General features: G+C 38.7%; 2 protein-coding genes across 6 annotated transcripts; both read right to left on the minus strand.

Annotated features, from left to right (window-relative positions):
• Positions 1-16,628: 16,628 nt before the first annotated feature.
• Positions 16,629-31,940, minus strand: ELAC1 (elaC ribonuclease Z 1). 3 transcript variants are annotated; one of them, XM_081078822.1, is made up of 4 exons: positions 31,849-31,940; positions 26,026-26,190; positions 20,234-20,701; positions 16,629-18,821 (listed from the first exon to the last, which is right to left on the minus strand). In XM_081078822.1, exons 2-4 carry the CDS (start codon positions 26,180-26,182, stop codon positions 18,355-18,357), a joined length of 1,092 nt encoding a protein of 363 aa, XP_080934948.1. In that variant the 5' UTR covers positions 26,183-26,190; positions 31,849-31,940; the 3' UTR covers positions 16,629-18,354. The 3 variants fall into 3 exon arrangements, with proteins under 3 accessions (XP_080934948.1, XP_080934949.1, XP_080934950.1); XM_081078823.1 differs by lacking the exon at positions 31,849-31,940 and adding an exon at positions 31,243-31,673; XM_081078824.1 differs by lacking the exon at positions 31,849-31,940 and adding an exon at positions 29,413-29,558.
• Positions 31,941-36,260: 4,320 nt separating this feature from the next.
• Positions 36,261-95,218, minus strand: ME2 (malic enzyme 2). Of its 3 annotated transcripts, XM_081078207.1 has the most exons (18): positions 94,239-94,269; positions 94,021-94,124; positions 92,154-92,271; positions 81,345-81,462; positions 74,071-74,204; positions 70,077-70,226; positions 67,629-67,704; positions 66,362-66,523; positions 65,863-65,966; positions 63,492-63,601; positions 63,300-63,397; positions 62,888-63,001; positions 60,483-60,597; positions 58,377-58,519; positions 53,656-53,758; positions 45,292-45,362; positions 44,529-44,627; positions 36,261-39,739 (listed from the first exon to the last, which is right to left on the minus strand). In XM_081078207.1, the coding sequence occupies exons 4-18, from the start codon at positions 81,450-81,452 to the stop codon at positions 39,572-39,574; spliced, it is 1,755 nt and encodes a 584-aa protein (XP_080934333.1). In that variant the 5' UTR covers positions 81,453-81,462; positions 92,154-92,271; positions 94,021-94,124; positions 94,239-94,269; the 3' UTR covers positions 36,261-39,571. The 3 variants fall into 3 exon arrangements, with proteins under 3 accessions (XP_080934333.1, XP_080934334.1, XP_080934335.1); XM_081078208.1 differs by lacking the exons at positions 92,154-92,271; positions 94,021-94,124; positions 94,239-94,269 and adding an exon at positions 94,644-95,218; XM_081078209.1 differs by lacking the exons at positions 53,656-53,758; positions 58,377-58,519; positions 92,154-92,271; positions 94,021-94,124; positions 94,239-94,269 and adding an exon at positions 94,644-94,886 and having other exon boundaries at positions 36,527-39,739.
• Positions 95,219-101,165: the final 5,947 nt, after the last annotated feature.

Below are 101,165 nucleotides of genomic sequence, written 5' to 3' on the forward strand. Positions count from 1 at the left end.
ACCTTTGTCTGGCGGCAGTCCTCTATGTATTCACAGAGGCTGGGAGGCAGCTGAAAGTGAGGGGCAGGAGCAGTACAACACCCCATTGCCAGCGCTAACCATTCATGCAATGAACCTTTTACTCAATACGGATAGCCGGTACTAAGGGATTTGGGGCGAAATCTACCCCAGCACATGCCCTTCAGTAGCTGCCAGGCCAGTGGGGAAAGACTGAAGTGTGACTGGAGCACTGTGATCATGTGGTAATGGAGTACTTGGAGAGGAAAGAGAAGGAGCAACCTAATCTTGCCAGAGAGAATTTAGAAGGCTTCACAAGAAAGTAGCAGTTATGCTGGGGGAGGTAAAGGAGGAGTTTGCCAATAGATGAGGACTCAGTGGGGGCCTTTCGAGGCAGAGAAAACAGCCAAGAGAGATGAAAGTGGTTGGTGTATTTGTGGCATGGTAAAAAAAAAAAAAAAAAAAAAAATCAGTATGTAGCTATAGATATACTTGCCATCTACAAAACAAAACATAAACATCATTTGTAAGAGGTTACACATTACAGCATTGTTTACCACCACAGACTGTTGGAAATACATGTTTACCAAAAGGATATTGGATAAGTGAATTATGACACATCCATAAACAGGACAATAGATAACTGTAAAATAGAGTGAAATTTTTCGTTGTACCTACATGGATAAATCTCAAAGGTTACTGCCAAATGACAAAGCAAAGTCCAGAACGTGTCTATTATGACACATTCATAAAGGAGGAAATACGTATTCGTCTTATATTAAAAAGAAGGAAAGATAATACGTATTTTAAACAACTCTTGTTGCATGGGGTAGAGTGGGAACTGGGCAGATGGAGGATGGGTGGGAGGAATTTTTCAGTGTATAATTTTATTTGTGAACCACGTAAATGTATTACCTACTCAAAAAATTAAACTGAAATGACTCAAACTTAAAATTCACAGTGACTGGCATGTGTCTTCTCATTCCTCTCCTTTAAGATTCAGTGACCTTCTAGGATCCCTGATGTTTGTTAGGTGTGGGTGCTTTTCTGCTCTGACTAGGCTGTGAGTTCTCTGAAGACAGATAGTCTTTCCTCACTTTCTCTGAGTGCCTAACGCTGGGTCTACACACAGCAAGTGTCTGAGAATGTTTGTGGAATGAATGCATAGAGGAGAGAAGAGGGAGATGAGACTGGGAAGGTAGATTTGGCGCCCAAGTATGACGATTTGAACTTCATTGGGGGACAGATACGTTTGTTTTTGTTGTAGTTGTTGTTTAGGGTTGTTTTTTAAGTTTTATTGAGGTATAATTTACATTTATAAACTTTTTAAGTAGAGAGTTAGATGAGTTTGGTAAGTATGATGAGTATACATTGTGCAACTAGCACACAATCAAGTTGTAGGACATTTCTGTCACTCCAGAAGGTTCCCTTGTGCACCTTAGTAGTCCGTCCCTACCCCCATACTCCTGGCCCTAGGCAGCCACTGACATACTTCCTGTTACTAAGGTTTTGATTTTTCTAGAGTTTCCTGGAAAACCACAGTGGAATCTTGCAGTGTGCAGTTTTTTTGTATCTGGATTCATTCACTCAGCATGATGTTTTTGAAATCCAAAATGTTATTGTGTGTATCAGTAGTTAGTTCCTTTATATTATTATTCAGTACTATTCCACTGTTTGTATATGAACATCCATAGAAACAGAAAGTAGATTAGTGGTTGTCAGGAGATAGGAGAAAGAGGAATTGGGAGACATGGGGCTTCTTTTGGGGATGATGGAAGTGTTCTGGAACTAGATGATGCTGATGGTTGTACAGCATTGAGAATATACTAAAAGACACTGAACTGTATACTTTAAAATGGTTAAAACTCATAGAAACAAAGTGATGGTTGCCAGGGGCTGGGAGGTGGGATAAATGGGGAGATGTTGGTCAAAGGGTACAAATTTCCAGTTATAAGATGAATGAGTTCTGGGGATCTAATATATAGAATGGTGACTATAATTAACAATGCTGTATCATATATTTGAAAGTTGCTAAGAGAATAGATCTTAAGTGTTCTCACCATAAGAGAAATAGTAATTATGTGAGGTGATATATGTGTTAAGTAACCTTATAATGGTAGTCAGTTTGCATTATACACATACGTCCAATCATCACATTGTACACCTTAAACTTACACAATGTCACATGTCAATCATTTCTCAATAAAGTTGGGGGAAAGAGAAAATGGTTAAAATGGTGAATTTTATGTTATGTAAAATTTATCTTAAAAATTTACATTTTAGGTAAGTATCACTAACATGATTACTAAGAAAATAGTCCTTGGAGGCAGACTGACTTGGTTCAGGTCCCCATTTCACTCCTTAGTGGCTATGGGACCTTGGACAAATTATTCTAAGTATCTGTTTCTTCATCTGAGAAATGGGGGTAAAAACAGCGCCTGTGTCACAGAGCTGTAGGGGGGATTCAATGAAATAATGCATATAAAGCACGTCGCGTGGTACTGACAAGCAGCCAGTCAGTGTGAGCTACTTTTCAGTCCCCCTACACCAGCTATATGTCAAGTTGATTACATGTCTTAATTGATTTGATTCAACATGAAGCAGGAATTAATTCTCAATCTGTAGGTGGTGACACTGAACCATCAAGAGATTAAGAATAACTTGTCCCCATATTGAGGGATTTTCTGTAAAATAACTGGTCTACATTTTTCAAAAATATCAATGTTCTGCAAGACAAAGAAAGACTGAAGAATTGTTCCGTATTGAAAGAAATCCAATAGATATGACAATTAAATGCTATGCATGATCCAGAATTGGGTATGAAAAAGACTTGCTATAAAGGACATTATTGGGACAATCAACAACATTGAAATATGGATAATAGATTAGATAATTGTATTGAATCAATGGTCGATTTCCTGAGTTTGATTAATTGCAAACAATACCTGTATGCAGAGCCAGGACTAGGGTGAGGCAGGCAAGGCTCCCAGGGTGCAAAATTTAAGGAAGCCCTGGGGGCCACTCACTCTCAGGCCGTGCTTGTCCCCCCCCCCCACACACACACACCCATCTGGCCCTGGTGTGGTGATATAAGACAATGTCCTTGTTCTTAGGAAGTACACACTGAAGGGTTACGGGAAAAGTATACCAGTGAATGGAACTGACGCTCCAATAGCTCCAAAATAATAATAACATATAGGTAGAGAGAATGTTAAAGCATGTGTGGCAAAATGTTCATAATTGGTGAATCTTTGTACCATTCTTGCAAGTTTATTGTAAAATGGAGTTTAAAAAAAAAATGTTTTTAAATCACTTGTCAATGTGATGAAGTTCCTTTGGCAGTAGACCCGGAATCTGAACCCTCTGTCACAGCCAACCTGCCACCCAGTGTTTGGTGTGGAGCCGCCCTGCCACCGAAATAGCTATAACGTGAGGCCAGGATCTAGGAGGGACCCTGAACAGGTAGGAGACTCAGGAAGGAAGTGGCCCAGGTGCATTAGAGCGGTGTTTCTCCAACTTTAACAGCACACGGACCACTTGGGGATCTTGTTAAAATGCAGGTTCTGATTCAGGGGATCCATTTCTCACAAGCTCCCAGATGAGGCTGATACTGCTGGTTCCCCGGCAGCAGTTCCAGAGACAAAGCCCTAGACTCTAGGGCCCAGACCTCTAGAGCTTAAACTTCAAAATTTGGGGGGAGGAGAATAATGGAAAGGAACAGTACGTGTTTTAGGAGACAGTCCACAGTTGTGATTCTACATACTTCAAGTGCTTTGCAATGAGATGTTCATCTTTCCTTTTTCAAGCATCCTTTTATTTAATAAACATGCAGTGATCCTACGGCGTGCCATACTTTAGAGGGAGGAATTGAATGGTACTGAACATTAACTGAAACAGTTATCATTTACCCAGTTTTTCCCTTCCTCCAGGAGATTCCAAATCAACCTTAAATCTAGACAGTTTTCAGTCCAACAAGTGAGCTCAGCATCTAACAGTCTCAGTGTCACAGGCAAAAGACAGAACATTGCAGGGAGGGAGTGCTGGAAATGACAATTTCATCCAAAGCAAACAACACAAAACATTTTTAAAATAACAGTTGGCATTAGCGCTGTGACATCATTTTAGTGACAAAGAATCTTGCAATGGATATTGGTGTGAAGGGTTTTTAGCTTTCAACTCTGCAGGGTAGAGGGGGGAATATCTTACCTTAACATCACCAAAATCTTTCCTTATTTTAAAAGTATTTTCTTGGGAGACCTTGAGGAAAATAATTTACTTTACCATGAATAAAACTTTCAGTCTCTAGTTTTTTGAAAAGTTTAGGGATAATCAAGTGCTACCTTTTAGAGGTGGAAATGAGGTATTTGGAGAAGGATGCTGTGAGCATTTGAGCAGCACATACCTCATATTTACTCCTCAGAAACCAGATAAGTGAAGGATAAGGCTGGCTGGTTCCAAGATCCAGCCTTTTCAGCTTCCCTCCTCCAAGGTGGCCTGCAGAGCCCTCACCTCTCTGCGGGTCCCAGAACACTTGCAGTTCTGAGATTTTTCTTTCCCTTTCTCCCAGTGCTGGCTGCTGCCTCTTGGCTTTTGCTTCTTCCCCTTTTCTTTCCCTGGCTTACTTTCACTTCCCTGGCACCTCTGACAAGCTGCACCCAGCTGCTGCCTTTTAACTTTCCCCAAGCTTCCTGCCCTCAGTGCTCCCTCCCGCCTGTGAAGGGGTTTACAGCTTGCAGAGCCTGCCCTACATGGTGACCCACTGACCCTGTGGAGAAGCCCTGCAGGATTTGCTCCTAAAACGCGCGGGGGCCAAGCGAGCCTCCTCCAAAACTTGGATACCTGGGCATCTAAGCACGCACATTTCATCAGCAAGGAAATAAGACCTCAACATCCACAGGGCCACAGGCCCCTGAGGCCAGTGGTGGTAGTAGCTGTTTCCCTCCCTTTTCCATTTTAGGGAGGCTTGTTTTCGGTTCAGCTCCTACCTGTTTTAAAAATAACACTGATCCTCTCTAAGAAAGATGCTGTGACTCAAAAGCCCCTCTCCAGCCTGGACACCTGTCTGCCCTCCCCAGCACACAGAGAACTGGGAGTTCTCCTGAACTTGCCTGAGGCTACCCGGGTTAGCTCCTGACACAGGTCCTAACCACAGTCCACAAAGGCTCCTTGGAAAGCATTCTTTATTGGAGGGTTTGACCCAAAGGCCCAGGAATGTGGGCTTACGCTGTCCTCCCCTATAGCCCCCCCTCCATCATCACTGCTCCCCCAGGAGCAAATTAGAATTTATTCTTCGGCCAAGGAAAAGGCCACTGTAGACAATCAGGCCCAGGCCTGAGGTTTGCCCTCCCCCCCTCCCTCCCATCCCATCCATGAAGCCCAGTGACTCCATCCCAGCGGATCTCATCCTTGACTTCCTGCTGTTCTGTGTGCTTAGACCTACTTCATTAGGATATAGTAGCATTGAGGTGGAGATTGTGATAATCTTGGGCATCAAAGGGACAAGTGTTGAAACCCTGGTGCCACCATGTGTGTTCCTGGACAAGTTACTGAATCTTTCTCAGCTTCAGTTACTTCATCTGGAAAGGTAGGTATCATCACATTTGTTTAAAATTTTTTCCCTGAGGGTTAAATGAAAATTTCATAATCCAACAAAAATTTGTGTACTGTTTGCCAGGCACTGCTCTAGAGGAGGGAATAATGGTGTATGTATCAAATTCCTTATCCACAAAGAGCATACATTCTAGTGGCTGATACAGACAACAAACATGGAGCCAACAGAATAATATAATTAAATAGTAACAACTGCTATTTAAGAAAAGACCATAGAGAGTGATTAGGTTTGGAGAGAGGGATGGAGTACTATTTTAGATAGGGTAAGAAGGACGGCTGTCTGAGGCGGTGACATTTGACCTTTCTTTAAACCTGGGACTGTGGGATTGGGACCACTCTACTTACCAAGATCAAAAAAGTGAATTACTTTTTTTATAAATAAACTTATTTCATATGCATACATTATAATGAGTCAGGAAATGTGCAGGTTCACATATAGAGTAGCATGAAATTTGGAACATCAGTTAGGCTATTACTATACGCAAACAGTCGAAGACTTCAAGTGTGGATGCACATAATGATGTGAATCGATGCTACAAATTTCTGCAAAACAGACCTAAACGTGGTCTTCAGCACATGCTTCTAAACTCTCTCTGGAGTGCAGCTTTCGAACAAAACAAAAACCCAATGAATTTGGACCAGAAATCTTTCAAACCTACTCCACCCCCACAGCTGTCTTTATTTAGTACTAAATTTAGAGCAGATGGAGGAACCAGCAAGCAAGACAATGCCTGCATCTGCTAATAAATTAATACTGCTGAGCCAAGCAAGTAGAAAAATCTAGAGTGGTCTCTACATGAGAGCTACGTGAGAGCTAAGCTACAAAAAAGGCAAGGCCTCCTGCTTTTGAAGAGTTTATAATCTATATAATTTAGACGTAATATTGCTTGCTAACGTGTATTGAGGACGCACTATGTGCTATGCTAAGTGTTTTACTCGTATCAACTCATTGAATCTTCCCAACAACCCTGTGAAATAAATACTGTCACATTATCCAGTTTACAGAGGACACTGGATCTCACAGAGATTAAGTGACTTTGCCCAAGGTCACATGGGAGTGACAAAGCAGGGGTTCCAACGCCCACGCTCTCAGCCAGCATGTTCTTCTAGAAAGACAGAGATAGGACTAGATTGTCCCTATGACTTCATTTTATATTTACCGTGTATTCTTTGTTATTTTTTAGAAGTACACCTACCCCTCTTAGAATGTTCTGTAGGTCTGTATCGCAGCAGGTATGCTGAGCCACGTACATAGAAGGTGCACAGTTGGTATTTATTGATCTGATCATGGGCAATATTATTTTTGATACTTAGGTTGCTTTGAACAGAAAATCGTCATAAGAATTAAAGAAGTTGACCAATGCCATGAGAGATTGTGTCAGAGCTTTGATTCTGCCGAGTCCCACGCCTATTAGGCATTTTCGTACTGCAAATCAGTTTTCCTCCCGGTCTCTCCGTCGGCTGTAAGTTCCTTGAGGTCAAGGATACAATCCACGTCATCAGTGCATCCTCACTGACCCACCCAGCGCCTGTGAAGAGGTTTAAACTTGAGTGACAGGAGCCCAGCTGGCCGCTGTTAAAACAGAAATAAATGTGTTGGAAGGATGCTGGGAGAGCTCCTGGGCTGAAGAAAGAGGAAGAGCAAAAGCTGGAGGAAGCAAAGGAACTCCAGAGACTGGACCCAGGGCTCCACGCCCTTGGGGTGCCTTTCTTTCACTCCATTCCTGCCTCTGCCCAGGAAAAACACATCCCGCAAAGCCCGTAATGCACCAACTGCCAGCTGAACAATGCGACACAGCAGTCAGGGGCTTCTTTCTCTGCCCCATCTCCAGTGAGAATGAGCTTGAGAAGAACTCCACTTGGCCAAGTGTAGGCCGTGATCTCATCTCTGACCAGTCACTCAGGAGCACTCCTGTTACCCAAGCCTGCAATGCACCCTTCTTATCCCTGGGGGCCAGGAAATGGGCTACCAAGCAAAAGCCCAGAGTGGGACTGAGGAGAAGACGATGTGGAGACATGCCAGGCAGTCAAAACAATGGCTACCACACACGTCCTAGTAGGTGTGCGGAATGAGGAATGAGGAGAGGGGCTGAGTGTGTGGAGTGGTTATTTCCTTAAAGAATCAATTCCATGTTAAAAAATGGTAGGGCTTCCCTGTCATTCAGTTTGTATTCATTCATTCAACACTTTTTTCAGTGTCTATCAAGGGCCAGGCACTGTTCTAGGTACTGGGTGTATGTGTCAGACACAAAACAACGTCCCTGTCCTCCTGAATTTTCCATTCTAAAGAAGGGAGACAGGTAATGAACAAATGAACATGCATACGCATACTATGTCAGCTGGTGGTAAGGGTCGTGGAGACGATTAAAGCAGGGTAACGAGAATGGAAAGTGTGGGAGAAGGTCTGGGGGTTTATAGGATAGTCAGGCTGCTCTGATGAAATGACATTTGAGCAGAGACCTAAAGGAAATGAGAGGGCGGGCTGTGTGACTAGCTAAGGATGGAATGCTTCAAGCTCACAAAACACTAAGTGGAAAAGCCCTATGGTGGGTGCAGACTTGGTGTGGGGAACAGCAAGGAGGTGAAAAGAGTGGGAAGGTGATAGGCGGTGAGGTCAGGGCAGAGGGGGATTTACTGTGAAGCCAATGACACTCGCCTGGACTGCTGCTCTTAAGGAGAATTTTGGGAGTTGCGGAGAGTTCCAGGTGGGGTGGCAGAGCCAGGCTGCAATCTGGAATCGTTTCCATACAAACATGTCTGGTAAATTGCCTAAAGAGGTATCAGAAGGAAGGGACCTGAATTATATTGTTGTGATTTATTTTCCTGTTCTAAATTAACTTTCAATTCTATTACCTAATTTTCTATTTGTGACTTGAATTATTTTCCTTAGCAAAGACCCCTTAGCATGGTCCTCTTCCTCTTCCCTTTTGCTCATGACTTAAGCTTCAGGTTCGGCAAACTCTCGATCTCACCCTAGACCAGAGAGATTGGGGGTGGTAGTGGGTAGGGCTAATCACATAGGACCTTGTAGACCGTGGTCAGAATATTGACTTTTACTCTTGAGTGAGATGTGGTACCATGTTTCCCCGAACATAAGACCTAGCCGGACTCTCAGCTCTAATGTGTCTTTTGGAGCAAAAATTAATATAAGACCAGGTATTATATAAGACCCGATATTATATGTTATGTATGTTATGTTGTGATGTGATGTGATACCTGGTCTTATATTGTATTAAAATAAGACTGGGTCTTATATTAATTTTTGCTCCAAAAGACGCATTAGAGCTGATGGTCCAGCTAGGTCTTATTTTCAGGGAAACAGGGTATTATTGGAGAGTTTTGAGCAGAGTAGAAACATGACCTAAATTATATTTTTAAAGGATCATCTGACTGCTGACATTGAGACAGACTGTCTAAAGCAGCACTGTTCAATTGAAATATAATGTAAGCCGCAAATGTAATTTTAAATTGTCTAGTAGCCACATTAAATATAGTAAAAAGAGACAGGTGAAATTAATATTGATAATACATTTTATTTAACCTAATACGTCCAAAATATCACATCGACATATAATCAATGTAAAAAAAAATGATTGAAATGTTTTAGATTCTTCATTTCATACTGTCTGAAATCTAGTGAGTATTTTCCACTTGCAGCATATCTTGGTTTGGACTAGCGGCATTTCAAGTGCTCAGTAGCACATGTGGCTTGTGGCTTTTACACTGATGGAAAGCTATGTACCCTGGCCCTACCCACCCAAGCTGGGGGGTTACAGGCACTCCCTACCCCCTCTCTGAGCTGGTGGAACACTCTGAGGGCATTCCCAAACTCCGTGGGAGTGGAAGTACATCTAAATGATGAGTGAACAACCTAGGCTCCAATTTGAGGTTTAATAATGATCATGTCTAATTTGTATAGCGCACTTACAGTTCTAAATGTTTATCTATATTAAGTTATTAATCTTCATAACAATGTATTCATAACAATACTATTACTATTCCAGATTTACAGATGAGGAAACTGAGGTATAGAAGAGATGAAATTTTATTCAAGATCACATTCAGTCTTATTTCAGAGTCTGTGCTCTCATCTACTGTACCAGTGGTCCTCCTGATGAAAATTTTCACCATTCCTTTTTTTTCCTTGTGCTTGTTTTCCATTGGACTTCCTTTTATTAATATTAGAGTAGTCCCCCCTTATCCATGGGTGATACATTCCAAGACCCCCATGGATGCCTGAAATCATGAATAGTACTGAACCCTATATATACTATGTTTTTGTTGACACATACATACCTGTGATAGTTAAATTTATAAATAAGGCACAATAAAAGATGAACAGTAACTAATAATAAAATAGAACAACTATAACAATATACTATAGTAAAAGTTATGTGAATGGCTTTGGGCCTTATTAAGTAAAAGAAGGGTCAGTTGAACTAAAGCACGGTGATACCATGACAGTCGATCTGATAATGGAGGGGACTACTCGGTGACCGATGGCCAGGGAGCATCTAATCCTAACAGGTTATCTGCTTATTCTTTTGGATTTCCTATGTACATAATCATATCACCTGCTAACAATGATAGTTTTATTTCTTCCTTTCCAATCTTTATACCTTTTATTCATTTTTCTTGCCTTATTACACTGGCTAAGACCTTCAAAGCAATGTTGGGTCTGAGTAGAAGTGGTATTCAGTGGGCATCCTTGTCTGCTTCTCATCCCAAGGGGGAAAGATTTCAATATTTTATTACTAAATATATGTAATATTTACAGTATTTGTTTGCAGATAATATTTATCAGATTAAGAACATTACCTCCTTTTCTTCATATGCAAGAATTCTTAGTATAACTGAGTAATAAATTTTGTCAAAAAATGTACCTATTGAGATCATTTTACTACTTTTTTTCCCATTAATTTTGTTAATGTGCCAAATAATATTGATTTTCAAATGTTAAACAAACCTTCCATTCCTGAAATAAACTCCTTTTGCCAGGATGTCTTATTCTTTGCATATTACAGGATTCAATTAGCTGATTATTTTCTTTAGAGTTTGTATTAGAGAAATTAGTCTGTAATTTATTTTTCTTTTAACATCCTTAAATTTTGGCATCAAGGTTATGCTGACCTCATAAAATGAGTTGGGAAGTGTTCCTTTTTATTTTCTGGAAGTGTTTGTGGAAGAAAGGTATATTTCTTCCTTAATTGTTTAGAATGAGTCACTAGCAAAACTAGCTGGGCCTGGAAGTGGTTTTTGTTTTTGTCTAGTTTTAGAAGGGTTTTAATCACAAATTCAGAAAATCTGAATAGTCCTAAATTTTTTTCTTGTGTCAGTTCTGGCACATTTTGGTTAAGGATGTTGTTTTAGTAATTTTATCTAAAATTAAAGTAACTTAGTATAAAATAGTATCCTCTTTTAACTTATTAATATTTGTAAGCTCTGTAGCAATCTTTTTTCATTCCTAATATAAGTATATTGTAAATAATCTATCATTGGATCAAATGATGAATGGATACATAAAATGAGGAACATCCATACAACAGAATATTATTTGGCTATAAAAAGAAATGGAATATTGACATAAGCTACAACTTAGACACATCTTGAAAACATTATGCTAAGTGAAAGAAGCCAGGTACAAAGGACCACATATTATATGATTCAATTTATATAAATACACAGAATAGGCAAATCTATAGAGACAGAAGGTAAATCAGTGGTTGGGAAGTAGATTAGTGGTACAAAATAGCTTAGGGCTAAGAAGTTTGGGAGGAAAGTGGGGGTGATATGAGATTTCTTGGGGGATAATGAAAATATTCTAAAATATAGTAAAATATAGAAGTAATGATTGCACAACTCTGTGAAAATATGAAAACCCATGGAGTTGTATGGTATGTGAATTATCTCTCAATAAAATTGTTTTAAAACTCTGTCATTGGACAGATGAAATATTCCTTGATCTGGATTTGATTAGATCCTCCTTCAATCTTGTCCAAAGCAGCAAATTGGAAACTACCCAACTTGCAAAAAAATTTCTTACCTAATCATTCATGTATAAACCCCAATACAATATTTCAATTATCTCTTTCTTTGGTATCCCAGATGTTTGACATCCTGGAGCATTATGCAATGAAACCAGCAAGACTCTCTATGCTAGTTCTCAGAAAGACTGATTTCAGGAAGTATTTCATATGAAAGCATGCCTGTGTATCCTTAGAAAAGTCTTTGCATATCCTCAGGGGTACAAATACCCTGATTTGAAGACCACTGCTGTAGTAGATTATACTGCCTCTCAGTACAGGCACGTGGGAGATAGAGTTCAGTATCCACTAGCTGTATGAAGAAGTTTCGTGGTAAGGCCCTCTGTAAGCCAGTTGGGATCAGTATTTGGTTGCTTACCCAGACATGGGTAATTTCTACAAGGTCATCTCCAGTCCAGAAGATGGTCTCATTTGGACAAGCCTATGACCTCTGGAAGTCACAACAATGTAGAGAACCACTTAGACAAGATAATCTTGGTTTCATTTTGGTGACACTGAACTAAATGTTGCTTAGCTCTACCTGAGGCCGCTTGAACAGTTTCTGGCAGTTAGTTTGTGGGATTTATATAGCTGGGAAACTTGATCCCTTGCCTTTCCCCTTTTACTTTTTTTGTGGGCAAATTTAATCTTTGTACCTGCCAAGTCTGCTGGCTATATAATTAGCATGGTGACATCTGAGCAATAGTGTTTCTCTGCTAGCTTTATTTAGGAGTGGAAATATTTTTTTTTTTTTTTACTTTGGATGAACTTAAGCACCCTCCTCAATTTCCTTGTTATCCTAGATATGACAGCTTTTTAATCCTTACAATATGTCTGTCAAGGACACAGAAATATCTGTATCCACATGTCAGCTGGCGTTACTCTGTCCTTTAAGATATATATGAAATTGGCTCAACGCCTTTCCTGCCTCCCCATTTTATGGGTTATGTTTCTGAAAATTCTTGGGAGACTTAGGTTCTCGCGGTCATCTCCGACTCCAGCTCCTGTGAACTGCCTCGGTTTTGGATGGCGTCTCTCACTCCTGCTGTCCCTTTTCTACCCAGGTCAACCCAGTCATGGAATTCAGAACTTGTTCTTGTTTGGTGGTGTGCAGGGCTGGAGAGGGGTCCTCAAATGCTATGAATCTAGCTGCCTTCAAAGAAAGTTTGGGGGAATTAGAGGGATTTACTTCCAAACAATGCAGTCACCATAAAGTTAACATCAGATTCTCCCAGCACGTCCATACCCTGGTAGGGCTCCAGACTCCTGCGTGGCATTTGGCCTTCTCCCCTCATTCTTTATTACCTTTGTTCTGACTTTCCTATGCATAGCAAAAGCCAACACTCCAAATTTCTTAGGCAGAGAAACTTCTCTTCTAGCCCTTTCCCTAGTTAACTCTAGGGAACTATCTGCACATCTTAGGACACCAAGCTAAAGCTTTAGAATTAATATTAATATTTATAAGGATTTGCCTCATTAAGGTCACAAGTAACCGATGTCTTCCTCCCAGTTTTAGTTCAGAGATTAAAGGTGGGGATTTTTGTTTGTTGCTTGTTTTTATTAATCAGGAAACATCCCTAGGAGAACGAGGTATTGCATCTTAATAGAATAACAGGATGTCAAGGAAAACTGAGCCAGTCACCATTTATTGAGTGCCTCATATGTTCCAGGCGCTGAGCTAAGAGCTAGGGCACACAGGGAAACAAAATCAGACAGTTCTGCTCTTGTGAAGCTCACAGTTCTAGTGAGAAAGAGAAACATCAAATACTCACACAAGCAACATGAAAATATAAAGGGACAAGCACCAGGAAAGTGGGTTGCACGTGCTGTGAGAACACGCTACCAAGAGGTGACGTCCAGGACTTCCAAAAGGATGTGACGGCAGTGATCATGAGGCCCAGTAAGGGTTAACGTGGGGAGAGGAGAAAGAACATTCCAGGTCCAGGGAGCAGAAGAGCCGCCTGTGCCAAGGCTGTGCAAGAACAGAAACCTCCCACAAAGGACTAAGAGAAGGTTGGGGCTGCAAAAGTGAAAAAGGTTGGACAGGGTGGGTAAGGCAAGGCCATTAAGAAGTTTCAGGTAGGGGATGGGGGTGGTTCTAGGCTCAGATTTACATTTTGAAAAAAGTTGGAGACCAGCAATTGATACAATTATTCAGAGCAGTATCTTATCCATGTGTATGTGTTTTAATGTAATTTTTAAGCTAAATGAATACAAACACGCATAAATAGTTCAAAATATCAAACAGCACTAGTTCTTTTAGGCTTATGAAAAACAGTAGTCCTCTGACTGCCCCTCACAGACTCCTTGCACCTTCCACTAATGACCCCTTCCTCCACTCTTAACTCCTCATTTGGTATTTACTACCCTCCCGTTTTTTAAAAAACATAATATGCTTAAAGTGCTATTTATTTTTCAGTTTTAAATATTGTTTAGTTCCTACTATGGAAGAAAATATCTTTCTTGATCTTGCCCCATGCCCTGCCACACTCCTTTATTCTTATCCTGCCGAGAGCAAACATTCAAAGCATTACTAGCGTTTCCTTTTTATTCTGTTCGTATAAAAAAACAAAAATACTGACTCATTCATTACTTGAAAAATCCATCCATCAATAAGGACAGAATTAGTACATTTCATTATAAATTTATACCTTTGTGAAGACAAAAGTACCTTCACTGTACATCTGTCATGAACATATTTGTAGCAGTAAGGATTTTTATATCCCTTTAAGTAAAAACAACCAAATTTTTAAGTTGGCTTAAGAATATTATTATTTAAAAAATCACAGTTGAATTACATGCGCTAATTGAAAGACATAATAGTTATTTGTACTAGGAGGCAAAAATAATTTTTTAAGACAAATGTCTTGAAAGAGACGTGATCTAAAGGTCATTAATTGATGATACTCCATTATCATCTATGATGGAACAATGAAATGGGCCTCCGTCAGGCTGCGGCAGAGTGTGGGCTAGAAAACAAGTGGGAGATTCCTATCCAGAGTCTAAAAATGTAAGTCAGATGTTTTGATCTTCAGAGAAGGCAATCCTCAAGAAATACTCAGAGATACAAAGATTTACGCCCGAGAATATTCATATTATTATTCAAATAGTATATTATTTACACATAACGGAAAACAATCTCAATGCCCCCAAAGTAGGAAAATGGTTAAATTATGTTACAACTATAGACTGGAATAATATAAAATCATTAAATTCATGCTTTCAAAGAACAGTTAATGCTATGGGAAAATGCTCATAATGTTAAATGAGAAAAACAGTTGAGGTCAACGTACACATAAAAATATGTACGTGTATAATATACACACATGTAAATATGTTATATGTTTATATATATATATATATAAAGTATCTATACACATTCCAATTTTTTTAGTGCACAGAAAAAAGACAGTTTTTTCTCTCATTGTGATCTGCCACCCATATACTTCAGAATAATGGGCGAGGATGGGCTTATTTATACATGCAGATTCTTGGGTCCCACCCCAGAACTACTGAATTTGTCTTTGTAATCAGAGCCCAACGATCTCTGTCTCCTTACACCCTTGCCTACCTCCGTACGACCTTGAGGAACACTGACTCGCACCTCAGCTGCAGGACCACTGGGCTACAAGTGGTAGTTCTCTGCTGGGTGGAATTCAGGGTCATCATCTTCTTTTCTTGAATCTTTTTAAAAAAAATTCTCTACTGAGCATATGCTGCTTATATGATTAAAAGTTCATTGAAAGTATATTAATGAGGCATGAGTATTAGAAAACAGCTGATTTGGGGTCTACTTGGGCAAGTCAAAAACCTTTTGAGAACTGGAAAGTGCATATTTTTTATCTAAAACAAGCAGTTACTTGTGGATTCCTGCCAACTGAGTGTAGATATAAAATTCATTACCTCAATCAATGGTGCAGGTAAAAACTAGAAATATAATAATTTTGGGAAGTATTAAGGAACAACAGCATTTCTCAAGATTCCAAGATGTTCTTTGCCAATAGAGGACGCAGTGATTGAATACGTTCAGGCACAATACATATTCTAATCCCTTCTTAGAGTCCTACAATCACAAGCAGAATACAGCATCTGGGAAGTCCAATATACGTTTCATTCTTAACCCTAGCGCCACAAATTCTTAGAGTGTGTCCTACCATTAAGAACAAATTCTAAGCCAAAAGAGTCCAAGAAAGAATTCTCACTGTGGACTGATACATTACACTTGATCCAACGTATCAATTCATTCCCACATTCCTTTGGTCTCTGTGGGCTTAGCCCACATGTATTAATAGAGCCTGATTCTAAGGGCACAGCTCAGGTCAGCTACCAAATAATGCTCAGGAACAGCAAACTGAGTGCCAGGCTACAGGATTAGAGCTGCATGTCTACTTTTGTTTACTTATCTGTCTCGACCACTTAGACAGTGAGCCTGGGATTTTGTCTTATGTTCCTTTACATACTCCCAACACAGTAAAGCCTGGCACTTGGTTGGTACTCAGTGAATGGGGCACCACCAACTGGGTAAAATTTTCTGGACAAATACAGTAATGAAATGGGCTAGGCAAAGGTCCTGAACTTTAGGTCCTAAAGTTCACACGCTCACAATATCAAGGCCTCATTTCATTTGGTTAACGTTTCTGAATGCTTACTTATGGGTGGGTATTTCTAAGAATATAGAGGTGACTAAGATACACAGTCTTCACCCTCAAAGGCTCCACGCAGTAGAGGTACTAGTACTAGCCATTCCGTCTTATGCAGGTTTGGGCACACACTAAGTGTCTAATAAATGCTTGTTTGGATTGAGTTCAGAAACCAAGTTTAAGGCTGGTCAAAATCTGGTGCTTGGGTGGGCCGAGAGCCTAGAGCCAGAATCCGACCCTTCTGGAGGCTGCTTCAGAATGATTGAGGTCTTGAGGAATTAGACCCATCTTGATTATTGCTACTTTAGGGACTCCAGAACTATCCAGGAGTCTTTTTTTTTTTTTTTTTTTTTTTTTTACTAAAGAAACCCCAGAACCCAAAGAAACTTAACAGTGTACACATGACAATACTTCCAAATACGTGTACTATAAAATTCTAGGTTCTTGAGATGATAATAAAGATATCATGGAGAAGAATAAAGGTATATGGTAAAATAGGACTAAAAGTGGGGTTCAGTAGAGCTGAGAGGCTCAGGACTGCAGGACTTCTCAGTGCTTTTAAGCAATGTGCTACGCTCTTCTTAGGCACTGTCTTATTTAAGCTGCACAATGATCCTAGGACATAGGTATTATTTTTCACATTTTAGAGATAAGCAAGCAGAAGCTCAGAGAAAGTCATCTGCTCCAGACTGCACAGGTACCACCAGAAGGTACACAATGGGTCTCAGAAGTCAGGCCTACCCGGCACCGAAGACTGGTTTCGGACCACTCCAGCAGTACTGTTTTTAATTTATCAATGGACACTAGAACACTCCCAGAGAAACACATAGCATAAAGCGTTTCCCAAACTGATTTGATTAGGGAGCCCTTTTGAATGAATCCGCACTTGAGGCGAGCTTTCCATGTAACACATTTTGAGAAATACTGTGGGGCCAATGGCTCAGAGATACCCCATGGCAGACAGAAGCGGGGTAGAAGACACCTCAGAAGGAAAAGCTATTCTAGAAAGAATACTTATTAAAATTGTGCTCAACGAATTATTAATAGGAACACCGAAATTAAACCTCAGTTGAAAATAGGTATCATTTCTTTACCTCTGGATTCATAAGCTCCAGCTCATGGCTCATTTTTGTCAAGTAACATTTGATATGACATTCTAATTTCAACATATTTACTTAGCTACTTCTTTAGGATTTGTTGTAGAATTTGACTTTCCTAGTAGTTCAACTCATTATGTCACCAATTTTGATAAAGTATATTCACACTGGGAGTATAAGTTTTAAGTTGCTATGTACCTGCAATTTGTATTTTAGGGTGAGATAATTCTTCATCGTACAGAACTGACCCAAACCTTGCAGGCTCTAGCATCCCTGGCTCCTACGGACTAAATACCAGTAGGGCTCTCCCCACCCCCACTCATTTTGAGAAGAAACATCCTCAATAATTTGAAAACTCCATGTAGGGGAGTGGTATCATCCTCAGAGGAGAACCACAGGTTCAGAGCAAACCGGAAAGTTCAATAACATATTAATTGAAGGATAAACACCTGGCCCGCCCCTGCATTCAGTGTTTGAGCAAAGAATTCAAGATTGAACATGCCAGCTTCAATCCTGCATGTCCAACGTCTCCTTACACTTCTCTCTCTTCTGTTAATAACATGAACAGATTCAACACAAACGGCCAAATACCATTTTTAGCCCAGAGGGCCAAGCCCTGTGTACCTTGCCAACAACAGCAATGAAGCGAGGCAGAAGCTGAGCCCAGGATTGTACAGGGTCCTGGCGTGTATCTGAAGCAGCAGCCACACAACACAAAATGTACCTGACTAGTCTATCATTTTGTCCAAGTTGGACTTTAAAAAGGATGCTGTTTTTTGTTTTATTTTTAAAATGGTTTATTATGAAAAAGTTTGCTCCCTCTCCCTGCGGAGTCAGTTTAGCGATGCAGCTCCATCCTTCTTAGGATTATTAGGACCCAAATAATTTTAGACCAAAACCACAACGACAACAGCAACAACAACAAACTTGACTGCAGGTTCAGTAACACGTGCATAGACAGGGCGTATGCATTCAGGAACATGGCTTTCATTTCTTGATCGGAATGCCAATCACCATAAAATCTTCTGCTAGAGTCACTTCTTGGAAATCGAACACCGATTCCGCTTGCTTTTTCAGTTCTACAATGCCATCTGTTTCTCCTTCTCTGGCCAAGGCCACTGGTTTGTACCTCTGACTGAAGTGAGTGAGAACCAGCCTCTTTGCTCGGCACCGCTTCGCAAAGGCGGCTGCCATCTGCGGCGTGCTGTGGCCGTGCTCCTTCGCTTTGTCCATCTGGGCGTCATCCAGGGTCGCTTCATGGATCAACAGGTCTGCTTCAAAGCACAGCTTCACTCCTCCATCCCCCACAACCCCAGAACAGTCACCCAAAATGCAGATTTTCCTTCCAACAATGGGCTTTTTTAAGACATCTTGGGGAGAAATTGTAACGCCATTTTCCAGAACAACAGAAATTCCATTTTTCAGCTTCCCATAGGCAGGACCTGGCGGGACACCTAATGATGGAGGCAGAAAACATCACATCATGGGAATGGAATTTATGACTCGAGAGTCTGTTTTAACAGCACAGCAAATAGCAAATAGCTAATGCAGCCAATTCTTCCCATAATTGTTATAAATATTTTACTATTTGTGGAAAACTGGGATATTTATACATTGTTAAAAGTTCAGTGTTGCCAATGCCCTTGTTCTTAAAACATTTCCCAAGCACAAGTGTCAGATGAGTTTTAAGCTCTTAAGCCCCACTAGGACCATCTCACAGTTACGATAACAGCCTTGATTCTCTGCTTGTGTGGGTATAACAGTGTTTGTGAGTGTTTTTTTAATAAGCTCATCTTTGGGCAAAATTAAAGAGTCCATTTAAATAATGACAAGGTACCTACAAACTAACTCGCTTAATAAAAAAATTGTTAGAGGGGATTGTTTGGGTCACAGGATCAAGGAAAGTTTCAGGCAATTACATAATCAATCTTCCTTGGAGCTGGGGCAGCTCCTCGCTTACCATACTGGGCTTAAATCTCACACTAACCTAGAAGAACACCTGGTCATCACTCTGGACACATTCAACACAGACAGAATGTGTGCACTGATTCCAACATGAATCATACTTAAAGTTTCTCAAAAGAAGAGTATTTCCACAGGATTTTAGATAAGTGCCTAAGTCACTTTTCCTCATTATTTTGCGTTTTGTTTTAGTTGGGAAAGGAAGAAGATGGTGGGTAAATAAAGAAACAAACACACGACAGACACCATCGTGCTTGTTATGGCTCTGCCATGGCCACGCCAAGGAAGGTGGTGGACACCGCCTGCACTGCGGCCGCCTTCACGCACGCAGGCCGCGTATGGAAGAGGCGCGAAGCCTCAGGTGGACCCCAAGCCCATCTTTGGGGATTGCTTTCAACTATGATGAACCCAGATAGGCAAAACAGCTGAGGCGCAGTGTTCCGAACACCAGATTAACTCAATCAAGGCAGGCAGAGAAGGAAAACCCTGAAAGTAGTTGGTTGCAGTTGCAAGGTTATGATACGACAAATATTCTCAGGCCAAAGATATCATTGAAAACATATTTCAGAAGGAAGACGTGAGAAAATAAAAGCCTAGACCTAAGACAACAAGCACTACCCTGCCAACCAAGATAGGGTAAGCTGACGATAAGACAGACTGAGAATGTGCATCAGGGGAGCTGAAGAGAGAAAGAGTCAAACACGTACTTGGGTTTTGCTCTGAATAGCACCTTTTGGCCCCAGGAATTTCCCTTAATAAGCAAACCTTGAGCAAAGGAAATAAGTGGAGAAAATGTCAGTTTTAGGCCTGGGAGACAGGAAAGGAAGGTCACTACGACACTTATAACTACTTCAGCTAACAACAGCTTGATTGATCAGAAGAAAAAACAAAACAAAACACTTACCGAGGTCTTTCAGTTTCTGTGCATTGAGTTTACCTGGGCGTTTCTTCTCCACAACTGAAAACCCAAAGGAGGGAATTCGGTGAAAGAGGCGAAATGCTTTTACAACAAACTGTTCATCATCGACCAGAAGGTATGAGTTGTCTTCTGAGTCTAAAAGGATAGTTCTTCCTTTCCCCTCTTGGGAAAAGCTGTCTGTTCTATTCATGTGTGCGAATTCTTTTAGTTCCTCTGTGGGACACTGATCTGCTGTGGGCACCAGCTCGTGAACCACATAAGGGAAGACCAACTCTGTGTGAGACAGTTCCATGGTTCGCCAGATGAAGTCCCGAAGCCCTGCAGGGCCGTAGATTTCAATAGGCTGTTTGGTGACCGTGGAGCCACTCTGCAGGCTGATTGTGCAGAGGAGGCCGGGAAGGCCAAAGAAATGGTCTCCGTGAAGATGCGTGATGAAGATCTTGGTAATTCTCCCTTTTGATTGAGGCAGAGAAATAACATTGGGAATTCTTCAGAACTAAAAATCCATACAAAACTACTTGAAACACGCATAACGGCTTACATAGAAAGCAGTAAATGAATTTAGAATTTTACTTATCACCATAAACTTATTTTTTAATATTTTTCTATATGATTCCAGAAGCATAAAAGATAGGCTTTATTTCACCAAATGGTTTTAATAAGACATAATTTTTCTAATAAAACATCTTCAAATTACATAGTGTTACAGGTTTTAGAGTATTTTCCTACATATCCTCTTAATAACAACAAAAGCAGCTGCAATAAGGAAGTGTACCAAATTAATTCACTTAAGTAACTAGACTGGCCTCAAATGTCAAAAGCAACTAACGGTTGCACTGCCCCCTATGGCTCCCTCCGAGAATAGCAATTATGTATTGCCAGCAAAAAACGAAGGTTCCCCAGGCTCCAACTGACTGAGCCGGCGCCTGAACCCAAAACTGCCTTTTAAGGACTTTCTATACCAGACAGAGATTAATCAACCAAGTTAGGGCCTGACTGTCTCCGGGAGGTCGAAGGGGGAGGATAAAAGGGAAGATGATGAGGGAGGGAGAGGCAAGGGAAGAGGGAGAAAGCAGGAGACAGGAGACGAAGCAGCGTGAAGGACTGAGAGGGGAGGAGGTGGGCACAGCAGCTAGAAGGTAGAGAAGGCAGACCCCTGTGGTGTCACGTAAAGGTATGTGGACTCATCCCTGCCCTTCATTCCCTTCTTCAGTGCGTATTGGCTTAGGTTGTGAGTTGATTTACCCAACGGTAAACGGCATTTACTGCTGGTATGTGCAAAGATGCCAGCTCACCATCTTCCTGAGATGCACCACAAGCGTTTAAAGTAACAATCACAATCAACACATTTGCAGTATAACAGAGGCTCCTGGTCCTAGCTCACGGCCCACCTATTGCAAACACTTGCTATCACAAAGAACAGGACCAGTTCATTGATAAGATAAAAGAACAGGAATAGTTTGCTGTAATGTGATTTGTCCTGTGACATCAAGGCAAAAATGTTCCCCGAGCGAGTTAGTGCACCAAGCCCAGGGCCCTGAGGCAGAGAACAACAGATTGGACTGAGGCTGATTCGGGACCTTGAGAATCCCCAGGAGGCACTCTAGACGTTTCCTCAAATGCTCCTTTCTGTGTTCTCTTTTCAGTCTTTCCTTTTGCTGTGTTTTGGCTTTTAGAACCCCTTCCTGCTATCCAGGCTGCCAAGGCCCCCACAGGTGTGACCTGAGGCCTACAACGGCTGCTGAGTCCTAATCTCACTCAAAAGTGCTGTGTCAGACTTTCTGGGCCCTCTCACTATCTGCTGCAAAACAGAGCCACACTGAATACCAAAACAATCTGTGACCCCAAAGCAAGTGAGACAAATTAAGTAAGTACAAAACTGCTTCCCACAGTTGTCACATGTTCAGGGAAGACAAACATTTCATTTTTCAAGACACTTGATTTCAGAGGGAGAAGGAATGGCAACCACAATTATCAAAGGTGAGATGAAGCTATCAGATAAAGGAAGAAAAATGAGTTCCCTTTCAATTGAGAACAAGAACGTTATAGGAGAATATGTCATCCATTGAGGAGTGGAATACTAAGCATACTCTAAGTGATGATGCAGTTATATTTACTGTCCTAGGAAGATGTCTGCAATAGATTGTTTGTATGTGTAGTTCAGTTGAAAAAAAGCAGGTTACAGCAAGTATAGTGGGATTCCACTATAGAAAATTACACACACACACACACACACACACACACACACCTACACCATGGCCATATCTACATGTACAAAAAATTTACCTATGAGACGGGGATATAGGCTTTTCTTACTTATACTTTTTTACTTTGTTTGAACTTTTATAATGAGCATGTATACTTTTTATTGTCATTTTTAAAGGAAAAAGGAAGGCATAAGGCTCAGTCTTTTAAATTATGAAAGAAGGAGACGTGGCAAACCTACAGTTGTTAATCAGGCGCTTGCAGGGTAGGACCATGGAAGGCGGAAAGCAGTATGTTTAGGTAAATAGAAAGTACTTCCTCATGAAATATTATTACCCCAGGAGGTTGGATAAGCTGAAAGGGTTTCAATGAAACAAATGATGATAGGTCCTTACTGGGTGATTGAGAGAAACCAAGCTGTATTGAGGGTGCTGTATTCCAGTCTGAGACTGGGGGCTTTTGAACATCATAGAGGATGTTCTGTGATCACCACCTCACCTTCCTCTCTGAGGCCAGGACATTTTTTTAAGTCAATAAAAGTGTAATAGGCTAAGGTTTCTCTTAGGCTTAATTTAATTAATTAAATAATGCTTTGCCAGGCTTAGCTTTGCAAACTGTTTACTTGAAAACTACTATGTAGAGAAGCTATAAATTATTAGAGAAAGGTATTGTGGCGGACAGACTTAAGGTGGTACCCATGGCCCCTGGCTCCTGGTGTTCATGTCCTTCTACAATTCCCTCCCCTTGAGTGGTGGGACTTGTCACTTGCTTCTAACCAGTAAAACATGGCACAGGATGCAATGTGATTATGTTACCTTGCCAGTAGATTTCCTCCTGAGTTTCTTTCTCCCTTGCTGGTGCCACTTCAAGCTACCATCAAGCAGAAACACACATGACCAGAAACTGCCGGAGGCCTCTAGGAGCTCTGGGCAGCCTCAGCCCTCCCTACAACTGTAAGGATTCTGCCAACAAACTGAGTGAGCTCTGAAGCAGATTCTTCCTCTAGTTGGGCCTCCAATGAGACCTTGGCCCCAGCCAATAATGGGACTGCAGCTTAGTGAGACCCTGAAGCAGAGAACCCGGATAAACCAGGCCTGAAGTCCCTGACCCACAGGCACTATAAGACAATAAATGCAAACAGGATACTGAATTTATAATCTGTTATGCAACAGTAGATAACTGATAGAGTATTAAGTAAAAAGTAAAGACTTATTCACCATACCCACACCTCTAGCACCCACACTTAACTGTTTCTTGTTCCTATTTTAATTATGCTGCCACCTCAACTTCTAATATCTAAACTGCTCAAGTTACAGCCTCCACTGGTGGTCTATACCTACCCTGAGAGTTCTTACTAAAGGAGCCCCTGTGTGGTCCAAGGGCCAGAAAGCACAGAGCCTGCCCTTACCTCAGGGTTTCAGCACAAGATGGTATGTCATTACAACTGACCCATGTGCACCTCTGGGCCAGGATTGCCGAGTGATAGTCCCTAGTTTCTTCTTCCCACAGCTCTTTCCCTAACTTCCTATCGAGATCTGGGACATCACCATCTGTGACTTGTAATCATTTTTCTTCACACCTGAGACCTTCAATCAGTCACCACTGCCTGTGGCCCAACAAGTATCTCTTATACTGAGACTCTCTTCTTCATCTATATCCCTTCTTCCCGCCTCAACGTCCTCATCCTCTCTTCTTACAACAGGTATCCCTGATGCTGTTCTCTCTCTCCCAATACCTTTGCCACAGGAAAACTCTGAACAAAAACACAAATCAGACCATGTCATTCCCCTGCTTACAAACTTCTAATGGTTCCTTTTTGCCCATAGAGTAATAAGGTCCAAATACCCTAACATACCATGGAAGACGACACACTCTGCCCTTACTTCCTTGCAGTGTTCTTATCTCTCACCCCTTCTAGCCAAGTACCCCATACTCTGGATGACTTAGTATTTCCTCAAACACGTCGTTTCTCTCCTGGGAACTCCCTTACTTGTTCTCACTTTCTTGTCTGTTCCTTGAATGTCCAGACCTACTTCTCTCCCCAGAGAAACTTCTATTTATCTCTTAGATCTCAGTTCAAGTGTTACCACCTCTGGGATGCTTTCTCTGAACACACAGATACAGTTAACGCCCCCTCCTTCATGCCCCAAAATTACTTAGAAGACACCTCTATTATTCTACTTATCGCATTACACTACGACTATCCGTATGTCAGTTTCCACCAAGACACCCAGAGAGCCTTGGATGCTACAACTGTGTGTCCTTTGGTCACCAAATGCCATGCACTGTGTGGAGTCACAGGAATGATAACTCGGTGACCACCATGGATCAAGACCTGAGAAGAGAGGCACTGTATTAACTGCCGGACTTCTTACTCAGGCACTAAGTGAACAGCTCGTTACTAGGCATCCGCCGGGCCCTGACGTGATCGCTGAGTGTAGTCCAGGCAGAGGGTGCACACAGCAACAGCTCATTGAAATAACATCATTTTAGACACTGATGATGCTCGAAAGCCAGTAAAAATAGGATGGAGCAGCAGAATGCCTGGAAGGAACTACTTCACCTGGAGGTTCCGAGCCTCTGAGATGGTACTTGAGCTAAGAGATAACTTATGAGAAGGAGACAACCACACAGAGAAGGGATTATTATGTATAATTCTCGTAATATCCCTTGTAAGTAGAGTTTTCATCCCATTTTCGAGATGAGGAAGGTAAAGGTTAAGTTTGCGGATCTGCTCAGGTCACAAGCTGAGACGCAGCTGCACTGGAACCCAGGGTTGCCAGACTCTGGGCCGAGGCTTTTTACCACCGCACTCCTCGGTCTTCCTTCTGCTGGGCCTTTGCTCACTCCATTCCCTCTGGCTGGAATGCCCTTCTTCTCCCCAGCCCAGGGAATCCCTCCTCATCCTTCAACAACTCACGAATCACCTTCTCTGAGATGCCTACCCTGATAACCCCAAGTGGAAAAAGAGTGTGTCCCTCCTGTGACCTTCTACTGCCCTTCGCAATCGCTCATGATACTTACAACTGTCTCCTGGTGGAAATAAGTGTGTACACCAGGGGTGTCTGAACTTTTTCAACGTTTTTCACCAAGGGCCACATGCGGTAAAATACACAAACAGCAGGGCCACTCACTCGAGGTGAAGTCCGTATTGCCTCACCTGGTTTATTTAAGTAAACTAAATATATTTTTGGAATTTGCTGCGGGACAATTAACAATGGATTGCGGGCTGCAGTTGGCCCGCGGGCCGCAGTTTGGACACCCTGGTGTACACTGTTCCTTTGCTTGGGCAGTATCCATCTAATATGCCTGATGTATCTCACTCCATCCTCTGTCCCCCGAACCTCTATAAATCTTTGCTGTCAATAGTTCCAGGATGAATGAAAAGTAAATAAACGAATGAAGCTCAGTGGGTGTGGCCCGATGTCTGAGGGCCTTCCACGTCTTGTCAGGATTTAGTACTGAAGTGGGATGCAACTGGCAGGCCTGTTTCTGAGCAAAGGGCCAAGCAGAGCCGAGGAAAGGAAGCAGAACAAAAGACAGTCTTAATGAGATAGTGAATGCACACTAACCTGCTTTCAGCTGGCTTTTCATAAGCTGTGTCTGGGTTCCCTCCCCACAGTCAAAGAGCCAGCATTCACCCTCACACCGAAGGACCAGGGCAGAGGCACCCCGAGTTGGGGATGGGTATGCTGCGCCTGTCCCCAGAAACGTCACATCCATAGACATCTTCTACCCTGCAATGGAAAGATCACCGAGGGATTATTTCACATCACTGCTCAAAATCATCAAAAACAGGTTCCTGAGCGATTTACTGTAATTTATGGCAGTGAAACTATTCTGTACCATACAGTAGAAATAGACTCTTCATTACGAGTATACATTGGTCAAGACCCAGAGAATGTACAACACAAAGAGTGACTGAATCCTAATGTAAACTTCAGTTAATAATAATGTATCAGGGCCGGCCCAGTGGCTCAGGTGGTTGGAGCGCCGTGCTCCTAATGCTGTGGTCCTTGGTTCGATTCCCACGTGGGCCAGTGAGCTGCGTCCTCTCCAGCTAAGATTGTGAACAATGGCTCTCCCTGGAGCTGGGCTGCTGTGAGCAGCAGGAGGTTGGCGTGAGCTGCAGTGAGCTGCCGTGGGCTGCTGTGTGCAGCCATGAGCGGCTGACCGACTGTGGACCAACTGCCTCAGCCGGGGGAGCGCAAGGCTCCTAATACCAGCATGGGAGCTGTGTCCTACACAACTAGACTGAGGAACAACGGCTTGAACCGGAGTGGGGTTGGGGGAGGCAGAAGAAGGGGAGAAAAAATAAAATTAAAAAAATATTAATGAAAAAAAATGTATCAATACTGGCTCATCAACTGCAACATAGATACCACACTAATGCCACACTATTAACAATTGGGCACCTGCGCGTGTGTGTGCGCGTGTGTGTGTGTGTGTGAGGACAAGTATATAGGAACTTCTGTACTTTCCATGCATTAATTTTTTTAAAGTTCTTCTAATTATCACTAAACAATAACAACCACTCTATTTGAGATTCTGAGATGGGGTTTAACCACATTTAGTATCTCTGGTGCCCATGGTGATCAGCCCTTTCTCTGAACAAATATACACAAGCGTTGCTCTACAATACTCCAGTGATACTGATACCTCACAGGAATGCCCAGTGAATATCTCACTCCCCTAAATGACAGGGTCCACGACTGATTAGAACTTGGGTTTCTGCTATTATAGGTGATCAGCAATAACCTACTGAGTGTGTAGATTTCTGCCTACTGCTGGCATCTCTCTTTTTCCTTTCACTATTTCTGAGCACACCTACTATTTCTGATATACTTCCGTGACGGGAGCTGTGCAACAAATAGAATAAATTCAAATTTACACATAGCCAATTATAGATTATCCACACGGAGGGCAGGGAGGAAAACAAACAAATAATTTTAAGAAAAAATACTAAAATAAGAATATTTGAGAGAGCTGGATAAACATACAAAACTATTAATAATTTTCCTCAGTCCTAGCAATAACCAGACAAAAATAGAAATGGGAACACTCATTCACAAGAAAAAACAAAAAACTTATAAAATCACTAGAAATACAGTTAATAGGAAAGGAACAGGTCCTAAAAGAACCAAACACATACACATTAGGTTTCATAATAGGAAGACTTAATGTGTTCACTTTTTTATAATTAATGTAGACATATTTAATGCAAATTCTATTAGAATCCCAGTGAAAGTTTTCTTGGAACAAAAAAAGATCACATGGAAGAAAAACTAAATGTCTAAGAATGGGCAAGAAAATTACTTAAAGTAATGAGTAGGGACTTCCCTTTTTAGATATTACACTTACTACACTAATCAGGTATAACTAAAAGAGAATAATATCGGCACAAAAAGAGGTGAAAGGGACAGTGTAGAAATAAATGTAGGTATGTATGGGAATCAATGTATAACAAAAGTGTAAAAAGAGTGACTTATTTAATAAACAGCACTGTCATAATTGACTATTTTTGCAGAAAATAATGAAAGTAAGATTCTCACTTTGCATTGTATGTAAAAATACATTCCATGAGGTTTATAAATTTAACTGTTAAAGGTAATAAAAACTGTTTAAAAAATTAGGAGAGTATGTATGTAATTTGGGAGATGGGAAAGCCCTTACTGGCAAGACAAGAAACCCAGAAATTGGGGGTGGAAGGGCATTTTCACTACATAAAAACTTTCATATATCAAGACTCATAAAGTCAAAGGGCCAAAAAAACACCTGGAGAAAACTGTTTGTACTGTGTAATAAAGCATTAAGGCAACTAAAAAAAAAAAAATTCAGGTAACTGCATTCAAAAATAACTGATACAGGGCAGATGGCTGGCTCAGTTGGTTGAAGCGCGTGCTCACAAGGCTGCAGGTTCAACTGCCACAAGGGATGGTGGGCTGCGCCCCCTGCAACTAAGATTGAACAGCAACTGAAGTTGGAGCTGATGGGGCCTGGGAAAAACACACTGTTCCCCAATAAAGTCCTGGAAATACACACTGTTCTCCAGTAAAGTCCTGTTCCCCTTCCCCAATAAGATCTTTAAAAAATAATAATAATAACTGATACAATAGAAAAATGGATATATACAGGAAATTCACAGAAATCCAAACAGAAAATAAGCATGAAAAGCGCTCAGTCTCCAGGTAGTTAGAGGAAATGCAAATGAAAGAAATGGACATATTTTCCACAAATCAGCGGGCAAATACTAACGCTAGCCAATGCTGAGGAGGACAAGAAAAAATGGTAGTCATGTCACTAGTGGTAGAAGTGTAAATTGCTATTATGTAACCTGGTAATGTATGTTACTAACAGTAATAATGTCGCTCATTATGACACACTTTAACCCAGCAATCCCATTTTGGGAAATCTACAACAATAAGGGATCTATGTACAATGATGTTTACTGCAGTACTTTTAAAGTGGCTAAAATTTGGAAGCAATCTGAAAAATAAATTGATCAGGAAACAATTGAATTCTTTTACTGTACATTCATACCATAAACTGTTTATTAGGAAGCTAAATCAGATCTGTAACTCTTGTTCTGGAGGTATGACAATGAGAAAAGTTACAGATGGCTATGGCATGATCTCATTTTATAATAATGTCCAAACTCCCTACATTTATATAAGAAAACAAAAGTCTGGTGTGGAAAGATACATGCCACATTGTTAATACTGGTTATCTCAGGGGTGATTAAAATGGGGGGGGCACATTATTTTTTCTTTTGAATCTTTGAATTGTCTTTGGTTGCTACGAACAGCATTTAATTTATTTAATTTTATTTTGTATTTATTTAATATTGATGATTTAAAAAAGCTGTCATAGGCTGAACATACTGTCCTAACTACGTATCACCTAATCCTCTTTTCAATTTGGGGATACAGTGGGCTCCCCAGTCCCCTCACCCTACACACCTGACACACACAAGTGGTACATCTCTCCATCTCACACACAAGCCTTTAGGTTACTGCCAGTGTCCCTTCCATGTGTTACTCCACATTTTCACTTTCAAGATTGAACCTTCCTCTGGTAATTCAATAGCTTAATTTGCAGAGGCTTCCTAATGGATTGCAGTTTGCAGGAGAGGTGAGAATAAACAAAAAGAAAGTTAAAAATATAAAAAGCTAACAAATGCGAAGGAATAATGGAATATAATCACTTTGTAATCCCTAACAAATAATGGATCTAGGCCAGTGGTATGTAACCCTCGAGCAAATTAGAATCAGCTTTTAAACATATCAATGATTGGGTTTCATCCCAGAACAATTAAGCAGGCAATTCTGCAAATGAGACGTGTTTTAGTATTAAAAAAAAAAAAATTTCCCCCTATGATTCTAATGTGCAGTCAGAGCTATGAACCACTTAGTGAAAGGCTAATGGAGAACAGAACTATATCGGATGGAATCAGGCTGACTTGAACTCACCAGTCAGTCAATCTTTAAAAAAAAAACTTATTATGAAAAATTTCAAATACATACAAAAGTAGAGAGATTAGTATACTGCATTGCCACATACCCATCACCAAGCTTCAACAATTATCAACTTATGGCCAATCTTATTTCATCTATATCCCCCCATCCCATCATCCAAGACTACTTGATAAGTGGCATTGGGTACTTCCACCAGGAAGCACATGCTTTCTGGCTGTCTCTCTTTTTCTGATGTTAACAGCCATTAATGATCATCGCCAGGATCCATTATTTCATTAGGAGGTGCCAAAAGGTGATCGTCTCTCATTCCTTCTGCAGTTATTAGCTGGCATCCTTCTGCATAACCCCGGTCATTATTTAGTTACCCTGTGGTGCAATTTGTACAGAAAAGATTCACTGGTCAATCTTAACACCACAAGACAGACACGACCTTATCTAACTCCTAGTGTGATGCAATATGAAGGACATAGTAACTATGAGGTTTTCTTGCCCCAAAGAACCTGAATCTGAAAAAAGCTGGAATCTAAATACCAGCTTATTAAAGAACACCACAGGGATGGAAAACAAAATCCTGTACGTAGGAAACTTTACAGGATAAATGACTTGATTTTTTCCAAGTAAAATACAGGGGGGGAAATATATATATATATATATATATATATATATATATATATATATGTATATGTATATATATATGTATATATATGTATATACATATATATACATATATGTATGTATATATGTATATACATACATACATATATAGAGAGAGAGGGAAGGAATAAAACGATTAAGAAAGATATGAGATGTCAACAAAATATGTAGCTTGTTTGGATCCTTATTTGGACAAACTGATAATGGGAGGGAAAAAGAGACAACTGGGGAACTGGATAGATGATAACATGAAATGCTTATTAGACTGATAATGGCTTTATGTTTTAAAAAGGAGTTATTGTGTTTTATAACCATAAACAAGTATTTAACAGATGAAAGGGTGCATTCCGGTTTGCTTTAAAATAATCCATTGGGGGTGAGGATCACAGATAAAACAGGATGGATCATGAGTTGGGAATGCAGGACACTATCCTATTTTCGTATACTTTTGAAAGGTTCCATCATAAAAAAGTTGAAAAACACACCCAATAATCAAAACCCCTCCCCTCGGTCGGGAAGTAATCCCGAAGTATGTATCCAATCAGTGGTGCACGTTTTTGTGACATGTACCATCCTAGCGAGGCGCTAGGAATTAACAGACACCTGCCTCCTGGGACAAAAACACTAGCGCTGGTTTTCTCCTGACCGTGGAGGCTGCACCTTGGACGAAGTGCACATCCTGTCCCATCACTGCTCACGACCGCAGTACTGTCACTCGGGGCCAGTGGCTTCCGTCCCCGCCGCGTATCACAGCCTCCCGGCGAGCAATTGGGAGGCTTCCCAAATGAGTGTCGAGGCTGCCGGGGGGAGACTCCGGGTCCATCCAGGCAGGCCGTGCCCACCCTGCGGTCCCCGTGGTACAGGGAGGGCAGACACTGCCATCCTCCATTTTGGAGACCAAAGAGCCGTGGCCTGGAGACTTAGGGTGAGTGGCCAGGGCAGAGGCGGGGCCAGAGGCCAGGTCTCCGGCCACCAGCGAGCCCAGGCTCCCGTCCAAGTCAGTGTCAGTCTCCCAAAAGGATGGGTGGGCGGCGGCGGCGGACAGGCGGGTCAGCGGAGGCTCCCGCCTGCGGGGGCGGACGAGGGGCGGCTACGCTGCGGGGCGCTTCCCGGGCCTGGGTGCTCCGCGCGCCCGGCCGCGCCAGGCGGGAGGAAGTGCGCGCGCTCGCCCGCGCGAGCCAGGCCGCACGGTGGCCGGGCGGGGGCGGCGGCGGCGGCGGCGCAGACCCCGGCCCGCACCCCTCCGGCGCGCCCTGCCCCACTCACCCACTCCCCGAGGCCCGCGGCGGGAGCCGAGGGAGACAGGCCCACAGCGAGGCCCAGCTGTCCGCGGGGCGGCGACTGGCGCAGGCGGAAGTGTGCCGCTCGCCGGGTCCGCGCGCGGCCGCTCTAGGACGCGCCGGAGGTCCGCGCTCAGTGGCGCCCACCGGGCCCTGCGGCGCCCGGAGTCGAGGCTCGGGCTTGAGACGCCGTCTCGGCCCCGCAGGGGGCCCTTTCCGCCTTCCCGGCCCGCACCAGTTCGCTAGATAGGATGGTGGCGGGAACCCGCCAGGACCGGGGCGCCAGAAATGAAACCGTTTACTGTTGTTGGTTTTTCGTGTCGTTTTCAAGCAAGAGTGTTGTCCCTGATGCTTTGCTCGTGCATCTGTGTGTGCAATTTCTATCCTTTCGTTGGGATGAATCTTTCAGCCACGAAACCTAAAAGTTTTAAGCTTGAGGTGCCTTAAGAGAAAAACGCAGTGTCTTTGCATCAGCGTTCATTCGTATCAGCATGACTATTGATCCTGAGTCTCCACTCGTATTCCACATCCCGATTCCAAGGACACCCCGGAATACTTAAAATCTGGAGCTGCCCGGGCTGTACTCGCCACCAGCATTGCAGACGTGTTCTCTTAGGCTGCGCACAGCATAGCCTGCTGGACGCGAGTGGAAAGCCCGGGCCTGCTGTGTGCAGAAACTGCACGAGGTGATACAAATCACAAGGGGGGAAAAACTCATTCGGCATAAACCCCAACATTTAGAAAAAGTATTTCAAGCTCCGATGCAGTGCCAGATGCAGATTTTCGCTTGACGAATTCGAGGTGGTCAAAGTAATCAGCAGTCAAATACTATTTGTGGGGTTTTTTTGAAACTACCAGGGCAAGAAGAATCAAGAATACTGTATATACCCCATCCCTCTCCCCCACCAGACTACTTTGCACACTCAATAAAGCATTAAGTAATCTACTTTTTGGCCTCTTTGAAGCTTTTCTTTATTCAAATATTGAGCTCCGATTTTGTGGACAGTATTATTTTTGATGCTGAATTTTAAAAGTAAGTCGTGGCCCTTGGTTTTAGGAGCATACATTGAGGTTGGGGAAAAAGATGCATCTGAAAACCATCCACTAATAATATGAGGGAACAAATGAGAAAGCAAAAGGAGTGATCAGAATATGGAAAAGGGGGGATCATTAGTCATGAGATTAGTTAAGAGGTAGGAATTGAGGAGGGTCTTATAAGATGGTTGACAGACTAATGTGGTAATAGAAAAATTAAGGTGTATTTGGTCACGTTGGGTCTGATTTAGCATGGTATTAAACACTGGATTTAGCAAAAGAATTTGAACTTTATTTATTCTGATACTTGCTAAGAGGTGCTCAAAAAAAATATTCTACAGCTAGGTGTTTATCACAACTCAGCTAGGTGTTCCCCATAGTAGTACCCTCCATAGACCATTTCAGAGGTTCATGGCTTGCTTCTGTCCACCCATCAAGGCTTCCGACAACTCCTTAGAGGTTATTTCTTTAGAGAATAGTGGATAGAACTTTTGGCTCATGTTTAAAATTTTCCATTATGGGAAATTTTACACATACAAAAGCTGAGATGAAATGTTTAGTGAATGTTTATGTGTAATCATCACTCACTTTCAACAGCTAGCAATATCTGGTCCCTCGTTTCATATATACCCTATGCCCCTCCAAAAGCAACAAAACCCTGGATTATCTTAAAGCAAATTCCAGATACAATATCATTTTAGCCATAAACAATTTGATAAGCATTTAAGGAACCTTTCTTTTTAAAAATTTCATCACTACAAAATGATGGTGGGCAGTTCAGTGTATAAACATGAAAGGACATAAAAAATACAACCATAATATCATTATCATAAAGACACTAATATCACCAAATCCAGTCACTGTTCAATTTTCCTGATCATCTCAGAACATTTTGAAACCTATTTATTCAAGTCATAAAATTACCATATAAATTTTTAAATTTAAAAAGCTCTTCAAAGAACTTAATTGTCTCACTTGAAATATAACAATTCCTTAACAGTCTAGTTTGTTATAACATCCTTATTTAATATCATCTAATAACTGCTCAATGTTCAAATTTCCCTAATTATCCCCAAAATATCTTATATGCAGTTGGTTTGTTTGACTCAGGATCCAAAGATTTACACATTGCATTTAGAAGTCTCTTAAAATTTAATGAATTCTTCTTCCTCTCCTTTTTTTGTCATTTGTAGAAAAAATGAGAACATTTGTCCTGTAGAATTTTGCAAATTCTGGACTTGGCTGAAATGTTATCATTTGACATGTTTCTCTACTTTCTGTATTTCTTATTACATGGGAGTTAGATCTAGAGGCCTGTTCGGATTCAGGTTCTATTTTTTAGCAAGTCGGCTTCGTAGGTGATGCTGAGTACTTTTTGATTTAGTATTCTAATCTTTCCTGATTTAGTATTCTTATTAGGGTCTTGGAATGTGTATGTGGTGGGGGAGACGAGGTGAAAAATAATTCCTTTATTGCTATGATTAGAAAAAATAAGGGGAGTACAAAGCTAACGAAAGGAAATGAAAGGCTGAGGAGCGTGACTAGTGTTCCACATGTGAATTTAAGTCTCACAATATATTCCCAAAGGATCAAGTACTTTGGGGTGTGTGTGTGTGTGTGTGTGTGTGTGTGTGTGTGTGTGAGAGAGAGAGAGAGAGAGAGAGAGAGAGAGATAAGGTTTAATAATACTGTTTTAAAAGTGTCCTATATATATATATACCAGCCTTTAAAAACAAGGTCATAACGCATTTTTATGCATAGGAAAATTTCACTAAGAAAATACACACATCTCATTACAATGTATGACAAAAAACAATTCACATCATTATGAAGTTTTTAGACTGACTCCTGGAGCCATTTGTAATAAGTCGATCTGGCATGATATACTCTCAACAAAGCATTCTCCTTAAACTCATATTCCCATAAGCAATTACTATAAGACTATTTATTCCGTCTAAAATACTAAGGTGAGAAAGGCTAAGCAGTGACTTGTAACGTGTATGTTCCTTGAAGTTAATAATTAATGCTTGGGCTGTTATCAAAGGGAACACAATATCATAGCAAAAATATGGTTTTAATTTCAGTTAATTTTAAAGGTCATTAGGCAAAGTATAATAAAACATTAGGCAGAAATTCTACTTTTGTCAAATAGTTAGCTAAAATGGGACTCCTCAAATTCCTTTTTCCACACATGCATTTTATATTACTACTTTCTAACTGTCCTCATCTTTTTTTTTTTTTTTTTAAGATTTTATTGGGGAAGGGAAACAGGACTTTTTGTTGGGGAAGTGTGTATTTCCAGGACTTTTTTCCAAGTCAAGTTTCAATCTTAGTTGTGGAGGGTGCTGTTCAGCTTCAAGTTGTTGTCCTTTCAGTCTTAGTTGTGGAGGGCGCAGCTCAGCTCAAGTCCAGTTGCCGTTGCTAGTTGCAGGGGGCACAGCCCACTATCCCTTGCGGGAGTCCAACCGGCAACCCTGTGGTTGAGAGGACGCGCTCCAACCAACTGAGCCATCCCGGAGCTCAGCGGCAGCTCAGCTCAAGGTGCCGTGTTCAATCTTAGTTGCAGGGGGCGCTGCCCTCCATGCATTACGGGAGTTGAGGAATTGAACTGACAACCTTGTGTGGTTGAGAGCCCACTGGCCCATGTGGGAATCGAACCGGCAGCCTTCGGAAGTTAGGAGCATGGAGCTCTAACTGCCTGAGCCACGGGGCTGGCCCTGTCCTCACCTTTTAACAGAAGTTATATATATGTATATAATACCATAGATAACATTTAAAATACATCTTAAGTTCAAATTCACATTGACACTGGCAGATTCACAAAGTGTCTAAGCACTATTGAAACTGATCTGCCCAGAAATGATAGCAGTTGGCGGTTCTGTGAAAATTACCAAATCAAAAGATGTTAATGAACAGGCTATTGAGAATCTCTGGTGTAATTCACCACATTCAAAACCAAATATTTTATGTTTAGATCATATACTTTATATGCTGACGACTACTGAATAAAATAGGTTTGTAGTGTATTTGAATTATAAATGGGAAAAAAGTAAAAATCAAATGAAAACACAGTAAAAAGGACCTAAGACTAATCTTTTAAGAATAGGTTAATATTTTCATCTGAAATAACAATCGAAAATATTTAAGATCCTGATAAAATCGCCTATCACAGAGGCCCTTCTTTCCTGAGAGGGGCTGCTCTATATCACTCACCAGCTGAGACCTGAGACAAGGTGCTGAAACTTCCCTGTGCTTATAGTCCTTCCCCGTAAAGCAGGTGGAGTAACACAGGCGACTGTGAGGATTAAGTAAGATCATGCATGCATGGTGCTTAGAAGAATGCCTGGCACAAAGTACGTGTTTCATAAAATTTATTTATCATTATTTGCTAGGTATTTTGCAATACCTAACATACTGGTGCTAATTCAATAACTACATAGGAATCAATAACTTGCTAGAGCCTACATTTAAAATTAGGAAAGTAAGGGAAAATAATTTTTCTAGAACACAAAAAGATATACTGAAAACTGGGGAATACATACCCACAAATTCCCCCTTTTTACACAGTTTTAAATGTGTAAAAACTGTGCTGAATGTAGGGATAACTTCCCAAAAGACGAAGTAGCAAGTAAGTTTTTATTTGGCAAAAACAAGATAAAACAGACATATGAAGTTTATTGGCAAAAACCTATTACAGAAAGATACTAAGCATCCAACTCATGATTTGTCTATTTTATGCATCTGAACTATGAACACATTTTCATCATACCCTGACTTACTTTTCTCTTTTAGAGGCAATTTTTCTTATCCAACAAAGAAAAATAATTATTGTTTTAAAATCTAATCACTAGTTTATCTGAGTAATTCTTGGCAAGGATTAAGGGAATTAGGCAGTAAGACTCATTGTCTTAATTAGGCCCAGTTGAATTTGTTAAAATTTGAACCAAAGCAGTGAGCTCTTTTCTGCTAACATGAAAACATTTTATCCTGATTTCAGGTGAGAGGGAAGTTTTCTGTAGTTGAATTATCTTCAATATTTTAAATACAAGGAAGTTACTTTATTTAGCTTGTCTGTAGAGGATTTTTCTCATTTTAACATTTAGATGCACATCAAAGTGCAAATCACAAATTGGTCAACAGCCAAAGTAGATAATGAATCTATGCCGCTTTCTGTGAAGTCAGCAACCTGTCTACACCTCAATGTGTGTGGTCTTGTCTTGGCTGTAAATATGATATTGGTCCTATTTTATTCTATAGGACAGTCCCTTTGAATGGAATCCCAGTAGAGAGCTGAGATTTATGTTAATGTTCTCAAGTGTTATGTATGCTTAACAGAGCCTATTCCATTTTGGTAAATTCAACAGAACATTGGAGCTTTCAACAGTATGAAGTTATCTTTGCGAGATACTGAAATGATGGGTTTGGAAAAAAGCCACAGGACCCTTTGGATGAAGGAAGTAGTTTTCCTGAGGCAAGGCTTTTCCCACTTTCCTACCATTCCCTTTGAATTTTCTTAATTATCTGAATTATCTGAGACCGATAAATAATGCTTTACACCCTTAATAATTATTATGCTTTGGTCTTAATTCATTAGTAACTCCTTTGCAAAGGAGAACATAGGATCTTATTTCTCCAGGGGCTGATAATATAGAGAAGGAAAAGACAAAGGACAGGGTTAAGTCATATCATAAGACAACCAAGAATAGAGAAGAAACAAATATCCATTTGATAGCTAAGCTTTTAAAAGTGAAAACAAGTTGCCAGGTTTTACTTAATAAGTACATTAAAAATCCACAATCTAGAATTGAACAGTAGTCTCGTTAAATATTTTCAGAAAAATGTTTACAAGTTCTTTATTAATGTTTGTTCTTATAAACATCTTTTAAAAACTATACGTAACAAAAATAGATGAGACCAATTCTGTGTAAGCACATAATTTCAGTTATCTTTTTTCACATGAAGTACACACTCTGAGCACTACACACCACACCCAGCACTCTGGAGCAATGCCCCTCAAGCTGGTCTCTGTAACAGGAGCACGGGCATCACCTGGGAGCTTGTCAGCAATGCAGAATCCTGGGCCCCACCCACCCCACCCAGGCCCACTGCATCAGCAGGAGGAATTGGTCGATTCTCCAGATGATTCAGATACCAGTTTTAAGGCAGTGACTGGAAGGGCAGGGCAAGTGTGTGTGTCAGAATCACCTAGGGACATGCTGAAAATACACCTGCTAGGGCTCTGCCCCAGGTGGTCCTGGGGGCACGGAAAAAAAGGGAAGAGGCCTCTGCATCTTAATGAAGCTTCGTGGTGATTTGGAGGCAACTTCTCTACAGAATATCACATCTAACATATCAAAGACAGTAGAGAGCAATGTCAAATTATGTACATGCTGATATGTAGCTGTGATTACCTTTTTGTAGTTAATAGTCTAGAATGAGCATTTAAAAGTTTTGTTCCCTCAAAGCAATCATGTTAGGCACATACATACTACTATTTCTCAAAATGATTGTGGCTTTTCCTTTAGAACTCTCCAATATGTAAGCCACACAAAAACACTGGTCTCACTAGCCAATTATTACCCATTTAACTGGGATTAAAAATGGCACGAAAATGGACCATTAAAAGTGACCTGAACACTTCCCTTATTCATCCCCACTTAGCTCTAAATTAATTTTGGTGGTTTCAAAAAATTAAATCCATCTTCAATGGAGAAAGAGCTGTCACTAACGATATTCAAAGAAATGACTCAAAATTATCTCAAGCATCACTATCGGAATAGGGGTATGACCTCTTCAGTTAAATATAACTCATTTAGATGGGAAACACATGACTAATTTGTTAAAAGTCATATGATGTCAGTCATAATTTATGCATTAAGTATCCTATTGTTAGAATCATCTGGAAATAAAGAAAAATATGTTTTTCATAATAATCAAACCTAAATTTCTAGTTGGGCAATAAAATAGCATAATTGAAGCAATTAAATTTAAGATATTACCTTTATTAAATAAAAAGTTTACACTGATTTTTATACACTGTTGAAAACAATGACTATTTTGTTTATTTGTCTAAAGGCAGCAGTAGTTCCCATTTCTCTCTCACCATGTTATATAGTTACGTCTCAATTTAGTTCTGGGAAATAAATAATAGGGTAGATTTTTCATATTTCTCTGGTTCTATCTACTGGAAAGGAATTTCAGACCACGAAGAAGAAATAAAAGAACATTTTTAGATACTGACAATTTGTCCCTAGAATTTGGTTAAATTGACTTTTTCTCAAAATTCTGTGCTCATCACCATAGAAGTTAAGTTTCTATTTTAGTAGCCCTAAGAGAGCTGGGTGAGAAGATTACTATCTGTAATACTAGTAAACAGAAAATCCTTTGGCAAGCGTGAACAGAAGCACAAGTGAAGACGTGTACAAATACATTTCTACCATCTCTTTGATGTGGATGAGCTAATCGGAAGGAAAGCATTACAGTGATCGGATGGCAGCATGGGATTAACAATGCAGTCCACACATCTGCCTTCTACAGAAGTGGAGATTCATGGGGAAAAATAAGTCAAGCAAAGCGCGGGGAGGGGGGGGGGGAGAACGAAACAATTTGAGAATACTATCTTTTTGTCTGAAAAAAACGGTTCCCTGAAGCCTGGAAAGTACTCGAGGGTGCTTCTATTCCGTTATCGGGGGAGGGCTTGTTCCAGACTCCGGCCATTCATACACATCCGGCAGCAGGGAGTCGTACTCACTTCGCCATATTCGTTCTCTGACATATCTGGCCTTGTCCTCAGGTTCTGGGTATCGGAAAGCCATTTTATTAGCATAGAGGTATTCTGTAACCTGGAAAATAAAGTAAGATTATTGTGTAGGCACTGAACATCAACCTCTTTGAGAGAAAATGGACTATTAAAACACAGAGAAACGAATTTAAAAGAATGGCATTTTTCTTCTTTCAAAATAAAAAATAACATTACTTCGACTCATTTCAAAACATTTGTAAAGTATTAAAAGTTTAAAAGACGAAATAAAAACCATCTGAGCTCTTACCATAAATTTGACATGCTTAACGTCACCTCTACCCTGAATTATTGGCATTTCCTTAATACTTTAATCCAACAAACATTTTTAAGCTCTACTCTGTGTCAGTTGCATAGATCGACCTGGACAGCCCATGTCCCTTTCTCTGACAGTCCTGCTGGCACAATGCATAGGAGACTATTTCCTAGTCGTAGCTGATGGGACTGGGGTGAAAACCTCATCCAAAGTGAGCCAAATGCTTTGCTCTAGAATTTGGGTTAAAAGACACAGAAACTATTATAAACCAGGGGTTTGACACTAGAACTATAAGGTCAAGTAAAGTTAGGGCTAGAACCTATATATGGCAACTCACCATCATTGAGTGCCAGGCATATTCTATGTGCTGTGCATGGATGTTTCATTTAATCCTCACAAGAACCAGATGAGGTAAGTGCTATTATTATTATTCTCATTTTACATCTGAGGACACCAAAGCATGAGGAGTTTTAAGTAACTTGCCCAAGGTAGTTAGGTGATCTGTGTTTCAACCCCAAAGCCTTCTGATTTTAGATCCCAGACCCTACACGGTTAAGGTAGCTTACTTCCCACCTGCACTGGCATCAGTGAATTTCTGATCTTTGTAACCAGGCCACATACCATGACTGGTGTTGAGGGTATACCCTCTGAACCTAAGTTCTGATGTAAAATGAGGTAGTATGAAAAGCTTCCTCCCAGGATAGCACAGTGCCTGTTTGCAGCATAGTAAATTCAAGTTACGGTTTTATTTTAACTTAAAAAAATAGAGTAACTCATGGTAAAAGATAATTCAAACAAATACATCTTTCTCTTCCTCCTCCAATTCCCAATCCAAATGGTGACCACTGTCAAAGTTTATTTCAGCTTTCTTGAAGAAAAATTTTAACAAAAATATGTGGCTATTAAAAATAATCCTTGGTTCCAGGAGCTCAATTTCACTATATTTTGTGATGGAAAATATGTTTCAATTATTTTCTACTCTATTGTAGAAAAGAAAGAATGGGAACAAGGCATGAGATCAGAGTTCTCTTTGGTCAGATGGGCATGCAGGAGGTGACTAGTGGCTATGGAAATGCTCAGTGGCTGTAGGTTGGGGTGGGGGACAGATATAAAGCACTGCCTCCTCTCTTGATCCCTTGTTTCTAAAAAGGAAAGCCTTAATCCAGGGGAGAAGGAGCAAATTCTCTATCCCGGGGAAGGGGGAAGAGATGTGAACCTGAGGCTATGCTCCTATACCAAGCCCTAGCACAGATCTCCTATTTCCTCATGTATTTACCTTTCATTGAGACACACCAGTAATTTCTTAACTGACTGCTATGTTCCAAAATCTGTCTCACTTATAATATTCTATAAATTCTAAAGCTGACCTCTACTCATGCTAGTTCTGGGCTCTAAAATCTTTCACTGTTTTATAATAGTAAGGTATTCAGACTCCTCAGTCTGGCATTTGTGTGCCTGTACAAATTTAAGATAACTTTCAAATCTTGTCTAATGCCATTTTCCTACCTGTACCTTATACTCCAATTCAACTGGTTTGTTTACTATTTCCTAAACATGTCACCCTTTACCAAATCCCAATCTTTGCTTAGTTCATGAGTATTAAAATAATGCAACATTAAGAGTTCAAAGGGGTAAAATCTTATGATCAGTGTAAAAGTCAAAAATATGGCTGATGAATTTCACAACCAATCCTAATGTTTAAGAAAATCTTAGTAAACTAGGAATAGAAGTCTACTTCTTTAAAAAGATTAAAAAAATACTTATTTCAACCAAAAGTTAGCATCACGATTATTACAATACAAGGATGCCCTTATCGACCCAATTGCTTAAAAATGCTCTTAAGTATCAACTAATTTAGTAAGATAGGGAGGAAAAAAGAGCTATACATATTTTTAAACAGAAATTATTTGCAGATGATTCAAAACCAAAAATTCCAAAACAATTAACTGAGAAACTATCAAAAAAATCAAAACTGTTCAACAGAGAAAACTGGTTATCAAGTAAATTTATTATAAATATTAACACCTTCCCTATATATTAGAAATGACCAGTGAGGGAACATATATGGAAAGAAAACCTTTTACTATAAACAATAACAAACATTTTAATATCTAGGAAAATAGTAAGCGACACGCCACATTTAAGATTAAGAAAACAACAGAATTATATTGAAAGACCTAAGAAAAGAGAAACAAGTGGAGAGAGATACTGAATAGCTGGTTAGAGGGCGAGCCCTGAACAACAGGGTTGCCGGTTCAATTCCCACATGGGCCAGTGAGCTGCGCCCTCCACTACTAGACTGAAGGACAATGATGGAGCTGATGGGCCCTGGAGAAACACAGTGTTCCCCAATATCCTCCCCCAAAAAAGGATTATCCTTTAAATAAATAAATAAATAAATAAATAAATAAATAAATAAATAAATAAAATGCAGCTCAGAACAGACAATACAGAAAAACCATAATGATGGGAAATATATAGTATCAAATAACATACTTTATACATATTAATTAAAACACTGCCTAATGATAGACAAATATGGTTAAGAACAGACTCCCAGTAATAGATTCAAACATCTTGTGTTAATAGAAGGAATATTCTCAATCAACTGGTAGTAGGGTAACTGGTTAACTAGTCAGAAAAAAAAATGTTTCTGTCTTATATAATACACTAAAATAAATCTCAGAGAGATTAAAAACTTTTATGGTAAGTCTTGGGTATTTCCCCCAAACAGATAAAAATGTAAAATGTGCAAAGTTCTTAAAGCACCAAGAACAAAAGATCAACTTCTAGTCATGATACTCTCTAAAGACAGCAAATTCCTTATTTCTCAATTGACTTAGCTGCATGATTTCTGTTTTATCTACCTCTGAAACAAATCTGCAATATCCCAAAGGCTTTAGTATTGATTAAACAGAAGTATCCAGTAACAAAATGAAATTTCAAAGCTGGGCTTAGTTGGAAGAAATACATTAAATGTTTCAAAGCGGCATCACTGTCCTCCTTCAGACCCCCAGGCACATAGTAATCTATAGTGAGGATTAAAACAGGATCTGAACATTCGAAAGAAAGCTTTGGGGAAAAATTCAACTGGCCTGTCTAAAAACCTAAATACATGAAGAAGATTGTAGGACTATCTTCCCAATCCCCATATTCACGGAGGGGCAATAGCTATTTTACACAATCTGACAAGAGAGAACAGGTGTTTGCTCTCACACACACCCTCAAAGAATGAGGAAACAGTACACATCATTAGCCTAGTGGTTTCTGAAGAAGTGAGGAATATTTATAATAAAACAGTTACTCTCCTGTTGTCGCAAAACTATAGCCACTGCAAGAGTAGTAGTCAAGTGTCTAGGTCTTTGACATTGGTCATTTGGTTAACAACAAACTTAGCTTAAGTAGACTGTGCAGTTGTATGAATTTTTAAAAGTGTATGAACAACTAGTGAGGTTTCAAACTAATTGAATAGTATTTTCATTATATTTTCTTATGAACCGTGTTTAATGGTTTTACCTCGAAAAAAAAAAGAAAGAAAAGGTTTATGTTATTAGAAAATGCAAGTAGATATTTATATAATTTTGGAGGGGGAGAAAGCTTTAACATTCATAAAATCCATAAAACAATCCATAAAATTAACAGATCACTCTATGAAAAAGCTTTTGAAAATGGCACAAACAATTCCAAGTTAAAATAAATGACAAAAGGGACAGACAATACCTGCACCATGGCAAAGAGAAGGATCACTACCCTTACTAAAGAGCTCTTATAAATTAGTATTAGAAAGCAGAAACACAAATGTCATAATGTGAAAACGAGCAAAGGTCATGAACCGGTAGTTCATGGGAATAAATACGATTTTTCAATAAACAAAATTCTTCAATGTAAAAACAAATGCTTTAAATAAAAATGACACAATTTTCACCTATTAAATATGCAAGATTTAGAAAAAATAATTAATTCTAAGTATTGGCAAAGGTGTGGGAAAATAGACAAACTCCGATCTAACAGGAATGACGTACATCAGCACTTTTCTCTAAATATTTGGCAATATATATCAGAAGCCTTAGCATGTTAATACCTCTGCCCTTATGGTTAGAAATTTATCTTAAGGAAAAACAAACACAAATGCACATAAAGACTTAACTAAGGATGTTCACTACAATATTATTTCTAGCAAAACAAAAAACACTTAACACTCTGAAAATAGAGAAATGGTCAAATTATTATGGTACAATAACAAAGAGAATTCTATGCAGCATTAATGATCACACATGAGAATTATTATTGATTTACATGGGAAAAGGCTTACAATATGGACAAAAGTACAGTGAGAACCAAACATAAAAATAGGCACAAGAGAATGTGCATGTGCATGCATATGTATATACAGAGGAAAAGGAAAAAAAAAAAAACCCAAAATAATGTCGGTTATATTCTAGTAGGAAGAATACCGGTGACCTAAAATTTCTTCTTTGCACCCTCTAAATGTTTCAAATTTTTCTCTAATAAATGTATTACTTACATAAGAAAATGCCATTAAAATTTATATGACGAGGTATAAATTATTACTTACTTTAATAGCAATGTTAATAGAAACTTCCTGAATATCAGTAAGAGGTGGGTAAAGTCTCCCTTGAGCCAGCTCTTTATCTGTCAATTGATTTGTCAGTGCCTGTAGAGAAAAACTGCATTTTACTCTTGTTTGTTTTAATAACATAGAATAGTAAAGACCTAATAAAATAGATTTTTTGGGGGCTGAGAAGAGTATAACACAGGTATTAGAACTCGCCTTATTTCTACCGGGAATACACTTATACTGCAGAAATTAAAACTGTTCACTATTAAACAATAAAGAAATAACCAGACTTAAAGATTTATTGACATATTCCATTTAACATAGAGAATTTGGCATAATTACCACAGCTACTATGAAAACAGACATTAATATCTGTATTAATATGCATTCTTCAAAACTCATATTGCAAAATTTGGAGCTCCGATGGGCCAACACGCCAATGGGCCAGTAACTGACATAAAAAAAAATATAAGGAGTTACATCTTATCTATGATATCACACTATACCTTCAGATATATATGATACAGGTACAGATGTGTTATACATATGAAAGGATTAATAGCTTACCATCAAACATTTGAAAAATCATGATAAAAAATAATTTTATGCAAAAGTACATGAGCAAGTCAAAAAAACAATGGATAAAGAACTTCCTTTCCATTCATAAAGCAGATTTAACCCATTCTCTCCTTTTCTCTCTGCTTTTAACCTTAATAATTCATCCTTTATAAAATCATCAAACAATATTTAAAACATTTACCTTTGCAGCTTCTAGGAAAACATGGTCACTGATATGCCGGGTGTTGCAAAGAATAACAGCTAAAGCCACGCCTAGAAAACATTGTAAACAGTTTATTTAATAAGGTCACAAAGGAGCCAAATAAATTGTGAACGGAGCCAAATAAATTCCTAGATTTAAAGCAAATTAATGGTAACCCACACCCATCCCAAACACCAATGCCCCAAAAGACAAAGCAACCCAGAGAAAACAGAAATCTGAGTTACAATCAAATCTTTGTCAACCGTTACAATTCTTATTAGAAGAAATAATTTTAGAAATATCAAGTTTTTTCTCAACTTATTTTTACATTTACCAAATTATAAATACAATTCATCAACACGTTATAAAAAATATTAATTCCCAGCCTCCATTTCTTGCCCTACAGAGGCAACTGCTTTCAATTCTTTCAGCTGATTATTTTAATATTCATTCATCTCTCTTACTCTTAAACTGCTTATTTATATTAATAGTTCTTCTGATCAACTTTTGAGTTTTAGAGATCACTGACTCCTTCCTTCCTGTGGGAAATAGGTATTTAGCTTTCTTTCACATTTACAGCCTTCTCTCTTCTTCTCAATATAGTAAGAGCATAATTTTGGTTGAATTAATACGCAGTGTTTATATTATGACTTCATAAATGTATGAAGCTGAGCCATGTATTCACACTATGTCATGATAACTTTTCCTCTTCTGCGTAACTTTTTGTTTTCCCTCAAGTTACCGTCCTACTTTTTTACTTGACTTTGGTTTTTCAGTACTTAAAATTATTTCACACCAAAACACTTGCTAAATTATCTTCTAATATTTCAGCTACTTCACATACTCTGTAATTTCATCCTTTGAGTAAATCTCTGCTGAAGCTCCAATCTGGTCTTGTTTTTCTCCATTTAAGATATGGAGTAATTATCCTGTGAAATCCCTCTATCATCATGGGAATTCCTTATTCTGAATCCATTTCCTAAATCCCAGTTCCTCCTAGTTTGTTACTCATTTTTTATTTTTTTAGTAGGATATATTCTCCTGTGGTTTTCTGAAACATAGTGCATGGGAGATACATTTTTTTTGAAATCTTACATTTCTGAAGGACCGCCCCCCTTTGTTTTGTTTTTTACTACTTTCCACTTATTTGATAGTTTGTCTAAGTTTAAAATTTTAGTTTGGAAATAAGTTTCCTTCTAGCTTCCAGCATTGTTGATGAGAGGTCCCGTGCGAATATGATTCCAGATCCTTTTTTGGTGATTATCCTTTTGTTTCATCTCTGGAAGTATATAGGATTTGTTTTTTTGTACCTAATATTCTGTAATTGCATAATGATATGGCTTGAGGTGTGTTATTTTCACCCATCATGTCTCGTCACGTGGTGGGTAGGCCCTTCCTATCTGGAAATTTGAGTTTTTCAGTTTGGGGAAATGTTCATCTGATAATCTTTCCCTCCATTTTTCTATTCTCTCTTCCTAAAATTTCCATTATCTGGTATTGTTCCTCCTGGACTACTTCTCTAATTCTCTTCTTTATTTTCTATCTCCTGTTCTTTGCTCAACTTCTAGGTGACTTACTCAACTTTTTCTTCTAATCCTTCTGGCTACAAAATTTTTCATTCTCAAGAGCCTATTTTTGTTTTCTAATTAAAAAAATAAAACAGTTTTGTTTCAGGGATATAATATTTCGTCTCTATGAGGATATTAATAGCTTTTGTAATTCTCCTTCTTCCTACATAATCCCCGCTTTTTCCTCAACTGCCCTTTTCTGTTTGTCTGCTTTAGTGTCTTTTATGAAATAAATCTTTCATGTAAGAGGTTTTCCTTACATGACTAGTAATCTTTGAGTGTTTCTCGTATGTAAGGTTCAGGAACTAAGAAAACAAAAGGACTGGTAGTTATGAGCACCAGGATGGTGCTTCTCTGCTCTGAGCATCACTGCAGTGACATGGCTGTTACTCTCCCTGCTTTCTGGCACCTGTCCCCAACTGTGTCTATCGTTTCCCAGCCTAGAAATTCTGTTTTAAACTATTCAAAGAGTATTCCAACAGAGGAAGGGAGGATGGTCACCCAATTAGCCAGGGATGGGAAGAGTATCAGGTGTTTAATAGCTTCCTTATTTTAATCCAGCCTCCAGAAAATATATATATATATATATATATATATATATAAAATTTTAAAGTACAGCACGTGGTCCATCTAACATTTAATGCACTTACTTAAATGTTTGTCTTCTTTTATATTTGTCTTGCCTGTTCCGTGTTCCTTTTCCTCTTCGTTTTGTCTTTTGGAACTTTTAAAAAATGTTTCATTTCCTCCACTAACATTCTCTTACCATAGTTTGGACATTTTTCTAGTCTTTTAGTGGTTATCCTAAAATTTGTAACATGTATCCTTATCTAAATTCCATGTTGATTTGTAATTTACCACCCTGCCAGACAAAGCAAGTCCCTTTTAACAGTTCAATGCTATTCAATGAATGATAAGCTATTATTGTTGTGCATTTTAACTTTGTCCTTGTATTTTTTCAGAATCCCACGTGTCATTATTGTTTTGCTCTTTCTATACAACATTTGTTTAGTTCACATATTCACAGCTTTCTTTGCTCTTCATTCCTTCCTACACCTCTGAGCTTCTAGCTAGGACTTTTTTCTTCTGCCTAAAGAACACTTTTTTTTTCATGAAGTAAATTTACAACTTAATGAATATTACAAAGTACACATCCTAATTTAAGCCACTGACTACTTCAGTCAAGAACTAAATAGAACATTGCCAAGCACCCCTCCTACTCATAGGACTCCTCCTTCAGCCCTCATAGTAATCGCATTCTGACTTTTACGTCAATCACTTCTTTGCTTTCCTTCGTAGTTTTGTTATCCATATATCTATCCCTAAACACGATAGTTTAGTTTTGCCTCTTTTTTCAATACTTATTATAATCTACATGATCTCTTTTCCTCTCTCCTCCTCCCTGCCCCGACATCCCCCAATCACCAATTCTCTTCGCAATATACTGGCTGAAAAAAGGGGATCATTTGACTTTGTAGAGTTTCTCCACTGTCAGGATTTTGCTGATTGTACCGTCATGTTCTTTTGTTCTATCTTCAGTTAGTTGGTGGTTGGGCCTACAGGCTTTATCAGATTCAGGTTTGCTTTTGGTGGGGAGAAAAATATCTCAATGATAGTATTGTGTTCTTTCACAAGGAGGTACAAAATGTCTAGTTGACTCACTTTTTGTGACATTAGCAGCCATTGATGCTTAATGCCTACATCTATTATTCATTAGAGATTGCAAAAGAATGGTACCCTGTTTCCCCGAAAATAAGACCTAGTCGAACCATCAGCTCTAATGCGTCTTTTGGAGCAAAAATTAAATAAGTCTTATAGTAAAATAAGACTGGGTCTTTAAAGACTAGGTCTTTATAATTAATATAATACCAGGTCTTATATTAATTTTTGCTCCAAAAGATACATTAGAATTGATTGTCCGGCTAGGTCTTATTTTGGGAGAAACACGGAAATATGTAATTGTGTTTTTGTCAATTACAGTTGACATTCAATGTTATACTTGTTTCAGTTATTTAGCACAGTGGTTAGACATTTATATAAACTTACAAAGTGATCCCCCTGATAAGTCTTGCACCCACCTCACATGATATACAGTTATTACAATATTATTGCTTAAATTTCCTTAGCTGTACTTTACATCCCCGTGACTATTTTGTAACTGCCAATTTGTATTTCTTAATTCCTTCACCTTTTGCACCCAGCACCCCCCAAAGTCCCTCCCATCTGGCAACCATCAATTGGTCTCTGTATCTTTGAGTTTGTTCCTGTTTGCTTTTGTTTTTTTAGATTCCACATATAAATGAAATCAGATATTTATCTTTCTTTCTCTGACTTATTTCACTTAGCATAATACCCTCTAGGTCCATCCATGTTGTCACAAATGGTAAGATTTCATTCTGTTTTATGGCCGAGTAATATCCATTGTATATATGTACCACATCTTCATCCAATTGTGTATTTATGGACACTTACGTTGCTTCTGTATCTTGGCTATTGTAAATAATGCTGTCAATAACTGCTTCATATATTTAGGTATTCCTACATTGGGTACATAAATGTTCACAAGGATTATGTCCTCGTTGGACTGATCCCTTTATCATTATGAAATATCTTTGTCTCTTGTTATAGCCTCTGTTTTAAAGTCTGTTTTGTATGATATAAATAATGCTACCCCAGCTTTTTTTTTCATTTCCATTTTTATGAACTATCTTTTGCAATCCCTTTATTTTCAGTCTGTGTCTTTCAATCTGAAGTGGGCCTCTTGTACGTATTTTCTTGTCCATTCAGCCATTCTGTCATTTGATTGAAACGTTTTATTTACATTTAAAATAATTATTGACACATATGTAGTTATTGCCGTTATTCATATTTTTGATGTTTTCTTTTTTTCTTCTTCTTAAAGGAGTCCCCTTTACCATTTTTTGTAATACTGATTTGGTGGTGATGTATTTCTTTAGCTTTTTCTTGTCTAGGAAGCTCTTTATCCTTCAATTCTAAGTGATAGTCTTGCTAGGTATTGTCTTGGTTGTAGGTCCTTGCTTTTCATCACTTTGAATATTTCATACCAGTCCCTTCTGGCCTGCAAAGTTTCTGGTAAGAAATCAGCTGATAGTCTTATGGGGTCTCCCTTGTAGTCAACTAACTGCTTTCTCTTGCTGATTTTAAGATTTGGCATTTTAAGTATGATGTGTCTTGGTGTGAGCCTCTATGAATTCATCTTGTTGGGACTTTGAGCTTCCTGGGCTTGTATGTCTGTTTCCTTTGCCAGGTTAGGGAAGTTTTCTATCATTATTTCTTCAAACAGGTTTTCAATCCCTTGCTCTCTCACATCTTTCTCTGGTGCCCCATGATGCACATGTTGTTATGCTTGACGTTGTTCCAGAGGTCTCTTAAACTAGCCTCATTTAATTACTTTTTTCCCTTTTTTACTGTTCCAATTGTGTGTTTTCCATTACCTTGTCTTCCAAATAGCTAATTTGATCCTCTGCTTCATCTAATCTGCTGTTGATTCCCTCTAATGTATTCATTTCAGTTATTATATTCATTTCTGATTCTTTATGCTTTGCATCTCCTCTTTTGCTTCCTATTTCTTTATGTTAAAGTTCTCACAAAGATCATCTACTCTTCCCGAGTTCATTGAGCATCCTTATAACCAGTGTTTTGAACTCTGCATCTGGTAGATTGCTTGCCAATTTAACTTTTTCTTGTCTAGGAAGCTCTTTATCCTTCAATTCTAAGTGATAGTCTTGCTAGGTATTGTCTTGGTTGTAGGTCCTTGCTTTTCATCACTTTGCTTTTCATCACTTTGAATATTTCTTTGAATATTCACTTTGAATAGTTCTTTGTCTGGAGTTTTGTCCTGTTCTTTCATTTGGGACATGTTTCTTTGTCTCATTTTGGCTGCCTTTCTGTGTTTGCTTCTATGTACTAGGTAGATCTGCTACATCACTCAGTCTTGGCAGTGGCCTTCTTAGATGCCCTGTGGGGCCCAGTGGCTCAAGCTCCCTTGTCACCTGAGCTGGGTGCTCTAGGGATGTCCCCCCTTGTGTGGGTTGTGTGCTCTCCTATTGGAGTTGTTGGGCCTTGATTACCGTTAGCATGTCACTGGTGGGATTGATCCCCAGGCTGACTGGCTGTGAGGACGGCAGTGACTACAGAGGACAAGCTGCTGTGCAAAGACTGACCTCACAGAGCAGGAATTCACTATAGCGGCACTCCAGTGTCTGCCCAGTCCACCTTTGGATGTGTTATTTGTGGTTAATTGGGTGGTGCTCTTGCGTAGTCTGAAGCCAACCAGCAGGTGTATTGGTTCCGGAGCCTTCTGGAAGGGACTCCAGTGCAAGCCATGGCCAATCACTGCCTGTGTCTGCCTTGAGGCCACCTGGTAGGAGCTACAAAGTGATCTGCGGGTGGCAGCTGCCTGTGCTGAGCTTGGAAGGACCAGGGAATGGTTATGCTGTGAACCGAGGCTGGATGCCACCAGTGCTGGGATTGGGGCCACCGCCTAGTAGGGGTTTGTGGACCTTTGAGATATTTTAAGAAAGTCCACAGAGTGGCCCAGGTTAGGTCGTTTGTGTGGACTGGGCTCTAAAGGAGATTCTCCTGGGCAGGTGAATTGGGTGGGGCAACGTTTCAGAGAACAACTAGTGTGAGGCGAGAGTGGTGTTATCCAGGTTACTGGAGACTCAGATTTGCACCCCCTGCCCACTTGTGCCTACAGGATGTATGGGGGTAGGGCTCACCATAAGAACAGTGGAGCCTGCTGCTGACACTTTAGTCCTGAGAGAGCTGCTCCTTCAGCCGTTGCCCTGAAGCCAGATAATTCAGTTCCTCCCCGTAAATCCCTAACGTTTTTCAAGCTCCTGTCCCTTCTCTGGTGCTTATGAGGAGTGTCTGTGAGTGAGTCTGTGGTCAGGCCCATTAAGAGGATGCCTGGGTCTACAGCAGCCCTCCATCTCACTCAGATCGACTCCCTGTTGATTTTTACAGTCAGGTGTTGTGGAGACTCTTCTTCCTGTCATTGGTGCTCCAGGATGGAAAGCCCGGTGTGGGGCTGGGATCCCTCACTCCTCAGTGGGGACCTCCACAGCCAACATATCCCCCCCGACTCCCAACAGCCACATGAGGGTGTGGGACCAGCCCATCTCACATCTCCACCCTCCTATCAGTCTTCATGTGGCTTCTTCTTTATATCCTTAGTTATAGAACTTATGTTCAGCTAGACTTCAAATGCTTCTCAAGGGTGGTTGTTCTATAACTTAGTTGTAATTTAGATGTGGTCATGGGAGAAGGTGAGCATAGCATTTACCTACTCTACCAACTTTCCCCCCCCTTTTTTCCATATCCCCCCATTCCAATTCAAGCCGTTGTTTCTCAGTCTAGTTGTGTAGGACACAGCTCCTTGGCCCATGCTGTTCTCCACCGTCTTGACCCTAAGGAACACTCTTTAAAATTTCTTTTCCTTTCTTCCAGGTCTATAGATATGAATCCTCTGTTTTCATTTTTTTCTGAAAATGTCTCCATTTTGCCTTAATACTTGGAAGATATTTTCACTGTGTAATGAACTCTAGCTTAGGAAGTGTTTTGTATAAGCAACTTAAACAAATCATTTCACCGCGCTGTGGCATCTCATTAATGTTGAGGAGTCAGTGGCCAGCTTAACAATTGCTCCTTTAACGAAAGCTTTTTGCTCTGACTGCATTCATCATAGTCATCTCTTTCCTAGTTTCTGAAGCTTCACAGTGATGTTCTCAGATGTGGATTTTTACAATTTAGCCCACATGGGTTTCACTGAGCTACTAAGTACTGATTTTTATGATACAGAATTACATATTCTATATTTATCAAATCACACTCTTGTTTAGATGGCGAATAACATTTACATGATCATGTAATTTCACAATCAATCCATAAATAAAGCAGGGAAAGTAAGAGAACACAACATATATGTCAAAATACCCCTTTCTACAATGAGAACAAATAACTATCCAAAAGAGAGATGGAATAAGAAGAGAGAAGAAAGCTAAACACCAGAATTTTTCATTTTTCACTGTGGCAAGCTAATAAGTTGTTAACAAAAGCTCTTTAAGTATATTATAATAAGGTAACTACTAGGAAAACTAAAAGTAGTAATAACACAAATTGAGAGGTAGAGGAAGCAAGGTATTAGAAGGTATGTATACACTATTACTTATATTTCACCACAGAGTAGTTACAGTTGAGAACTGTGATAAGGAGGTACCAAGGGGAGATAGAGTTAAATAATTTTATAACATTCTGCTTCTTTTGCATCTTTATTAATCATGAATACATTATTTCTATAATAAAAACAAGTTTAACAAACAATGTAAATAAATTTTTAGAGGAAATAGAGGAAGTTGGATTTGCTGAATTCCTTGAATTTCCCTGCACATTCATACCAAAATACTACTGTGTATCCCCGAAAATAAAACCTAGCCAGACCATCAACTCTAATACATCTTTTGGAGCAAAATTTAATATAAGACCCAGTCTTATTTTAATATAAGACTGGGTATGGTATAATAATATAATATAATATGACATAATATAATATAATATAATACGAGGTATAATATAGTGTAATGTAATATAGTCTAACACTGGGTCTTATATTAATTTTTGCTCCAAAAGACACATTAGAGCTGATGGTCTGGCTAGGTCTTATATTCGGGGAAACACAGTATAAATACTACTGTTCATCGTAATCTTAAATTCTATTCATGAAGTATTCATATGTAATTAATGATTACTCTATAACATCAATAATGGCATTTACCTGGAAAAATATAAACATTGTTTCCTTGACCTGGCGTAAACACTTGCCCATTACTGAGTTTCACTGGCTCAAATGGACTGCCACTGGCAAACAAACACCTTCCCTGTTAAGAATGAAATAACCGATTGTGTTACTTTATGTGAACTAGAAAATTTAGGTAAACTCAAACAAAACTGAATCCTATAGCAAAGTAGACCAATACATTACTTAGAAATAGGGTTTCCAGGTGGGATTCCCGCCCGTTCTCAGGAATTTTTTTCGCTTTCCTGGTCCCGAATCCCAAGATACAAACTATTTTCTGTTCTCCACGATGAATCGTTTCCACAAAGTGACAGCCAACACTACCAATCACCAGGGTTCAAGGAGCCAATATTCCCAATTTCCCAACCAAATTTTCTTGGGATTCGGGAACTGAAAAGTGAAAAAAATTCCCGAGAATGGGTGGGAATTCTTGCCCGGAAACCCTAGCGATAAATAGGAAAAACGTCTAAGAGATACACTGTGAATAGTATGTTTATTTCCCATTGTGGGTATTACTGGGTTCAAATAGTCGATTTTCCCGATTTCCCGATCAACTTTTCTTGGAATTCGGGACCGGAAAGTGAAAAATATTCCTGAGAATAGGCAGGAATTCCCGTCTGGAAACCTTACTTACAAACAGACATAATTTACTATATAACATAATTCTTTCATTAAAATGCTTATTAGAATGAGGCTTATGCATAACATACATACAAATGAAGCAGAAAATTTTCCATTAATAAATTTTTTAAAATCTGACACATCCAATTCCTTTAAAAAAATTTAAAAATATAGATGGCCAATAAATACCATCCCAAATACTAAAGATTGATGTAAACATCTGTGAATGTAGGTGAAAACATAAAAAATTAAATTGCTACCATCTGCTGTCTTTAGCTCTGTACCAGGGGCTTTCTACATGTTTATTCAGCTAATTTAGCCTGCATAAAAACCTTATGAGATTATCATCTCCATTTCATTGAAAAAATAAAATCAGAAAACTAAAGCTTAGCTATTTCCAAGTACTTTGTAAAATGTCACATATCACAATTGTAGCAGTTAAACTAGAATCCAGATTGTTATAACTCCAAAGCCCATGGTATTTTTCTGTTCTGCTATAATGTGCCCCCAAGTTAGATAGCTTAGGAAAGAGGCATTGGTATATAACTACACTATCAACCCCACAAAAAATGGCATGTTGCCTTGTTAAAGAGTAACACCAAGACAACCTCTATGAAAACAAAAGAAGACTAAAAATTTAAGAGGTGACCTCAAATACATAAATACCAAGGATGCCAAAAAAATGTATACATATGACTTGTATTCATCTTTTGTTATCGGTATATATTGAATATTACAATTTTAATAGTTTTTTCCTTTCTTAAAATGTGTATGCATTTTTTCAGCACCCCTCTGTATATGCCATTATTTTATGTAACACTAAGAAAGAAACTACATAAAATTAAATAATGATACAATGCTTTCTTATCACTTTTAAGAATTTGAGATAACACAATTTCAAAGTTATAAAAATTGTGAAAGAAGTTTCACCTTAAAACTGGTTGAAATACAGTTCACCAAACTAGTCTCCTTGGGGAGTTTTTATTCATTCTAACATGAACATATATTACAATAATATTCTTTCAAAAAATAAAATTCTTAAATGTTTGAACAGTATTCTGGTGATATTATTGCTCAGAACATTTAAATTGTTTTGTATTTTGGAAATGCCAGTCATGATACATTGAGTGTATTTATCCAATAGTCATTGTGTAAGACTACGATTTAAATTAGGAGGCAATAACCATTAGTTTTAAGTAGCAAAGACTCGTGAGTAGGATGAGCAATCAGGCTAAAAATAATACCATACTTTGGTAAAAGGTAAGACAGTATACTAAAGAAACTGATTTTTATTTGGTATCTATATGCTTTGAGGATGCTTAAAAAAAAATTTCAATAATTATTATAACTGTTAGAAACCAATATTTAAGAAACTTTATTTTGACTAACACACAGTGGTGACATAGAAGCAAAAGGAATTTTGAGAGACTGTATGTGTCAAAATAAAATTTTGAACAATGAGAAAAAAGAGATTAAAAAATATATCCAATGGAAAAAAAAACGTATTATCAAGTACATGAATATTAAGTTCAGCAAGTTCTGAGAAAGCGTTCTGCTTTGGCAATGATATTCTAAGTTGTTTCACACCAATTCTCCCTCTGGTAATAATGAGAAACACTAAATAAAATATATTAAAAACATTTCCCAAGAAGCAGGAGTGCTACCAAGATAGCGAGAGTTTGGAGGTGGGAGATACTAAGATCCAAAAGAAGTGAAAAGCAAGATATGTGAGCCCAGCATTTGACGCCTTCCCCCTCAAGATGATTGCTGATTTCAAAAGCAAAATCTGTGGCTGAGTGGCTAAGCAGCAAAGCTATCAGGAGTCTCATGATGTCAGAGAGAAATCGTTCAGGGATCACTATGGATGAGCGGTGCTGATAAATACTCAAGGGCTTTTGATTCATACCCAAAGGGGTACACATCAAGAGAAAGGGTAAACTGTGGAAATAGATTAGGCCTCACATGGATAGCATCCTGATTAGATTATAATGAGCTGCCCCAGCCTAAGAGCCACCAGACGAAAAGGTAAAGCCTCTCTGGAGGAAGGTAACTTTATCCAGAGCCTCAAATTATTGCCACAATTCTTCATCCACACTATTTAGCACTCAAAAAGAAAAAAAGCAAAAAAATAAAATACCAAAAAAAACACTAGACTTACCAAAAGACACGAACTACATACCCAAGAGGAAAAACAGATAATAGAAATGGATTGACAGAGAGTGAGACATTTACATTACTATCAGATATTAACTTTAATTATGACCCACATTCAAGAAATTAAGACAAAATAGAAAATTTTAGCAGAGAACTGCAAGTCAAACAAAAGAATCAAATAAGTATTTAAAAATTGTTAAAAGTGTAAGGTGTGATGATACTAAAAATTATTGTTAAAATTGTAAGATGTATGATACTGATTGTATTTAAAATCCTTAAATTTTGAGCGATATACTTTAATATTTATAATGATATGTCTGTAATCTGCTCCGAAATAATGTGGGGTGGGTAAAATGTAGAAGAAACAAGATTGGAAAAGAGCTGATTATTTTAAAGCTTGGCATTGGTACACAGGAGTTCATTACACTAGTCTCTCTACTTTTATGTGTTTGAAATTTTCTATAATAAAAAAACTTTTTTAATAGAGTGGGGACAAAGACATTTATCACAGATTTATTAATTACTCTCAAGGGCATGATCTAACAATGATTACTGCTGGGTATCATTGTAAACAAGCCTTTAAAAGTCACTTCCTAGAGTCACTTGAAGATCACTTATAGAATACAGGAAGTGATTACATTGTAGAAATTACAAACATATTCCTACAGAATAGTAGGAAAAAAACAATTGTCCTAATGGCATATAAGCAGATACTTGTAACTGGGATATAACCTAATGATTGGCAGTGTCGAAGAATTCAAAAGAACTAAATCTTAAACAATTTAGATAAAAGTAAAAATTTGTTCCAGTCAGCTGTCAGATGAGTCAAAAAAAAAAATGGCCCATATAAAAATAAACACTGGTGTAAAATATTTAGAGGGTAAAAAGAATTGTTTCTTGAAACACAAGAGCTAGAAAGCAGTATTTGTAAGCTGATTATTTCTAAAATATGTCATTTTAAGTCTATGTCACTAAATTAACAAATTATAAAAAGAATCCAAAAAAAAATCTACTAATGAAAAATACAATGAAATTAAGACTCTGACAACAGAATAGCATAGCTAAAACGAGAATATGCGAACTGGAAGAGAAGTCCAAAGAAAATCACCAGGTTGAAACATAGCAAGCAAACAGGATAGCATACATAGAAAATAGTGTAAGAGATATATGACATATGATGTAAAAGTATAAACATTCACATAATTGGAGTCCCACAAGAGAGAGAATGTGGCCAAATCAGGTATCTCCAAAATAATTCCCCCTCCACCCTCAACAAAAGACATTAAGCCACAGACAGATTCAGGAGCTCTACAATCCTCAAGTGAAATAAACACAAAGAAAACCACACAAGAACCCACTGTAGTAAAACTGCTTAAATCCAAGACAAAATGATGTATCAAAAGGAAAACAGAAGCCTGAAAGCAACAGAGTATCTTCAAAGTGCTGAAATAAAGTATTTACAAATTTTTACTTCTATGCACAGTGAAAATATCCTTCAAAATAAAGGCAAAAGAAATTCAATGGTATTCACCAAACCAATACAAAGGAAAGTTCTTCTGGTAGAAGGAAAATGATCCTAGATAGAAGCAGACATGTAGGAATGACGAATGGCAATAAAAAATATTAAAATGTAGGTAAATTTAAATAAATAATTTTTGTTTAAAACGTCTTTTGGGTTTACAATATAGAGAATTAAAGTGTACAACAGCACAAAAGGCATAAGGGTGTCAAAATAGAGTTAATATAGAGGTCATCACTTTCCAGAATTGTTATAAGCAATAATTTATATCAGAATTTGATGATCCATGGACGCACATTGTAATCTCCAGAGTAATCATGAAAAGAATTATGCAAGAATGTATAACTAACAGGTTAATAGAGGGGAAAAAATAAACACAACCAATTCATTCAATTATTGTTAATACCTCTGTAAGTGTATACGCTTCTTCAGCTGTGCACTCAGCCTTTACTGTAGGATTACTTAATGCAAATATTATAGGCCTTTCATTGATATCAGCCATGGCTTTGATTACATTCGCAGTAAAAAGTGGGCCAGCTCCTGCCACCCCTGCAATACATAAGGGGGAGAACTGCAACTTCATTACAGATAAAATAAAGCCAAGTCTTATCAACAGCATTTCTATAGTAGGTTTAACGCAACAAAAGCACCCACTAACTCCCAGTACAAAGACTGATTTTGCATTGCTGAGATTAATGCTAGGGGAACATAATCTCAAAAGCTGAAATGAAAAACAACAAAATGCTAAGTTTTCACTTAAATATTTATTGTCCACCCAAGATACAGTAAATTGTGGGAAATAAAAAAGAATATATGACTATCTCCATCACTATGTCTAATCAGGAAGACAAAATTTGTTATCACATGGATGAACCTTAAGAATATTATGTTAAGTAAAATAAACTAGTCACGAAAAGACAAATACTGCATGATTCCACTTACATGAAGTACGTCAACTAATCAAATTCATAGATACAGCAAGTAGAGTGTGGTTACCAGGGACTGGGGGAACGTAGCTGTTAATGGGTGTAGAGTTTCCGTTTTGCAAGAGATAGTTGGCTGCACAACAATGTGAACGCACTTAACACCACTGAACTGTACACTTAAAGATGGTTCTGATGGCCAATTTTATGTTATGTGTATTTTACAATTACGAATTTAATAAAAGAAGATAAAAACTTGCAACTCAAGGGTTAAATGGTTAAATAAACTATGGTATTTGTTAGAAAATAATAGGAATTCAGAAGAGATAAAAGATCATCTTGACTAAAGCCATCCACTTTCTTGTTCCAGTTCAGTTGAATGACTTTTTATTAAGCCCTTACAATGTCTCAGACACTGTATTAGACCATTTGGACATAAAAATGAGTATAAGGCAGGCACCGTACAGGTAACAAACAACAAAGAGCAAATCCGAAAACCTTTAACAGGTGCTAAGTATGCAGTGTTAAAGGAAACGCTGCATGGAGGAAGAACATGGAGGAAGAACACTTGGCCTAAGAGATGCCTCTGCTGAGAATGTATCCGGTTCATCCGATAAGAAGACTTATACTCAACAGTCAAATAATTAATTTTTAAGTCTGTCTTATAAATTGTTACGTAATAAAGAAAAATACTGATCTGGCTGGAGATCAGTTTTAGTGCTTGCTGTCATGCCCGGTGATATGAAATATTCACAAATTTCAGGCAAGCTGCTTAACATCTCTGGACCTGTTTTTCTCATGTAAAAAAGGAATTTCTACTTGGTGTTTCTCCATATGGAGCTTCATGAACATATTCTTAGGAGTCCATGAGGTCTAAAACAATTTTATTTTTTCTTTTTGTTTCCTTGACCCTCCAGGGATGGAGTCGGTGGACAGATTCTTAAACTAGGTAATCTTTAAAGATTTCTTTTTGCTCTAAAAACTGTGAGCTCTAATCAACAAAGAAGTTCATAAAGACATACTTTTCCTGACCATAGAAACTTGACTGTGATTGTTTTACTATTTGACATTCAATAGGGCTCCTACATGAAATTGATAAAATTAAAAGAAAAAAATGTAGATTCAAATCTTACAGCTGTACACAGGAAATGAAATAGTTCCTCTTTTAAACACTGTTACATTTCCTGCTGGGAACTTAATGCCATGTTGACATAGTCTCACATCAGCTATCCAATGCCTGACTCTCAGAATGTACCAAAAGCTTTCAGCTTTGTTACCAATGAAAATCTTTGACTCTGCAGAGGATTTTCTTGGTCCAGTCTGTCAAATGACCTTGATCTTTTTTCAGGTTTTGAGCCCAATAGTCATACCAACTCTAAAAGCAAAGCATGATCAATCCCATAGTTTCTAGCACTTAACAACACAAGCAACATATATTAACTGAACTTTACACACTGTAATCAAAAAGTTATCACAGAAAACATTATACACGCTGAAAGTTAGGTAAAACCTATCATTTCATTTTAATAATCCTGCATGGTAGTTAGGACTGGCAACAATTAAGACAATGATTGGTGAATGGTACTTACCAATTATAGCTGAAGGCTTAAGTATATTTACTGCATCTTCAAAAGTATCTGGTATGTTCTCTGGGGCTGAGTGAGCAAATGGTTCCTGATGACTGTCTATGTTAGCTTTCCGCCCCTGAATTTTTACATAAAATACAGTATTTTTTGGAAAATGCTTATTGAGGATTAACTGAAAAGACATCATTATGAGTTACACTGCTTCTACAATAGGAACGTATTTTCATTTACTTTTCTCTTCAACCCATATCCTCTAATGCTATTAATATTTTCATAATGGCCATAAAGCCAAATATAAAACATAAATCCCATTATAACCAGAAAATTTCTAATCCCTCTCAAAAACTCATTTACTCTGAAGTTCTCCTAAATCCAGTATGGCACAAAGGCCTACAATCCTTTATCTGGGCTTGATGCAGTTTGAAATTTAATCTTCCTTGTATTTTAGAAATGTATTATGGTAATATATCAAATGTTACAAATACTTCCCAGTGGGTGCCCGACAACTGAACAAAACTTATGAATAATCACACCAACTACAAAAGGTTAACACTACTTTGGTCTTGTTACCAGGTAAGTACAGGTCAGCCAGATCTGTACCAAATTAATTTCAAAAAAAAAGTGGGATTTCAGAGCTTTCAGGATTTCAGAACTACATTTGCAGTACCAAGAGTTCAGAAACAAGAGGAACAGGGAATTCTGGTTCAAGATGGCTGAATGAAGAAAAATGCTTTCCTCCCCAAGTCCCTGGTCAAAAATTATAAAAAACAAATCCTTAGTAGTGTCACAAAGCCAGGAGAGGTACCAGTGACAAACGAGAACAATGAAGAATTTCTCAATGATTTAAAGCAGGCCAAACCTACTGGATGCAAAAGCTAACCGGGTTGAGAAATCTACATCCTTATTTTGGCAAAAGAGGAGATGTCCAAAGGTGAATTTTTCCATCACAGCTCCAGAATAACCCCAGATGAAAACCAGCAGGGGCTGGGAAAAGCTGCACACCATCATCGTTTGCCTGGGAAATTAATTAAAGGACTGAAATGCAGCCTCACCAGATGCAGGTTCTCAGAATAGTGGCTTTTTATGCTCATGTCCAGGAGGCCCACAGAGCTCCAAGATGGTGGTTCAACAGGAAACTCTCAAAGTCTCCAAAAGGAGGGCAATGTTTTGACTCACCAGGAGAGATTGGAAGCCTAAAACCTATGTATAGATCAAGCTACTAGCACAGCCTAAGAGGAAAATACACTCTGAACCTGCAGATGAACAGGGGATTCTCACTTGTGCTAACCAATACTATATTCATTCTAGACCTGACCTGTTACAAATATGATAAAGATTCACAAAACATTTGTGAAAACCGACATACAAAAAGAAGCACCAAACTGTGTACTAGTAAAAATACATATCCCAATAGATTTCTTTTTTTTTAAATTAAAGTTTATTGGGGTGACAATTGTTAGTAAAGTTACATAGATTTCAGGTGCACAATTCTGTATTACATCATCTATAAATCCCATTGTGTGTTCACCCAGATCAGTTCTCCTTCCATCACCATATATTTGCAGATTTCTAAAAGTATGATGTCTTATAATCCTTGCATCATATATACAAGCAAAAAGAGCAGTTTATGCTCACTTGAGAGGAAGCTCAGTTGAATGGTTAAGAGCACAGGCTTCATAGGCTACTTGAGTATGAATCCTACCTTAATCACTTATAAGCTGATGACCTTGGAAAAGTCACCTGACATTTTTAAAACTTCAGTTTCCTCCTCTGTAAAATTCTATCGGTTTTTTGAGAAGATTGAATGAAATAATACATGTAAAGTTTTTGCACATTGTCTGGTGTATTTTAAACTACTGTTACTTTAAATTATGTATAATTGAAGCACTCAAGATTTTTCTCTTGCACACTTTTTCATTTCATTTTTTGTACTAATAGCATATTGGTACTAATTAAGAAATGATTTCAGAACTGAAGCAAAGTACACTGAGATAAGCTTGCTCCAAAGAAACAAATGAAAAGTAACTGTTATGCTCAAATATCAGATGTCCTGCTAAAAATTTCAATAGAAACTTCTGAGTTCCCATTAGAAACCTAGTTTTAGAAGGGTCAAGTACAATCTTATCTGTATGACTATTTGACCTTTTAAGAGTCAGAGAACAAAACAAGAAAGAATAAGTCCGGTGCCAACAAAGATTATGATTTGAATATGAAGTAAGAATCTTTATAATAGACAGAAGTTTGAGACTGGAGGATTTCTGTTGAGAATATACTAGAAGGTCCATAACTAGTACAATTTAGATAGTCTAATGAGATACAAGATTTTAAGAACTGATAATATTTTAAAAATCAAACTAAAAATATAATTACAGCTACATTCTTTGCTTCACCAAGTTTTAATACCTTACCTTAACTAATAAGCCAAACTTGTCAACCATCCAAATTTTCTTTTGCGCCGCTTCTTCTGAGAGGCCATTTTCTACCATAGCCATAACTATAAGATTTGCAATTCCAAGAGCAGCCTGTCCAACAAAACATAAGTTTAAAATATAAAGACTAGAATATGATGCAATGCTTGAGTTACTTTATATATGAATGTTGTATGTTATGAGGAATTTTTGCTTTATTCTTCCTTTATAAATCACATAAAAGTTGATTCCTTGTGATATTCTCTAAACATATTTTAAATTACCTACTTTACAAGAGTTCTTGAATTATAAGATCTATCTATCTCAATAAAGTTATAAGCTCATTATGCCCCAATTTCCAATTCTAAACAGAGTGCTGGTTTTAAATTCTAAAATGCTTACAGAAACTCACCTCTCCTGCTCCAAGAAATAAGATTTTGTGTTCTGAGATTGATTTGCCAATAACTTTTTGTGCTGCAAGAAGACCTGCTAGAGCTACTGCAGCAGTCCCTGTAAGAAAAATAAAGATGTTTAAAAAAAATGGTCACATAAAAAGCATTTAAAAGGTAGGAATCAAAATTCTAAAGTTTTCTTTTTGCTTTACCTTGAATATCATCATTGAATGTACAGTATTTTTCTCGGTATTTTCTCAAGAACCTGAACGCATTATGATTTCCAAAGTCTTCAAACTGAATAAGTGTGTTCCGTCCATATCTAAAAAAACAGCAAAACCCCAAATGGCTGGGTTGAAAATGTCACTGCTAAACAGCTTTCCTGTCTAATATTCCTTGATAGCAGTAAAAAATAATGCATTATTAGTTCATTTAAGGCCATCTGGCAATTTTCAGAGCCTGTGAAACACTGGACTCAGCGTAGAAATCTACTTCTCATTCTAAAAATTTGTGGGCCGCTTAAAATGAATGCAGTACCATGGTGAGCCTATGGGATATTAATCTGTATAAACTATTTCCAAGTGCCTAGGAGGATGCAGAAAACATACAGGCACTAAATAACTTCCTAAAAAGAGATGTTGTCTCTGAGTCTCAAATAAATTTCCTATATATGTTCTCATTACATTAGCAGTTAAACTGCACATAGGAAGTATATACAAATGAGAGGCTACGAAATAATTGCTGTATGAGTTCACTGGCATTCAGAAAAAGACGTGAATCATCTTGGTGAGATGGGGTAATAAGGGAAGGCTTGCAAAGGAGGTGGGACTTTATTTGGACCCTGAAAGAAGAACTAAAAGTCAGGAGGAAGGAAGAAAAGCAAGGTGTATGTTGGTGACCCTGAATTTTCAACAGTCTGGCTATATATTTCAGGGTTTATATAAAAAGATAAGGAAGAAACTGGTTAAGGTAGGTTGGGGCCAGACAAGTAAGAATCCTGAATGCCAATTTAGAGAATGGGGACTTTATTCTGTGTCTGATGTAGAATCACTGAAGGCTTCAGAAAAGGGAAGAGTTCATGTAAGACTCCCTTAGGAAGGATAAACCTACCACACTGATGTGTAGTACATATTGGTGTGGGGAGAATTGAAAAAGACAAGAGAAGCAGCTGGGAGGCTATCAACGTATGAGGACAAAAAAAATCTGAAGCAAAAGCCATAGGAAGTGAAAGAAACAATTATGAGACATTAGAACAAACAAGCAGAACTTGAAGATGAAGATCAACTGAGAAGTAAGTGAGAAGTAGGCTAAAGAAGATATTACTTGGTTGTCTAAGGCAGGCAAGTGAGGGGAAGGGCAAGGAAGGCTATTTCTCAGATTATGAAAAGTTTAGTTTCAGGTATGTCAACTTTGACTCTGAAAAGGAATCAGTTTTTTAATATCTTCTACGAGTATGTAGCAATAATTTAAAAGGTAGGGCAGGGCTAGGTCATAAAGGTAGAGTTTGAACTTTACCCTATGGCGACAGAAAACTACTGAGAGATTTCAAGCCAAAGGATGACATAATGAAGTACGTTTTAAAGAGATTAATATGGTGGCAGTGTGGAAATGAACCGGAGAGGAGAAATTGGAGGAAAATTTAAAAGAATCCAGAAGAGAGATGAGAATCTGCAGAAAGGCTGTGACCATGGAAGAGAGATCTATTTCTGAGGCACGTATGTGGTAGCAACAACTGGATTTGAGGATTGGCTGACTGGGTAGGGGTGTAGGGGGTTGATGCAGAAGGAGGAAGAATCAAAGATAACACCAAGATCAAAGGTTTGGCAACAGGGTGAATGGTACTGCCATTGATAGAGGCTGGATACATAGAAGATAAGCAGGTGGAAAGGGAAGTTGTTTTGGACACGAATGTGAAAGAGCAACAGAACGTCTTGATGGAGAATTTCAGTTGTTAGAAATGTAGGCCTCAGAGAGAAGTGCGGCTACACAGATGGGTTTTCACAGGTTTAGGAGTCACACGCATAAAGCTCAACGCTTCCATGACTCAAAGAGAACTACGTACTCAACCACATTTAATACAAGACAACAGGAAGAACCAGTGAAGACGACAAAAGAAAGAAAAAATGGGAGAAAGAGCAAGTTAGGAAAGTCTTTTAGTAGTCAGGAGAAGAGAGAATTTCAAGGACATAGGGGTGCAACACTTGGTCAGATGTTGCAGAGAGATGGAGACAGAAGAGGACCCAATGGTAGCGAATTAAAACATGAAAGCTGTGAGAGTTTCACTGGAATGGGGAAGTGAGCCTGGATGGCGAGGGCTGAGAGAAGGAGACAGTGAGGGTATGATAAGAGCAGTGCGTGCAGACTTCACTTAAGGTGTCAGAAAGCGCAGGAAAGCAAGGCAGACTGTGTAGGGTATCACTATGTATCAGCAGGTCTGATCAGGCAGGAAAAGCACCAAAGTCTCAAAAATTTAATCTCCTTCTACTTATCTTCACAAGAGATAGGGGAAAAAAACCAAAACTGTGATTTCTTCTTCTTAAGTTAAAACCGCTTTCATATACTCAAACGTAAAAAGAGAAATACCTGTCAGTGATGGCTTTCATAAACTCGTCAATCAGATCATCGTAACGTTGTGACCGATCTCTTTTCTGATATAAGCCCATGTAAAATGGGTCTTTTAAGAGTGCCTACAGAACAGACCAAATGTAAAAATGAGTCGTTTCGTTTATGTAGCCAGTTTCAACACATCCCTCCATAAAACAAAAATTGCAAAATAAAAAAATACGACTGTTTTAACCCTTATTGCTCTTCTTCGAGAAACTGAATAAGCTTAATTTACCATTATTTGTATACATATTAAAAGCAGAGTTTAAGATAAAGACTAACATCTAGTCACAAAAATTTCCCTTCTTACATTATCTTTAAAAAAGGAATGTAATAAAAATAAATTGGTGAAGCATATGCGATCTTTGCTCCCTTGCATGGGTCATCAGTTTGGCTCAAATGAACTCTTATAAAAATTCGAAACAAATCTTTTTTCAACATGGGAGGAAGATCGCAGGGGGAAAATCATTTTACTTACTGGATTATCAGTTCCTACGTCAATACACACAGGCAGGCATCTATCAGGCCGTATTCCTGCACAAGCTGTATACAAACAAAGTTTTCCTACTGGAATTCCCATTCCATAGACACCCAGATCTCCAAGACCCAGAATTCTCTCTCCATCAGTCACCACAACAGCCTTAATTACAAAAAGTAAAAATAAAAGTTGTCAAAAATAGGGCATAAAGAAAAGCATTTTTAAAAGATTTTATATTTTCACTCACTTTTAAAAATAAAATTGCTTCTTGACTAACTTCCAAAGCAAATCAACCAAAAATACTTAAAATTCTAGAATTTCTAGACTCTACATGTCAAAAAGAGAATTAACTAGATTTGATTTCCTCTGTCTTTGGTTTAGGAACCGAATACTTCTGACTGGAAAATCAACTTAAATATCTTCACAGAGACTAAATAGGGGAGAGGAGAACAACTTCTGATAGAGAGATTTATCCATAGGAGAAAAATAAAAGTTTAGAAATAAACAACATGCTACTCCAACGTAATAACCTAGGCCAAACAAGAATTTTAGCAAGGATGAAAGAAGAAAAGATCTAGAATAAAAAATATACCCACCTACAAGGTTTTAAGATAATACTGTGAGTTTAATTATGACCAAATTTTTTCTACATTGTTAGAATTAATGATTATTCATCAAAGATTATTTTAGTGAGGAAGACATTTCATAAAGGCAAGTAAGATTACTGTGTGTAATAAACACAACAGCCTAATGAAAGATCTTAAGTCATTAGATTTCACTTTATGAAAGACAGCCAGATTGACCAATTATTTGCTAGATTTACAACTCTAAAGAGTTTTATATTTGCTTAAGGATCTAAATCTAGATTTAGAAGAAAGGCATAAGGAATCCTCCCACTGCCCAAAGGTAAGTTTTTATGACATTTTAATAATATAGTATTATTAACAGATTAACATTAATTGAAATGGAATAATATTACTTGGAATAGAAAATAATAATTGAAAAAGAAAAGGAACATAGAGAAGGCAGGAGACAGCAGCAGGCTCACCTTGTGTACTAGGCTCCAATTTCTTTCCCAAAGTCAAACTCTATACCAATAACCCATTGTATAGTTATTACTATTATGATCTCCTCAGAGCGCTAAATCTGCATGTATATAAGTGCAAAATAAATCACAGCAACAATGAAAAACTGTTTCTTGGAAATTTAGAGGTAACTTACAAGGAAAGAAAAAACATTGTGAAAAGGAAGGTTGTGCTATTAGTACCTTAACATGATTTTCTGGCCAGTTATCCACAATTGATCTAACATGACCTCTGTCTGAGATTGAAATAAATAATCCCCTGCAACAGAACAAAAACACCTTTGCATTTCACAACAGTTTTTTGGTTTTATTCTGAGTCTTCGTTCACAATCGGAATATTTAGATATGTTAATAAAACATCAAGACACAGTATAATTTTGAAGCAGATTTAGCAAAGTCACACTGGTAAACATTTTCAACTACTTCAAATTATAGGCCCTGTAACTGCATTGCTCGCATAGCAGCTGCAACAAAGATTATTAAATGATGTGCTCATGTTACACGGGAAGAAATGTACCCACATAACAGTTTCAAGTACACTCAATACACCTCCAGTAAAAAGCAGTATGAAAACAAACCAACAATGCAGGAGACCATAAGAAGGCTAAATAAACTACTACGCCTAAAACGCACTGAAACTGAAAATTTGAAATTTGAAGGAGCAAGAAGCAAGAGAAGAAAATTCAGTAATTTCACATAAAAGATGACAGCCTTGAAGCATTAGAAAAAAGCAGAGTTATTTAAAACACACTGAGATCATTCATCTAGATTTCAAAAAAGGAAGGGAGGGAGCGAAAAAGGGAAGGAGGGAAAAATGAAACCCAACAAAAACCCAGGTTCCAGGCAGAGATGAGGGCCAGCAGGTTCGCATGGATGCTTATACCTAACTTTCTCATTGGTATCATCCCTTTGGCATTACTATCCCAGCTCAAATCACTTTAAACAGTTTCTGGACCATAATAGAATAATCCAATGAGCTTTTTAAAAATGCCAGGGTCCCACCCCAGAGATTCTGATTTAAGTGGCCTGTAGTTTAGATCAATTAACTAACCATGATTTACTGACCATCTTCTAGGTAAAAAACAAACAAAAAAAACCCACTGCAGCAGTCAGTGTAGGAAGTAAGTGATACACAGCATGTGTCCTCATGCAATGCCACGCTCTCTGTTTTAAGTCAGTTCTCAGCCCTGGGTGCAATCAGAAACACACCAGGAGCTTTATGAAACACCAAAACTTGGGCCCAAATTAGACTAACTGAAGGAGAATCTCTGCGGTGAGGTTCAGGCACCAGTATTTTTTTGTTTCCTTTTGCCCCTTCATCTGGATTGACAACCACTATTCTAAGTAAAAAAGAGACTATAAAAGAGCTGGGTAACACCATAGAAATGTTTCAGACACATTCACTGAGGGCACCAGATAGGACAGAACAGACAGTGTTCTCAAAGAGTCTTCCAGGGACTACTGTGTTTCCCCGAAAATAAGATCTACAGCAAAAATAAGCCCCAGTTAAGATCGTCAGCCAGACGGACGCATTTAATACGTTATGACAATGTTCCAGAAGATGACAACATGACTGTATTTCAATAAATGTCGATTGTTGTACATGAAAAAATAAGACATTCCGTGAAAATATACCCTAATGCATCTTTTGGAGCAAAAATTAATATAAGATCCCATCTTATTTTCGTGGAAATACGGTATAAGACTCAGGCTTATTTTCAGGGAAACATGGTACCTGCAAGACCTTTCCCTTTTTCATCATAATCTTGGGAATGAAAAAGACAGGGAAGTTTGGCAGGGATCAACATTTTAAGTGAGTCCCACAGGTGTTTTGCATGCACTGTAAAGTTTGAAAGCCACTAGGCTAGATGAAGGGAGACTGAAGATAAACGCTATCACAGAAGGTTTGAATTTCTTGTTTGGAGCCATATGCAAGTAGGAGGACATGGGAAAGATATAAGGATTAAGGAAAATGACAGGTTAGAGGAACAAGACAGGACAACTCAAATGAAGTCAAAACAGCAGTTATATAATTCTTATAAGGTTACAAACAACCATCACATCAGTTTTCTCATCTGACCTTCACAGCAGCTCTTTGATAGGTGCTGATGTCCCTATTTCATGATGAGAAAACAGAGAGGGACAGAGTGACTTGCTCAAAGACTGGGCAATTGCCCACTCCTGTCTCTTACCACTTAAAATATTTGAAGGTGCTATTTGAAATTAAAATTCATAAAAGTTCATAAAAAGAACAAACAACAGTAATGAAAGCTGACAAAAAAATGACAATCTCTTAATTTGGTCAGATTGTCAAAAAAATGACTAATTCTGGAAAATCTGCCACCAGAATTAAGAATACCCTTTTTTGGGGTACAAAATGCACAAATTCCTCTAACAATCATAATAGCTTAAGGAAGATTAGGAAAGAATGATGCTATTTCTACAAAAAACAAAAGTTTAATCTTGAGTTTTTATTAATCGTTTTTTGTCCAAATTAAGCTTTTGTGACGTGGAGAATATAGTTGAGATAAGAGTGCTGACAAATAAAATAGAAATGTAATAGGTGTCATGGAGTGATTTTTTTCCTACACAATAATCATTTTAAAATATATTTTTAAAAATAAGCCTTACTTAGGTCTTCTAAAGATGTGTCCATACTGGGAACAGGCAAGACCAACTGTTGGTGTATATACAATTGGCATTAGATTTTCAATATCATCTTGCAGTATTCTGTAAAACAATTTCTCATTTCTTTCTTGTATTCCCATTATATAGATGTATCTGGAATTAAGCACAGTAAAAATGTCTACGTCAGCCAGTATTAATTTAAAGTTTTGGTCTTTGAAAGTTAAATCTAATCATTTAAATTGAGGGCCAACCCCCCTCCCGGAAAACAAACCCTAAATTATCATAGCAACACCCAAGAGTAAAAGTTAACAAATATTAAATTGTACATAAATGGTAGCTGATGATGACGATGATGAAGAGAGTAACAGAAACAACAGCTAACATTCACTGAGCCCTTACTGTGAGTCAGGCTCTGCACCAGGCACTGGAAATGCAACGATTACCATGAGACCACCCCACACCCCACCCGCTTAAAGAACTAATCTTCAAGGTGACTGACATGTAAATAAGGAAACAAGCAAAATAAAGTGGCATTCATTCAAATATGTACTACATACTATGTGTCAGCCACTATTCTAACCTCCAGGGATGTAAGAAGTGACCCCGTCCTCATGGAGTTTATAAGCCAGTAAGTAGGCTTATACACATTACGAGGCCTAGTCAGAGCACAGAGGTAGCACAAAGGGGGCAATGGTCAATTCATATAAATACACAAATAATGTCTTCTAAAAAATAAAGCTTAGAATATGGAAATGTTGGCTTGAAAAACCAGTAATCACCCTGAATTAAATGTCTGAAACAGACTCATTATTCTTTTCCCCAGATGTGATTCTCCTCCTGTCATCATCTGAACAAATGGGAATTGCAAGGTCCATTCTTGATTTCTTCCTCTCCTACCTTCCCCTACCACAATCTAGTAAATCAACAAGTCCTACAGAGTTTACCTGCTAAATATCTTTCAAATACATCTATTTCCTTCCTTTACCCTCACCCAGTCCAAGCTACCAACATTTCTGACCTGGACAACCTCAACAACTTTCTAACCACTTTTTATACACTCGTTTTTTTCTCCCCTGCTCCAATCTATTCTCTCCGAAACTTCACTCTGACCATATCTACTCTCCTTGAATGGCTTCCAAATCCAGTTACCAAGCTTAAGCTCCTTGAAGAGTTATCAAGACCTCCACCTACTTTCCAGCCTCATCTTCATAGTGAACTGACTTCAGCTCCTCAAATGCATCACAACCCTTACCTTGGAGTTACTGCCTATGAGGCGTCCTTTATGCCTGGAACACCCTCTATCCAGGCGTAGGCCTACACTGACGCTCTCCAAAAGCAGCTCAGCATGGCACGCTCACTCTCTGAGGTCCTTTTCTGCCTGCTCCTCATCCCCATCATAGGTATGCTTAGATTTTCCTATTTTCAGGTTCCATAACACCCTACTCCCTCTTCTGTAACCCTCACTCCAACTCCTGACTTTCTGTCTTCCCGCCAGCCCAGATGATAGCATGAGGTAGGGACTATTGCCTTACTTACTTCCGTATTTCCAGGAACTACCAAAGTACCGTGTTACCCCGAAAATAAGACCTAGCCGGACCATCAGCTCTAATGCGTCTTTTGGAGCAAAAATTAATATAAGACCGGATTAATATAATACCATGTAATATAATGTAATACTGGGTCTTATATTAATTTTTGCTCCAAAGACGCATTAGAGCTTGATGGTCCGATTAGGTCTTATTTTCAAGGAAACACGGTATGTGGACTATAGCTGGTGTGCAAATATTTGGTGAGAAAACTGACTAGATTCCATTTTGAAGAGGAATAATATTTTCTATATGGCTACCGTGGGCAGAAATAAGACCAATAGGTAGAAATTAAAGGGAAGGAGATTTTTCCTCAGTGTAGGGAAGAAAACTAACAACTGGGCTATTAAGACTGAATAGCTTTATGACATAAACAGCAGAAATGTTAAGGAAAGAACAGATGACCTATCAGACAGAGGGAAGCTGTGTGATTCGTGGCTCTCCTTAATGCTATCACTTTCACCTCCACTGCAGCCACTCTTCTGAGTACCTCACATCGGCTCTTGTCCTCGCCTACGACTCTTACAGTAATAGCTCAGAAATCCTGAAGGCCATTATTTCACTCTGTGATCCTCTATCCTTTGGCTAGCTCTACGATGCCCTCGTTTCAGTTCCCCGCGGGATCTCTAGCTCCTTGATTGCTTCATTTTCTCCCATCCTATTAGCTCCCTTCTGACTCCTGTTCTTTCCCCACTCTGGATCCCATGATCAAGTCTCTCGCTCTAAACAAATCTCTCACCATCATTACCGTTTAGGAACCTCCCTCCATATCTTTATCACGGCACTACCCTTCCACAGTGTCTGCCTTTTCTATCTGTGAACTCCCTGAAAACAAAGGCTGGAAGTTTTCCTTTTTGTAGTTCCAGAGCTTAGAATAACGCCTGGCACATAACAGTCCTGAATTAATATTAGCTGAATCAATTAATGTAGCATCTCTGCCAGCCCAGCAAACCCCAAACATGAATCAATGTTACACTTCACCTTTTCCATGGAGAAATACCTTTCCTGGGCCAAATGACATCAATACAGACAAGATCATGTCACTAGGCCTTCAGGACTTCCACTCATCCCTTTAACCTTTTCTTGTTTGCCTTCACCTTGTGGCTAAATTGGCTCTTCCAAACATTATCATCCTCCTGATCAGTTCCATTAATATTCTACGTCATAAAGAAAATCAAGGTCATCGGGTATGATGAGATCTCACAATCTGTGCTCCATCACCTGCAGAGCTTATCCTTACTTAACCCTGGACTGAGGACTCCTGGACTTATTCTGAGGACTCTGCTAGTGCCTCAGAGAATGAGCTGCACTTTTATTCTTGTTCAAGGCCAGCCTTTCCACCTCTGCACTTGACCCCAAGCCTTTTTCCTTTCTCTGGGATCTTATTTCATCAATTACCCTTTCTCCTGGGCTCATTCCTCACTGCTATGTGTTCAAATTCTTTCCAACCTGAAGTATACCCCCGCCTTAAACCTGAGTCCTGCTTTACTGTTTAATGTCTTTCTTCCCCCTCTTATCTAAACTTCTTGAACAAGCCTGCATTTCCTCCACTCCCATTCACTTCTCAATTATAGTCTACTTTTGCCCCATCACAAAGAAACCACTCTTACCAGTCACCAATAATCAATAATCTCCTATACTTAACCCAACAGATATTTTAAATCCTGTATTTAGATGGATCCCTTTACCCAAAAGACCTTGCCCTTCTTTCTCATTTTGCTGGCTACCTATAACATTGGTTGAAATTCAGCTAGGCATCACTTTCTTCTGGAAGCTTTAACTGATTCCACAGGTTGGATTAGGTGCCCCTCTTTGAGCTTTCAGAATACACTCTGCATGTACCTTTTCCTCCTGTCCTGTATACTGTAGTATAGAGTACAATGACAGACACAGTTCACCTAACTATCGACGAGCTTCTAGGAAGAAGGGCTATATATTACCAGGGAGGACATACACTCTAGTTCGCCTAGGCCAAGTTCAGTTACTCTTATTTGTCACTCTTCAAAGTGTCCTAGATTGAATGATATATTATATGGTCACCCTATTTATTACCCACTTTATATCCTCAGTGGCTAGTACAGTGGCACACACAAAGTAGGTGATCAATAAAAGTTGTTGAATAGAATGGTGCAGATTAGATGATAGCCTTTACTTCTAATATTCCATTCAAACCTGAAATGCTCTCTAATTTTAAGCATAAAAAAAAAACTGATTTCTGCTAAATTTTACAATAGTGAGCACAAATGAAGTATTCACTGCAGTGAAGGAAACATTATAAAAGTAACAGTTAACTGACTAAAACACAAACTTCATTATGAGACTGTATGTTTCTCATGCCATAATAACCACAAAACTCCCAAGTTTTCTGATCATAACATCAATAAAACACTAAACGTCTAACCAACTCTTACTTTTCCAAAGGGCAACTCAATTTTTTCACGTTTCTATGGAATCGTAAGGCTTGAATATCTTGTGTCTCTATTTTGGGAGGTAGAAGTCCTTGAAGACCAAGCATTTGTCGTTCCTGTAATGTAAACGCCATTCCCTAAAAAGGAGGAATAAAAGGATTAAAACCGATTACTTGCTAAGGTAGCAACAGTGCTGTCTCACAAAATGTAATTTAAACATAAATTAAAAAAAAAAAATCAATGAGATGTCATTTTTGCTCCGACAGTCAAAATTTCATAAGGCTGATCATATCTAGTATTGGAGAGGGTATGGTAAAAGAATTACTCTCACATACCATTGCTGGAAATGTAAATTGGGTTACTAGGCTTTGGGAAAGACAACTTTAAAGCACTGTTAAATTTTTTAGTACATATACTCTACAATAAAGTAATTCTACTTCTAGAAAACCATTCTAGATAAATATTCATACATTGAGTAGAGAGGCATATATAAAAAGATTAGTTCTAGCACTGTTTCTAGTTCTCTTGGCTATTACAAACTAAAAGTCCATCAATTATGGAATAGTTAAGGAACCTATATTATTTCTATACCATCATATTTAAACACATATCTCTAAGTATGTAGTAGAAAGATCTCCCAAATCAAAACACACATACTCTTAACTGTTATGTTTAGAAAATCCCAATAAAGTAAATATGCACAGATGCATGCATACATTTAGAAATGAAATCAACAGAATATAATTTGAAGGAACATAAACCAAACTGGTAAGAGAGGCTGGTACCCTCACTAGAAAGGAGTAAGACAGAATGAAGGAAGGAAGAAATGATATTTTTTAAAAAAAACCTATGTCATAAAAAATCTTTTTCGATTTCTAGATTCAGCCCTGGGTTAAATTCTTCTCATCAGAGTGATGTCAGTGAAAATGCCAGAGTAAGGATTTCCAAAAATCATTTACTCCATAAAAGCAACAGGAACATTGGCCAAATGATGAGAATCCACTTTTTCAGAATTCTGAAAATTAACCAAAGGCTTCAGCAATAGGGAAGCATTTATTCAAGAAAAACAGGTGAATTTCAGCAAGAACAATAAGTTTCATGGCATTTTAACTTGACTTATTCCTCTGTCTTCTCCCCGACTACACAGCTGCCTTGAAAATAGCAACCACTGTGAAATAATCACTTTGAAAAACAGAGCCTGGTAGCCACGGGAGAGGGCAGAAGGGTTTGGAGAGTCTTCTAAAACCCTATACCCACGGAACTATCATTATTTGACCTGTCTGGTGGTTCCCTCGAAGACCCCACTTGCAAGGCTGTCTTTATTTGACCTGATTTGGAGCTCACCCAATGTGAATAACCTTTTCCTCAGAAAAACTTGTTAAAAACAATCAGAGGCAGTTATTTAACATGGTAACTCCCTAAAGCAGTGAATAATAGATGAGCCAAACAATTAATTCGCTAAGCAAAAAGCTGAAAATGAAAAGCTAAGGAACGAGATGTCCATTGGGGGGGGAAGGGGGGTTGAAAACATAAAAGACAGTATGAAAGTATTTTGTTTGTAGGTCTTTTTTTCTACTACCTGATTTAAAAGACAACTCATAAAGCAATAATTACAAATCTGCGTTGATGGTCATGCAATGTATAAAGACATAACTTATGTGACAAAGCGGGACAAAAGGGGGAAGTGTGCGGCACTATACAGGGGGAAAGTTTTTGTGTACTATTACAATTAAGTTGGTATCAATCTGAACTGTTATAAAGATGGTAATTGTAATCCCCAGGGCAAACCACTAAGAAAATAACTCAGAAATAGGCAGTAAAAGAAATGACAAGGGAATTAAAATGGTATATTAAAAAATATCTGTTTAATACAAAGGAGGGGAACAAAAATGGAAGAGAAGGGCAAAAGAGACATAGACATTTAGAAAACAAATAGCCGATATAAATCAACCTTATCAATCATTATACTAATGTAAATGGATTAACCTCTACAGCGAAAATGCTGGGATTGGCAGAATGGATAAAATAACATGATCCAATAAATGCCATCCGTAAGACACACACTTTGATTCAAAGACACAAATAGGTGGAAAGTAAAAGTATAGAAAAATATAGACCATGTAAAGGGTAACCAAAAAAGAGCTGGTGTGTCTATGTTAATAATAGACAAAACAGACCAAATATTGTTACTAGACAAGGACATGTTATAATGATGAAAGGTTCAATCCATTAAGAAGATGTAACAATTATAAACATACATACATCTAACAAAAGAGGTCCAGAATAAGTGAAGCAAAAACTGACAAAAAATTGAAGGGAGAAAGACAACAAGTTGGAGACTTCAGTACCTCATTTTTAATAATGGAGAAAACAACTAGACAGGATATCAACAAGGAAATAGAAGACTTGAACAATATTATAAAGCAACTAAACCTAATAGACACCTATAGAACACTATATTCAACAGCACCAGGATACACACTTCTTTCTTCTCAAGAACAGAAGAAATATTTTCTAGGACAGACCATATGTTAGACCATAAAGCAAGACTCAATATATTTAAAAGGATTTAAATCATCCTAGGTATCTCCAACCACAATGTAATGAGATCAGAAATCAAATATGGAAAGAAATTTGGGGAATTCACAAATATTTGGATATTAAACAACAAACTCCTAAGTAAACAACTGGTCGAAGAAGAAATCACAAGGGAAATTAGAAGATACTTGAATTGAATTAAAACACCCATTCCAAAACTTATGGAATGCAGTGAAAGTGATGCTTAGGGAAATTTATAGCTGTAAATGCTCACATTTAAAAAAGAGCGAGTGGCTGGTTAGCTCAGTTAGTTAGTGTGTGGTGCTGGTAGCACAAAGGTTGCCAGTTCGATCCCTGCCTGGGCCACTGTGAGCTATGCCAAGAAAGCGGGGAGGAGAGGGGAGGGGAGGGGATGGGAGGGGAGGGGAGGGGAGGGGGAGAGGGAGAGGGAGAGGGAGAGAGAGAGAGAGAGAGAGAGAGAGAGAGAGAAAAGAAGAAGAAGAAGAAGAAGAAGAAGAAGAAGAAGAAGAAGAAGAAGAAGAAGAAGAAGAAGAAGGAGAAGAAGGAAAAGAAAAGAAAAGAAAAGAAAAGAAAAGAAAAGAAAAGAAAAGAAAAGAAAAAAGAAAAGAAAAGAAAAGAAAAGAAAAGAAAAGAAAAAAGAAAAGAAAAGAAAAATATCTCAAATCTGTAACTTAACATTCTACCCTAAGAAATGGGGAGGCGGGGGGCAAACTAAAGATTAGAGTGAAAATAAATGAAATAGAAAATAGAACAATTGAAAAAAATTTTAAATCAACAAAACCAAAAGTTGGCTCTTTGAAAAGATCTACAAAATTGACAGACCTTTAGCAGGACTGAAAAAGAAAACGGGAGAACTGAAATCACTAAACCTTTTGTATTTCACATTTCATCTTATAAGACTTTATTAAATATAAAGGTAAAACCAAAACTGTCACTCGTACTTCCTTTTTCCAACTCTAGTAAAAGGCTAAAATTTATGTTTAAATAAACTATGCAGTTCATTTTGAAGTGTTTTACGTATATGCTGAAGATAAATGAATTGGATATACAAGGTTTCACTGCCTATCTCCTATTTAGATTTAAGAGATACTCAAAAGCATTTATGTATAATTCAGGGTAGAGGTTAAAATGATTATTAAAGAAATAATTTTATGTATTAAGTATTTATGTTCATAGTTGATGAAATTCTGAAATCTGCTAGTCTGGTGTTAATAAGTGAAACAAGCCTGCAAAGATGACATTAGTTTAAAATGAATGCCTCGATTAGTTCGTTAACAGCAGAAACCATCTTTCACTTACCTGCTCTTCTCCTCTTCCATCTCCCAATGTCACTTGTCCTGCCAAATCTGCCTTTTTCTCATCTATGCAGCCTCAGCGCCCTCCCAGTTTACACAGAAGTCTACTTCCTGAAGGTGATCCTATTTTCCTTTACACACATGCTGTTTCTCCACATAAGTCAATATTCATAAAAATGTCTTAACTAGACTCTTGAATGTGCAGGTAAAGCATGGTTGGAAAGCAGTAAAAGACCCCTTCTATTTCTTTCCCTCCAGGTGCAGTTAGAATAATCAGCCAGAGATTAGGAAATTACCAAACACTTATTTATAAAACTGGTGACATAACTAGTGACTAATGATTTGTAATGTCAAAATTGGAAACAATATTCAACCACAGGGTCATGGCTAACTAAATTATAAAACATCACCTGAAGGGAATAACTCACATTTCCATAGTATTTTACAGTGCCTAAAGTAGCTTTACGATTTTTCTTTTCTTCTCTATGACAATCTAGAGGAAGAAACTGGGATCCAAAGAGGTCGGGTCACATGTACGCTGAAGACTACACAGTCAATAAGAGGTCAAGCTAGGACTCTCATCTGTCTTTGTGACCCCAAATCTACCAATTGAACTATTATGCAGCCACGTTATCATAGGTTTGTGAGGCATCATGAGGATTATTTTTAACATACTTTTCCCAGTGATAAAATGGCCTATAAAACTATATGCTATAATCTGAAATGTGAAGTATATTTTATTAAGAGAATCCAGGCAAAATAAAAATAGATGATATATTGGGGTGGTAAGAATGTGATTTTCTTTCTTTTGTCGTAATGTTATTTGTATAAATAATAAGAATCACAAAAATTTTTGAACTAGTTTTTCTCTTAGAGAACTGGCTGGGGGGAGTTAAAAACAAACAAACAAATAAACAAACAAACACCCTCAAAAAGCCAGAGATCCAGATATAAACTAGGAAGTGTGAACTTCCTAGAGGAAAAAATACAGTTTCAAAAAATCATTAGAAAAGTTAGCCAAATGAGCATGGGAGAGAAAGAAAAATCCAATCTTACTACCCTCGTAAGTACAGTCTTACAAGTACAATCTTACTTGTACAACCCTTTGAATATTTCAAAATGCTGTATTACCTACATTAAATGAAAAAACTGAAACCTAGTGAGGTTAAACGATTTGCGTTTTAAGTTCCATGGCTAGTAAATGACAGAGCTCAAATTAGGATCTAATCTTCTGCTCATAATTCACCATAATGATGTCCAATCCTTTAAAGTAAAAGGACTTCTAAAAAAAAATCATTAAAAATTTCGTATTCATACCAGCAAGTCAAATCCATAGGAACACAAACAGACCAGTATTTGCGAGGGGCTGAGGAAGGGAAGAAGGAAATGGAGAGAGACTGCTTAGTGGGAAATGGATTTCCATTTTCGGGTAATAAAATGTTTTGGAACTAGATAGTGGCAATGAATGTACAACACTGAATGTACTTAATGTCACTGAATTGCATTTTAAGTGGTTAAAACTGTCAATTTTACAAGTATGTACATTATGTTTACCATAACAAAAAAGTTTTACAGACATAATAACAGGCATACCTTCAGTAGACAGTGATTACAGACATATATTGAAAAGAATTAACTCACTACTGCCTTTAATTACTATTTTATTAATCAAGGCAGCAATATAATCATAACAGTATTTATAAATAAGTATGAAATTATTTAGTCTATAAAGTTTGAAGCACGAACCTGACTTCTTTACGTGGTAAGTCCCCAAAGAGTGCATGACCCATAAATTGGAAATCATTAGTTATTCCTCCTTAAACACAACAAAAAAACTCTTGCTGATGCTTGAGGGACTTTCAGAAGTGGTCCTTCAATGTGGTAACCACACAGATGCAATCCAACCTTAGCGATTTCAAAAGGCCAGAGCATTAATCTTATTTTCTGTATAGAAGTATTATAATGTATTTTAGACTATCCTCCTCCTTAAAATTCATTTGCCACAATGTACTTTATATATTTCTTATAACCCCCACAAAGTAGATTTTAAATAGTCTCTATAAGGATAAAAATAAAATAAAACCAACATATTTATCAAATGTTTGCTATTCTATGGCATTATAAAAGATACAATTTTGAACGGTCCCTACCCAAAAGGAACCTGAAATATACTTTAAAAATAAAAAGTCATGAAAACGTATTTATATCAATTTTTTCAACAACTGCTTAAGTAAGACATGAGAAGAAGCACAAAGCAACATACATTGATTACTTGCCATTAGGAATAGGAGTATAAAAACTGCTACAGCATTTCAGAGATGGGATGTAATTATTCCAGTCTATGGTGGTGTGAAAAGGCTCTACAGGAGAACTGGATTTTGAAAGAGTTGCATTTTGAAGGGCAAGCAAGAGTTGGGGAGGTGAGGCAGAAACAAGAGAAGATTAGAATATCCTCATTGAGCTTCACGTAATTTATTCCTTGCTGAATTCTCATTCTGTGCCAGGTACCAAAAAATGCAAAGATCAAGTACTCTGTGTGACCCTTAGTCAAATTCCCCTTTGTAGAACTGAAACCCCTCAAAACATATCATACTATCCGATTCATTATCGCCCCAAAATGGGAAACAAATGGGACTTGCCAATTTTTTACAGTCGTTTTAAAATAAATCACACCTTAATCTGAATGCACCATTCCTGAAAGGTAAATTTCATATATTGCAATAAACCCAATGTATCCTCTTGCAAGTTTCCTGTAAGAGATTTCTTTCCAGAATTATGTTTATTTACTATTTAATATTGCCCATAAAAAACAAAGAGGGACTTGCTCATTGAATCCAGCGTGGATAAGGAATAAAGGCATGACTAGATCTCAAAATTGCCCATCATTTCTGCCCAAAGAGTATAAAAAGGGTCAGAAGTTTCTCTTCTTTGAAGTAGTGTGACAATGGGCACAATCACTTGCATGTAATGATTTGTGTCCAAAGAGCTGTGTGGAGGTGGGGTGCAGACATTAGATAACATTTCATTTTACAATTCAGACCCCATCTTCCAAGGGCCCAACTGATTGGTCCAGGATGAGTACCTGATTTGAGCTGGGTAAATCTACATATCCCACATCTGGCCAAAAGTCCTGACCAGCCTGCCATTCTGGGGGTTTTTTCTTAGCTAGAACCAGGAAATTACGTCAATCCCTTACTGGTGGCAGAAGTAGGGGAAGTGGTGACATTTGGGTGGTAGAAAGCAGCCATGATTCTTGCCATATGGAGAAAAGTGAAAAGTTCACGCAGGAAAAGCAAATGCCTCTGCATAGTTTTAGTACAAAGCTACAAAATACAAACGTTCACACTTTGTCAGTCTACAATACATCGAATCAAACTTTTACCAGGAAGAGAGAAAAGGTACCTTAGTATCCATGTGACTAACCTTGTTTGTTCGTGGGTTCAACATAAGTGGCTTGCCTTTCTCTTTTGTGTGCATGTGACGGCATGCCAGGGCACAGGCAGTGGCAACTCTTCTTACCCGGGACAGCATCTTCTCTCACCTGGGAAAACGAAGCACACAAACCACTGCTGAGACACATACAACTGCATGTGCATCAGCTATCAGTTTCCAAAAGGCATTTATGTTTCTACAAGTGGTCATGGTCATAAAAGGCTAACAAAGTGAAGGCAAAGACTTACTTTCCTGACAACACTCGGATAACTGTCATTGCTACGGCGTAGGTATCTACTACAGTGTGCTAGACATTTGTCCTTTTTGTAGCACGCAAGTGTGGCAAGGTATGTATCTCTTACTTAGGAGAGAAAGAAGTTGAGAGGTTAAGAAACAAGGTAACATTTAGTAAAGAGTGGCATTCCAAGTAAATGAGTGTAGGAGTTACTTAGCTTGAAGTGAAAAAGTACATAATAAGAAACCCTGGAACATACCCATTCAGAGGGAGAGAAGCTATCCAGGTTCTTATCTCGACTTAGAATTTTAAATGTATATGTTCAATGTTTAAATTTAATGTATTAAAATTTTGTTTTTAGAAAAACCTGTTATTTAATATTTAAAATATCATTCAAATTGGATGGAAACATGTTTTTTGTCCTTTCACATCCATCCCAAACATAGGAAATTTTCAAAATGGAAAACTCTGCATAATACTTAAATATTTACTACTTAAATATTTACTGATGGGAATATAATAGATTCTTCTGCCTATCAATTCTCCCACCAAAAATCAATTTGCAATGCTCATTTATTACTTTAATCATTAGACCTCATTGCAACTGTCATACAATAAGTTTTTTAACGGAATTTCTATTTGCTGAAAAATCTATGGCCTGTATATAGGTGTGCAGCAAAACCATGTACATTGGGATTTTTTTAAGTTAATTTTAATGGAAATGAAATTCACACAACATAAAATGAACCATTTTGAAGTGCACAATTCAGAGGGATTTAGAAAATCCATGTTATGCAACCACCATCTCTATGTAGGTCCAAAACATTTTCATCATCCCAGAAGAAAACACCATACCCATTAAGCATTTCTCTTCCCTCCCCCAGTGCAACTACCAATCTGCTTTCTGTCTTTGTGGATTTACCTATTCTGGATATTTCATATAAATGTGGTACCTAAATATGACCACAAAAATCAAGAAATCTATATGATCAAAAGCATATCAAGAATCATGAGAAATGGGGACAGAAGTGGGGAATAGGACAGAAGTTGTTTAAAGGTATAGTCTTGTCACACGTAGTAAAGAAGTCCTAGAGATCTAATGCACAGTACAGTGAATATAGACAACATATTGTATTACAATATGCAAACTTGCTGAGACTGAAACAGGAGGGCAACCGAGTCCGGGGCTCCTGCTGCCTGCGCCGCTCAGCCTATAGACCAACATAGGAGTTTGGCTCTAGGATAAGCGTTTATTTTCAAAGCACCAGTGGTCCGAGGAGGCAGCAGGTTAACACCTTCAAAACTGCCTTAACATTCTCAGACCAACTTAGGGTACTTAAGAGAAAATCTGGGCATTCCTCCAGAGGCTACCAAGGTTCTAAGGGTTTGCAAGGAGCCTTCCCTCTGGCAACAGGGCTCTCCAGGGGCATCAGCAACCCAGGAACAATGATGGGAGTGGCCTGGAAAGAATGCTAGACCATTGAGATTGTGATCAATAAGCCTAAGGGTATTAATCATATATTTCAGGGCAATTTTCTAAAGCAGGGAACTGGGTGGGATGTGGGACAGGACATGCCGAGCTCAAGCCGAGCTCAAACCGCAGGGGGTGATCTATTGTTAAGCTATAGGTTGGTCAGGGAAAGGTGAGGCTGGGGACCTGGCAAGGCCTCTACTATGGGGCCCTGCTACAAGACTAGGGCTTCATTATTCTAACAACTAAAATAAAGTGACAATTATGCAATGTGACAGATGTGCTTATTATCACTAAAATGGCAATATTGCAATACATAAACGTATTAACATGTTGTACACCTTAAATTTACAGAATGCTGTATGTCAAATATGTTTCAATAGTAATAATAAAAAGGAATCATGAGACATACTACAAAATAACGGGTTTCCTTCAAAAAATGTTAATGTCCTGAAAGACCTGTTACAAAATAAAAATTCAACCAAGTAAATTTGAAGATTCTAATTGGCTTTATTCAATGATTCATGAATCGGGCAGCAACCTATCTAGCAAATCGGGCAGCAACCTATCTAGCAAACAGAAAGGAGCTGTGCGAATGGTGAGTTTTTAAATGGGGGGGGGGAGAGGTGGACAAGGAAGTCATAAACAAAAGCAAGGAGTATTTCAGGCACGTAAAGTTCCTTTGGGGAAAGGGCAGGGGTCTATCAAGCAGATCACCTCATCAGCGCTAATCAGGAAATGCCATATTGATTGATTAAAAGGTCTCATTCCAGGAAGAGACTAAAATTGCAATTAAATCTTGGTTTGCAGTCCTGGGAGCAAGTGACTCCATTCTGGCCCTGTTTATGTTTTTTTTTAGACAATTTCCCCCTTTTTGATCAGACTCTCAGCCTAACTGAGATGTGATCAAAATTTAAGGCACTTGCACCACTCTCATCTACTGCTCTATATAGTTGTGGGGCTTTTACTGATCTTCTGTGTGATTTTTTTCTTTGCTGATTCTCTACGGTATTATTTATAGGTCATGACTTCAGGTTCACTATTTTCTTTACGTCGGTCATTCTCTTCAGTCCTTTTCTGACATTCCAGTCTTAGGAAGATCATTTGCTTGGTGGTTAGCCACTGTGCACATGCATTTAAAGCCTTTGAGAGAATACAGTGCCAGGATGATTATTATGATTAGTAGGAACAAGATAATTCCCAATGTCTGTAGTGAACTGTGGAGCCATGTCGTAGCCAAGTACTTGAGGAAACTAGAATTCAGGATCCAGTCCAGTTTACAGGTATATAACAAAATCTTAAAGACAGGATTCAGAATCTAATTCAACAGGATTAGAATCTAATACCTACAAAGGTACAAACATATTTTTTCTCTCGACAATTACCCCCATTTTTTACCAAAGATAATCACGGTAGAACTAATTTGTTTGCATTAAACTTGGTTTGATTAGTTACTGTCGATGTAAGAAATGTCCAAACCATAGAGAAGTTTAATGAGGTTATTTGAGCCGAACTGATGATAATTGCCAGGAAGCGAAATCTCAACAGATTACGAGAAGGCTCAGGCAAATGGCAGTTTTGCAAACTTATACATGAGAATCGAAGGTGACATAACGAGGGTTACACAAAATCCACTGTAGATAGATTAAGGGGGTGGGAGAAAGCAAAGTGGGGAAATCTCTGGGATTGGATAAAAACTATAATGGAAAGACACATTCTTTTACATTGGAGAATACATGATAGTTAACAATTAACATTTTATAGCACAGAGAGATGGTATTCGGAGAATAAGACAACAATAAGGGATTCTGTGGTCTCTTGCTCTAGTGTGGCAGATTGTGCCCTGAGGGGTCTGGAAAAAGGGATTATTGACATTCCAAGGGTATGTTATCTTAGATGCAAAAGGACAACAGACAGTCTCACTTAACGTAAAGACTGACCTTTGTCAAGGAAGTTACTTGCCAAGGATGGAACCACCTACCATGACTGGCTTTTAGTTAGGAATTTTTATGTTTGGACCATCCTACCGTGTTTCCCCAAAAATAAGACCTAGCCGGACCATCAGCTCTAATGCGTCTTTTGGAGCAAAAGTTAATATAAGACCCAGTCTTATAATACATTATTTTATATAAGACTGAGTCTTATATTAAAATAAGACTGAGTCTTATTTTCAGGGAAGCACGGTATGTGGTTAATTTCGGTCTCTGAGTTTGTAGGTTTAGTATGTGGCCACTTTTCCGTCCACATTACCTAAGTGCAACAAGAACAGTGATTGATCTTTCTAAGACTGCTTTCTGAATCCTCTCATAAAGAATCTCTGATTGAACTCTTAAAAGCTTGTGAGGCCAGGAAGCCGAGCCAATAAATGGCCATCGTATTTTACCTGTAATACTATTTCATTCAAAGCCTTGATAATACAGGTAGTCTTTTGGATCTCAAATAAATGTATGTGCTTAGAACTGGTTTCCTACAATTTTTTGTGTGACTTGAAACTTTAAAGTTTGCTGGCTAAATTAAATGATGTAAAGTTACTGAATATTTAGATCACTTCCAAATAAAATAAAATACAACATTAATTGTTAAATAAAGTCTATTTTTTGGCTTCTTATTGCAGAGAAACCAAAAGATAAATTTGGGTTGAAAGACTGTACTATTAAAAAGGGCACGTTTCTAAAAACATATTAAATATATTTGCAGTAAAATAACCTATGTTTTGGGATGGCCGGAAGGCTCAGTTCGTTAGAGCGTGAGCTCTGAACAACAGGGTTGCCAGTTCGATTCCCACATGGGCCAATGAGCTGCATCCTCCACAACTACATTGAAAGGAAATGAGCTACCGGAGGGGCAGCCGGATGGCTCAGTTGGTTAGAGCGTGAGCTCTTAACAACAAGGCTGCCGGTTCAAATCCCACATGGGATGGTGGGCTGCGCCCTCTGCAACTAAAGACTGAAAACAGCAACTAGATTTGGAGCTGAGCTGCGCCCTCCACAACTAGACTGAAGGACAACGACTTGGAGCTGATGGGCCCTGGAGAAACACACAGTTCCCCAATTTAAAAAAAAACAAAAAAAAAACAAAAAAAAAAACCTGCTAACAAAAAGTTTGGATATTTCATATAAATGTGGTACCAAGACCACTAAGACTTAACATGGGACTGAATGAATTTATGAGGATGACTATAACTTCTATGACTTTATTTCAAATATTACTGGGGTTTTCTTTGGTCTTTGTTTTCTAGATATAAGGAAATTTTTTTCTCCTAAGCTACCTATGACCTACAGCAACTTGGTAAATTATGCCTTTACAGGCTAAATTGAAACATTTATCTTTTCCTCCCTACCTGATCCCTCCAGAATTTGGAAAGTTAGTGAGTATTCCTATTGTGGCTGCCACGTAATTATTTATGTTAAGTTCAATAAGAATTTGTTCTCCTTGTAACAACATTGGAAAGATCGATTTTATTACCAAGGCTTCGACTGGAATGTCACGTTTGAGAAAGACATGCATAGTTCCAGATATGATCACACAACTTTAACGAACAAAGATAGACTTAGGGAAGCCTCCTTGGGAAAACTGGTCAGGTACTTACAACAATCTTACCAGATCGACTTATGCATTCAGTCTTCTCGGCTTTTGATATCCAATTCATTAAAGGAGACAAAGAAATTAAACACAATTTACAACCACGTGACTGGAAAAGACACCTTCAGAAGGAATCTTTACCACCACGATGGAAAGGACTCTATTAAGTACTCTCTTAACTAATCTGTGTGAGGCCAAATTTAAAGGTGTTGAACGATGAATTCCTGTTTCCCATCAAGAAAGCTCTTGCACCTAACTGGACTGCTCAACCAACATAGGATTTGAAATTAAAAATTACTAGGAAGTGAAGCAGACGACATCTGTTGTGAAAAGATAACCCAAATTTCTGGGCCGGGCCTGTATAATCTATACTTTCATTTTACCTTCCTTCCTATCTCACAAATAACACGACAGGAGAAGTACTCACTATAATAGTCTCTTTCCTCTTAAATTCCTGCCTGCAAAGACAACCTAACATTGGGCATCATATTTAAACCTACTTCACAGGTCAAAACACACAGTTCTTTGCAAACACTGTCAGGAGTGTTTAATGCCTGGTAGTGTCAATCCCAGTAAAGATGCCACATTTGGAAGAATACTTTTTCTTTAGGCAGGCATTGCAATGAATGAATACATAATTAGAAACTTATCAAAAACCTTAAGGGAAATTGCTGAAGCTACCACCAAACCAAAAACTAACCAGGAAAAGAAATCTTTAAATTCCTTTGCACAAGTTATGTTAGCTAGAACTGCTCTTGACCATACCCTAGCTGAACAAGGTAGGTTTTGTTCTGTTGTTACTACCTCTTGTACTTGGATAAACACCTGGTGAAGTACAGATGGAGCTAGATAAAATCTGAACACATGCCAAATGGTTAAATACAGTGTCCATCAGCAACTCATGGTTCTCTCATACTCTCAGCTGACTGCCTTCAGGCATTGCCTCCGGGTTCAGACTTACTCCCCAAATTGGACATAACATTTTATTTATTATTATAGGAATTTTTGTTATAAAACTTTGTTTTGTCTAGCTTGATGCCCCACTCAGATAACAGGTGCCCAACGTTTAGAGATGACCTAAGACCTACGAGACATCCTATGAGAAACCTCAGGAAACTAAAGAAGATGTTTGACCTTAAAGGAACATGACAGTAAAGCCTTCCTCTGTTGGCTGCTCTTGTTGCTCAGATGTGGCCCAAGTCTCCTAAGAAAACCACTTTCCTTCCTACAAAGGATATGACATACCAGGAATGAGCCTTCCTGGTGACGAGGGATCAATAGTGGCAGGACACACAGGGAATGAGCCTTCCCGGCAATGGAGAACCAAAGACACTTTTAATAACTAATCAGTGTTGCCTTCCGATGACCGAACAGTGATACTTTCAAAGAAAGATCTGATCAAAAGGGGAAAATATGAAAAATAATATAAACAGAGCCACTTTAAAATGGGGTCAGATCTGTCATCCCAGCTCACTCCTCAAACCTTTAGAATGTTAAAACTGGGCAACACAGCCTTTGGCCTGAGCCTAAAGCAGCACTGTATCCCCAACAACTGTAAGCGAAGATAAAAAGAAAGCAGACATTAGGCCTGCTGGATTAATGATAGTCTTATTATTAATATTAATGATAAAAATTAATGATAGTCTTTAGAATTAGCATCATTTTGTTAGCTTATCTACATCTATAGATTCCTTCCTTCTATCCATGTAATGCCATCTTTCCCTAAAGATAAGACCGAGCTGGACAATCAGCAATAATGCATTTTCTGGAGCAAAAATTAATATAAGACCCAGTATTATATTATATTATAGATCCAGTCTTATATTGTATTATATTATATAAGACCCAGTCTTATATTAATTTTTGCTCCAAAAAACGCATTAGAGCTGATTGTCCGGCTAGGTCTTATTTTCGGGGGAAGCACGGTTGTTCCCCTTCCCTTTCTCATAAATACCCCTTGCCTTCACCTCCTAACTGAACAATGTTTGGGTTTCAGCCTGATTCAATGCTTTCTGAATAGCTTTTTTTTTTTTTTTTTTTGGATCTCCAGTGTTTGTTGCCTCTGATGTTGGCCTTTTATTATTAGGTTAACAGTTGTACCTTTTATAACAAACCAGTAAACATAAGGAAAGTGCTTCCCTGAGTTCTGTGAGCCATTTTAGCCAATTATCCAATTTGAGGAGCGGTTATGGGAAGCTTTGCTTTATAGCTGGTTGGTCAGAAGTACAGGTCACAACTCGGGACTTGTGACTGGCATCTGAAGTGGGGGCAGTCTTTTGGGACTGAGCTCTTAAAGCTGCATAATCTGAAGCTATCTCCAGATAGTGTTAGAATTACGTTAAATTGCAGCGCTCTGTTAGTGTCTGATCAGAATTGCTGGGTCTGGAGGAAAAAAATCCCCATTTGGTGGCCAGAAGAACTGAGTTTGTGAGCAGGAAAAAAGTTTTTCCTTTCAGTAGTTAATTTAAGATTAACATTCCGATACACGACATCTTCTACTTTCAGTTCCTGGTTAAAATTTTGCGTCTATCAAGTACTGAATTTAGCCTGTATAATAAAGATCATATTACCTGTCAAATCTACCTCATAACTATGATGATCAAATGAAAAAATATATGCAAAAAGTTATTATAATTAATGACTTAAAGAGTAGTGTGACATCATTCAAATTATTACATTATTACTAAGTGATACAGAGTAAAGTAAAAGTACAGTTGACCTTTGAACAACACATCTAAATCTGAGATAGATTTAAATCTGCATATAAGGGGACCCTGGCAGTTCAAACCTGTACTGTTTAAGAATCAACTGTATTTTTGACCCACGGTGAGGAATCTGGTTATGCAGAAAGGCAACTTAAGTTATATGTGGAAATTTGACTGTGTGGGTGGTCAGCTCCCCTAACCCCCAAATTATTCAAGAGTCAATTATAATTTTAATAGTGCCTTTAGAACAAGTAGACATACGTAAAAAAAAATATAATAACTTACGGAAAAAAACAATCTCTGCCAAAATTTGAACCAAGGATTGAGGGACAGACAGACAGGCAGGTAGACAGGAAGGCCTAAGACCAGCTGGAGGCAACAAGATAAAATGGCGGGGGGAATATCACACATAATTCCTTATGTTATACAGATATCATGGAAACAAAACTGTAAAAAATGAGTGAAGTAAAAAGAATGTGGAGCTCTAATTTTGAAACACCAGAATGTAGAGCTCTAATTTTGAATAAATACATAAAATCAAACTGCTTACTTGAGTTTCTTAGATATTGAGATATACCTGTTGTTTCTCCTCCAGGTGTGTCATTCACACTGCCTTGCCCAGTAGAACTTCCTCTCTGGGTGGTGTGTATAAACTGGACTGGGGCTGAAACTGTTAGGGCAATGGGTGCTGGAGACTACTCCCCCTGGCCACCTACCTCAGGGTAGAAAGGAGAAGGTCAGTGTGCTGGAGGTCAGAATTAGAGACGTCATGACTTGGTGCAGTGAGCAACTGCAGTAAGACTTGAATTTGAATCTGAACTCAGCAAATTACCAGTTTGGAATCAGGTGTGTCACCCAGGCATTCCCAAATGGTCTCTGAATTGGTGTTAGTCTGCAACACGTTTTCCATTGGTCTGTGACCAAATGAGAAAAACTAGAACCACATATTTTTTCATAATACTAATGTTTGTGTTTACATTGTCATTATGATCTTTCTACTTTTTTGGTAGCAAAAATGTCCTTTCTTTTATGAAAGGATGAGGATGGTATATTATAGTGGTTTTTCAAAAGGTCCTTAACCGGGTGGGTACAGTTGTCACTCCCATCTGGGTACCAGCTCTCTGCTGCCCTTCACACACCAGGCTGGCGTCAGGCCGGGCAAAGCAGAGCAGGTCTGCAGGTCCAAGTGTCAGGGCCGCACACTTGAGAGGAGAACTGGGGGGAGGAGGAGGAGGAGACAGCAGGCAGAGGCCCAGAAAAGCCACCCAGGAAAAAAAATCTCATTAAAGCAAATATCCACCAGGATAACAGGGAAATGGAGCAGTCCATGCAGAATGCAGAGGAAGACTGCCCTTTGGGAGGGGGCGAAGGCCACCGGCCAGCAGGAAATCATAGACAGGGACAAGTTCACTGACCTGCCCCTAACTTCCGATGGGTCATACCCAATAGGCAGGTCAATGATGGATGAGTAGAGATGGAGATGATATGGAAATGTTCATGGAGGATATGAGAGAAATCCAGAGAAAACTTAGGGAGCTGCAGTTGAGGAATTGTCTGTGTATTCGTATGGAGGAGCTCTCTCTAATCACCAGGACCATCGTGATGGATTTTGCCTTATGCCTTGACTCCTGCCATTTTCCATGATATTAATACTGTGGTTCCCACTGTTGTTTTATTATTCCTTGCATTTCTTGATATGCTTTTAATGATCCGTTTGCTGTGAACTTTATGTAATGTCTATGTTTCAGGTGGGTTCTGCATTACCAGTTCTGTATTTCTGGCACCCAGTTTTAAGTTTTTGTCAACAGTAGTTTCACCCATTAAAGTGGGAAAAAGTAAAGTTAATAAAACAATTAAAAAGTAAAGAGGAAAGAGGAAGAGGAAGAGGAGAAAGAGAAGGAGAAGGAGGAGAGAAGGAAGGAAGGAAGGAAGGAAGGAAGGAAGGAAGGAAGGAAGGAAGGAAGGAAGGAAGGAAGGAAGGTGGTCTTTAACAGAATTAAGTTAGTGATCCTGTATCTGGTTCCAATTGCTCTGTACGCATTTTTTTTTTTTTAACTTGCCCATGAAATCTAAAAGTCTGGGAACTACTTACTTAAAAGTCTCATTTTTCTCATCAATAAAACAGGGGAGGGAAACTATTTTTGCAGAATTGTGTATAGTGATAATAATATATATAAAGCATCAATCCTTTAGAGCTTTATCATCATCATAAAGAGCTTGACTACTTGACTTGAAGGTTTATTCAATAAAATACATATCCAGGCAATCTGGCACAGTTGTCAAAGGCAAGCTCCGGAATCAAACCGCTGGATGTAAATCCTAGCTTTGCCCTTGCTAGCTCTGTTGTCTTGAGTAAATCACAGTAAGTTACAACAGGACCTACTAAATAGGGTTGTTTTAAGATTTAAATTAGATAATATATGTAAGATGCTTATCACAGTGCCCTCTACATCTTCTATGAATGTTAGTTATCTAAGCATTATTTTAAGGTGGTTAGAAGTGCCTTCTAAATGCCTGCTAGTTTCTGCATCAACGTCTTCTAATGTGAAATCCATATTTAAAGGTTATGAGGATAATCACAGTTAACATTTATTTAAACTATCTCAAATAAATCTCTAGGTCAAGAACGAGAATTTAGATGAGATACAGACCCAGGGAACATCAAATGTCATCATAAACAATATCTACAGAATGAATATTTTTCATTACTTTTAAAATTTGTATATATTGATCAAAGGAAGTATAATATGCAGCCATGTAATAAAAATAGTGACTTACAAATAATTAGCTTTTAATAAAATAGTTACCTTTTTATAAAATCAAATGTAATTTTGATATTTAGTATGACTGTTGTCCTCTAAGTTGATCTTCAGTAAATAAAGTACAGGTTTCAGTGTTGTTTTAAAACATGGCTGTCAAATTTATCTGAAATTCACCAACGTAAATTAGAATTTATTTTAGTTTAACTTAATATACAGTTTAATATTAGTTTAGAATAACTTACTTTTATATGAAATTAAATACCAGTTGTGCATGAACAGCATTATGAGTTAATTTACAAAAGAAATTCTCACATGGTAAATGAGTTTTTCTTTAATGAATTTTAATGTGTTTTCATAACAAATACATTGAAAGACAAAAACATTATAAACACTTTCTAAGAGTGAAATCCATAAGCAGTTCTTTCTCAGGGATAACTACTGAGCAAGAGCACGCTTTACTTCTCAAGAGAATGAAGAATTGCAAAAACACAGCCCAACATTTCCTATTAAGGTATGGTAAAGGTTTTATCAACATTTCTGGTCTCTATGCCTAACTTATACGTCTTTATCACTACCGTAAACTGTTAGACACAAGTTACAAATCAGTGTTCACAGCAGATTACAGGTCCAATATTAGACCATAGAGTTAAACTGTTTTTTCTGTATCTCTGCAAACCATGTAACAGTAACATGTAACTCAACTAGTTATACTACCGTGTTTCCCCTAAAATAAGACCTAACCGGAAAATAAGCCCTAGCATGATTTTGCAGGATGACATCTTCTGAACATAAGCCCTAATGCATCTTTTGGAACAAAAAATAAAAGACCCAGTCTTATTTTCGGGTAAACACTGTAGTTACACAATTGAGAGATTACATATGTGAACAAAACAGGAGTTCTATGGAAAGTAACCTCACAGGTGATCTGATCATAAATTCCTAACTGGGCAGGTCATGGTGGGTAGTTATACCCCAGACATATAACTTCTTTAGTAAAAGGTTTATTTTGCCTTAAGTATGCCCATTGTTTCTGTGCATCTAGGTTAACACACCTTTGAAATAATAGGTAGCCACCCTCAAGAGAACACATATTCTTGTGAACTATCCTGTAATCCAATCCCCACCTTGCTTTCCTCTACCCACCTCCATGTGATCTTCCTTACTTTCCCTCCTTGACTTCATATGCATAAAAGCTGCAAAACTGTTCTTTTGTAGAGCATTTGTTTGAGCTCTTTCTCCTGAGCACATGTTGTCAGTTCGACTCAAATAAACTCTTATAAAAATTCTCTACAGGTTTGGATGTTTCTTACATCGATATATATTTATCTATCTTTTGTGTAACTACTATAACTAGTGTGTGTGTGTGCTATATTCCGTATATATGTACGTATGGAACAACTGTTTCTTCTCTAACTTCCAGAATGTTTGGCAACTAAAGATCAAAACTTATGAGTGCAACACTGCAATCAGCTTAACAGTATGAACAATGCTTAAGGAGTGTACATGGTTCAGAGGGCACTAGCGTTATTAAATTAAATTGCTGAGTCTGAATACAGGCTTTGCCCTTAAAACCTGTGATCCTGGGCAAGCTACTTCCCCTCCTAACCCTTCGTTTCTGAACAGTTCCTGGCCCATAATTAACCAACGCGTAGTTATATTGTTATCGTCATCATCACTGGAACACTAAAAGAAGGAACAATGCTATTAACTGCTTTGCTTAGAAGTGACAGCCACCACATTAGGAAGGTAGATCAGCTATGAGATAACACGTTTTGTAAGGAAGCACTTATGTTTACTTACTGTGTTATTATTATGTTGATTAACGTTTCTCATCAAAGGGCAACATATGTTTTCTAGAATTATTTTCAGAACCAAGAAAGGCAAACCCAGACCACAAATGTTAACAACACACCAGCAGAGATCGTGATCACCGGCGTCAACCACCTGCCAATCCTGGTCCGCAGATTCCATTTCATCTGAATGGACAGAACCGTTCCAATCATAGAACTTTCTAGCCTGCAACAAACTTCCTTTGGGCGAGGAACGAACACACACACACACACACACACACACACACACGCCTAACTCTCAACGATTAATTCATCCCTGCAGAAAAACAGATCTACTTACTGATGATGGAGTTTCGAGCCACAAAATCGCTCTTTAAAGGGCGCGGAGGAGGAAAGAAGAGATGCTCGCGGTTTGGAAGCCACGGGGCCTCACTCGGCGGCGGGCAGGGGTTCGCCCTGGGACCAGGGAAGCCGCGCCCCAAAACCGGGCGCGGGGGAAGAGCCGCGGACGGTCCAAGAGGGGTCGCCGCAACCCGACGGCTCCCGCGCCCTCGGCGAGCTCTCGCCCAACCCCGCCCCGCCACCCGCCAAGCGGGAACCTCGCGGCGGCCGGCGGCTCGGCCCTGGGCTCCCCAGGCTGGACGGCAGGCGCCAGCGCACGCCCCCTCCCGGAGCGCCCCCCCCGAACCCCCCCGGAGCCCCGCCGCGCCAGGCCGCCCGCAGCTGCGCGCTGCGCGAACCTTACCCGACGTCTCGCCCCCGCGACAGGTGGTGCTGCGGGCAGAGGCCGCGGACCTGCCGCCCACCCAGGCGATGATCAGCTCCCGCCGGGCGAGCCCTCCCCTTCTCCGAGCTCCCCGGAGCCGGCCGTAGCTCAGGCTCCTACTAGCACGAGTGGCCGGTCACCGGCGGAGGAAGCCAGCGAAGCAGCGTAGTGAGAGGAGGGATCCGAGAGGAGAAAGAGCGAAGAGAGAAGCCGGCCAAGCCCCATGGACGGAGACTGACGGGCGCGCGGGCCAATGCGGAGGCAGGAAGTCGGCCCCGAGGGGCGGGGCTGCGCCTCTAGGCTTCGCGGCCCGCGCGCTCGGGTTCCTGCAGCGCCGGACCTTTCTCGGTCGGGGTCCCTGAAGTCAGTTTTGAGGCCAGTCGCGCGGCCCGGTGGACGCGATCCCGAGGAATGGGAGAGGGGCCGTGTGGATTAGTAGGAGTCCGGAGATACAGGAGGCACCCGTCGCCTTACAAAAGGAGGCTGGCTCACCGCGGATCTCGCATCCCCGGGGCTCGAGGGGCTGTCTGGAGTGTTGGCAGCGCGTTGGCGCCAGAAGAGGCTCTGCGCAGGCGCGGGCGGGGCCGAGGGAGGTCTGCGGGTACCAGTCTCAGGCTCGAGCCCCCGGAGAGAGGAAGCCTGGAAGTTTGGGGCTGTCCTGGACATCCAGTGGAGGCTGGGAGAGGATGGTGGAGACATGTAAGAGCTGGCCACAGATCTTCAGAAGAACGGGGAAGCAGAGGAGGGAGGATCTAGGACATGCAAGGATGTGTGATTCTTTGCCACTGCTGCTGGCACAATTATTGGCCCTCAGGGCAGTTACAAATGATCCCTACCGTAACAGTCACCAAAAATAGATATACAATGCTCTCTCTCGGAAAAGCACCGGAACGCTAAATTGTTATCTTGAAAGAAGCAGGGACCATAACTTAATACATGTATACCCACCCATGGTTATGATATTGGAGGATATACTTTACTCTTTTTCTCCAGAAAATGTTATCACAAAAATTCTTTAAGAGTTTGTGTACTCTTAAAATGTTGTAATGGTGATTTTAAAATAAAGATAAAGGATAAAAAAGAAGCAAGGCAGATGGAATGAGAAAATTGAAAGTGATGGAAATACGAGAAAATTGAGCAGAAGCAGAGAAAAGTGAATTGTCCTCTCCAAAACACTTTGACAACTATGTAAAATCTGGAACGACTGTACCAGTCTGAGGCTTGAAGGGCGGGGCATGTTTGAGAACACTGTAGTTAGATGATAAATGCGATATCCACCGCAGTAAAAGAGGGACTATAAATAGCATGACCTACAGTAACCCTGCTTGCCAGAAATTGTCAAGATGCAGCAACCTGGCTGAGGGGAACCTCAAAAATTACAAGTGTCACTATAAATGCTTCATTAATAGAGGTAAAATTATTTTGTCTGAAAGCCAGTTTGTCCTACATTAGAAGAATCCCAGGTTGAAGGGTTGCAGAGAGCTATGATGGATGGGATTTATTTTGGTTAAATTGAGGTCAATTCATTCCTTAAATGAAATACCTGTTAATGTCAAGGAGGTAGACCTTGTGATTTGGCTGGTCCCCCCCATTCACTTGTTATTCTTAGTCAATTTGGTTGCTGGTCCGGTTTGTTCAGTGACCAAGCCCCAATACCTATTTCCTCCTCCCAGTTTCCTGTTGATTTGGACCTTGGCACCTTGTTTTACATGATCCCCTGCTTTGTAATTCATCCTTCCAGGAAGAGCTTGCGTCTTCTTTCTGAGCTCAGCATTGTTTGTATTGTTGGCATGCCCATTTTGACAACTCTACAAAGCCTCATGGGCTACATTCTGGGCTGCCAAGAACCGTCCCCTCCTTTTTCTGATTGAGTCCAGAGCAGTACACCAAGGAAGAAGCCTATAAGGAGGGCACTGGATCCACAACTGTCTCAGGGGCATGTACTCCACAAAAACAGCAATGCACAATGCAAATGGTTTATTTTATATGTGAGTTGGGATGGTTATAAAATTCATGCAGTGAGGTGTGTAAAGTATCTCACTCAGGCTTGATGAATGTTTACATCTGTACACATCTGTGTAGTCATCATCCAGACTGAGATATAGAACATTCCTTTGTGCCTCTTTCCAGCCACTCCCTACCCACCCCTCTTAAGTCTAACCACTTTACTGACTGATGCTGGTAGCTCTGGGGGAGGGATGTGGGTGAGGATCAGTTTGTGTGAATCCTGCGTTATTGGGAGTCGAGGCTTTGTCTTCAATTGGGTGGTTCCCCTGTGACACGGGAACGGCTTTGGGGGCACACCTAGCCACATGACTTTCCCGTAAATTTCTTCAGTAGGCAGTTTAAAGTGGTATATATGAGTATACCAGTTATCTCAAGATGGACACATACTCACCCATCTTTCTCAAACTCATAGGAAAATGCTTGGAAAAACTTCCGTATCGATTGCCATGAAAATAGAGCAGCTTTATTTCATCCAAACACCACAATGTATTTCCTTAAGGAAAATCCATACCGCTGAGTTTCAGAGAATTATGAAAAGTAATTCTCTTTGTAAAGAGAGCATACGTAAGTAGGATTGTTAGTTTTAGGTTGACACATCATCTATAGCAAAAGCAGATAGACTGTGCTAATCACATGTTTAGATTTACACAAGCCCATCTGCCTTAGAACAGAAAACATTAATAATGAATGCTGACTGTGCCACTGGGAATTATCCTCCAATAAATTAGGGTCATTAAAAATGCAAACTCTTTAAAAATACAAGAGAAAGTAAATAGTATATCTAAAAGCATTTGTGCTAAGCACTGCGGAAACAAACCTCCTGTCAGCCTACTGTGGAAGTGAGACATAAAAGCATTTGGTGTAGGTAAGTACTATCATTAAGAAACAATGTTTTTGTTATTCCCCAAATACAATGAAGTGCTAATGATGATAATTGTCTCCCCAAAAAGTACTAACAATTCTTTATATAATTAAAATAAATATAGGGGGCAGCCGGATCGCTCAGTTGGTTGCCAGTTCAATTCCCACATGGGATGGTGGGCTGCGCCCCGCAACTAAAGATTGAAAAACACCGACTGTGGGGGGTGGGAGATGAGGGTAAGGGGGATCAAATATATGGTGATGGAAGGAGAACTGACTCTGGGTGGTGAACACACAATGGGATTTATAGATGATGTAATACAGAATTGTACACCTGAAATTATGTAATTTCATTAACAATTGTCACCCCAATAAATTTTTTAAAAAAGTTTATGCACCCTTATGTTTATTTCAGCACTATACACAATAGCCAAGACATGGAAACAACCAAAATGCCATAGGTAGATGACTGGATTAAGAAACAGTGGTACATTTATACAATGGAGTATTACGCAGCCATAAAGTAGAAAAGAATCTTACCATTTGCAACAACATGGATAGACCTAGAGAACATTATGTTAAGTGAAATAAGTCAGATAGAGAAAGACAAATACCATATGATCTAACTTACACGTGGAATCTAAAGAAAAGAATAAATGAATGAACTGATCAGAAACAGTTTCAGAGACATAGAGGAAAAACTGAGGGTTGCTAGATGGGAGGGGTTAGGGATAAGGAGGATGGTGAGGGGATTAGAAAGCACAGTCAGTAACCACAAGATGGCCACGGGGTTACGAAAGTCAAATTGGGGAATGTAATCAATAATGTTGTAAAGATTTTGTAGGGCATCTGATGGACACTTGTCTCGTTAGGGAGACCACCTCAGGGAACATGTAGATGCCTGATCACTGCACTGTACACCTGAAGCTGAAGCTGAACAATAATGAATGTCAACTACAAGTTTATATATTATGTATGTAGTTACAAGAAATGGAATGCAGCATTAGGAATATAGATAGTGGCTATGTAATGGCTGTGTGGGATGTCAGAGGGATAGTGGATGGGGGGAGGGCTGTTGACACAGTTGAGGGATATAAATGATGAATGTCTAACTATTACATTGTTTTGTGCACCTGAAACTAATAAAAAAAGAGTTTTGTGTGTATGGAAAAAAAGAAAAGAAAAAAAAGAAAAACATCGACTGGACTTGGAGCTGAGCTTTGCCCTCTACAATTAGATTGAAGGACAATGACTTGGAACTGATGGGCCCTGGAGAAACACACTGTCCCCCAATATTCCCCAATAAAATTTATATAAATAAATAAATAAATAAATAAATAAATAAATAAATAAATAAATAAATATAACTTTATGATAAGCAGTGTCTTCATTACCAAAATATTTTAAGGAAAGTTCTAGAAATTTTTGTGGAGAACAAAGAAGTTACTATCATAGGCTCATTCACAACAGAAGAACTTTTACTCCTCAAGGAAAAATAGCACTTTGATATTTGTGGATAATATTGTACCACATTTGATTTTTTTCTAGGACTGTTAGGTAACCTAGAAAGAGTAAGGCAGACATTTACTAGCACCGTGTCACTGTGGAAATAACAACTTTCATTTATGAAAGTGACTCAGTCTTGATAAGGATGCTCCTAAAATCTCCCTGAACCATATAGGATGCTTGGTGTTACTTATTCTAAACTGCAGTCCTGGCCCCATCATTTTCTGTAAGCCCTTAAGAAAAGACTCAAGGAACAGCAACATTGGCATTACCTGGGAGCTTGTTAAAAAATGAAATCTGGATTCCCACTTTAGACCTACTACATCAGAATCCAACATGCTCAGGCAGTTTCAATATGCCCACGTAGTTCCATGCACATTAAATTTGAGAAGCAAGGAGGAACCCTGAAGTTCTAGATTCTGTGAATTCATGCTGCTGTGAATGGATTTCTATTTCTACATATGAGATAGTAAGAAGCCCATGATACTTCCTTTACCTTCAGAAAGTTCCTGTACCAAAGCAAACACAGATGTTCTTTCCTTCCCATATTGAGACTATGTTATGCTTAAACTGTGAGCAATACAATTGTATTGTTCATTCTTGAGATGTGTAGTTATGAACTAGGCACCAGCTAGAATGTTTGCACCAAATAGGATGGATACAAAGTCGCTGGCTGATGCCAGGGGAAAAAAAGCCCAGGAGTTTGCCTTGATCATTCACATAATGTTTCCTGGTATCCTGAGCATAATTCTGCATATGGGTCCTTACTAAATCCTGCAGAATTCATAGTTCTAAGACTCTGAAAGCTATCTCTAAGATTTTATCTCTTGAGGGCAGTACAGGGACTTTTTTTCTATATAGGATTCAAGATTTCTCTGGCCAAGAGAATAACTATAATAGGCATAGTAATTTAAAGGAAACTAAATTGAAAAAAATGGCTTTGATTATCCAATATATTTTCCTCTCAGTAATAAATGGTGGGTTCTTTGGTACACAAGATATCAAAACGCTAAAAAAAGCTTTGAAATTGTTAAGTTGAATATTTCATCTTTTATGCCAACAAGATATGGTCTAACCACAAAGAAATCTCCCAGATGTACCTTTCCTTCCAATACTGTTTAACTTTAGACTTGCTACCATTCTGAAGTGCTTGGCAAAGTGAATCACCTCCCACACCAAGCTGCACCCCTGGGCTGAGAATTCTTCCAGTTGTTCTTTCCACGGCCATTGGTTACCTTAGGAATGTCTGGGGACCCCGGGACCTTTCTGAAAGTTTGACTCAATTCCAGTGGTTCACATTGAGACTTGACCATCTTGGGGTCTACTCCAGTATATAGCAATTAATCAGGAGCATTCTGTTTTAACAGGCATCCAAAGGAGGTAGAATATCTTTCCTTACACTTGAACCAACCTTCCATTGCACAGAAAAACATGGAATAAATGATTCATCCTAAACAACACAACCTTGCAAAAACTATATCTACATTCCAACTTATTAAGTGCACCAAGTAGTGCAAACAGAATCTGTTGTTTTTCTCTTTATGCCTGCAAGTAGAAATGATGAACCATAAACTTCGTTCATAAAATACCAGATCCAGTTCTTAATCATTTTTGTATAATGGACACCATTGACAGTCTGTTAAAGCCTGCAGAATGGTTTTTTAAGTACTTTAAGCAAAACACATAGAATAACTGAAGAATCCAATTATAATGAAATAAAGTTATCCAAATATTTTTAAACCCCAAATTTCTGATATAATAATACAGGTGCTACTTTATAATGCATTAAATCAAAATTTAATGGAGGGTCTAATCACCAGTAGTGATGAGTATAAATGCTATTTCATGGGATGGCTGGTTAGCTCAGTTGGCTAGAGGGGGATGCTAATAACATCCCCTCATGGGCCACTGGGAGCTATGACCACCTAAAAAAAAAAAAAAAAAGTTATTTCGCAGTATCTGCACAACTATAAGATACCGGTAATATAAAAGATCTGTGATTTCAGTTAATCCTAGTTGTTTGTTGTCTATATTCATAATTGAAGAAAATGCTAAAAATCCAGCTAGAGATTAGTGAAAATAATCTATTTTTTTCAGCCAAGTTCACAAGCTCCCTGTACTAGGTTA

Source organism: Rhinolophus hipposideros (genome assembly GCF_964194185.1).
Source record: "Rhinolophus hipposideros genome assembly, chromosome: 17".
NCBI classification, from domain to species: domain Eukaryota; kingdom Metazoa; phylum Chordata; class Mammalia; order Chiroptera; family Rhinolophidae; genus Rhinolophus; species Rhinolophus hipposideros.

What these genes read in the sequence shown, in the direction of transcription:
- ELAC1 (XM_081078822.1), bottom strand. Translation starts at nt 26,182, where the DNA reads ATGTCTATGGATGTGACGTTTCTGGGGACAGGCGCAGCATACCCATCC. An exon ending in GAAAAGCCAGCTGAAAGCAG is followed by an intron (nt 20,702 to 26,025) that starts GTTAGTGTGCAT and finishes CTCAATCAAAAG; the next exon opens with GGAGAATTACCAAGATCTTC. An exon ending in ACAGAAACTGAAAGACCTCG is followed by an intron (nt 18,822 to 20,233) that starts GTAAGTGTTTTG and finishes CTCCATCATTAG; the next exon opens with GTGTCCCGCCAGGTCCTGCC.
- ME2 (XM_081078208.1), bottom strand. Translation starts at nt 81,452, where the DNA reads ATGCTGTCCCGGGTAAGAAGAGTTGCCACTGCCTGTGCCCTGGCATGC. An exon ending in TTGAGTTGCCCTTTGGAAAA is followed by an intron (nt 70,227 to 74,070) that starts GTAAGAGTTGGT and finishes GCTTAATTCCAG; the next exon opens with ATACATCTATATAATGGGAA. An exon ending in TAAGCCTTCAGCTATAATTG is followed by an intron (nt 58,520 to 60,482) that starts GTAAGTACCATT and finishes TATGTATTGCAG; the next exon opens with GGGTGGCAGGAGCTGGCCCA.